At 50.5% G+C, this 137532-nt stretch overlaps 5 protein-coding genes and 1 non-coding gene across 11 annotated transcripts; 3 read left to right on the top strand and 3 right to left on the bottom strand.

Annotated features, from left to right (window-relative positions):
* Positions 1-8478: 8478 nt before the first annotated feature.
* On the bottom strand, positions 8479-8595 carry LOC130842237 (U5 spliceosomal RNA). The gene has a single exon (XR_009050378.1). It is a non-coding gene; the product is annotated as a U5 spliceosomal RNA (small nuclear RNA).
* A 53100-nt stretch (positions 8596-61695) lies between these two features.
* On the top strand, positions 61696-63144 carry NPPB (natriuretic peptide B). The gene is made up of 3 exons (XM_057700518.1): positions 61696-61886; positions 62147-62402; positions 62949-63144. The coding sequence occupies exons 1-3, from the start codon at positions 61761-61763 to the stop codon at positions 62963-62965; spliced, it is 399 nt and encodes a 132-aa protein (XP_057556501.1). The 5' UTR covers positions 61696-61760; the 3' UTR covers positions 62966-63144.
* Positions 63145-71437: 8293 nt separating this feature from the next.
* Positions 71438-73021, top strand: NPPA (natriuretic peptide A). The gene is made up of 3 exons (XM_057748047.1): positions 71438-71767; positions 71866-72192; positions 72712-73021. The coding sequence occupies exons 1-3, from the start codon at positions 71648-71650 to the stop codon at positions 72721-72723; spliced, it is 459 nt and encodes a 152-aa protein (XP_057604030.1). The 5' UTR covers positions 71438-71647; the 3' UTR covers positions 72724-73021.
* A 2703-nt stretch (positions 73022-75724) lies between these two features.
* On the bottom strand, positions 75725-105203 carry CLCN6 (chloride voltage-gated channel 6). Of its 4 annotated transcripts, none has more exons than XM_057696427.1 (23): positions 105079-105203; positions 104250-104309; positions 99730-99795; positions 99314-99379; positions 96950-97016; positions 95046-95152; positions 94265-94391; positions 93550-93617; positions 92478-92536; positions 91490-91622; positions 90545-90658; positions 90124-90290; positions 89458-89584; positions 86659-86785; positions 86231-86384; positions 85811-85970; positions 85617-85723; positions 84400-84586; positions 83443-83600; positions 83119-83275; positions 81384-81491; positions 81145-81270; positions 75725-78728 (listed from the first exon to the last, which is right to left on the bottom strand). In XM_057696427.1, exons 1-23 carry the CDS (start codon positions 105163-105165, stop codon positions 78648-78650), a joined length of 2613 nt encoding a protein of 870 aa, XP_057552410.1. In that variant the 5' UTR covers positions 105166-105203; the 3' UTR covers positions 75725-78647. The 4 variants fall into 4 exon arrangements, 3 of the variants coding, with proteins under 3 accessions (XP_057552410.1, XP_057552412.1, XP_057552419.1); XM_057696429.1 differs by lacking the exon at positions 105079-105203 and adding an exon at positions 104423-104721; XM_057696436.1 differs by lacking the exons at positions 95046-95152; positions 96950-97016 and having other exon boundaries at positions 105079-105183.
* Positions 105204-105511: 308 nt separating this feature from the next.
* MTHFR (methylenetetrahydrofolate reductase) lies at positions 105512-119003 on the top strand. 3 transcript variants are annotated; one of them, XM_057698399.1, is made up of 12 exons: positions 105512-105550; positions 107936-108178; positions 109347-109585; positions 110443-110553; positions 113372-113565; positions 114284-114534; positions 114819-114953; positions 115123-115303; positions 115543-115725; positions 116682-116783; positions 117651-117770; positions 118124-119003. In XM_057698399.1, exons 2-12 carry the CDS (start codon positions 107946-107948, stop codon positions 118340-118342), a joined length of 1968 nt encoding a protein of 655 aa, XP_057554382.1. In that variant the 5' UTR covers positions 105512-105550; positions 107936-107945; the 3' UTR covers positions 118343-119003. The 3 variants fall into 3 exon arrangements, with proteins under 3 accessions (XP_057554382.1, XP_057554371.1, XP_057554360.1); XM_057698388.1 differs by having other exon boundaries at positions 107933-108178; XM_057698377.1 differs by lacking the exon at positions 105512-105550 and adding an exon at positions 107542-107651 and having other exon boundaries at positions 107933-108178.
* C1H1orf167 (chromosome 1 C1orf167 homolog) lies at positions 118979-136890 on the bottom strand. The gene is given in 21 exon segments (XM_057731017.1): positions 118979-119071; positions 119183-119349; positions 120164-120274; positions 120577-120712; positions 121000-121137; positions 123166-123439; positions 124036-124434; positions 125405-125549; positions 126451-126659; positions 127348-127502; positions 127613-127787; positions 129008-129121; positions 129438-129576; positions 130099-130298; positions 130684-130870; positions 131365-131420; positions 132646-132782; positions 133590-133797; positions 134215-134258; positions 134471-135738; positions 136821-136890. Coding segments are annotated over 21 exon segments (4425 nt in total).
* Between the last annotated feature and the right edge of the window lie 642 nt (positions 136891-137532).

Genomic DNA, 137532 nt, shown 5'->3' with positions numbered 1-137532 from the left:
GTGGTGGTTTCCCTGGCTTCCCGGACGAGCATTTTGAGCAGCCCGACTCACCAGGAAGCCTGGTGCGCTTGCCAAGTTGCCGAGTGTCCAGCCCCCAGCAGGTGGCTAGGAGAGGAGGTAAACAAGTGCCTCAGGCGCTTTTACGAGTTGCTCTGGTTCTCCAGTCTCTCCAGTCCTGTGCACCTTCCGCTCCTGCTCTGAGGGTGCAGAGCAAAGGAGTGCCTCACGCTTCTGGCCGGGGGGCCTTGGCTGGCAAGGGGGTGTGGTGGGCTGTGGTTTATGGTGTGACACGCCCTCTAGTCACTGCATTCAACTGGAAACTACTTGACCAGAGAAGCAGCGCTTCACGGCTCCCACTCATCCTGTTTAACTTGGAACCGGGCGTGGTGTGGGCTCCCAGAAAGGTAAACACAAACCCGTGTACCTGTGCCGGGAGCATACCGACCCAAAGAGTAGAATTTCAGTAACGCATATTTGCGAATTATAGGTCTCATTGAAGTGAGCACGTGTGTCAGGTATTGTCCATCAACACGGCCTCACGCGGAGAGGAGGTTGCTGAGGGTTAAGATCCCAATTTGAGAGATGAGCAAATGACCTCTCAGTAATTTGCTCAAGGCGGAGCAGCCCAGCTGGGATGCAGACTGGGGCTCGCTGTTCGCCCAGCCTCTCTTTCAGCCCCTACCCTCCATCTCTGCCCATGCGCTCCTCTGATGGCTCCTGTGAGATGGGGTGGGTAGTGCGTTTTCGCCTCCCCTCTGGGATGACATCAACCCACTCTGAAAGCAGCTGGGTGTCTGCTGTGAGCCTCTGTAGCGCCTCCAGTTCAGCCTCATTTGGGAGCAGGCCGTCCACTAGCTCTAGTGGGTCTGCCTCCCATGGTCCAGCAATGCGCTGGAGCTTTCTTCTTGGGCTGGATGCACAGAGAGGCTTGGTCAATTTGCTTTTCATGGGTAGACAGCTGGTATGGAAATTTTAATTGCATACTACCCAGCACTTCCCAACAGCTGAAAAGTTGGTTTGGAAATGCATTATCTCCCCGAAAACCTATGGGCACCTCGGCCTCTTGCACCCCATCTCACGTCCTCTCAGGCCACCTTTCACTCCTGCTGTGCTTGCAGCCACCAGCTCTTTCCAGGTGTGAGTTCCAGGCAGCACCTGGCCTCAGCTTCTCTCTGACCTTCAGGAAGCTGTTCTGCACTCAGCACATGTGTAGCCTCAAAGCAGGCCAAGGACGTCACTGTTTGGGGCAGCGCTCCTCCCATGAGAGATGGAGCCACTGGACCAGTGCTCTCTCCGCCATCCCCTGCAGACAGTCCTGTGACACATTCTACACGGCTCCTCAGACAGCAGGATCAGGTGCCCCCTGCCCCACAGTGGTGAAGAACTTGGGAAGACACCCTTGATTCAATTTCCCTCCCTCCATTTTACCCTCCCCTAGCCTCCCTCTGCTGCCGCCCGGGATCTCTTCCTAAGTAAACTACCTGCACACAAGCCTTTGCTTTGGGTTAAGACACTAACCAGATCCATGGCTCCTCTGGAGGATTTTTCCAAGAGGAAGTCGGATTCTCCTGTGCGTGTCGTCATGGACTGAGTGTTGGGGTTCCCCCACATTCGTATGTGGAAGCCTAACCCCCGATGGGATGGTGTTTGGAGGTGGGGCCTTTGGGAGGTGAATAGATCATCAGGGTGGAGCCCTCATGTATGGGATTCGTGCCCTTATAAAAGAGACCCCAGAGAGCTCTCTAGTCCTCTCCCTGCCGTGTGGGGACACAGAAAGAAGACAGCTGTCCCCAGCCCGGAAGAGGGCTCTTATGAGAACCCGACCATGCTGGCATCCTGACCTCCAGAACTGTGAGAAACAGATTTCTGTTATCAGCACCCGGTCTGTGATATTCTGTGGTAGGAGCCCAGACGGACTGTCTTTGTCCATATTCTTCCAGTGGAAGAATGGAACTTTTCAAGGGTGATTATAAGCAAAAATACAGACATTAATGGGATATTGGATAAAAAAAATCTTAGAGTTTGTTTTGCGCAAGTGTCTGTAGCCTGGCTTCAAGGGACCTGTGAACCCCTGGAATTGCAAAATGTATGTACCTTTTTTTCCTTCATGAGGAGAGGTCCTATAGCTTTCCTCAGATTCTTAAAAGGATTCCTTACCTTTTAAAAAAAACCCTTAAGGGGACTTCCCTGGTGGCACAGTGGTTGAGAATCTGTCAATGCAGGGGACACGGGTTTGAGCCCTGGTCCGGGAAGATCCCACATGCCACGGAGCAACTAAGTCCATGAGCCCCAACTACTGAGCCTGCACTCTAGGGCCCTCGAGCCACAACTGCTGAGCCCACGTGCTGCAACTACTGAAGCCCGCACTCGTAGAGCCCGTGCTCCACAACAGGAGAAGCCATCGCACTGAGAAGCCTGCGCACCGCAATGAAGAGTAGCCCCAGCTCACCACAACTAGAGAAAAAAGCCCATGCGCAGCAACGAAGACAAAACACAGCCAAAAAATAATAAATAAATAAATAAATAAATAAATAATAACACTTTTAAAAAAAAAGCCAGCCTCAAGAACAAGACAACCTGCACTCTGGGGTCTTGTTTTCAGTCCCCCACCTCCACCCCAGCCCCCAAGAAGCAGCAGAGGTCTGACCTCCTGCCATCTGCTTTAGGGGTCTGGGGATTGGGTGGGCCACCCCACCTGCTGAGGGGCACTTGCCCTGCCCTTGCAGGATGGAGGCTCATCTCAGCTGGGGGCGGTGGCTGAGCAAACAGCCTGGCTGTAAACAAGCTACACAGTCTCACAATCCTGCTTCCTGGGAGCTCCTCCTCTGGACTTTGGCCACTGGAAGCTTCAGATAAATCATATGACTCAGTTAATGTTCACTGTGAATCTCTGGGACTTCCCTGCAGGTCTAGTGGTTAAGACTCTATGCTTCCACTGCAAGGGGCATGGGTTTGATCCCTGGTCAGGGAACTAGGATCCCACATCCCACATGCTGTGCATCGAGGCAAAAATAAACAAACAAACAAATAAAATTTTCATTGTGAATCTTCTAGCAGGCCATGAATCTATCCGGTCCTTGAGTGACAAAGGGGGAATGGTTACGATTGACAAACATCTGTGTGCTTGGCACTTCCCCACTAGCTCAGGTTCCATGAAGGCAGTGGCTAGATCTGTCTTTCACTCTGGATGGCCAGAGACTACAATGCCTGGCACAGGGTAGCTATTTAAAGAATAACTGTTGAATTGTATTTGTATGTGTTATGTCATTCAATCCTTGTGTTTCAATTAAGACTTTGGGGATTGCAAGTGACAGAAAACTTAATTATAACTGGCTTAAACAAAAGGAAAAGTACTGATTCAATAACAGTATAGTCCAGGGGAGCTTCAGGAATGGCTTGATCCAGGACTCAAATAATTTCAGTAGGATCCATCTCTTAGCTCTGCTTCCTGTAGATTGACTTTGATCCTCAGATTGGCCACCCTTGTGGAAACAAAATGGCCACAGTTATCATAAGCCTTTTGCCCCCCCAACAAGGCCAGTAGAGTCTGAGTCCCAGGATTCCTACCCAAAGTGCAGAGGTTCACCTCTGATTGGATGGCCCATCCCTGAGCCATCACTGTGACCAGGGTGCAAGGGATATGTTAATTAGGTTAGACGATTCAGACCACCTCAGAGCTGGGCACTGGGTCAATCTCAAACCACTGAACAGAGCATAATAGGAGAGGAGTTGTTCCCCAAAGGAAATTTGGGGTACTCTTGTTAGGAAGGAGGGGAAATAGATGCTTGGCAGCAAAGCACAGGTCTCCAGCACACCCTGTAAGGCAAGTTTTATTTCCATTTTACAGATGAGGAAAATGAGACGCCGAGATGATAAGGCACGAGACCAAAGTCACACAATTTGTGAAGTCTGGAATGTGTCCCAGGTCTGCCGGCTTCAGAACTAGAGGCTCCCAGTACTGGCCCAAGTCACAGTGGACACATTTGGAAATAGCCACTTGCCTATTTGCCCAGAGCTGCACCAATTTCTTCTGAGCAGGGACATTATTGTCTTTTCACCCAGAAGTCTCTCTGGGCAGAACATTAGGTGGACTGTACTTAACTCTAAGCCCATTTATCTGATGTGGGGTTCTCGGTCCTTGTATTTGACCAAATCCCCTTAGTAATCTTGTTGACTCTAAAGAGGTCAGATACAGACTCTAAGCTGGTGGAATGCACAGTCTAAAGGGGAGACAGACAGATGAGAAAATGTACAATTATACTGCGATTGGGGCTGTGGAGTACGGGGCTGGCACATGTACCCTCCACAGAGGGTCAGGAATGGCTTCCTGGAAGATGATGGGTGTTCACTATCTTAAGGCATGGGAGAGGACCGTCCAGGCAGTGGGCAGAGCATGAATAGACATACCGAAATGGCGACGTTTAAGGAGGCAAGTGGACAGTAACCCTTCAGTTTGTGTGGAGTATAGAATCCACGAAGGGAAGAAAGTAGGCGATGAGCTTAGAGAGTTGGGGTTTATGGGTCCACCTCATTGACCTGTAAAGGCAAGGGGTAGGTGGGCTCTGGCCCTAACTCATGGCAATGATAACATCACCGGTAATAATTCCTCCCGTGGATATAGTACTTACTCTTCCCTGGTTACTGTCACCATTTTAGCCAATCTGTAGAGCTTCCCCCAAAACCAAGGAGGACACTTCATCACCCTGTTTTACAGAAGTAGAAACTGAGACACAGTGAAAGAGATTTGCCAGAGGGCACTGACAACCCAGCAGAATTGACACCCTCCCGGGGGCAGGTTAGTTATCACCTCTGCTAGTATCTGAAGAAGAGTGCTGAAAATCTACGCTCCCGGTTGACTGCAAGCACCACGGGAATCGATGTGACTGTTCAGGGGGGTCCTAAGAGATGACCAAATGGAAGACAGGGGAGCCCAGAAGAAAGGCTGTGGCTTCTCTTGAAAGAACACTTCCAAGGACTTCCCTGGTGGTGCAGTGGTTAAGAATCTGCCTGCCAGTGCAGGGGACATGGGTTCGAGCCCTGGTCTGGGAAGATCCCACATGCCGCAGAGCAATTAAGCCCGTGCGCCACAACTATTGAGCCTGCGTTCTAGAGCCTGTGAGCCACAACTGTTGAGCCCATGTGCTACAACTACTGAAGCCCGAGGGCCTTGAGCCTGTGCTCCGCAACAAGAGAAGCCACCACAATGAAGAGCCCACACACCACAATGAAGAGTAGCCCCCACTCACTGCAGCTAGAGAAAGCCCCTGTGCAGCAACAAAGACCCAATGTAGCCAGAAATAAATAAGAAAAAAAGAAAGAAAACCTCGAGAAAAGGTAACTAAGCAGCATTTCTGGGGCTGGGAGCTGGATGCGAAAGAGTGGGGAGTGGGCTGGGAGTTAGGGGGCCTGGGTTCTGTCTCCAGCCCTGTCATTATCATTGTGTAACCTCAAATAAGTGAGTTAAGTGTTACACTCTAGGTTCCCACCTGTAAAATGGGTCTAATAACACCTTCCAACTTCAGAAGATGGTTAGGAAGTCCCATGAAATAAATGACGGCGTGTGAAGGTGCTTTGATAAATTCAAAACCTGCAATAGTTTGTATTGTGTGCCTGGAGGCAAGGGAATGCAGATCAGGGCTTCTAAACCTGGGGTCCATGGACAGAATTCAGGGGGTCTGCGGAGGTGAACTGGAAAAAATATTTTCGCTAAGCTCTAACTGAAATTCAGCATTTCCTTCCATGATTAACTTTGGCATTTGAGTCACTGTCGCAAACAGAAATCACAGACACAGTCATGACATGTCCAGTGGTGGCAGGCATCTTGAAATATCGCTTAGATTCATCATGACTTTGAAATGCTGGTAGTCACGAGACTTACCAGTAGATACCAATATTTAATCTATTCATAAAGGAGCACATATGTTACCAATCGCAAAGTTGTTTTAAAAATATATTCAGGGAATTCCCAGGCAGACCAGTGGTTGGACTCTGCTCTTCCACCGCAGGGGGCCAGGGTTTGATCCCTGGTTGGGGAACTAGGATCTCGAAAATCAAGCATTGTGGCCAAAAAACAAATAAATAAATGACAAAATAAAATGTATTCAGAACTTTAAAATTATGAATCATGTTGAACATACACAAAAGCAGACCTAATAGTATAAAGAAGCTCCGTGGGCAGGTCACCAAGTCCAACAACCATCATGTAAAGAAAATTTTATTTTTCTCTTTGTTTTTTTGTTTTTCTTTTTTCTGGCAGGGGCCTTCTTTTATTTTATTTTATTTTATTTTATTTTATTTTATTCTTTTTGTGCACTCCTTATTTTGAAGCAAATCCAAGATGTAATATCATTTCATTTGTAGTTATTTCCGGGGAATTCCCTGGCTATCCAGTGGTTAGGACTCCATACTCTCACTGCTGAGGGCGTGGGCTCAAACCCTGGTCAGGGAACTAAGATCCCATAAGCTGTGCAGTGCAGCCAAAAAGAAAAAAAAAAAGAAAGGAATATAGTGTGGACATTCCTGTATGTACTTCTAAGTATGAGGTTAAAACAAAAATATAACTGCAATATGATAACCATACACAAAACCCTTCAATAATTCCTTAATATCATCAAATATCCAGGCAGATTAAAAAATGAAGACATTTCATAAATGTAATAAATTTTGAAAATTGTGTTTGTTTAAACCAGGATCCCAGTAAGTTCTGCACAGTGAGATGTGTTGCTTTTAACTCTCTTTCAATATATAGGTTTTCTTTCTCTCTCTCCCTCCCTCTCTCCTTCTCTTTCTTCTCCTTCTCCTTCCAATTTATTTGTTGAAGAAATCTGGTGGTTTGCCCCAGAGAGCTCCCGGCAGCCAGGACTTTACCGACTGCATCCATCCCTGCAGTCTTGCAGACAAGCTGCACCATGCTCTGCTCTTCTGTCAGTTGGTGGTCAGATCTAGTCTAGATCAGATTCAAGTTCCATTTTCCCCAGCAAGACTATTTCATGGGAGCAGCGTGCTCTTTCACCTGGAGGCATATAATATCTAGTTCTCTCTCTTTCTCTGATGTTAGCAGCTGATGTCTAGATCTGTTCCTGCATGGCTGATTCCAGCCGGGAAACAGCGTCTTGAAGAGGCTCCCAAGAACTACAGTGCCATTTCTCCAAGGAGCCTGCTTCCTTTCAATAGGGAATGGTATTTGGAGAATGCAATCTGGGTGCTCCGTGCATTCGTTACACTGGGTGGTGGTTTTTGCCAAAAGTGAACAACAAATAAGTTAAAAGCCCTGCTTTAGATACCCACCCAGCCCTCAGAGCCCAAGAAAGCACTGTCACCAGCATTTCGTTCTGACTATCCAGATCTGGTCGTGAGGGGAGCAACGTGCCTGCAGGGACCGGAAAGAAAGTTACCCAAGGGAGCAGGGCTGGCGGGCAACTGCCTGAGCCTGGGGTCCTGGTTCTCTACCCAAGAGAACATCGAAAAGGCCTGGGAAGGGGTGATCCTACAGCCTCGGTCCAGCCTCCGAGAGGTTCCCTGCTCAAGGATGGGAGGGCTGGCCACAGGGAGGGCGCTGGGAGGCAGGGAAACGGAGCCCAACGAGAGAACTTGGGGATGGATCCCCTCTCTCCTTTACTGGGGCAGACGCTGCTGGTTTTCTTCCCCACCATTCACTCTCTCCCTCCTAGGATCTCGCAGAGTTTCTGGTAGCCTAGAAGGACTACACTTCCCAGCTCACTTGCCTGATCAGGAAGCTCAGCTCCGGCCGACGGAGTTGATGTAAAAAAATCACTTCCTCCTGGGTTTTATCAAATCCATTATAACCATCATCAAATGTCTTTCTCGACTCCTGTTTTTTTAAATTGTTTTTAAGGTATCTATTTATTCATTGGCTGTATTGGGTCTTCGTGGCTGCACACAGGCTTTTGGGCTCCTCAGGGCTGCGGCTCCTCTTTGCTGCGGCTCACGGGCTCAACAGTTGCGGCGCACCGGCTCTAAAGCGCACAGGCTTCGTTGCACCACCGAGGAAGACCCTCTTGACTCCTATTTTTAACAAAATTATACAGTTTCACTTCCAAAGCTAAATTAAGGAAGCAATAAAAAAAAATCGGTATGAAGCAAATATGCTGTAAGAAAAGCAAGGACTCGCACACATTTCTTTTAAAAGCAGCCGTAAGTGCAACGTGCACGGCCGCAACCACACAAGCGCCGTGCGGGGAAAAAACGTCCGCGCGAGGGCTCTCCACCTGGACGTCTGCTTGATCTCACCTGAAAAATCAAACAAACCGCTTGAAGTAACGGTGCTTTATTTGCCAGATACCTCCCACGTTCCGCATCTGCTCCTGAACCACAGCAAATAAAACTGCTTCGTAAACAAACTGTGGTGAACCCAAAACTACAGCATACACAGCCACCACGTGTTCTTAAAACACAAAAACCGTAAGTAAAATTATCATTCGCTAGTTCAACCATTCTATTTTTTTAACAGTATTAAGTAGCCTCGCACAAAGCAAGGCCTCAAAAAATTGGGTAAAGACTCAGAATTGTTCCTCTCCACGGAAATCTTTAGTAAAAGGCGAAAGATTTATACGATCTGAAGAGAAACCAGAGTATACTTAAAACAACCTGCACCGCACTCCTCGGGTAACTGTTACCCCTAACACAGTAACGGTGACTACTTAACTGACCGCGCTCTTCAAATCTGCCCTTTCCCCAGACAATTTCGTGACAGAATTCTCACTTTAAGGGAAAAATAGTTCAGAGATAAAAGGAGAATCTAGTCATTTTAAAGTCGAACCAGTGTCCCGGGTGCGATGCATTGTGGATATGCAAATGAAACCTCAGTCGTCATTCTCCAGCTTCCGGAAACACCTTAAATAGTTCATTCATTCTCGTGCCGGGACCTAGACTACCACCAGGGGGCAGAGCGGAGGCGAGACACAGCGAAAGAGACCTGAGCCTGATCCAGCTTTTCCAGTCTGTTTTACAGGTGGCGTTACAAGTAAAAAATTGGGGGGCTTAAATTAAAGTAAAATAAAATAAAAATTTAAAAACTTTTAATAATTATCTTCATTCAACAAAAATTTATTAAACACCATGTTAAACCCTGTGCTGGGCTCTAGGGATAGAGTGATAACCCTAATATTTCATTTTCAAGGAGCTCTCAGAGTGATGAGGAGCCAGGTGTGCGTGATGAGCACTGATAACAGAATATTCAATGACATCTGGGCAGAACGTGAAAGGACCACAGCAGCAGGGTGGTGAGGGTATTCCGGGAAAGGAGGCATAGTGCGGAGAGGGCAAGTGACCAGATGGCCTTCAGTGCCAGCTAAGAGCTTGGATGTACCTTGAGGACAGTGGTGAGGCAGTGAAGACTTTTAAAAATGAATACATGATCAGATTAGCATTTTAATACAGTGCTCCTGGGACCAGCACATCAGTCTTACCTGAGTATGTATTAGAACTGCAGATTCTTGGGTCCTATTCCAAGACTCACCGAATCTGAAACTCTGAGGGTGGGCCCAGCAGCTGCGTTTTAACAAGCCCTCCAGGTGATTGTGATGTCAACTGGGTCGAGAAACACTGCTGGACAACCATTCTGGTTAAAGTGTGGATAGTGTCGGAGAGCAAGGAGGTCTGGGGAGGCGAATTAGGAGGCTGAGAATTAAAGCCAGAGAGAAATACACATTGGCCTGGATGGGGGGCAAGGCCTGGGAAAGGGTCGAAGTTGAGGAGAGAAAAAATTCTAGGGAGACCCTTAGGGGATGGTGGCATTGAGGGGAGGTCGTGCAGCAGGAGAAGCACATGAAGGTCATTAGGAAGATGCCAGGGAGGCAGGAGGAAGACCAGGAGTGGGGACCACCCAGGAATCAAGGGCAGAAGGGATCAGTCAGTTGTGTTGTGTCCACCAGAGGTCAAGTAAGGTGGGGACTGCAAGGGCCAGTGGATGTCACGGGAGGGAAGTCAGTGACCTTGACCAGAGATGTTTTCAGGGAGTGGAAGCGATAGAAGCCCCACTGCAGGGACTTGATGAGGACATGAGTGGGGTGGAGAGTGGAGGCTCCAGGGAGACCAGCTGGAAGGGATGTGAGGTTAGAGGAGGTCTTTTTCTTTCTTTGGTATCAGGAAAGTGTCACAAGGGTTCAAACTTTGCTGGGGAGGAGGCAGTGCAGAGGGAGAGGATGAAGATGTAGGAGAGAGGAAATAAATGATTAAACAACAAGGTCCTACTGTACAGCGCAGGGAACTATGTTCAATATCCTGCTATAAATCATAATGGAAAAGAGTATGGAAAACTATATATATATGTAAAACTGATCAATTTGACGTACAGCAGAAATTAAACAACATTGAAAATCAACTATACTTCAATAAAATTTTTTTAAAAAGAAAAACAATAGCTGGTCGGGTGAGAAATGGGGAGGGGGCAGTGGCTGACTTTGGGTTAGAGGAAGGACCCCAAGTCCTAGGTAGCAGAAGGAAAGGAGGGAAGGGGGAGTGTGGTGATTCCTCCACCCCAGTGACTGCCATTAATGGAGCCCAACCCCCTTCTATGGCTCCCCTTCAGCACCCCACCCCCACCCTCACCCCAAGTTCCCTCCACCTTCCTCAGCTGGGAAGACCCCACCCTCTGCCTTTTCAGCATCTGCTTGGTGGTGGCTGAACTCCTGGAAATATCAGACAATTGAGCAAAACTCGGAGGAGGGCCTCAAGATTTTTGGACATCTCTCTGGTTGTCCAACCCCCCAGACGCCCCATTTAAACTTTCTCCTCTTACCTTGATGCCCCTCATCCCTGACTCACTCTCAGCCCCTGACCTCCCGAGGGTTTCACTGAGAGAGCAGGAGCCCTCATTTTCCCACCCCAATCTACCAGCTTGTCAGTATCTGCCCCTTATCGACAGAATGAAAAACGTATAATCGAGGGTTGTCATTTTCAGGGGAACTAAAATCCTGCGTGTGGTTTTCAGCTTTAGTCAGGGATCTTACTGAGGACTGCAGTCCAGAAAATAGCCCCTCAGAGAGCGCTGAGGACCTGCTCCAAAGAGGTAGGGGAAGAGGCCAGTGTGTATATGATTTTGGCTTGGGAATACATGCAGTCAAGCCTACATCTCGATAAATGGTTACTGCCAGTCACGGGGATCAGATATCTCAGTTAATGATTTTAGTCTTTCCTGTGTATGGGAAGATGCAAGAATGTGAGTTCATTAAATGTTTTTTTCCCTGAGATATCTCTAATTATCTAAGGGGATTCTTTTTCCAAAGCACAGAGTGCCTTCTCCTGTTTTTTGTTTGTTTTTTTCTTTTTGGTCCTGAATTTCTTTCCTTTCTTTTTATTTTTTTTAAAGAATATATATATATATACATATATATATATTTCTTTTCCTTTTTTCCAGCCGCACCACTCGGCTAGCGGGAGTTCCCCAACCAGGGACTGAACCCCGGCCATGGCAGTGAAAGCCTGGAATCCTAACCACTAAGCCACCAGGGAACTCCCCTGATTTTCTTTCTAGGTGTGCTGTTTGTCAGTGGATAATGACCTGATCCTTGTAGAACTGGATGGTGGGCAACATTCTTTTGTTTTTTTTAATACATCCTTCTTATGCCCGCATCCCATCAACGGCTGACCCTCCCCTTGAGTTTGCACCCCACCCCACACACACTGCGCCTCTTCCACGTGGACCGCCTCAGCAGCACCTTCTGTCTCCCCTCCCAGCTGGCTGGTCCCCCTGGTCAACAAGCAGGCTTCCTTATCTCCCACGTGAAAGAGGGAAGGAAGAAGGAAGGAAAGAGGGGAGGGAAGACAGCGAGGGAAAGAAGAAGAACTCCCCAGGCCCATCCCCCTTTCCCCCTGTGGGATGAAATGATCAACCACAAGAAAGGAAAAATCTGCCCTTGGTATTTCTGTTTTAGGAAAAAAAAAATCGGTCAGAAATCGCTTTGTTAAAACAAAACTTGTGCCACTTTTACACCCACTAGGGTGGCTATAATAATTAAAAAAAAAAAAAAAGGAAAATGACAAGTGTTGACAAGGGTGTGAAGAAATTGGAACCTTGTGCACTGTTGGTGGAAACATAAAATGATGCAGCCACAGTGGAAAACAGTTTGGCAGTTTCTCGAAAAGTTAAACACAGAATTACCATGGGGCCCAGCAATTGCTCTCCTAAGTACATACCCCAAAATATTTGGAACAAGGACTGCAACACACAAGTGTACTTGAAGTTCAAAGCAATGTAATTTCAGTAGTTGAAGGTGGAAACAACCCATCTCCACCAACCGAGGAATGGATACAAAGGGTGGTACGTGCATGTGATGGAAAGTCATTCAACCTTAAAAAGGAATGAGATCCTGATACCCACTGGTTCAAGGGATGAAACTTGCAAGCATTATGCAAAGAGAAAGAAGCCCGACACAAAAGGGTATACATTGTGTGATGCCACTTTTCCACTTACATGAAATATCTAGCAGAGGCAAATTTATAGAGACATAAAGTAGACCAGAGGTTGCCAGTCAGGGGCTGGGGTAAATGAAGAATGAGTTATTGGGTACTGAGAGCAGTTTCTGTTTGGGTTGATGAAAAATTTTGGAAATGGATAGTGATCATGGTTGTACAACCTTGTGAATGTATTTCACGCCACTGAATTGTACACTTAGAAATGGTTAAAATGGCATATTTTATGTTCTACGTATTTTACCACAATTTAAAAAAACCCCAACTTTCTGGAAGCCACAAAAGAACAAGTGGATCTATTCATTATAAACAATTATTTTCCACTGAGCTTCTTCTTTAGAAAGAAGCTTAATAACCTTGACAGTTGATACATTTATATCAACCAGCACAATATTGAATTAATTTTCACACTAGACTTCTTCTAAATGACTTAAGTAATTAAACAGTGGTTCACAGGGATGTCCCTGGTGGCCCAGTGGTTAAAAATCCATCTTGCAATGCAGGGGGCCTGGGTTTGATCCCTGGTCAGGAAACTAGATCCCACATGGCATAACTAAGACCCAGCACAGACAAATAAAAATAAATAAATATTTTTTAAAAAGAAATTAAAAAATTGCTACAATCTACAAGTGACTAGAATGTCACTTGGATATCAAGAGGCTTAAAAACGTTTTAAAAGTTCGTATACTTCATGTCAACAATTTCACACTTGGGAATATATTCTAAGGGAATAGAAATCTAGAAAAATGTGTGCAAAAATGCACTTTTTACAATGGAAGTAAAATTGGAAATTGTATGAACATCTAGCAATAGGCAACCAACCAAATTGTGGTAGCTCAATAAAATGGAATATTTTGAAGTCATTAAATTGTTTTTCTCCAAAGAATATATAATGACATATGAGTATGTTTACAATTTATTCGGTAAAAAAGAGAAAGATACAAAAGTATATTCCAGTTAGGTAGAAGAAAAGATGTGTGTGCATATAAAAGGCTTGAGAGTAAACATAAAATTATTAATAATGAACAACTGATTCCCAGCAATAGAGTTATTTTTCTTTTTTCTTTCTTTTGTTCTTTTTTTCAGAGCATAGGCTCAGTAGTTGCGGCGCACGGGCTTCGTTGCTCCGTGGCATGTGGGATCTTCCTGGAGCAAGGATCGAACCCGTGTTCCCTGCATTGGCAGGCAGATTCTCAACCACTGCGCCACCTAGGAAGCCCAAATGAGTTATTTTTATCATCAGAAAAAAATCCTGGTTAAGGGTGGGAAACTTCAGTGTCCCCTCAAAAAGAGAGTGGGGGGCCGAGTTGGGAGGTGGCATGGAGTGTAAGACAGAGGTGCAAATAATGATTGAATGGGCCAGCCTGTGTTATCTGCCCAGAGAGATCTCCAGAGAGCACCAGGGACACTTTTAGGGGACAGAAAGCAGGATTTGATCACCTAAGGAGAGAGGCTGAGAGAAGAGCCATGAACTCTGCACCACAAATCCTACATGGGGGCTTGGCTTCCTGGAGGGCAGGCGTCCTCTGGGAGCTCAGGGAAGATGTTTTGGTTGGGCCTGTCACGGGTGCCGCATTTCAGCATCGCGGACAGGAGCCTCCCTCAGATCCAAACAGGTGCTCACTCTCCGCGGCCTCGCGGCCAAGGCAGGTGTGTGGTTTCGAGTCAGGGCAGGGGAGGACCCAGTCTCCCCAACACGCTCGGCCCAGCCCAGACAGGAGTGAAGAGTCGCCCCTGCCAGACGGGGAGGGAGGCAAGGAAGGAAGAGCCGAAGAAAGAGGAGGGTGTCAGGGACACCTTAAGGGGAAGCCGAGGCCAGAGCAGGTGAGGGGTTGGAATCCTTGAGCCTCAAACCTCCCTGGTCCTTCCCAGAGGCATCCCCTTTTTCAAGCGCAGCCTCGACTGGTTTCCATGCTCTCCCTGGCTTCCATCGCTCCACAGGGCTCTGAGTCAGAATATGGACCAGGACAGCCCAGAACCCCCCCAGTCAGCCCTCCCATAGACCTGCTGGCTCCAAATAATTAGATGCAGCCCTCACCCCAGGCAGCCCCTGAATGTGCGGAGTTCAAGTCTCTGGCCTGAACCTTGCTGCTGCTGAGTGTGGGGCAGGGGATGGGGGCCACTCCTTCCGTAGCTCCCCCTGCGCTCCTCCCAGTCAGGTCTCGGACCCCGGGCACCGAGGAGAAGGCGGCTTCCTCCCACTTCACTGCTTCCCCACTCCCGCCCCGACCCTGGCTCCCACTTGCTACGCAGTCAGCTGCCCGTCATCCACACCCATAGAGTGGGCAAAGCAAAAACCTCAAGGAATTTAAGTCGTTTTGCTTTGGCTTGGGAGTGCCTGATGTGACTCTGGTAGATTTATTTTCCTGTTTATATTTGCTTTAGTCACAGAGAAGAGACTTCCTCTGCATTTCTCAGAAGATGGCTTAAGAGAGGGAAAGGCTAACATTAGAAATTTGCTGCTGGTAATCACGCTCAGGTCAAGAGAGAATAAGGGCTGATACTGGGATGACCATATGAGTGTTAATTACCTTTCGTTATTTTAACTCTTTTAATCCTTTTTAAATTAATTAATTAATTTTTGGCTGCGTTGGATCTTCATTGCTGCACACGTGCTTTCTCCAGTTGCAGAGAGCCGGGGTGACTCTTCATTGCGGTGCACAGGCTTCTCATTGGCAGTGGCTCCTCTTGTTGTGGAGCACAGGCTCTAGGCACAAGGGCTTCAGTAGTTGTGGCTCCCGGGCGCTAGAGCACAGACTCAGTAGCTGTGGCGCACGGGCTTAGTTGCTCCGTGGGGTGTGGAATCTTCCTGGACCAGGGATCGAACCCGTGTCCCCTGCATTGGCAGGTGGATTCTTAACCACTGCGCCACAGGGAAGCCCCTCTTTTAATCCTTACATCAACCCTGTGAGTTTGTCACTATTAATACCATCTTCACTTTACAAATGAGGAAACAGGCACAGAGGGGTGAAAGCCACAGGTAGTAAGTAGCAGAGCCTGGATTTGAACCCAGGAGACTCTCTCCAGATTCCATGCCCCTAACTGTGACACTGCCCTCCCTCAGGCATAACCTAAAGATTCCCATTTATTAGCCCCTCCCATGGGCTCTACCCACATCCTTTCATTTAATTCTCATAACTTACTGGGATAAATGCTATCATCATTAGGAATGTGCAGGAAGTATAACTTGATCAGGGCCATCACCTTGGATATAGTCCCGGGTCCATGACCCCTGCTGACTCTCATGTGGGAACCCTGACTTTCCCATGAACCCTTGTCCTCCCTGAAAACTACTGAAAAATTGTTAGCTCCCACTCCTTCCACTCTTGGCCCCCAGGCCTCATTGAGGTGTCCAGCAGCCCATTCCTTGGCATCTCAGTGGTGCTTTCCATCCCCAGGTGACTCCTGTTCATCCCTGGGGCCAGCCAGATGTGGAGGATTCCGGCTACCTGTGCAGCTTCTCTGGTGAACTTGGTGGGGGCTGTCATCTTGGACCTGAGGAATAGCCTGGGTCAGTGGCAGCTGTAGGCCAGGCCACTGCGGGCTCTGTCGTGCAGGCATGTCCTGCTAGGCTTGCTCATCTTCCTCCAAGCAGAGCAGGCCCTCTGCTGCTGGGCCCCCCTTGGGTGATGCTCAGTCCTGGTCCTAGACAGGTTGATGCTCAGAGGATGGAGGTCCTCTGTCAGACGGAGTTGGGCAGGGTGTGTGCCCACCATGCCTGGTGTAAGGGGAAATTAGGCTTAGTCTGCAAGCAACATGTGGAGACGGCAGCAGGGAGCCCCCATGAGCCCTTGAAGTCAGGCCTCTGAGCCCAGCTTGCGGTTCTCCATGGTAATTGATGAGTTGTCCCTCTGCTGGCACATTTGAAGTCATGAATACCTTTCTTTCTTAGGTAAAGCTTTCTTAAAAAAAAATTTCATTCTAGGGCTTCCCTGGTGCTGCAGTGGTTAAGAATCTGCCTGCCAATGCAGAGGACACGTGTTCCAGCCCTGGTCGGGGAAGATCCCACATGCAGAGGAGCAACTAAGCCCGTGTGCCACAACTATTGAGCCTGTGCTCTAGAGCCCGTGAGCCACAGCTACTGAGCCCACGTCCTGCAACTACTGAAGCCTGCGCGCCTTGAGTCCATGCTCCACTACGAGAGAAGCCACCACAGTGAGAAGCCCACGCACTGCAAAGAAGAGTAGCCCCTACCACGCTCACCGCAACTAGAAAAAGCCCATGTGCAGCAACGAAGACCTAACACAGCCAAAAATGAACGAACTGAATAAATAATAAAATAAATCTTTAAAAAAATAAAAAAATAAATTCCATTCTAACAATTCAAAACAGATGAGAAAATGTGTTTTCCAGTAGGTGGCGCTCTAGCACAAGTTTTGGGGTTCTCTTAGCTATGCTCCCTCTGGTTGTATTTGAGAGCCAGCACTTTCCACCCTCCACTGCCTCTGTCATAGGCGTCACCTCGTGCCGTCATCGGTGCTGCTTGTGCCTCTAGGCGTTGTTCATGCCTTGCTGCTGCTGTGTCACTGGTATCACTGTCTGGGGCACTGGGTGGTGGGGGCCCAGTCCAGGATCTCCTGAGTTGCAGGCTCCACTGCAGTTGAAAGGGGAAGGAACGTCGAGCAAGGGGTGTGGGTGCATATACTTTGTCCGTCGGGTTCAGGTTCACCACTGTGGGCGGAGGCAGGGGTTCAGGGTCATGGATGCTTCTGGGGTCACAGGCCTCACTGCTGCCCAGTTATCTGTGGCCATGGGAGCTGCTATGACCAGAAGGCTGGAGTTGTGTGCACCACCTCCTCTCCTGCTACTGGGGCTGCAGACTCAGCTGCCACAACCAGGGTCTGGGATTGCATGTGCCACCTCCACTGTTTGCCCAGTTCCGCCTCCTCTATGTGTTCCAGTCCACCCACTGTTAGATGTACACATGTGTGGAAATCTCGGGCATCCTGGTGAGTTGGGCAGGGGCACCGGTGTTGAGCTGTGGTTGTTTTACTGGTTATAGACTGAAGGGGAGAGACAAAGAGAGCATCTCACTCCACCATGATGCTGACGCCATTTCTATCTTGGTCTTATTATTATTATTTTTTTAGAACTTTTATTGAGATACAGTTAACAGACAATAAACAGCATATATTTAGAGTGTACAATTTGGTATCCCAATCTCCCAATTCATCCCCCCCCAACCCTCCCTGCTTTCCCCACTTGGTGTCCATGTGTTTGTTCTCTACATCTGTGTCTCTATTTCTGCCTTGCATTTCCTCTTTCATACTTGTTAGCATTTGCCTTGTGTATTGAGGTGCTCCTATATTGGGTGCATAGATATTTATAATTGTTATCTCCTCTTCTTGGATGGATCCCTTGATCTTTATGTAATGTCCTTTCTTGCCTCTTGTAACATTTTTTATTTTAAAGTCTATTTTATCTGATGTGAGTATTGCTACTCCAGCTTTCTTTTGATTTTCATTTGCATGGAATATCTTTTTCCATCCCCTCGCTTTCCATCTGTATGTGTCCCTAGGTCTGAAGTGGGTCTCTTGGAGACAGCATATATGTGGGTCTTGTTTTTGTATCCATTCAGCCAGTCTGTGTTTTTTGGTTGGTGCATTTAGTCCATTTACATTCAAGGTACTTATTGATAAGTATGTTCCTATTACCATTTTCTTAATTGTTTTGTTTTTGTAGGTCCTTTTTTTCTCCTATGTTTCCTGCTTAGAGAAGTTCCTTTAGCATTTGTTGTAAGGCTGGTGTGGTGGTGCTGAATTATCTTAGCTGTTGCTTGTCTGTAAAGCTTTTGATTTCTCCATTGACTGAATGAGATCCTTGCTGGGTAGAGTATTCTTGGTTGTAGGTTCTTCCCTTTCATCACTTGAAATATATTGTGCCACTCCCTTCTGGCCTGCAGAGTTTCTGCTGAGAAATCAGCTGTTAACCTGATGGGAGTTCCCTTGTATGTTATTTGTTGTTTTTCCCTTGTTGCTTTTTATAACATTTGTCTGTTTTTAATTTTTGTTAATTTGACTACTATATGTCTTGGCGTGTTTCTCCTTGGGTTTATCCTGCCTGGGACTCTCTGAGCTTCCTGGACTTGGGTAGCTATTTCCTTTCCCATGTTAGGGAAGTTTTCAACTGTAATCTCTTCCAATATTTTCTCAGGTCCTTTCTCTCTCTCTTCTCCTTCTGGGACAGCTATAATGCGAGTGTTGGTGTGTTTAACATTGTCCCAGAGGTCTCTTAGGCTGTCTTCAGTTCTTTTCATTCTTTTTTTTTTTTTTCTTTTTTTTTCTTTTTTTCTTTTTTTTAATTTTTTTGGGGGTACACCAGGTTCAATCAACTGTTTTTATACACATATCCCCGTATCCCCTCCCTTCCTTGACGCCCCCCCCTCGAGTCCCCCCCACCCTCCCTGCCCCAGTCCTCTAAGGCATCTTCCATCCTCGAGTTGGACTCCCTTTGTTATACAATAACTTCCCACTGACTATTTTACAGTTGGTAGTATATATATGTCTGTACTACTCTCTCGCTTCTTCTCAGTTTCCCCTTCACCCCCCGCCCCCTCCCATACCTCGAGTTCTCCAGTCCATTCTCTGTATCTGCTTCCTTGTTCTTGCCACTGAGTTCATCAGTACCATTTTTAGATTCCGTATATGTGAGTTAGCATACAATATTTGTCCTTCTCTTTCTGACTTACTTCACTATGTATGACAGATTGTAGTTCTATCCACCTCATTACATATAGCTCCATCTCATCCCTTTTTATAGCTGAGTAATATTCCATTGTATATATATGCCACATCTTCTTTATCCATTCATTTGTTGATGGGCATTTAGGTTGCTTCCATGTCCTGGCTATTGTAAAGAGTGCTGCAATAAACATTATGGTACAAGTTTCTTTTGGGATTATGGTTTTCTTTGGGTATATGCCCAGGAGTGGGATGACTGGATCATATGGTAGTTCTATTTGTAGTTTTTTAAGGAACCTCCAAATTGTTTTCCATAGTGGCTGTACCAACTTACAGTCCCACCAACAGTGCAGGAGAGTTCCCTTTTCTCCACACCCTCTCCAACATTTGTGGTTTCCAGACTTTGTGATGATGGCCATTCTGATTGGTGTGAGGTGATACCTCATTGTGGCTTTGACTTGCATTTCTCTGATGATGAGTGATGTTGAGCATCTTTTCATGTGTTTGTTGGCCATCTGTATGTCTTCTTTGGAGAAATGTCTATTTAGGTCTTCTGCCCATTTGTGGATTGGGTTATTTGCTTTTTTGGTATGAAGCTGCATGAGCTGCTTGTATATTTTGGAGGTTAATCCTTTGTCCGTTGTTTCATAGGCAATTATTTTTTCCCATTCTGAGGGTTGCCTTTTAGTCTTGTTTATGGTTTCTTTTGCTGTGCAAAAGCTTTTAAGTTTCATGAGGTCCCATTCGTTTATTCTTGATTTTATTTCCATGATTCTAGGAGGTGGGTCAAAAAGGATGTTGCTTTGATGTATGTCATAGAGTGTTCTGCCTATGTTTTCCTCTAGGAGTTTTATAGTGTCTGGCCTTACATGTAGGTCTTTAATCCATTTGGAGTTTATTTTTGTGTATGGTGTTAGGAAGTGTTCTAATTTCATTCTTTTACATGTTGCTGTCCAATTTTCCCAGCACCACTTATTGAAGAGGCTGTCTTTTTTCCATTGTATACTCGTGCCTCCTTTGTCAAAGAGGCATTCTTTTTTCCTTATTCTTTTCTGCATCAGTGATTTTCACCATTCTGTCTTCCAGGTCACTTATTCGCCCTTCTGCCTCAGTTAATCTGCTGTTGGTTCCTTCTAGTGTATTTTTCATTTCAGTTATTGTGTTGCATATCTCTGTTTGTTTGCTCTTTAATTCTTCTAGGTCTTTAGTAAACTTTTCGATCTTTGCATCCAGTCTTTTTTCAAAGTCCTGGATCATCTTCACCATCATTATTCTGAATTCTTTTTCTGTAAGGGTGCCTACTTCTACATTTAGTTGTTTTTCTGGGGTTTTATCCTGTCCCTTCATCTGGTACAAAGTCCTCTGCTTTTTCATTACCTCTATCTTTCTGTGGCTGTGGTTTTCAGTTCCACAAGATGAAATACTGCTGATACTGCTTGATTCTGCTGTCTGCCCTCTTGTGGAGGAAGCTATCTAGGAGGCTCATGCATGCTTCCTGATGGGAGGGACAGATGATGGGTAGGGCTGGGTGGGCAGAGCTCAGTAAAACTTTAATCTGCTTGTCTGCTAATGGGTGGGGCTGTGTTCACACCTTGTTGGTTATTTGGCCTGAGGCTACTTAACACTGGAGCTTACAGGCTCTTTGGTGGGGCTAATGGTGGACTCTGGGAGGGTTCAAGCCAATGAGCACGTCCCAGAACCCCTGCCACCAGTTCCCCTGTCTCCTCAGTGAGCCACCACTGCCCCCCACCTCAGCAGGCAACCCTCCACCACCAGCAGGTAGGTCTGGTTCAGTCTCCTATGGGTCACTGCTTCTTCCCCCTGGGTCCTAGTGAGCACAATTTTTTGTGTGCCCTCCAAGAGTGGAGTCTCTATCTCCCCCGGTCCTGTGGAGGTCCTGCAATCAAATCCCACTGGCTTTCAAAGTCTGATTCTCTGGGGATTCCTCCTCCCGTTGCTGGACTCCCAGGTTGGGAAGCCTGACATGGGGCTCAGAACCCTCACTTTAGTGGGTGGACTTCTGCAGTATAACTGTTCTCCAGTTTGTGAGACACCCACCCAGGATTTATGGGATTTGATTTTAACATGATTGCGCCCCTCCTACTGTCTCATTGCGGCTTCTCCTTTGTCTCTGGATGTGGGGTGTCTTTTTCGGTGAGTTCCAGTGTCTTTGTAACAATGATTGTTCAGCATTTAGTTGTAATTCTGGTGCTCTTGCAAGAGGAAGTGAGCACACATCCTCCTACTCTGCCATCTTAATCCTATCTCTTGGTCTTATTTTATACACAAGAATGAATTACATGAATCATAGCAAGTCCTTCCTATTTCCCCACCTTTGCTCAACTGGTAGTTTTGTCCATTTTCTTTTAGCAGGAAATGAAATACTTTACCAATGGAGTCAAATTTTTTCCCAAGAGTTAGTTCACTTTGCCCTTGATAGTAATCATAGGACCCTTTGGAGAGTCCTGGGATATTGACACAATGGTTGCTGAGAATGGCTTTTGTTGTTTTAATTGATTGGTTAAAGGACTTGATGAACATCTGCTGAATTGAAATGAATCTCTTCTTAGCAGTGGCAGTCACAGCCTCTCTGAAGATCAGAGTACTGAAACTACAGGAAAAGGACCTCAGTAATGCTCCCAGCTCTTTAGACAAGACACAGGGTGAGCCTGGACCAGGAATTACAAACCCACATAGACTGAGAGGCAATGACTGTCAGCTGGGGTGAGTATGCCCCTCTGAGGGAAGCATCCGTAGTTCAGCTCCAGCTGATCAGGGCTATGCAGAAAGAGGGACCCAGTGTTGCCATTTCTCATTTTCCCAGAGAAGCCATAAATTTAGAATTTTATATAAAATTTCCAGCACTTAAAAAAGCATTGAGAATTAATTCAAAACTAAAAAAAATAAGACTAGATACATCTGTCTGGATGTAACCAGTGGGCTGCTAGTGGCATAACTGACTGAATGAGAATAATGACACTAGCTAGCATTTATGTGCACTTGCTCTAAGCTAGGTGCTGAGAAATACTTTATGGTCCTTTAACCCCCCTGCCAATCCTAAGAGGTAGATGGAGAGGTGTTGTTCAATATATTTAATGTCAGACAATATAAAATACTAAAATGACAAACCTGAATCTAATCTGATGTTCAGTTTACAAGAAGCTTAGAGGATATAGAAACAAATTAAATTTGGAGGAAGAAGTACCTACCATGAGGGAAAAATTCAGACAAATTCACAGTTAGAACAACTGATCCAGTCCTTCAAGAATCTCTCTCTCTCTCTCACACACACACACACACACACACACACACAAACACACACACACACACACACACACACACACACACACGGTATCAGGGGGAAAAATCTATTCAGATTAAAATTTTGGAGATAACTGGAAGAATTTGAATATAGACTGTTGACTGGCTTCTCATCAGAAACAATAGAACATAGAAGACAATGGAATGCCCACTTTAAAGTGCTGGAAGAAAAAAAACACTGTGAATGTAAAATTCTATATCCAGCTAAGATATCCTTCAAATATGTGGGTGAAATAAAGACTGTTTCAGACACACACACAAAGAGTTGAGAAAATCTGTCTCCAGCAGAACTGTACAACCAGATGTGCTAAAGGAAGTACTTCAGCCTGAAAGGAATAATACAAGGTGGGAACTGACATTCATGGGGGAATAGAGAGCACCAGAAAAGGTAAACACATGGTTAAATATAAAACTATCTTTAATTTCTTTAATCTCTTTCCTTAATCTCCTTAAAGACTACTGTTTAAAACAAAAATAGTGATTTTGTATTTGGGAGTTTATAACATAGGTAGAATATAATATTGATAGCACAAAGGAGGAGTTTAAATGGAATTATATTGTTTTAAAGTATTCACCTTTTACCTGAAGTGGTAAAATATTAATTCTAGGTGCACTCTGGAAAATCAATAATGCATATTATAATCCCTAGAGCAATATAAAAAGGTATAGCTAAAAAACTAGTAAAAGAAATAAGATGGAATATAAAATTATTCAGTTAGCCTAAAAGAAGTCAGGAAAAGAGTAACAAAGAAGAAGTAGAATAAATAGAAAACAAATAGCAAGATGCTAGACTTAAACTCAACCGTATCATTAATCACATTAAATCTAAATGAATGAAATCTTCCAAGTAGAGGCCAGAGGTTATCCAATAGGATAAAAACAGTAAGACTCAGCTTTGTGCTGCTGTAAGTGATACACTTTAAATCTAAGGACACAAATAGTTGAAACTAAAAGGTTGGAAAATTATGCACTAGTAAGCGTTATAAAGCTTGTGTGGTTGTAGTAATATGAAACAATGTATATTTTAAGACATGGAATATTACCACAGATAAGTAAGATGTTTCATAATGATAAAAGTGCCATCAATGTATTGGGAAGACATAACAATCCTAAATGATTATTCACCTAATAATGGAGTTTCAAAATGCAGTGAAGCAAAAACTGACAGAACTAAAGGAAGAACACTTAACCTTACAACAAAAGGAAGAACACCTAATCTAAAGAACTAAAGGAAGAACATTTAATCTCACAACAAAATCTTACAGAATATGTTGTCTGACTACAAGAGAATTAAATTGGAAATCAAAACAAGTGAGTTATCTAGAAAAGCCTTAAATATTTGATAATTAAACAGTATTCTTCTAAATAACCCATGGTCCTAAGAAGAAATCAAAGGGGAAATTAGGAGCTATTTTGCAGTGTCAATGATAATAAAAACTAACACATCAAAAATAGTGGGATGAAGCTAAAGTAGTCCTTAGAAGGAAATTTGTAGCTTAAATGAGACATTTAAAAATAAATATTATATATTTCCACCTTAAGATGTTATAAGAAGAGCAAATTAACCCCAAAGTGGGGATTAATATAGGTTATAAACTTAACTATAAAAGGTATAACCATAAAATTTCTGAAGAAAACAGAATATCTTCATGACCTTGGCATAGGCAAAATTACTTATAGAGATAAGCAAAAAGCATTAAATAGAAAATAAAATACATAATTTGCATTCCACTAACAGGGAAAATTCTGCTCATTAAGTCAATGAAAATGAAAGCAAGAAAATGAAAAAGTAAGCCACAGACAGGGTGATAATATTCACCATACATACATCTGGAAAAGGACTTGTATGCAGAATATACAAGGAAATCCTAGAAATCCATATGTAAAAACAGAACCCAAGAAAAAATGAGCAAAACTCTTGAGTGGACACTTCCCCAAAGAAGATATATGAATGCCCAGTAAGCACGTAAAATGTCCTCAACATCATCTCTCATCAGGAAAGTGGAAATTAAGGCACAATGAAATACCACCCTTTAGAATAGTTAAATTAAAAATATTTACTTCTCCAAATGTTGGTAAGGACAATGGTATTGGCTAAAATAAAGCAGTTTATGCTAAAGTTTACTATCACCTACAGAAATCAAAATAATGTGATATCAGTGCAGGATAGACAAATGGAACAAAACAGAAAGTCCAGAAATAGAGCCACAAATTGATAGATACAGTCACCTGATGTATGACTCACATGTATTAGTCAACCAATGTTATTTTTTCATAGGTGATGCTGTATCAACTGGATAGCCAAGTGGAGAAAAAGAACCTTGGTACCTATCTTACACTATCCACACAGACCAATTCCAAGTGGATCAAAGACCTACAAGTCAAGGTGTAAAACAATACATCTTCCAAAAGAAAAATTAGGAGAATATTTCACGACCTTGAAAGATTTCTTAAACAGGAGTCTAAAAAGGACTTTCCTTCCTTAAAAGAAAAGAGCAGTAAACTGGACTTCATTAATATTAAGATCTGCTCAGACATCATTAAGAAAGTTAAAAGGTAAATCACCAAGTGGGAAAAGATAGTTGCAATGCATATATTGAAAAAAGGATTTCTAACCAGAATATAGAGAGTACTCCTACCAATCAATAAGGAAATGACTATCTACTAGAAAAATGGGCAAAAAACATGAATAGGCACTTCACAAAAGAGGATATCCAAATGGCCAATAAGCATGTGAAGAATGCTCAATGCTGTTAGTCATCAGGGATGTGCAGATTTTTTTTTAAGATCATTTAACACTGTTCAACACCTATTTACTTAAAAAAATTATTTATTTGTTTACCTATTTATTTATGGCTGTGTTGGGTCTTCATTGCTGCGCGTGGGCTATATCTAGGTGCAGTGAGCGGGGGCTGCTCTTCCTTTCAGTGAGTGAGCTTCTCATTGTGGTGGCTTCGCTTGTTGCAGAGCACAGGCTCTAGGCACACGGGCTTCAGTAGTTGCAACTCATAGGCTCAGTAGTTTTGGCTCACGGGCTCTAGAGTGGAGGCTCAGTAGTTATGGCCCACGAGCTTAGTTGCTCCGAGGCATGTGGGATCGAACCCATGTCCCCTGCATTGGCAGGCGAATTCTTAGCCACTGCGCCACCAGGGAAGTCCCGAGATATGCAAATTAAGATCATTTTGCAATGAGATATCATTGTGCACCTACCAGAATGGATACAATGTTTATTTATTTACACACAATGGTATAAGCACTAAGTCATAACCACTGGACTGCCAGGGAATTCCTGATAACATGTTTAAAAACTGACAAAACCAAGTGTTGGATGTGGAGCAAGTCTCTGCAGGAGAGAGTGACGAGGGACGCGATCCCTTTGAAAAACTGTATGGAAGCATCTACTGAGGCTGGACATGTACATATCCTATGATCCAGTATTTCCACTCCTAGGTGTATAACCAAAATAAGTGTGTATATATACGTACCAGAAGACATGGGCAATAACGTCCACAGCAGAATTATAACAGAAAATATCCCAAGTGTCCACCAGCATTAGAATGGATAAATAAATTGTGATACATTCATAAATGTAAACAGCAATGAGAAAGAACCACAGAACACATGACTATGTGGATGAATCTTCCCAGCGTGGTGCCGAAGATAAGAAGACAGGCACGAAAGAGTATGCACTGGGTGACTCCATGTTTATAAATTCCCCCAACAGGCAAAACTAATCAACGATGGTAGAAGTCAGAATGGTGATTACGCATGGCTGGGAAGGGCCATGAGGAAGACTTTGGGATGGAGGAGGCCCCTGGAAATGGTCTCTCTCTCTATTTTTTTTCTTTAGGACTTTTATTGAGATATAATTGACATACAATAAACTGCATATATTTAAAGTGTACAATTTGATATTTTTTTCAAAAAATAAATGTATTTATTTATTTATTGGCTGCGTTGGGTCTTTGTTGCTGCACACGAGCTTTCTCTAGTTGTGGCGAGCAGGAGCTACTCTTTGTTGCGATGTGCGGGTTTCTCAGTGCAGTGGCTTCTCTTGTTGTGGAGCACAGGCTCTAGGCTCGCGGGCTTCAGTAGTTGTGGACAAGGGCTTCAGTAGTTGTGGCTCGAGGGCTCTAGAGCTCAGGCTCAGTAGTTGTGGTGCACGGGCTTAGTTGCTCTGCAGCATGTGAGATCTTCCCAGACCAGGGATCGAACCTATGTCCCCTGCATTGGCAGGCGGAGTCTCAACCACTGCACCACCAGGGAAGTCCCGATATTTTTTTTCTTATTAGTAATGTATATATGGCAATCCCGATCTCCCAATTCATCCCACCCCACCCCCACCCCCCAATGGTCTATATTTTGATCCATCTGATTCACTATAAAAATCCATCAAGCTGTCCACTTTATGTCTGTTTCTTTCAGTGAGAACATTTTCTAAGTGTATAATGCTTTAACAACAACAGAAGGATCAGGTGAAATATGGCAGAATGATAATGATGGATTTGTGGGAGTTGTATAATAAGTTCTCCACTTTTATGATGTTTGACATTTTTATAATAAAACAATAATATCACGACCATATGATAGTTACCAGTCAGAATTGACACTGGCTGTGCCAGCTAGGGGATCAGGAGTCCTGGTAGGTGCTGTTACAACCTCAATATCACAGACAGGGAAAATGGGGCTCAGAGAGGTTAAGTAACTTGCTCAAGTTCACACTGCTGGTTCCGCCAGACCGCACAGGGGCTGCGAGGCCTCCGGCTGCGGAGCTTCCCGCTGCGGGGCTCCCCCGGCCGCCCGCGCTCCGTCCGCGGCCGCGAAGGAGAAGAAAACCCACCCTTATCTGCAAAAACAAGATGGAAAGACAGAGCAGAAACCGTGATAATTGGAGGTGCATGCGTTGGTGTGAGTCTGGCTTATCACTTGGCCAAAGCAGGCATGAAAGATGTGGTCCTGCTGGAGAAATCAGAGCTCACTGCTGGATCTACCTGGCACGCAGTAAGAAAGACACCTCAGCACTGTCATATGCACTGAATCGTCACAAGTGCAATCGATTTTTTTCCCCATTCCCAGCTCCCCACCAAGCGCTCTGTATAGTTGGAAAGTGCAACTGCAGTGTAGCTGGTGTACTTCAAGGGGGGATCAACAGTTCTGATGTTGATGATCATGAGAAGATAATCTGGAACATATGACTCTGGATTCACATCCTGACTCTGTCATCTTCTACTTATGTGACTTCTGGCAAGTTGCTTAAGTTCCCAGTTCCCGATGTGTAAAATGGAAATATTGATAGGACCTACCTAACAGGGTTTTGAAGAGGATTGATTTAATATGTGTAAAGTTCTTATGGTAAGTGGTTAGTAAATGGAAGCTTTTGTATGAAGGCTAGTGGCTGGGTGACCCTGTATACAGGCCTGAGACCTTTACCTGTGTCCCCTCACCTGGCTTTAGTGGTCCTTTTATATTTGTTGATTTATGATTTTAATTTAGTGCTGTGAGACAACAGCTTAGCTTCATGAGGACTTAATTATGAGGGCTGAGAACGTGTAACACAGCTTTCGTGTTGTGTTAAATAAAACACACAACCAAGTCAAAAAAAAAAAAAAAAAGATCACACTGCTGATCAGTGATGACCAGGACAGGTAGTCTGGCTCTGGAGGCTGCCCGCTTAACCACTCCATCATGCTTCTCCTTTTGTGGCCTGAGCACCAGAAGGTAGTCAGCGGGACTGGGTCCTGGAGGCCTCCATCTAAACAGAGGGCTGTGGACGCTGATGCCTCACTCTGAAGATGAGCCTTCCTCACTGGTCACGGTCATGGTCAATGAGACCGAGTGTATAATGTGTAGGCATGGGATTTGGCACAAAGGACACGCGTAATAGATGTTAGCTGTGGGGAAGAGCCTGAATATATTCCTTTCCCTCCGTAGGGCTGAGCTGCCTGCTCAGGTGGTCAGTGAGGGCTGGTGGCCCCAGGCCCCCCTCAGTGGATGCTCTGTGAACACTTAGGCTGGGAGAGGAAAGACAGGGGAGGTTTGTAGTGGCAGTGGCCACAGACTCATTAATCATGATTGTAGTGAAGATTTCAGGCGGATCAGAAATAGAGATGACATGAGGCTCCAGCTGTCCTCTCCAATCTCTCTGAACTCAAACAGCCAGGGAATTGTTCACAAAATTGCAGAAAATTGCCTTGTTTCCATGATACAGCAATTAGCCAGCCTTTGTCCTAGCCTGGCCCTCAGCAGCTGACACGCCTCCACCCATCATCCATCAATCCACCCATCCATCCATCCATCCATCCATCCATCCATCCATCCATCCATCCTTGCAAGGTCAGGCGCCTACTTTGAGCTCCAGGTGCAGCTTTCTGAGGTTCTGGAAGGAGGAATACCCACACCTGTTTATGGGGTCAAGTATAGGACTAATCTCCTGAGAGGCAGCCTGGCCCTGCTCCCTGCTCTCTGTCATATTTCACCCCCAGTTTCCCCAAGTGGCCAGGGATGAGATGCTCTGGGGATGCAGGGTCCGCTGGAGACGCTGCTACTGTGTCTCCAGCAGGTAGCGCTAAAAGCCCTCTCTGCATCCGGGTGACACTGCCCGTTTATGCCCCTGCTTCGGGAAGCATCAGGCTGGCCAGATGTGGGAACACAGGGCAGTGGCTCAGCCCAAGGCCAGCAGCTCAGCCCAAGGCCAGCAGACCAGGCAGAGAAACTCTCATAAGAGATTTTAGTCCTTGTGTGGGCGTTCCTAGAAAGTGCAGGAGGGCCTGTCTCCCTTCTGGTCTGGGATCAGCTGCACAGCGGTCAGAGCCAAACTCACTCTGTCTCCCCTAAGAGTCATTCCTGGTGCCTTGGAAGGACAGAGACCTTGCAGTTACACAGACCTCAATTCAAATCCCAGGTCTGATGTTAAGCGCTGTGTGACTATGGGCGACTTGCTTCATCTCTCTGAGCCTCAGTTTACTCACCGTTAAAATGGGGCAGTAATGCCCAATGCTCAGGTTAGCAGCAGGATGAAATGGGTCAGCATGCAAAAGCACCAAATTGTAATAGGTGGTCAGTGAGTGCTGGTTCCCTCTCCATCTGCAGGCCTCATGTTGGTGGCCCTGTCAGCCGTCAGAGCCCAGCATGGGGCTGTATTTCTTACTACTGTACACTGTTCTCTGAGCCAGTATAGAGCTGGGCTCCTGGTAACATAGAACTGAGGGGCCAGGCAAGGAAACTCCCAGACACTGCCTCCTCACGCCCACTAATGGCCACACTAGCGTCTGTCCCCACTTTGGGAGACCTGGGTGCATCACCCTGATTTTCCAATACTTCTTGCTTTTTTTCACAATAGGCTGGAGGCAAAATGCTGCTTCAAAATCATTGCTTTCTAGAAAAAGCCTGTTAAGACAAACATCATAATGTTAATATGTGAAGTTAAAATATATAAAAAATCAGGGATATCTTTAAAAAACCAAACCCAGTCTAGAGGTGGGGGTTCAGTTTAGTTCCCTTGGAAAGGCTGGGTCTGGCCCCACGGGTAAAGCCGTGGTGCTCGGGGCATGTTTCTGAGCAGGGACAGCAGAATGTCAGGGGCTGGCCAGAGCCCCCAGTGGGGAGAGCAGGACAGTGACAGGACCCTAGACAGACCTTCTCCCGGGGGGTGAAGGGGTGGGGTGGGCAGCAGTGAGTGATTACACTGGGAGGGGTGGGCAGAGAATCACGAGACCAGAGCCAGGGAAGATGCTAAACAGATGTTTCCGAAGTGCTTGGGTCCTGGGTGTTCAGAGGCTGGAGAATCCTGTATCAGTGGGTCGAACTGATGGGGTCCCAAGTAGCTTCTCTGGGATCTGCTTTAGGGCACCAGAAGTGCTGTGTGGTCTTGACGGCAGAATCCACAGCAAATGTGTTTGCTCCTGTATATGGAACAGATGAGTCTAACTGGAGGTACCTGGGATCTCAGGGCTGCGAGACCCCAAGAAGCAGGCAACACCCAGTGACGTAGGACCCTTTGGAGGTGAGGAGCCAGGGCCGGTCAGGCACAGGAAACCCAAAGGATGGGGAGGTGGCCTCGGAAGTGAGGCAGGTCTCAGCCCGGAGTCCCTGGGATTGACACTGGAATCTGTGCATCACGGACGCCCTGTCCATCACCTGACCTTCTCTTCTGCATTCCTCCAGCCAGACGGGGATGGTGGCGGCCGTCTTTGGAGCTGCAAAAATCTTGGTGTCACGTGCCCCGTCAGTGCCTCGGCAACCTTATGTCCTCCGTTAGCTTTTCTTGGGGTGCTGAGAGCAGGGAATCGGAAGTTCAGGTAACAGGGTGGGTGGGGTCAGCTTTCCCGGTGCAAAAGTGCAGACGGTGGCCCCCATTTCCACAGGCAGCCGCACCCCTTTCCTCAGCACACAGCCTTCACCCCTTGGGAATCAGAGAGACCTGAGTTTAAGTCCTTGTTCTGCCACTGCTGTGTGACACTTGCCAAGTGCTTCACTCATGTGGGCCTCAGTTTCCCTAATCAGTCAGATGGACACGGTAGACCTGCCCAGTCTGCTCACAGGGTCAGGGTGACAATTACATAAGACAATGTATTTTGTAAACAAGAAAAGCACAATCTCACAGCAAATGCTGCCTCCCCAACTCTCTCTGTAGTGGGATATGGCTGCAGACATGTTTTGTTAGAAGCTCTCAGCAGTAAAAACACAAACAAAAAAATAATAATAATTACAGAAGATTTTGAATTTACTTCTGCATCTGACAATAGAGGTGTCTTCCCCCAAGACAGCACTCAGGCCAGCTGAGCTGTTTTTTATTTTAATTTTTTTTTTGGGTGCATTGTGTCTTCGTTGCTGCATATGAGCTTTCTCTAGTCGCAGCGAGTAGGGGCTACTCTTCATTGTGGTGCATGGGCTTCTCATTGCGGGGGCTTCTCTTGCTGAGGAGCGCGGGCTCTAGGCATGTGGGCTTCAGTAGCTGCAGCATGTGGGCTCAGTAGTTGTGGCGCATGGGCTTAGTTGCTCTGTGGCATGTGGGATCTTCCTGGACCAGGGCTTGAGCCCGTGTCCCCTGCATTGTCAGGGATTCTTAACCACTGCACCATAAGGGAAGTCCCCTGAGCTGCTTTTCAGGCAAGTTTCTCTGGGTGCCCACAGCCCTCCGCATGCCCTGTTACATCCTCAACACCTAGGTCAAAGCTCAGGTCCTATTTGTCACCTGGCTTACTTCACTCCTTACACCACCCAGCTGGCTCCTATGGGTGTTCGATCATTAGTCCCTCTGGTCATTTCAAAGCTTGGCACCTGAGCAATGGCTCCTTCTTCCAGCTGCTCCCTCCAGCCCTGCGTGTGTGTCCACCTGCCTGGCCCCAAGCCCTGACTCTTGGAGGTGGCAGCATTTAGGAAATTTCTCAGTTTTTGGCTCCTTTCAGAAGGGTGACTCTATCCACTCAGACAACACATTACATTTTCCTGTTCTGACAGTCCAAGGCTGCTTGGATGAAGCTGGACACTGCGGGGTCTGAAGGCGCGCCCTAAGGCCCTGGCTTGCTTTGCTCTGACCGGGTGGAGCGGCCCATCCCGTCTGACTCACTGCACTGATGCCTCCCCCGCCCGGTCTCTGCCTTTCCTCCACCCTACCCTGCTCGCTGGTGAGCCTCAGTACCACCTCACAGCAGGCAGGCCAGGAGCCCATAGAGGGAGCCAGGCCTCGGGGCCCCAGGAGGGAGCTCCTGCCCCTCACTGCTGCCATGGGGATGCCCTGGATGTGGGGTTTGCGCTCGGATTGCAGCAGGAGGAGGCCTGGGAAAGGCCCCTTCTGGCTTTTCTCCTTTGTGATGTGTCCACTTCCAGTAGGACTATGTGTCCTAAGGGGCAGTGTCCCCGGGAGCCTGCTGAATCGTGTTTCCCGGCCACCAACCACTCAGCCTGCTGGTGGCCCCTTTAGAAAGCTTTTCTGCTGCTGAGTACATGGGCCTGTTAGGGAAAGGGCTGCTGGCCAAGACTTCGCAGGCCCAGCTGCACACGCCCGGCTGTTTCCTGGGATCACCGTGTTTGTCTGGATGTGGCCAACGCATCTGTCTCTCTTAGCAGAGCTGCAGCCTCCTTCCAGGATCGCCCCCTGGATCTCAGAACTTCGGAGCTGGGTCTTCACCCACCACGAGTGTGCTACATGACTTCATGCAGGCAAGATGACCCCTCTGCCTTGCCTGCTTGCTTAGGAAGCCTTGAAGTATCTGAACGGAGTACTCCAGGGAAGGGGCTGGGAAGAAGACAGTGGAGAGAGGGCTGTTGTGAGGTCCAGGGAGGTTGTTTATGTGACGACACCACGTGAATAATGAAGCAGGGAGCTGGGGCTCAGATCTCCTGAGTTCAAATCTCAGGTCCCCCACTTGGGGGCTCCCCACCTTGGGGACAGTGACAGTACCCACCTCACAGGGTGGCAAATGACATCATGCACAAGAAGCATTTGACACTATAGTAAACGCTCAGAAAATACTACTAATAATTGTTATTATTGATACAAGGAATGTATAAAATGAAAAATAGAGGCTCCCTTGGGTCAAGGTGTAATAATTCCCACAGGTAGAGGCTGGGACTCAGCAGGCTTGATTTCCAGGGGGGTGGGGACCCGAATTTGGGTCCCATGAGTGTGTGCCTTCCCTGAGCATGGCAGACGGACAGGGAGGGGGTGGAAGTGAGCTCTGTGGGACCCCTGGCCTGGTAGGTGCTGAGATGCCCTCGAGGAGAGCCCTCTGGGTCGGGTCATGGGGAACAGGCTGCAGAGACCCGAGTCCCTCCACGAAGACCCATACAAGGCCGTGGGCCTGCGCTCTCCAGCCCAGATCACGTGGACGCAGGGGATTCACCTTCTCCAAGGAAGGCGCAGGGACAGGAGGGAAACAGGGAGCTATTTCGGGAAGGTGTCGAAGGCCGGGACACTAAAATTAGACCCTTGGTTCCTAAAAAGACATTGGCGCCAACCGAGGCCTTGGAGAGGGGCTCTTCAGCGCGGAATGTGACCCCAGGAAGGGCTCGGCGGGCCTGGGCAGTGAGGTCAGCCTGCAGGACCAATGGTACCGCCTGATGGCTGGTGGTCACGGGCACCTCTCCCCCAGCTGCCCCGCTGGCAAAATTCTGGAGCTGGTTCCAACCACTGCCTGTCTGTGCCCAGCGCGGGAAGGCGAGGGGGCAGAGCTGCCCATCCCGGCGCCGTCTGGCCCTCCTGGCTGCGTGTTTCCTTTTTTGACTGCCGCTTTGCCTCGTGTGCATTCTTTCTGCTCCATTCTGGGGTGTGTGGGGCGGGGGGTGGGAGCGGCTACGGGGCTGCTCAGATGAAGTGACCATCTTGGAGCCGGGGCTCCTGGCCTGGGCTGGGAGTGTGAACCAGTGCGAGGCTTGGGCCCTAAGGTCAGGGAAGCCCATCCCACTAGGCTTTCTTTCCATCTCCTCCCTTCATCCCTGGGCCTCGCTCCAGCCCTCAGGGGATGTGGCTGCCAAGAAAGCTGCGGGGAGGCTTCGTGGGCCTCAGGCTCCAAGACTCCTCCTCTCACCCCCTCCCCAGCGCCCTGGCCTGGGGTCCAGGACTCTGTCATTTGCCTTTGCAACTTGTCCCAAGTTGCTTTCTAGGGCAGGGAAGGTGGCAATTAGATTCTGTCACCACACCTGTTTGAATCTCTTTATTGACTGCTCGTGGTCCTTGAAATATGATCAAGAAGGCCCACAAGGTCAAGCCCTGCCTACCTCTCACCCCACACCCAGCCACACGGCCTCTCTCCTGTTGCCCAGTTCGCCAAGTTCCTTTGATGAGGCCTGCCCACCTGCTTACCTCCCCTCTTTGCCCCGCTGAGCCTCGAGCGTTCAATTTCAATGTCACTTCCTCAGAAAGACCTGCCTGGGCCTGACACTAGGTCAAGGCTCCTTTCCCTCTGTGACCCTCTCCCCTTTGCTAACACTCAGCACGCCCCTTGCCTGTGGTCCCCACTGGGATGGGAGCCCGGCGTAAACTGAGAGACAGTGCTGCTCGCCCCTGTGACTCCGGGGCTTAGCATGGAGTAGGTGCTCGAAAACACCTGTAGTTGAGCTGACGTGGAGCCCGAGAGGGCAGTGCCCTGGTCACTCTTGGACCACGGGGGCCTAGAAGTCAGGGAAGTGGCTGTGTACTTCTGCAGACTGGCCGCCTGGGCAAAGGAGGATGGGTGCCCTGAGGGAGGCCAGGAGGGGACGTGGGGAGAGGGCGCAACTGGAATGGGGGCTGCGGGCCGTGTCCACAGCAGAGACTCATCACCTACTGGCCAGCCCAAGTGGCCTTCCTGGTCCTCTCCTTGCTCTGTAGCCTGGGTTCCTGGAGACTGGAGCAGACAAGCAGATGGGATTTGAATCAATGCTGAGGGACCTGCTAGAATTTTCAGAGCAAAACTAGGAGGCAGCCTTGAGGGGAAATGATTCGTATGTCTTCTCCAAAGCCTGGCACACTCTGTCCCCACTGAACCCCCACAGTCTCCCTGGAGTCGCTCAGATGTGAGGGCTGATGGCTCAGAGACTGGAGGGGCTCAGAGCCCGGCCGGAGGTGTCTCCCACCCCCAGGCTTCCTGTCGCCTGCTTGGAAATACGTGAAACAGTCAGAAACGATGTGTTCGTGCATTGATCTAGGTTCACCTTGGTTTTAGTTGGATCCCGCTCACGACTCCTTCTAAGATGTGGTTGTCCAGGCTGTCCGGTCAACGTCCAGCACCTGGTTTAACTCCACCCCGTTTCATCGTCAAAAGCATCCTGGTTTGGACCTTATGTTTCCAGATTATGCCATTAGGTCTATGTATGAGCATATAAAATTATCTCTCAGATAATTTGATTTAGTAATTGTGTAGCTTAAAAATTTAACTAAAAAAGCAGAAAAATGCAAAATGCTGGCCACACAATTGGACACAGACCTGGGTGCGCTTGTCCGCGGATGAGATATCCACGGATGAGATATCCAAGGAAGGAGACAGAGGAAATGGATCAGGGAATGTCCAGGAAGGGGTTAGAAATGAGGCATGGAGTCGGGAGAGATGCACCCCTTTCAAGAGTTTGGTTTCCTTTTGATTCCTGTGAACATGTGTTACTTTTTCTCAAACAATAAAATTAAAGAAAACAAGAGGCTGGTCATCTACTACGGCCTCCCCAACCCCACTCCATCCCCGACCCCCGGCCGGTGCTCCCAGATTTTACTCTATGGTGTGGGGATTTCTCCTTGGTAATTTTTCTATCACTTATTTCTGGGTTTTGGCAGGAAACTTTGTGAGATCTGGCCTTTGTATTTAATAACGCAGCAAAGTAAAATACAACAAAAAAATACATTGGCCTTTCCCTCTTTCTCAACTACAAGTTCCTTGAAATGGGGGACCTTTTGGGGGCCCCCTTTGCCCAACAGAGTGTCAAGATCATGGTTATTGTTAATAGATATTTGCTGAGTCTGGAGAATGGAGGATGACCCAGCCTGTCTCCCAGAAGCAAGAGACCTGGGAGGATCTCTTAGGGGCACCAGTCTTTGACAGCCCTTCCTACCAGGACGGCAAATATGGTCCCTCTGGTAACAGGTTCTGGTGGAAGCAGCCCTGGGCCTGGTTGGGACGGCTGCTGGGATGTGGGATGGGAGAATAATGTGTCACATGGGGGTAGGTTATTCTGTGCGGGGGGCAAAGCCATCCTATGTGATGGCAGGCCAGGCTTGCATCAGACTACACACTCCTCTGGGTCCCACACGGGGCTAAGGAATCCCTGGAACGTGGCGGAGCTGCTGACAGCACTTCACGCTCTGTGTGTGATCACCCATGTGACTTCCTCAGGGAACTGTGTGAAGAAAAGTGTGCCGGGCAGGCCCCAGCGCCCCGTTCCTGAATCTCCAAGGTCTTCTTAGCACCTGCTCTGAGACGCATGGCAGGGCACCGGGAAACAGGACAGGGGGACCCAGAGATGAAATTCAATTGTCATCAGTAGCCCTGCCCCTCGGTCTTCCTGGGACCGTAAGAGAGTCACACGAATAGTAATAATCACAATAACAGCTAGTTGTTGAGGCAACACAGTGTGCCAAGAATTATGCTGTGCAGTCCACAGCATGATGTCACTTAATTGTCGTGAAAACCCCATGGGGCAGGCACTGCTGTTATACCCATTTTACAGATTGGGGAAACCGAGTCTGGAAGATCCTAAGGGATTTGCCTAAGGGCACAGGGTGGGTGGTAAAACTGGGATTTAGACCTCCAGAGTTCAAATTCTACTCCCAATGACTCACCTACTGGTTCCTACTAACCAGTGGCCCAGACGAATTCCTCGTTACAGTGGAAACATCCTGCCACGCAGCCTGGGTGGTGCTTACTTATAGTGATTGTCTGTCATTTAGCAGCATTATTTTAAGTGTTATGAGCAGCAACCCAATGAAGTTTCTGGAAGCTGAAGCCTTCCTTCAAGGGACCTGCTGAATAGGGCACCTGCCCCAGAAGGAATAATAGAAACATGTCAGAGGCTGCCTGCCGTCGGACAGGTCAGAGCTCCACAGGGGGCCCAGCCCTAGGGGCTGTGTGACTGTATGCGTTTGCTAAGGGCTGTTGTACAAAGCACCACAAACTGGGTGGCTGAAACAACAGAAATTTCTTGGCTCACACTTCTGGAGGCTAGAAGTCCAAGATCATGGTGTCAGCAGGGCTGATTGCTTCTGAGGGCTGTGAGGGAGAGTCTGTTGTGTCTCCCCTGGCTTCGCGTGGTTTCCTGGCAATCCCTGGCATTCTTCGGCTTGTAGACACATCGCCCTGGTCCGTGCCCTTAGGTTTGAATGTGTGCACGTCTCTGTGCCCAGATTTTCCCTTTTTATCAAGATGGCAAATCTGTTGGATTAAGAGCCACCCGAAAGACCTCATTTACATTTGATTACCTCTGTAAAGACCCTACCTCCAAACTAGGTAATTCTCAGGTACTGAGCTCTGGGACTTCAACATGACCGTAACAGTGACCTTGGGTAAATCAGGGAACAGTTCGGAGCCTTAGTTTCCTTGTCTGTAATGTGAGGTTGGTAATAACCCCTCCCTCCCGGAGTCGCTGTGCGGAAACACTAGGGGAAGTAAAATGCTTGGCCCAGCGCCCGGATCATAGCTGGTGCTCAGGAAAACAGCCGTTATTATTTCCTCTGTCCTTCCTAGGATGAGCTCAGACAAGAGGCTGTGAGGCCAGGAGGCACCTGAATTGATGGCTGAGGGCAGGGCAGGGCCTGGTGGGGCCCATGGGGAGCCAGCCCTGGGGAGATGCTGCGGCAGTCTGGCCTTTCCCGAGCCACTTTGAACCTGAGGGTAAGGCCCTGGCCTGCTCTGGTCCAGGCTCCCGGGCAGGGAGTGGACTTGGCTTTTGCATCTCTGGGTGAGGCATTTGGAGGCCCCACTTCCAGGCTTGCTCCTGTGTTGTCCAGCTCAGGGTTTCTCAGTCTTGACACTATTGGCATTTGGAGCCAGATAATTCTTTGTCGTGGGGCTGTCCTGCATATCGTAGGGTGCTGAATGGTTTCCCTGGCCTCTACCCACTAGAAGCAGATAGCACCCCGTCCCTGGTTATGACAACCAGTAATGTCTTGGACGTTGCCAAGTCTTCCTGGGGTCAAGATCACAGCCTTGGTCTAGCTGGCTGCCTTAGGAAGGGCAGGGATGCTGTTGCACCTCCCTGTACAATCAGAATCCCACACAGACCAGTCTGCAAACAGGGGCCTGAACAGCACATGGGGCAGAAAACCTCCATCACGGTGGACCCACTCCATGTCCTGAGCGAAGTGTTCTTCCTAATCCTGCTGCTGCAAGCCTGGCTTCCTGGGGTCATCTCAAGGTGACTGAGGCCAGGCTTAGGCACGGTGGCCAGCGCTTGGCTGTAAACAGGCAGCAGGAAGCCCAGAGCAGGGGTGGGCTCGCTGAGGCCGGGCCAGGAGTAGGTGTGGACGCAGTGCTGACAGGTCCAACTTATCAGGACTATAAGCCCAGGCAGCAGGCGAGCGGGTCGTGGGGCTTTATCAGCCTTTAGAGTGACAGAGTTTGCAACAATCTTGTTGGCCACGGGTGCTGACAGCCAGGAGCCTGGCCCGGCGGGGCGCAGCGTCTGCTCAGAGCCTCGGGTTCCCACTACAGGGCGGAAGGTGCACATTGCAGGGACAGGAGAGCAGAGGAGAAGATGGTGAGGAGAAAAAGGGAGGAGCAGAGGCACTTGCTTTCTTTCCCGTTTCTTGCCTTCAAAGACTTCAACACGTGTGTGCAGTTTCAGAGCCGATGCCCGCTTACTGAAACAAGTTACATTCTTTTCAAAGGGGTGGGGCATGTTGGGGCGCATTAGAGAGAGACGGGAGGAGGTGAGTGAGAGAAGCGTGGGGAAGATGAAGATGCACCAGGAACAAAATCTGAACTCCTTCCCCCTCCCCCGCTGCCTCCCTGCTCTGTCCTACACAGTCAGGCTCTGCTCACTTCCTCCTCCTGCCACTGAGATGCTTCCCTTTGGCGTGTAGAACCGGTCACAGTCCGTGGGACGTGCTCAGTAAACGTGAACTAGTTCACAGTGATTTCAGACCCACGCAGTAGTCAGCGGCAGCGAGCAGTAGCTGTCAGCGAGAGATCAGGAGTCCTAACCGCTGGACCACAGACGCCAGCAGCTAGGGCCTAAGTCCCCAGTTCTTGCCTGCCTTGTCAAGAAAGAATTCAGGCGAAGAGGCCGAAGGCAAAGAGAAAAGTAAAACGTTTATTGGAAAAGCAAAGTACGTGCAGAAACACTCAGGGGTGAACTCAGAGAGAGAGTCGCATCTTTGGGACGTTTCAATCCTTTATAAAGGGTAGGTTTTCCGGGTCTTCGTCTTCCTTCTGGCCAGTCATCTTGTTTCATCCCTTCTGGGTAATTTGTTTCAGGACCCGACCCCTAGGTGCATACCCACCTCTCAGCCAAGATGGATCTTGCTGCAAAGGTGTCTGGGAGAAGCAAGCCTCACTGTGGCCTGGAGTGTTCCCTTGACTTCTGAGTCCCAAGGAGCCTTTCTGTGCATGTGTAGCATCTCCCTTGCCCCAAGGAGGAGGGAAGCAGAGATCTCTTGATCCTTTACTCAAAAAGGTCTTGCCCCACTTTATTCTTGCCATGACTATTTTCTTAAGGTGTCAAGAGACAAAGCTTGGCTATTTACCCTGTCTCTGTTGTTACTTGCACTACGGAGAGCAAACAGGAGACCGATTGTAAATGCCTCACCCAGAGCCCACCTGTCTCCTGGCTCAGTGGAGCTCTCAGAAGGCTCCTGGTGTGTATCAGAGCACAGGAGGGAAGGAGGGGACGGAGGCAGGAAGCTGGCTGTGTGACCTGGATGGAGCCTTCACCTCTCTGGGCCTCGGTTCTTTTCCTATTTAAACAAGAGGGTTGGAAATGGATGAGTTTTAAAGCACCCTTCTTCTTCTTTTTTTGCCTGCGTTGGGTCTCCATTGCTGTGCGTGGGCTTTCTCTAGTTGTGACAAGCAGGGGCTACTCTTCGTTGTGGTGCGTGGGCTTCTCAGTGTGGGGGTTTATCTGGTTGCGGAGCACGGGCTTTAGGCTCACGGGCTTCAGTCGTTGCAGCACTCGGGCTCAATAGTTGTGGCTCTCGGACTCTAGAGCCCAGGCTCAGTTGTTGTGGCGCACAAGCTTAGGTGCTCTGCGGCGTGTGGGATCTTCCTGGACCAGGGATCAAACCCATGTCCCCTGCATTGGCAGACGGATTCTTAACCACTACACCACCAGGGAAGTTCCTCCCCTTCATCCTTGTTTGTTTGCTTTTGAGGCTGAGAGCAGCTGAGCTATCTTGGCTACAGGGGCTCAGTCAGGGTCATTTCTCTCTTCATATGGCCTCAGGGCTTTTCCAGGTGGGCTGGAGACAGGTTGGGACCTGGGCCTTGGGACCCTTCGCTGCAGTGCTTGCACCTGGACAAATGTCTCCTCCAGCAACAAAATGCAAAGAAACTATAGGGGACTAAAAATAACTGCATGGATATGCATTTGGGGCAAATTATGGACAACAAGACACAAAAAGACCAAACCAAACAAAAACAAAACCAAAAAAACCCCCAAAACAAAACCTAACTGCCACTTCTGAAGAGCTGGGAGCAAAAATAAGGTGTCTGGAGCAAAAGCAGGGTACTGCACGTGCCCCTGCACACAACACCACCAGAGGGGTGGGCAAACCACCTAAGCCACCCTCTGGTGAGTGACCCCTGGACACTCCCCTCCCCTCACCCCATATAAGGATCCAGCCCCCACCTCGGGCAACGAGCAAGGCAACTTGTTACTTGTTTTTTTCTCCCCGCTGCTGCAACAGGGGTCCCAGTAAAGCCTTGCCTGAATTTCTTGTCTGGCCTCTTATTGATTTCTATTGATTGGGGAAAGCCAAGAACCCTGACTGGTGTCAGGCTAGCTTGGGCTTCTTCACAGCATGGCAGTCTCAGGGCTGTTGGACTCCTTACCTGGCAGATCGGGACTCCAGTGAAACTTAAAGCTCACCCAGACAGGCGGCTGGGGGCCCTACCTCACTGTTACACACAAGCAGACACCTCTGCGGAACCGGGATTTAAGCTGAACCGGGAACTGTGTGGTTCTAGAAGAAAAGACTTGACTATGTCCCTGACCTCCAAGCCGGAGAGAGCAAAACAGACTGGTGCGTCCTGGGAGCAGGAGTCATTTGTTGCTGGCCATGAACAAAGAGTATTTTAAATGATCTTTAAAAGGTTTGGAATTCTGTCCAAGAGCTACTTCATCTCATTTAAAAAAACAAATCCTAGTAAGCTGAGTGCAGTGATTGCTGAGAAGGGATGTAATAGTTGTTGGCTGGCTTTATTCTCTAAGTGCTCCCACCCTGGGGACATTTCCGCCACTCTCCTCCCTCCCCATAGTTTGTTCTGGGGTCCAAGTGCCTGACCCCACAGCCTCCAACAGAGCAATGAGTTGGGGGGTGGGGTGGGCAGGGTGCAAAATGCCTGCCCTCTCCACCGGCTGCACCCTGAATAGATCTCTACTTCCATGTGGAGGTGTCTCTCTAAGCTACTCTAAGGGGCTGGGAGATGGGAGATAAGCCTTGTCAGCCTCCAAGGAATTACTTTGCGGGGTGAGGAAAGCCCTGGGTGTTGGGGTCACAGAATTAGAGACAAGTGGATTGAGGTTGAACCTTGGTTGTGCCACTTCCCTGTGAGTCAAGACCAAATTTTTTTTGGCCGACCCACACAGCTTATGGGATCTTAGCTCCCCAACTAGGGATAAAACCCAAGCCCTTGGCAGTGAGAGCAGGGAGTCCTAACCTCTGGACTGCCAGGGAATTCCCAAGACCGTTCCTAACCTGCCCATGTCCCAGGCTCCATGGGGGGAGTCCTGTATTCCTTGCTGTCTGTTTGGTTCCAGAACTTAGACATTGCTTGGCGTATGGTAGACCCTCAATAAATAGTTGTTGGAGGGATGGATGAATGCCTTACTTTCCTCATCTATGAAATAGAACAATACCTACCTGTATGAGTTATCTACTCTACTGCTGCAGAAGAAATTAACACAAACTTAATGACTTGAAAAATAGACATTTATGACCCCACAGGTTTAGGAATCTGGGTGGTTCTGGCCCAGGGTCTCTCATGGGATCACAGCCAAGATGTCCACAGGGGCTGCAATGTCTGGAGGCTTGACTGGTGCTGGAAGATCAGTTTCTTGCTCCCTGAAATGGGTATAACTGATTTCTTGGTAGAAAGTATATATAGTAACTGTATATTATATAGTTGTATGTAGTAATCTTAATAATAATGGACATGAGTGCTAATTTTGTTTGTTCGTTAATAAATTTATTTATTTATGTATTTATTTATGGCTGTGTTGGGTCTTTGTTGCTGTGCGCGGGCTTTCTCTAGTAGCAGCGAGCAGGGGTTACTCTTTTTTTTTTTTTTTTGGCGCACAGGCTTAGTTGCTCCGCGGCATGTGGGATCTTCCTGGAGCAGGGATTGAACTCATGTCCTCTACATTGGCAGGCGGATTCCCAACCACTGCACCACCTAGGAAGCCCAGGGGGTTACTCTTTGTTGTGGTGTGTGGGCTTCTCATTGCAGTGGTTTCTCTTGTTGCGGAGCACAGGCTCCAAGGTGTGTGGGCTTCAGCAGTTGTGGCACATGGGCTCAGTAGTTGTGGCTCGAGGGCTGTAGAGCCCAGGCTCGGTAGTTGTGGCACACGGGCTTAGTTGCTCTGGGGCATGTGGGATCTTCCCATGTCCCCTGCATTGGCAGGCAGATTCTTAGCCACTGCACCACCAGGGAAGTCCCATGATTGCTAATTTGTATTGAGCACTTACTTCATGCCAGGCCCTGTGAAAAAAACCTTACAAAGATATTTCATTTCATCTTTCAACCACCCTATGAGTAGGTACCATTATTATCAACAAGGCAAAGAGAGGCTTGAAGTAGCTTTCCCATGGTATACAGCTAGCATTTCGTTATCAATTGCTGCATGAAAAATCACCCTGAAACTTAGTGCCTTAAAACATTTTATTCTCTCTTATGATTTCTGTGGGTCAGGAGTTTGCGGAGGGCTAGCTCAGGGTCTTTCATGCCAGAATTCAGATGGTGGCTGGAGCTGGGACAGGTGGGGTCTGGCCAGGCATTTCTCTCTCTTCTTGGCTTCAGGGCATTTCCAGGTGGGCTAATTGGGCTTCCTCACAGCATGGTGGTCTTGGGGCTGTCGGACGCCTTACACGACAGCTCAGGACTGCAGTGCAAGTGTTCTGCTGGGCAAGCAAAGCAGAAACTCCTTCACATTTTATGAGGCAGCCTGAGAAGTCACAGAGCTTTATTTATGCCATAGAGTCACGAGACTGTCCAGATTCAAGAGGAGGGAACACGGACCCACTTTTCAATGGGAGGAGAGTCAAAGTCCCATTGTAGGGAGAGCATGGACGGTGGGCGATCGTGTGGCCCTCTTTGGAGATCCAATCAGCCACACACTAGTAAGAGGGGGGACTGAAATCTGAATGCTGGCAGGCTGACTCCTGGACCCCAAACTCTGCCTGGTTGTACCATGTTGCCCATTAAAGGCTAAGTCCCCCAGAGACATAAGGCATAAACCTAAGGACACAGGAGCCCAGACCAAAGACCCTTTGCAAACACAAGATGCCCGTATCCTTTCCTGGGGCTGCGCAAAAAAGCATCACAAGCTGGGTGGCTTAAAACAACAGATATTCATGCCATCACAGTTCTAGACGCTGGAAGTCAGAGATCAAGGTGACAGCAGGGCTGTGCTCTCTCCAAAGGCTTAAGGCGAGGGTCCTTCCTTGCCTCTTCCAGCTTCTGGTGGCTGCAGGAAATCCTTAGTGTTTCTTGGCTTGTAGACACATGGCTTCAATCTCTGCCTCTGATTTTACATGACTTTCTCCCTGAATGTCTGTCTGTATCTGTGTCTCTCCTCTTCTTATGAAGACACCAGTCATGTTGGATTTAGGGCCCATCCTATTCCAGTATGATCTCATCTTAGCTAATTACATCTGCAAAGATCCTATCTCCAAAAAAGGTCACATTCTGAGGTTCTAGGTGAATGTGAATTTTAGGAGACACCGTTCAGCCGAGTACAACGCCCCTTTCTGATTTTCCTGTCACACCCTGGCTACTTTCCTGGTCCCTCTCATCGTTCCACAGAGCGTTTTAAATGGGGGAGCATGGCTCCAGGTCCCGGCCACATCCAGGAGGATGCACCTAGCCCTCCTGAGGATGGCCGCTTTCCCCAGGGAGTAGGAGCAGGGGAGGAGAGCCAGCCAGGGTGACATCGGTGCCCTGCCGGCACCTCCCCCACTTCCCACAGTGGGGCTGTCACAGGGCCTGCTTCCCGCTCACCTGGCCCTGCTCCTGTGTCCGACCCTGCCCAGCACAGGGCGTCCTCTCCCGGAACAGCTCTATTAATATCCCCCATCTGGACGTTCTGGGACGGCCATTCATGAGCTCGGCCGCACGTGTGCCCCCCACTCCACGCCATTCATAAGTGTGACCCTCCAGGAGGGGCTGGCTCCCTCCCCTTCTCCTATGTCCTCTCTCTGTTCTCTACTCCGTCCCTCCCTCCCCTTATCCGTTTCCAGAGACTGCACTACTGAGCCTGCGCTCTAGAGCCTGCGAGCCGTAACTACTGAGCCTGCGTGCTGCAACCACGGAAGCCCGAGTGCCTGGAGCCCGTGCTCCTCAGCAAGAGAAGCCACCACGGTGAGAAGCCCAAGCACCATAATGAAGAGTAGCCCCTGCTCACCGCAACTACAGAAAGCCTGAGACCAGCAACGAAGACCCAACACAGCAAAAAAAAAAAAAAAAGAGGGAGGGGATATATGCATGCATATAGCTGATTCACTTTGCTGTGCAGCATAAACTAACACATTGTAAAGCAATTATAATCCAATAAAGATGTAAAAGAAAAAGAGCCACCAGAAGCTGAAAGAGGCCATGAAGGATCCTCCCCTAGAACCTTCAGAGGGAGTGAGACCCAGCCAACACCTTGATTTTGGACGTCTGGTTTCTAAGAATGGTGAGAGAATCAGTTTCTGTTGTGTCAAACTGAGGACTTTGTGGTAATTGATTTTGGAAGCCCTGGGAAACATGCTGTGGTGAACATGAAGGGGGGCTTTTCCCCTCCCATCACCTTCATGTCATCCTTGAAGCTAGAGACTGGATCTTGTTCACAGTGGAAGGTCCACCATCGAGGGTGTAGCTAGGGGCCAGCTGGAGACAGGAACCAAGCCAGTTATTTTACAAATTTATTTATTTATTTATTTAACTTAGTTACTGGCTGCGTTGGGTCTTCGTTGCTGCACACGGGCTTTCTCTAGTTGCTGAGAACAGGGGCTACCCTTCATTGTGGTGCATGGGCTCCTCATTGTAGCGGCTTCTTTTGCTGTGGAGCACAGTCTCTAGGCACGTGGGCTTCAATAGTTGAGGCACACGGGCTCAATAGTTGTGGCTCAAGGGCTCTAGAGCACAGCCTCAATAGTTGTGGTGCAGGGGCTTCATTGCTCTGCGGCATGTGGAATCTTCCCAGAGTAGGGCTTGAACCAGCGTCCCCTGCACTGGCGGGTGGATTCCTAATCACTGCGCCAATAGGAAGTCCCACGCCAGTTATTTTAACAGAGAGACTTTCACATATAAAATTGTTTATTTTTATTTTCTTATTAAAAAATGTTTTCCATGTGTAAACCTTTTAAATTTTATTTATTTATTTATTTACTTATTTTTGGCTGCGTCATGAGTCATATGGGGTCTTAGTTCCCCAACCAGGGATTGAACCCGTGCTGCCTGCAATGCAAGCATGGAATCTTAACCACCGGACCACCAGGGAAGTCCCTAAAATTGTTAATTAGGCATGAAAACCTGAAAAGAGAACACTGGGTGTCAAGGAGGGAGACACTGAAGGAAGAAGCTGTGCCCCAGACTGGACTAACGAAGGGTTGGAGTGATTAAAACCTAGAAGCTTGAAGGAGGGGCCCCATAGGGCTGGGACCCAGACCTCAGCCGATGGAAAAGAAGCACAAGAGGTACTTGGGGTCAGCTCTTTGGAACAGGCAGGACCACACTGAGTGTGAAGTCATGAGTCAGATCACATCCCTCTTTGGCCTTAACCACTCTGATGGCCCCATCTTACTCAGGATAAAGTTAGCCCAAGTCCTATCTGGAAGGCTCTGTTCTGTCCAGCCCTCACCACCTCTCTGAGTCCATTTCCTCTCTCTCTCTTCTCACTCACTCCACTGGCGTCTTTGCCATTCATGGACATTCCAACACACTGTAAGGCTGCCTGGCCCACTCTTCCCTGAAGATCACTGAGGCACCCTCCTCACCTCCTTCAAGTCTTTGCTCCAATATCACCTCCTTGATGAGTTCTTCCTGGGCTTCCAGCTAACAGCTCAATAATCCCTAACATGGCTGTCCCTCTTCTTTGCTTTATTTTTCTCCTTAGAGTTATCACCTCCTAATATATTAAATATTTTAGTTATTTTTTTTTTTGGTCTACCTCCCTCTATTAGAACATAAGCTTCTCAAAGACAAGGCTTTTGTCTCTTTTGTCCACTGCTGTATCCTCAGCACCCAGATGAGAGTAGGCATTCCACGAATCTTTGTTAAATGAATGAATGAGTTAGAACCTTGTCCAATTTAAATGCAGCTGCTATAAAAAGATAGCGCATGGCTCCTCATCTCTGAATGGTCCAGCCACCCGGCCTGCCCTCCCCATCCCTGTCAGGAAGCAGGCTGCTGGGGTTGTTCTGTTCTGGATGGAACTGGAGACTGACCAGTCACTCCTGACCTGTGGCCATCTAGAGCCTGCAAGCCCCCTCTGGCACTGTCCAGCAGGAAGAGAGTGTGATTTCCTGGGGGACGCTGGCCAGAGCCTGTCAGGTCAGGGAGGAGAGCTCAGTACAAAGTGTGTGTGTCACCCGTCACCCTCCCGGTCCAGATCCTAGAAACCCTGTGGGAGATAGTGGCTGAGAGCAGGTGACAGGCCAAAGGGCTGCCTTAAAATAAGTCCCTGGCAAGGCCTTGTGACTGTCTTGGCTTCTTCCGCCCCATTTTCAGGCCTGAGGTGCCTTCCTCTCCCTCACACAGAGGGCTCAGCTCAACCAGCCCCGAGCTGGACAAACTATGGGACTTGTCTGAAGAGCAGGTACAGCAGCCATAAGCAGGAGGAATAAGCATCCAAGGTCAAAAACATTATGTGGTGATGGTGATGAAGGGTATATCAGGGAGGGCAGCAGAAAGCAGCAGACAGAATAATTCAAGGAGGTTTAATAAAAGGGGCTGTTGGGACTTCCCTGGCGGTTCAGTGGTTAAGACTCTGCGCTTCCACTGCAGGGGGCGTGGGTTCCATCACTGGCTGGGAAACTAAGATCCCTCACGACGTGTGCCGCGGCCAAAGCAAAAAGGAGGGGGCTGTTTATGAAGGTGCGGACACGGAATATAAAGGCCTGAACACAAGCACTAGTCACAACAGCCAAGACATGGAAGCAACCTAAATGTCCATCAACAGAGGAATGGGTAAAGATGCGGTACTTATACACAACAGAATATTACTCCTCCATAAGAAAGAGTGAAATAGGGCCATTGGTAACAACATGGATGGATCTAGAGATTATCATACCAAGTGGAGTAAGTCAGAAAGACAAATACCATATGAAGTCACTTATATGTGGAATCTAAAATATGATACAAATGAGTTTACCTACAAAGCAGAAATAGACTCACAGACATAGCAAACAAACTTATGGGGGAAGGGAGGAGGGATAAATTAGGAGTTTAGGATTAAAATATACAAACTACCATATATAAAATAGATAACCAACAAGGACCTGCTGTATAGCACAGGGAACTATACTCAATATCTTGTAATAAACTATCACTGAAAAGAATCTAAAAAATAATATATATATAATGGAAATGAATCTAAAAAAGAATTATATATGTGTATAAAATTGAATCACTTTGCTATACACCCGAAACTAACACAATATTGTAAATCAACTATATTTCAATAAAATTTTTTTTAAAAAACAATAAATTAAAAAAAAAAAAGTCCTGCACACAGAGACATCACTGAGAATAGCGTCCAGGGGAATTGGCAGTGTCTGGATGACCCCTCCTAAGTTGGGAGCAGCCTGAGACAGAAAGAAGGGAGAGGCAGGTGCCAACCCCAAGTGATGGGGCAGTTGGAGCCTCCCTCGCTAATCTTACTCCCACAGATATTTTGCTGCCCCCACCATTGGTTGAATCCAACACAAAGCCAGAGGGCATGTAAACCATTCCATAGAAACCAAAAAAGTTAGCCTCCTGGGGCACTGAGCAGAGTGAAGGATGTAGGGAAGCTCCGCAGGGGCACAGTGAAAATTTCCACCACGACCGGCAGCTCTCTACCGAGGAAACATATGCATCAAATGGATTAACTGGGTTAATACCTCTAAAGTATACTGGCAAGCTTAACAGTGACCACCGGAGTTCAAATCCCTACACACATCCTCCCCCACGTACATCAGGTCTACAAAGAATGCAGATAAGACCACACACGACCCACCTCTTCAACAGTATTAGGAGACAGAGAACTCAGCAAACTGAAAATTACCTTTAAGCCCCAAACACCAAATTCCAGCAGAGCTACTCTGCTATTGTAAATCTGTGGGTGGGGACAGCAGAGGAGCGAGGCTTAAATGATTCAGTAAAAAGAAGAGGACAGGAAGGAGGAGGAGGAGAAGGGAGAGGAAAGCAGAGCTCATAGATGACGTGTAGACAGACTCATTCCTAGGAAGAGTAAGTCCAGCTGCGTGTCCAAATACTGAACGTGGGTCTGGGACTGGGCTCACAGCACCAGCTACAGGAAGGGGCTTGAAAGTGAGTAGGCCAAAGGTGGCAGCCTCGATAAAGCCGTGCTTCTGGGAGAGAATCCCACTGACAGATGTGGTGGCTTATCTCCAAGATGCTCACCATCAATTCCTGCCCTTCTTATAGACGCATGCCATTCTCCCATTGTATTAGTTTGCTGGGGCTGCTGTAATAAAGTATCACAGATTAGGGGGCTTAACCAACAGAAATTCATTGTTTCACAGTTCCGGAGGCTGGAAGTTCAAAATCAAGGTATCTGCAGGGTTGGTTTCCTCTGAGGGCTCTGAAGGGAGAGTCTGCTCCAGGACTCTCTCCTTGGCTTGTAGATGGCCATCTTCTTCCTGTGTCTCTTCACATCCTCTTCCCTCTACACATATCTCTGTGTCAAAATTTCCCCTTTTTATGAGGGTGAGTCAAAAATTATCTGCACTCCAGTTATATTAAAACGTCCGTAAATTCTACAGCCAGAGTGTGGATAAATTTTGACTCACCCTTGTATATTAGGGCCCCCTTGAATAACCTCATTTTAACTTGATTTTCTCTGTAAAGACCCTATTCCCAAATAAGATCACATACTGAAGTACCAGGGATTAAATTTTTAGGGAACACAGTTCAACCCATAATCCCCATTGGGAGGTGGAATCCATTTCTCCACCACTTATATCTGAGGGGGTCTGTGACTGTTTTAACCAGTAGAAAACAATGGAGGACACACCAGCCAGGCCCAGCCTCCCAGAGGACTGGCAGCTTCCACTTTCGGACCACTTGCTGTGGGGAAGCCACTGCCGCTGAGGAAGCATAAGCTGGCCAGGTGGGAAGGAGGACGGGCTCGGCTGGCCTCCATTGTTCCAGCCCCTCCAGCTCAGGCAACAGCAGTGAATGAAGTCTTCAGATGACTCATCTCAGCCGTCATCTGCCGATAACGCTTTGAGGCACCCAAGTGAGAGCAAGGCAGCTGAACCTCATCAACCCCTAGGACAACGAGATGCAATAAAATGATTGTTATTTTTAGCCCCTAAATTCTGGGGTGGTTTATTATGCAATGAAAGGTAGCAAAACAATAGAGAAATGGTCCTTGGAGACGTGGCAGTGACTAGAGGGAAGTAAGGGGGTGTTAGGGCTGAATTGTGTCCCCTCGAAATTCGTATTCTGAAGTCCTAACCCCAAGTACCTCAGAATGTGACTGCATTTACAATAGGGTCTTTAAAGAGGTGATTAATCAAAAATGAGGTCATTCGGGTGGGCCTAATCCTATAGGACTAGTGTCCTTACAGGAAGGGGAAATTAGGACACAGACACACACAGGCAAAGACCATGTGATGACACAGGGAGAAGACAGCCTCCTACAAGGCAAAGAGAGAGGCTCTCAAAAGAAACCCACCTTGCAGACACCTTGATTTCAGACTTCCAGCCTCCAGAACTGGGAGGAAATAAGTTTCTGTTGTTCGAGCCACTGAGTCTGAGGTGCAAACAGACCTCATTTTATTGTGCTTCGCAGATACTGCATTTTTTAAAAATAAAGTTATTTATTTATTTTATTGTCTGTGTTGGGTCTTTTTTTGCTGTACACCGGCTTTCTTTTTTAGTTGCGGTGAGTGGGGGCTACTCTTCATTGTGGTTAGCAGGCTCCTCATTGCCGTGGCTTCTCTTGTTGCGGAGCACAGACTCTAGGCACGTGGGCTTCAGTAATTGTAGCACATGGGCTCAATAGTAGTGGATCATGGGCTCTAAAGCGCAGGCTCAATAGTTGTGGTGCACGGGCTTAGTTGCTCTGTGGCATATGGGATCTTCCTGGAGCAGGGATCAAACCCGTGTCCCCTGCATTGGCAGGCTAATTCTTAACCACTGCACCACCTAGGAAGCCCAGATACTGCATTTTTTATCCATTGAAGGTTTGTGGCAACCCTGTGTCAAGCAAGTCTATCGGTGCCATTTTTTCAACAGCATTTGCTCACTTTGTGTCTCTCTATCACTTTTTGGTAATTCTCACAATATTTGAAACTTTTTCATTACTATTATATTTGTTATGGTGATATCTGATCAGTGATCTTTGATGTTACTACTCCAAGAAGATTATGACTTGCTGAAGACTCAGATAATGGTTAGGGGTTTTTTTTTTAGCATTAAAGTACTTTTTAATTAAAGTTTGTACATTTTAAAAGACATTACATCATTGTACACTTAATAGATGATGATGGTATAGTGTGAATGTAACTTTTATATGCACTGGAAAACCAAAAAATTTGTATGACTTATTTTATCGCAATATTTGCTTTATTACTGCGGTCTGGAATTGAACCCACAATGTGTTTGAGGTCTGCCTGTACTTTGTTATGGCAGCCTGAGCAAACTAATACAGAGGGGAGATTAAGGATTTTACAGAAACTAAAGAGAAACGAGATGTGCTAACCCCCATTTCTTCCCTCACCCCACTACCAACATCCATTTTAAAACTGCACAATACTGACATAAAGGCTGTTTTTGAACTAAGAATCTTGTCCACATAATACCCAGGAATAGGAAAAATTAATCTTGCTTTATACAAATTTTAAAAACCCTAGAATCAGGAATATAAAAACTAAGAAGAAAAATGGACACAAAATAGGAAGAAATGCAATGAAAGTTGCTTGAATCCAGCAAAGACACTGAATATAAAGACGAAGTCATATTAGAAATGAAGAATAAATAAGAAGATGCCCAGGAGCAAATAGATTCAAATGAATATTTTAAAAACACATTGAAGAAAGGAGACAGAGAAAATGAAACAAAGGAGTAAAAAGTGGTTGAAATTGAGATGGGCAAAGAAAGTCCAATATAGAGATAATTGTAGTTTCTAAAAATAAAAACAAAACAATGCACCATGATGAATATTTAAAACTATAATGCAAGCATATCTTTCTGAAATAAGTGAAAACTTAAATTCCCAGAAAACTGAGAAACCAACGTGAAACTATCACCTCCAAGACATACACTGATAAAATTATTAGAAAATATTATCAGATCACCCAAGATAAAAGAATATACCAAATTATTTATGATGGTAATAAATCAGGCTATGATCAGACATCCCAAGAGCAACATACAAAGCAAAGCAACAACAGACAGAGCAGCATTTTCAAGAGACAGGAAATAAAGTGTGAGACAAGAGTTCTCTATCTAGTTAAGTTGTCCTTCAAGTATCAAAGTTTGAAGAACAGGTTTGAACTCAAGGAATATAGTTCACAGATGCCATCTCGGAGAAATCTACTAGATGATGAACTTGATCCAATCAAAAGGCAATTGGGGAAACCTAGGTTAAAAGGCTGATGGTGAGCATTTAATGTATTTATATCCAGAGCCAAAACTAGAGCAATGTTGGGGATATGGGTGGAAGAATAGTCCTGTCAACAGAGAAGAGGTTTAAAATATCAAAAGACACAAACTTTGCACATTTCAACACACATTAATATGAAAACCTAGATGAAATAGATAAATTATTAAGGAAATGTGGTTTTCCAAAATCAGCTGTGACTGAGATGAAATGAAATTTTAAATAGACCTATTTATTTTTTATTTTTTACTTTTGGGGGTACACCAGGTTCAATCATCTTAGACCTATTTTTTTTCATTTTAATGAGTTTATTATTTGATAAAGGAGGCATCAGACGTAAATTTCTTTTACTCACAGACTTAGAAAATGGTGTTGGAAGAGTGGGCCAGCAGTTTTAGGGTTGGTATGAGATAAGGATCTAAATCAACTGTAGTTGGGTAAGTTCAGGGTTTTCTTTTTTTTAGTTCAGCTATGACCTTACTGATTTTCTGCCGGCTGGATCTATTTCTGAGGGGATGAAGTTGAAGTCACCAACTACGGTAAAAAAAATGATCTATTTCTCCTTGTAGTTCTATTAATTTTTGCCTCATGTGGTTTGCTGCTCCGCTGTTAGGTACCTACACACTGAGAATTGTTATCTTTTCTTGGAGGACTGGCCCCTCTGTTAAATAGACCTATTTTTTCTTTCTTTCTTTTTTTTTTATTGAGATACAGTTAACATACAATAAACTGCATATATTCAGAGCATACAATTTGGTATCCCAGTCTCCCAATTCATTCCCCCCCAACCGTCCCCACTTTCCCCACTTGGTGTCCATATGTTTGTCCTCTACATCTGTGTCTCTATTTCCGCCTTGCAAACCTGTTGATTTGTACCATTTTTCTATAGTCCACATATATGTGTTAATATACGGTATTTGTTTTTCTCTTTCTGACTCACTTCACTCTGTATGACAGTCTCCAAGTCCATCCATGTCTCTAGAGAGGTCCCAGTTTCCTTGCTTTTTATAGCTGAGTAATATTCCATTGTATATATGTACCACATCTTCTTTATCCATTCATCTGTTGATGGACATTTAGGTTGCTTCCATGTCCTGGCTATTGTAAATAGTGCTGCAATGAACATTGGAGTGCATGTGTCTTTTTGAATTATGGTGTTCTCTGGGTAGACCTATTTTTATAGAAGAGGCAGTAAAAGTTTTCTACAAACTACCCCTGCAAAAAACCAAAACACCAAAACAGAACAAAAAAAAACAGAAAACAAATAAACAAACCAGTCCCATATGATTTCATGGGGGAAACAAATAAACAAACCAGTCGCATATGATTTCATGGGGGAAATCCTACCACAATTTTAGAGTCAAGATAGTCCTGAGTCTCCATTAATTGTTTCAGAACACAGAAATTAAAGGGGAAATTTCCATTGTTTTTACTGATATAATTCACATCCCATATTTTAACCACAAGGATGTGCAGCCACCATGACTAATTCTAGAACATTTTCATCACCCCAGAAAGAATCCTGTACCCATTAGCAGCTACTCCCCATTTGCTCTCTCCCTCTAGTCTCTGGCAACCACTGTCTTTCTTAATGTCTTTGTGTCTCCATGGATTTGCCTATTCTGAACATTTCATATAAATGTTATTTGATAACATTTTCAAGGTTCATTTGTAGCATGTATCAGTACTTTATCCTTTTATGGCTAAATAATATTCCATTGTATGGCTATGCTATGTTTTGTTTATCCATTCATCAGTTTATGGACATGTGAATTGTTTACACTTTTTAGCTATGATAAATAAAGCCGCTATAAACATTTGCATACAAGTTTTTTTGTGGACATGGTTTCATTTTTCAAGGGTATATGCTTAGGAGTAGAATTACTGGGTCATGTGGTAACTCTACGTTAAACTTTTTGAGGAACCACCAAAGTGTTTTCCAAAGAAGCTGCATCATTTTCCATTCCCATTAGCCACGTACAAGGGCTCTAATTTCCGCACATCCTTGCCAAATCATATTATTTTCCTTTTTAAAAAATTATAGCCATCTTACTGTATAAAGTAGTATCTCACCGTGGTTTTGATTTGCGTTTTCCTAATGACTGATGACATTGTCTTTTCATGTGTTTACTGGCCATTTGTATATCTTCTTTGGGGAAATATCTATTCAAAATCCTTTACCCATTAAAAAAAATGGGTTATTTGTGTTTTTATTGTTGAATTGTAAGAGTTCTTTGTATATTCTGAATATTTAAATATATGATTCACAAATATTTTCAAATACGGGTTGTCTTTTCATTTTCTTTTCTTTTTTTTAAAAAGATTTACTATTTATTTATTTATTTATTTATTTATTTATTTATTTATTTATTTATATTTTTGGCTGCATTGGGTCTTTGTTGTCGCGCACAGGCTTTCTTTAGTTGTGGTGAGCGGGAGCTACTCTTCATTGCCGTGCGAGGGTTTCTCGTTGCGGTGGCTTCTCTTGTTGTGGAGCATGGGCTCTAGGCATGCGGGCTTCAGTAGTTGTGTCTCACAGGCTTTAGAGCACAGGCTCAGTAGTTGTGGCACACAGGCTTAGTTGCTCTGAGGCATGTGGGATCTTCCCAGACCAGGGATCGAATCCGTGTCCCCTGCATTGGTAGGCAGATTCTTAACCACTGTGCCTCCAGGGAAGCCCATCTTTTCATTTTCTTGACAGTGTCCTTTGATGAATGGAATTAAAAATTTTTTTTATAAATTTACTTATTTTTTTATTGGCTACGTTGGGTCTTCATTGCTGCACACGGGCTTTCTCTAGTTGCGGTGGGGGGGGGGCTACTCTTCATTGTGGTGCGTGGGCTCCTCATTGCAGTGGCTTCTCTTATTGCAGAGCACAGGCTCTAGGTGCATGGGCTTCAGTAGTTGTGGCACATGGGCTCAATAGCTGTGGCACATGGGCTTAGTTGCTCCATGGCATGTGGTATCTTCCTAGGGCAGGGATTGAACTCGTGTCCCCTGCATTGGCAGGTGGATTCTTAACCACTGTGCCACGTAGGAAGTCCCAAAAATTTTGATGAATAGAAATTTAAAAATTTCTGTTTTTTCTTCAGTTGCCTGTGTGTTACGTGTCATATTTTACCTAATCTGAGAGAGAGAAAACAAATGCGGCAAAATATTAAAAAATGGTTTTATCTGAGTAAGGCTTAAGTGGGACTTCTCTGAATTATTCTTGGAACTTTCTTATAAGTTGGAAATTAGTTTAAAATAGAAATCAACTGGCTCCAGAAAGCCTTCAGTACACTGGGAGTGCGGCTGTCACCTGGGGTGATGTGTCCTCTGTATAGACTGGTCCATGAATCCCTACAGCCCTCCCCACCCCCCCACACCCACCCCCCACCCACCCCCCACCCCACCACATGGCAGATACTGGTCTTACACCCATCTCACAGTTGAATCACTGCCTTTCTGTGTGACGCTGGACAGGGACCTTTATCTTTCCGGGCCTTTGTTTTTCCACCTGTAAAATGAGGAGAGGGGCCAGAGGCTACATTTTCCAGGGCAAGGTGGGGATGCACTGGGGAGAGGAGGAGGAGGAGGAAGAGAACTGCGGGGGGTGGGGGGGTGATGGCCAGAGGTTCCTTTCAGCAGCAGCAGCAGCTCCAGGTTCTTTGGGGCTGACTGACCCAAGGTGGGTTTTAAGGGAGGGATGAACTGGACTCCATCCTGTTCTTTCACTCTGCTCTTACCCTAGATGGTTCCTCTGCCTAGTGGGAGTGGAACCCTGTCCCAGGCAAGAAGGTGACGGTGAACTGAGTAAGAGGGAAAAGCAAACTCCACCCTGATCTGATGCCAAGCAGAAAGGGTGCCAAGTTCTGAGAAGAAATTAAGCTGTTTGACTACAGAAGTTTTGGAGGATGCTCACTTGCAAAAGGAGCCACAGGGGCCAAACATATGCCACATGCAGTTAGTTTAATAAGTGTTTGATGGTGAAGGTGTCAGGTCCTAAGGTGAAAGATCTCCATGGACTTTCTGGCAAGGACAGGATGGAGGCTTCAAGTGCCCTTATCTAAGATCACACTGTGGGAAACTCAGGAAGCAGAGCTCAGAGAACAACCAGCAGAGCAGCCAAGAATTCTGAGAGCTGCCACCTGCCAGGCACTCTCCCAAGCCCTGTATGCGGGTTCATTCCTTTAATCCTCACACAAGACCATACTGTTCCCATTTTACAGATGGGGAAACAGCGGCACAGAGGGGTGCGTGACTTGCCGGCGGTTGCACAGCTGGTAGCTAGTAGCTCTTAGCGCCGTGGGCAGGTTGGTGCAAAAACCTTCCCCATCCCTCGGCCCCATCATCTCCGCAGGTTGGATGCGGAGAATGAGGCCGCAAGGGGATGCGGCTTCCACAAAGCCGGAAGCTTCGTGACCAGGCAGGGCTGGTGTCAGGGGTTGGGGTCGTGAGCCTGTGTTCTTTTCCCTGATACGGGAGGAGGGATGGGGTGCAGGGAGCCTGTGGAGCGTTGACGGCCACGTGTAGCGGAGGCGGGGGGGGGGGGGGGGGGCCAGGGCGGCTGCAGCTGCCCGGGTCGCGTAGTTAACCGCCGTGGCTGGGGGTCGGCGCCGCTGGGCACGACCCTCTCGACTCTCCAGGCCGAGGGCCGCGCTGTCCCTTCCTGAGGCGGCGGCCGCGAGGTGGTCAGACGAGGGATGTCAGCGCCCTTGAGGGCGAGCGGTGGGGGACCCTCGCAGCGAAGGCCGGCGGGTACCCAAGGGCGGAGAGGTGGAACCGGGGTGGGGGCGCTAATGAGAGTTTGGGCACGCCCCCCTCACTCTGATTCCCATTTCCAAGTACCTGCGGAGAGAACCCCCTGTACGCGAGAAGCGCTGCAAGCCCCACCCGCCTCTCCACATCTAGTGTTGCCAGATGGAGCACATAAAAATATGGGATGTCCAAAGTAGGGAAAGTGCGGGGGTGGGGGGTGGGGTTGCGGGGGAATGAACTGGGAGAATGGGATTGCCATATATACATTGCTAAGAAGAAAAAAAAGTCAAATTGTACACTTTAAATATATGCAGTTTATTGTATGTCAATTGTATCTCAATATAAGTTCTTGAAAAAGAAGAAAAGGGATGTCCAGTTACACTTGAATTTCAGACAACCGGGGACTAATTTTTGTGTGTGTGAGTAAGCCCCAGTTTGCTGGGCTGAGCTGCGCCACAGGAATTCCCCTTGTGGAAGAGTCCCAGGTGAGCACCTGGCCTCAGGTGGATGCTCATTTAGGCTCTCTCTCCCAGCCAGTCTAGACAGGGGACATTTAATTAGGGAGTCCCAGACTTGGAACAGACTCTCCCAGCTGGGGACACAGCACAAGCCTGTCCATGGTCAGCTCCTCCCTGTGAGGTCAGCTGCTTTCCCCAAATCAGCCCGTGTGGGCCGAGGGGCATCCCTCCAGGGGCTCCCCAACATGGCTGTTTCCACGGGAGCCCAAATCAGTCCTTTAGTTGGTGACCCTTAACCATTCAAACCAGCCAGGCTGGGTGAAGCCAATGCCCTGCCCACACCCTCCGAGGTTAAGAGAAGCATCCCCTGAGGACACTGAGTGCAGACCCCATGTCCCTACTGGATTAGTAGCATCAGAGAACAATTGTCACACCCATTTCCAGGTGGCTGGCTCTGAGCTGACATAGGCCTTTGTCTCTTCTCCTGCAGGCGGAGGTGAGATTCCTGGAGCAGGAGGACCTTAGGAGGGAACCGCCTCAGGAGGCAGAGGGACCACCTTCCCATGGTGTCTCTGGCTCAGCATCGCAGGCTGCTGCACAAATGTCCACTGGTGGGTGGGGCGTCAACACGTGTGTCCTTAGCCCTGCTTCTCAAGGAGCCTTCTTCAGCCTGCTGAAGGGGCAGGTCTGTCTGCCCAATTAGACTGTAAGCTACTTGAAGGTAGGTTTTGGACCTTCTAATTACTCCATTTCTCCCCGCCTTGCCAGGACAGAGCTCCTGTAGGGTGTGGGTTCTGGGGTGTACCTCTCATCTTTCCTCCTGCATCTCTCCCACCTGCTGATCCAGCTCCAACTTTCCAGCCCCTTGGAAAGTTATTGAACACATTTTCTGCTTTCTGTCTGACCATGGGGATCAACTCACATTACAAGAGGAGAGAGTTATATTAGACAGTGTTCAGCACTTTTGTCTGCAAAGGCTCTAGACCTTGGGCTGTTACCAAGGGCTGAGGTATCTTGTTCTTAAGGTACATTTCTAAGAAAAAGGCATGCAGTTTCTTTTGGACTCTGTGTTGGTTAGGAATCTTTGAGACAAAAGTGATAGGAATGTAACTTAAATTGGTCTAGGCCAAAAAAGGGGGGCATATTTATTGGTTCACATAACTGAAGAGGCCAAAGTAGACTGACTTCGGGCATTGCTGAGTCTGGGGCCCCAATGATGTCACTAGGATGTCAGCTATGGTGACAAAGAATGAGTACAATCCTTTTTGGAGGTGGTGGGAGAGATAAAGTGACCCTTTCAGAATTATTTTTTCCTTATGAGGTTATAGCAATGAGAAGGAGAGAGGAAAGAAAGGAAAGAGAAAGGCATTTACCCTGAAACACACAGGCAACCCCTCCACTCTAGTCAGATGCTTTGGATATTTCTTGTGAGGCTGGACATGGGATGGGAAGAGTTAATAGCTATTTTCTTCCAGGCTGCCAAACTCAGACCTTCCTCTGTTAATCATCAGTCTAGAGATTCACTTCAAGAACAGAGAAGATCTACCACTCAGACTGATTTCTAAAGAACCCCAAACACACACACACACACACAGACACACAGACACACAGACACACACACACACACACACACACACACACACACACACACACACTGCCACAGCCTCCAGAATCTTCCCAGGACCGGCATCTTTACACAGCCCTTACCTCTCCTCCATTTCCATCTGCCAAATGCTCATCTTTCCCATGCTTTACATCCTTTCTCTTGTGTCAGCCACCAGACTTACACATCGCTCATAGCACATCTCTCTATAACTTTAGAGATGCCCACAGAGTAATCTAATTTTTCTTTTAGCAGAAACCTTGCAATCACCCTGGAAGTGATTAAGAGCTTTGGGTCTGGAATCAGACTGCCTGGGTTGGAATCCAGGTTTTACCACTTGTCAGTTGTGTGACCTTAAGAAAATAGATTAAGGCAACCTGTTGAATGGGAGAAAATATTTGCAGATGATGTGTCTGATAAGTGGTTCCTATCCTAAATATATAAGCAGCTCATACAAGTCAATATTAAAAAACCCAATTGAAAAGCAGACAGAAGACCTGAATAGACATTTTTCTAAAGAAGACATACAGATGGCCAACAGGCACATGAACAGATGCTCAACATCATTAATCACTGAAGAAATAGAAATCAAAACCACAATGAGATATCACCTCACACCAGTCAGAATGGCCATCATCAAAAAATCTAAAAACAATAAATGCTGGAGAGGGTGTGGAGGAAAGGAACCCTCCTACACTGTTGGTGGGAATGTAAACTGGTACAGTCTTTTTGGAAAACAGTATGGAGGTTCCTCAGAAAACTAAAAATAGACCTACTATATGATCCAGTAATTCCACTCCTGGGTGTACATCCAAAGCAAATGAAAACACTAATTCAAAAAAAAAAAATCACATGCGGCCCAATGTTCATAGCAGCATTATTTACAATCGCCAAGTTATGGAAGCAACATAAGCGTTTATCAGCAGAGGAATGGGTAAAAAAGATGTATTATATATAGACAATGAAATAATACTCAGCCATAAAAAAGAATAAAATTTTGCTGTTTGTAGCAACATGGATGGACCCGGAGGGTATTATCCATAATGAAATAAGTCAGACAGAGAAAGACAAATAATATATGTTTTCACTTATATGTAGAATCTAAAAAAAAAAAAAGAATGATATAACAAAATAGAAATAGACTCAGAGATACAAAGAATAAACTGGTGGTTGCCAGTGGGAAGGGGCTGGGGGAGGCACAAGATGGTAGGGGATTAAGAGGTATACTATGAGGTATGAAATAACAAGATACAAGGATGTAATATATGGCATAAGGGATATAGCTAGTATTTTATAGTAACTTTAAATGGAGTATAATCTATAAAAATATTGAATCCCTAAGTTGTATCGCTGAAATGAATATAATGTTATAAATCAACTATACTTCAATTAAAAATCAAGAAAATCAACTGATGTTTTAAAAAAGAAAAGAAAGTAGATTAATGCCTCTGAGCTCAGCTTCCTTATCTGAAAAGTGGAGAACAATAACAATTTTCTCAATCAATACCTGGAAGATGCTATTTTTCAGGCAAGATTTGCTTCGAGGTCTCAGCTTCTGCCCCTTGCTGCCCCCGTCTCCACTTCCGTCACAACACATTTCCCTTCCTAAACAATCCTGCCCCCTCACCCTGCTGCTTGTCCACACAAGTTATCTGGAAGGGGTGGTGACATCAGTCACGCACACTCTAGGGGGGTTTAATCTGCTGTGCCTCTTCCCAGGACTATTTTTCTTTGGAGCCCCTTTTGTAATCACAGACAGGAGGCCCAGACCATCTGCAAAGGGGAATTAGATCATGGATGACCAGATGAAGAAGGCATCGTGGAAGGCACTCCTTCACACCCCTAGTGTCCCACCAAATAGACCTTCCAGTCATCCTTGCTTTTTCCGTTATGTTGTCTTGGTGGGGGAGAGGAGGTGTTGGCACCTGGAGGAGATGTGATAGAAGGCATTCCTGAATGACTTCATCTCTGGGCTTTGCCTCTCAAAATTCCTGTCAAATCAGCTCTACCCTTTAAGGGATGGAAGAAGGGTCAGCATTCCAGAAGTTCCTTGTCATACCCCGACTTTTAATCAGGTGACACCGGAGCATTAGCATCCTAGTGCAGGAGGTTGTGAGAGGGAGGGGAGGGGTCTCGGACGTCTCTTGCCCCTGCCCCCCACGCTTGTGTTTCTGGCAAGACCCGAGTTGAAGAGAGCAAGACCTCTTGCGTTGCTGGCTCAGAGTGATCAGAACCACGGACAGCGGTCAGAGCGCCCGAGGGGACCTGCCGCCGAGCAGGGTGCAGAGATACAGGCGGGTGCAGAGATTCAGGCGGGTGCCGAGTTACAGGCGGGAAGGGAAGACGCGCTGCGGTGGTGGGGTGTTGGCTGGGGCTGTTCTTTCCCTGAGTCACCCCTTGCACCCGGCCTTTGATCGCTGGGGTTCTCCCTGCCCTCTCCAGGGATAGGGGTGGAGAGCAAAGAGAAAAGAGCCACGGTAAGGCCCCGGGGTTTTTGCAAGAAAGTGGGAAGCGAGAGACGAAGGACCTGTTGGTGTCTACCCCTCCCCGCTTACCCCCACCCCCCAACCCCCGCCCCCCGCCGCCCCCCGCCGCTCGCTCCTGTTCCCGGCCAAGCCCATTTCTATACAAGGTCTGCTCTCCCCAGCCTCCACCCCTCGGCGCGGAGAGGTGCATTCCCCCGCCCTGAGCTCAGCGGGCCGGGCCGGAATGCGGCCGATAAATCAGAGATAACCCAGAGGGGCAGGGCGGGACCGGCTCTTAGGACCGGGGATAAAAGGCCGCGGTTGCCCGAGGATCCAGGAGGTGAGACGTGAACCGGGACTCAGCGCAGCAGCGGCGGCAGCAACCTCCATCCGCCCCTCCGGCGACATGGACTCCCAGACGGCGCTGCCCCGGGCGCTCCTGTTCCTCCTGTTCTTGCACCTGTCGCTGCTAGGATGTCATTCCCACCCGCTAGGTGGCCCCGGCCCGGCCTCGGGACTGCCTGGGATACAGGTGAGCGCTGCCGAGCTGCGTAAACCCGGCTCGCCGGGAGGGCGCGGACAGCAGCAATTAACGGGTCCCCACCTACTCCCACCTATAGTTCAAAGAGGTTCCCACCCTCCCTTGGAAAATAGTGATAAGAGAATCAGAAAGCGGAGAGACTGGGTGCCGGGAGCCCCCGTCCCCAAGGCGGTCGGTTCGCTGTGGCACCTTCGAGGGCGGCTGGGCCCAGGTGCGGGTTCCTGAGGCTCTGGCTTCCCCATCCATCGCAGGAGCTGCTGGACCGTCTGCAAGACAGGGTCTCGGAGCTGCAGGCCCAGCAGATGGACCTGGAGCCCCTCCAGCAGGGCCGCAGCCTCGCAGAAGCCTGGGAGACCCGCGAAGCCGCCCCCGCAGGGCTCCTTGGGCCCCGCGAGAGCATCCTCCAGGCCCTGCGGGGAATACGCAGCCCCAAGATGATGCGCGACTCGGGCTGCTTTGGGCGGAGGCTGGACCGGATCGGCTCCCTCAGCGGTCTGGGCTGCAAAGGTGAGCACCCACCCCCATTCCCACTGTTGCCACCGTTAGAGCCGCTTCTGGGTTTAATGTCTCTGGGGACCAAACTTTGAGCAAAGAGCACCTGGATATCACTTTTCCTTGCTGACAGTACTCAGGGCCAAGGAGTGCCTTTCTGGAAATATTAAATTTGGAAAACATTCATTACCATGCCTTTGAGTTCTCACCCACCTTCTACCCACCTCCTGTCTCTCTTACCAAAAGGAGCAGAATCACCTTAGGATGTAATTTGGTCACTGCCTGGCAGCCCCTCCTTGGAAAGAGTACTAAACATTTTCCTCCTGGTTTCCCCTGAACTGTCTAGAGCTGCAAAGGCAGAGGGCAGGATCACCAGGGTGACAGTAATCCCCAGTTTACAATGAGGAAAGCGAGGTCCAGGGAGATGGATTATTCCGAAGCCTCAGACATCCAGATGAACTGAAGAGGAGGGTGGTGTGGCTGGCACATGGTGAAGGGAAGCTCAGATCCTGCCTGTCTCCCACCCAAATGTCCTCATCACTCTCTCTCTTCCCCCCACAGTGCTGAGGAGGTATTAAGAGGCGGTCCTGGCTACAAACCTGGCTGCATCTGATTCTCCATCAACCCTCTGCTGCCCTTTGAAGCAGCTCCTATTTATTTTTACTAATTTATTTATTTATTTGGTTGTTTTATACATTTGGTTCTTATCTTTGAGCACAAATTTTCCATGATGAAATAAAGTCAATATTGGAACTTTTTCTTTTGAAGTTGATTTGTCTCAGTGTTCTAAAAAATAATCTGTCATTAAAACATACTCGAAAACCTGTGTTTTCTTGAAGGTCCCAAAGGTTCCTAATGGTGGGGTGGGGACACGGCTTCAAGGGCTGGTCAAGCCTTGGTGGTGGCTACTTTTCTTTAAGGGTTTTTTAATGCTCTGAAATGTCTCTAAATACCTCAAGCACTTGAGACACTTCCCAGAAACTACTTTTCAAAGCCCAGCAGTTTCTCCCTGGGAGTTGAATGGGCCCAGATGTATTCCTGTGACATGAGGGTGAATGTCAAGGTAACTTCCCCTTGATAATAGCCTTCCTTCTGCCTGGAATTCTGCCATTAGAGGCACTTTTCCTGTATTTGTTGTTTTCAGAAGCTCTCAGAGATTGGGGGCGGTGTGTGTGTGTGAGAGAGAGAGAGAGAGAGAGAGATGTGTGTATGTGACAGAGATATGCTGTCTTATTTGCATCCCTGATGGGGGTGAGCCCTCCATCCTGCCCCAAACCTCAGGTTCAAGTCTTCAATTTCGGATATCATCCTGGAAAGGAGCCTTCAAAACCCTGAATTAAATAACATTTGCATTTCCTGAGCCCCCTAGTTTAGAAGTGCCTGAGAGAGGCTGAGCATTTCAGGGTGGCCTTCCCTTGGGGCCCCAGACCTTCACTTCCTCTCTGCCCTAGAGAGAGAAGACCTTTCCTCTAAGGCAGAAAAGGAGACAAGCACCGAATCCTCCTGTACTGCCTTAATCAGCAGGGAGTCCTGGTAGGGGTCACTGCCCTCTCCTCTCCTTCCCCTGCATCTTGGGTTCCAGGCCTCCCAGGTCATGCTGCAGGACTCGTTCCTGCTTTCAGGCTCCCAGGTTTCAGCTCATGCAGTTTGCTTTGCCCAGAAGGCCTTTTGTGATCCCAGCTCAGCAGGAGGACAGGACTATTATTATCCCCATTTTATGGATGAGAAAACTGAGACCCAGAAAAGGGAAGCACCTTACCTGAAAGCGTACAGCTGCTAAGAGCCAACGTGGGAATTTGAGCAGAGATCCACTTGGCTTTCGAGCCTGTGTTCTCTCCCTGAGCTCCTGTCCTTGAACCGCATTCTTAACGGCTTTTTTGCTGTTCTCATCTGATGTTTCTTTGAGTGAGAGGGAACCAGAAGAGGAGGGTCTTTGTGTTAGTTCTCATTTTAACCCAGTGTGCATCAGAGATATCTAATAAGATTAAGAGTTTGAAAATAAGGTTTTAGGACCAACTTACTTTCCAATAAAACTGTGAGCCATCTTTGCCTAATGTTTTTGTCCCAGGACGGTAAAGAGTAATTAGCATCGTTAATGTTTATAAAGGCCGTATGATGCACCAGGCACTGTTCCATGACCTCATATTCATCTTCATAACAACTATTCAGGAAGAACTCTTATTATCCTTCATTTTACAGATGGGGAAATCGAGGCACAGAGAGGTGATGTGACTTGCTCAGGGTCATTCAGTTAGTAAGTGACAGAGCTAGGTTTCAAGCCCACACATGCTGGCCCAGCACCCAGGCCCCTAACCACTGCACAGCCCAGGCTTTCCCAAGCCAGTGAATTAGGCTTGCTGGTGGGATGGAAGTTCCCCCTATTTTTTAAAGCTATATTCCCTGTGTTGTACAATATATCCTTGAAATCTTATTTATTTTATACCTAGTAATTTATTTATTTTTTCTGTTTGATACATATTGTTGTATATATGTCAATCTCATTCTCCCAGTTCATCCCCGCCCTCTCCAGCCCTGCACCCTCAGCTTTTCCCCCTTGGTGTCCATACGTTTTTTCTCTACGTCTGTGTCTATTTCTGCCTTGCAAACCGGTTCATCTGTGCCATTTTTCTAGATTCCACATATATGAGTTAATATACATTTGTTTTTCTCTTTCTTACTTCACTCTGTGTGACAGTCTCTAGGTCTATCCACATCTCTACGAATGACCCAATTTTGTTCCTTTTTGTGGCTAAGAGTCCATTGTATATGTGTACCACATCTTCTTTATCCATTCATCTGTCAGTTGGAATGACCTCTTAATGGCATCACTCAATTCAACGTTTGGGGCCCCTGCCTATTGGCAAATATCCCCTCCATGCTCAGGTGATGAAGATAGACCCCTCCCAGAACACCCACTCTACAAACCCAGCCAGCACTTCAGAAGTCTTACAGGTAAGTCCAGTTCTTCCATAAACAGGGCTCAGGTGGTAGAGTCTGTGTGTATGATACCGACATATCCTGTTATTTGAGCCTTTTCCCCAAGCAAAGGTCCAGGAAAGAGGACCCCCTAACAAACTGTGAAGGAATCAAATGTGACTTCTGGAGGGTGGGGAGTGGGTGGCCCGACATACCCAATGGAGTGACATCTCATTGAGCTCCCCCTGTGTTTAGTGTTTGTGGGCAGTGTTGTGGTATGTGCACAGTCTACGGATGCCCTTAAAAACCAACCCTCTCTAACCTGTGACCTTGGCCCCTTCAAACACATCCCCATGCAGCTATAGCCATGGTCTTAACCTCCCTGACTTCCCTATTATCGATCTCATCCTCCAAGAAGCAGCTGGATTACGAATCTCCCTGGAGATGGTCAATGTAACCTACCCGGAAAGACATGTTGGTGGACACAGACCCAAGGGGGCCCAGCCCATGCTTCACAGCTGCAAGGAGCTTCAGTAGAGGGTGGACTGGCTTTGCTGGGTCTCCAGTGTTACGGTTACTGAAGTCAGGACAGTGTTGGGCCTGAATGCTTCATCTCGAGTCACTGATTCTGCACTCCCCTCTCCACCTCTCCATCCCTCTTGTGGCAGCTTTGACCCTATTTTTTTTTTTTTTTGGCTACCCTCTACAATGGTTTGTGGGACCTGAGACCTTAATTCCCAGATGAAGGATTGGACCCAGACCCTCGACAGTGAGAGCATGGAGTCCTAACCACTGGCCCACCAGGGAATTCCCAGCTTTGATCCTTCTGAGAATAATTTGCCACAAGAAAACAAATGTATATTTTTTTCCCCTGCAGAACAGGTCTAAACAAAGTCATGAACTTGGCCATTTGTTCATGTTGCAGTTCTCAGCCCCACCCCTGTCTCTGTAGGATTTTTCATGCAATCAGTGCTTTTCCACTAAGTGGCCCATTTCTCCCACGGGGTCAGGAGCCAGGCCCCATACAGCTGCGTGGGCATCCTGGAGCATTTTTGCCCTGGGACATTGGCTCCAACTCTTGTGCCCTTAGTATCCTGTCTCCAGCACTGCCAAGCACAGCTCCTGCCCTCGCCGTTTCAGTGCACACCAGCCCTACGTCCATCTGGAAGCACTGCACTTTCCTGCCTGAGGACTTTCTCTGGCAGCTGGAGCCCACTTCCTGGGGGCAGGCAGGAAGTGCTGGGGAACTGACATGCACCAGGAGCAGCGCCCAGCCAACACCTAGCAGCACCCTCGGTTTACAGGTAGTGTCCGTCTTTCACTGGTTCCTGGATTTCTGCGCAGGGGCTGGGGATTAACCTGCAGCTGCCCATGGTGGTCACTAAACTCCTTTCCCTGGTCACTTCCCCACTCTCCAGCCAATATTTCCTGGGATTTTCTCCAAAATAAACTACTTTGCTTGAATACTTGTCTCAGATTCAGAGGAACCCAAGCTAAGACACTCCCAAATGAGTAAACCGTTTCCCAGGGCTCCACCCTCGATGACTTCAGCCCTAGGAATCTTCCTGGACTCCGTGCTTTGGCTGGACCACCCAGGCAGGCACCATGTCCACTCCTGCTTCCTTCCCTCGCCACCCATGCCCAGCTTCCTAACTGTCTTCCCTGCCCCAGGCTCCCTGATCTCGTTCTTCCTGCGTCAGGGGGAGAGAGCAGAACTTTCATGCCTTAGCCAGAGGGTGACTCCCCCTCCCTGCGAGGCCCGTAGGGAGGGCAAGATGCAGGGGTGGGCACTCAGGTATGTCCCTAGGTGAAGTGCCAGAGAGGGTGCTGGTGAATCAGAGTCATTGTGGATGTAGTTAGTTAAGATGAGGTCATACTCGAGTAGGGTGGGCTCCTGTTCCAATATGACTGGTTTCCTCATAAGAAGAAAAGAAACACAGAGAGGGAAGATGGCCACATGATGACAGAGACTAAGATCAGAGGGAGGCATTTGCAAGTCAAGGAGTGCCAAGGATTGCCGGCAGCTACCAGAAGCTGTAAGAGACAAACAAGGATCCTTCCTTACAGGTTTCAGAGGGACTGGGCCCTGCTGCCACCTTGATTTCAGACTAGCCTCCAGAACTGGGAGATACTACAGTTCTGTTGTTTATGATACGCAGTTTGTTGTACTTTGTTACAGCAGCCCTAGGGACATAATGCAGTGCCCGCATCCTTTTCTCTCCTCACAGACTGTTCCAAGGGGCTGGGTCCCATGAAGCTCTCTGGAGATGTGCAGCATGAACAACCAACCAACCAACTGACCAACCAATCAACCAACCAACCAACCAACCAACTAACCAACCAACCAACCAACTAACCAACCAGCCAACCAACTAACCAACTGACCAACCAACTAACCAACCAACCAACCAACTCACCACTAAGCTGTTTTTGCAAGGCTGTGACCAGCTTGGTAACATATCGCTTTATATTTGCTCTTTCTCTTTCCTTACCTGTGGTGGGCAGCCTCTGAGATGGCCCCCAGTGAGGCTCATCTTCTGGTATCCATCCCTTGGTAATCCCCTCCCTCTGAGTATGGGCTGGACCTTGTGACTCACTTTCAGTGAACACAGTACAACAGAAATGATGGGGTACCACATCCAAGATTAGGTTACAAAGAGATGGTGGCTTACATATTGTTTCTCTCTCTACCTAAAGGAAGTCAGCTGCATCTCTATGGAAATGCCCATGTTGGAAGGAACTGACATCTCCAGCCAATAGTCAAGTGAGGACCTGGGACTTGCCAACAGACACAGGAGTGAGATTGAAAGCAGATCCCCAGTCAAGCCTTCAGATGACCACAGCCCTGGCCAACATCTTAATTATAGCCTGTGTGATCTCTGAACAAGGGGCACCCAGCTAAGCAGATCCAGATTCCTGGTCCACAGAAGCTGTTAAATAATAGATGTGTGTTGATTTAAGTTGCTAAGGTTTGGGGTAATTGGTCACACAGCAATTTTTGACTAATACACTATCTCACTTCCCTTTTCTCCTCACTCTTACTTCCCTTGAACTAGAACCCCCATAAAGCTTTAGCAAATAAACTTGCCTTGAGCCTTTTTCTTCCTGGGGAAACTGTCCCCAAATTCTAGTCTCAGTGACCTCCATATTGCACAAAAGAAAGAGAATATCATTTTCAAAGAAAGTCCAAAGCAATCATTCCTAAATATGCACCAGTGTCGTACCGATTTCTCCCAACTGGGGCTTCTGCTTTAGACCATTTAGGTCTGACAGAATTGTTCTGTGAATGCGATAGGTTTTTCACACCAGTTCTGCACACATGACATTGCTGGGCCTTCATGGGTCCTTGAAGCAGCCCACAGCCTCCCCATGGAGGGTCATGAAACCAAACTGGGCTAGAAACTGGAGATCCCCCAATTCTGGATTTTCCCACCCATTTGCAACCCTCATTCCATCATATGACTAAGACGACTTCTTTCCAGTGACAAGGAAATAAAGGCTTTTGATTTTTCAGCTAGTGGGAGAGGTGGGGGTGGGGGGTGGATCTGGTCTTCTGTGCCTTTTGCTTTTCTTCTCTTCACTCCCACAGGCTGGCTTCTAAACACCCCATTAAATATTAACTCCTCCACACACATGCCCCCGAAGTGGAGCAGGGGTGAGGAAATGAAGAGAAACTGTACGTCAAGCCATTTTCCATTTCAGGCTCAAATCAAAGGCTCTAACATGATTGGGGTAGGAAGTGTATTGGGGGATTGTCCGTTTTCCCCAAACCCTGTTAGTGCAGGAGGAGATGTTGGTTCTGTACAAAGTACTCAGGGCAGTAAACCTAAGTATTCTCTTTCTTGCCGCCCATCTTCTGCAAAAAACCAAAAACAATAGATGAAACTCAAAAAATGACACTTGTGCCCCACTCCAGTTTCACTCTGGAAGAAACAATGTAACTTTAATAAAAGGAGCTGGGAAAATTCTGAAATTCTCCTTCTGGGACCTTGGACGGGGCTTCCGCTTTTCCTTGGGCCACCGACAGACTTCAGAAGTAGCTCAGGACGCAGGAACAGCATCAGCCCTCAGAGGCCATGGCAGAGGCCACCTGCCGTAATGCCCTTCCGGAAGGCTTGCACGCATCAAAGGCCGGTCTCAAAGGGCATCTCCAGGAGACAGGCTGTGTGAGGCATGTGGCAAGAAGCATCGCTTCCCCCAGGGTGGCTGCTCACTGAATCCTCTTCGCTAATAATAACCCTGCCACCAGAGCGATTAAGCTGTGAGCACATTCCAGAGACTCCAGGATGGAGCGGTTCTTTGCCTGCAGATCTCCTACTCAGAACTGCACTCATTTCGGATTTCAAGTTGCGTCTGGCTGACTCAAATCTTTTCTCCTTTAGAATAAAACCACCCTGAACACCTCTCATGGCCCCTGGCCACATACTGCCCTGAATGCCTGTCCTCTCGCTGTGTAACAGCCTCTCTATCTAATCGGCCAAGGAGTGAGCACAACTGGGAGAGGATCCAACCAGGACAGAGCTATCATTCCACCCACATTTCCTGAGCTTCTAGTAGATTGAAACCTGTTAGGTATGTAAATAGGTCATGGGGCTTGGATGTGGTGCTTTCCTGAGACAGGCCACATACTCACAGACTGGCCAAGCACACAAGGCTACAGCCCCAGGGCAGGGGGAAGTGGAGGAGGTGCCCAGAAGCAACCTGAGAGACTGGGACTAGGGCGGGGTTTAACCAGGAACTGAGACTAAAGAGCTTGTTAAGGAAGCTTCATGCAAAGAAGCAGCAGTATCTGGGATGTGGGTTGAGAGTACAGGTGTTGGCGTCAGACCTGGGGTTGGAGTCCTGGTCCTGCTGAGTGACGTCAGGCAAGTGACAGATGCTCTCAGGCTCAGTTCTGTCTTTCTGTGAATGGGAACAATACTAGGCATCTCCTGAGGCTGGTGATGAAAAGGAAAGAATCCACATAAAGCTCTCAGCACGGTGCCTGGCACATTCCAACCAACCAATAAGGAACGTCATGCATTTATATAGCAATTCACACTTCAAAATGTGTTCACATATTAATAGCTCACAGAGGAGGAAAATAAGGCCCCAAAGATGTATGCAATTTGGCTCTTTTGTGGGCTGCGATGCAGGGCTCTCATCCCTTCATCTGTAATGTTTTCCCCTGGATACGTTACATCAAAGAGTGTACAGCATTGATCCAGTGCTTAGTGAATGGAGACCACTCATTACACGGGACAGGCTCGCTGCCTGGGATTTCTCCTTTGGGGGCCAGGAAAACAGAGGCCTCAGTGGTTCATCGCTTGCCTGGCCTCTGAGAAGGATGTGGGAGGCGTTATGGGAAACTGCATGGGCCACAGCCTCTCTTGCTCCATCAGCCAACTTCGCCACGGGAGCTTTCCTGGGAAGGTGCAAGGTGTTACAAGCTTCAAACCCAGAGTCTGAGCTTCTAGAAGTAGTGAGCTTCTATGAATGAAAATGCCGGCATCCTCAAGCACCAATCTCCCCCAACACATTGGAGAGAACCGTGCAGTGAAGGAGGGGGAGTTTTGCAGAGGAATGCTCGTGTTCCGGAAACTTTTCTTGTGTTCCTATTTGGGAGCGGAGTTCTTGGGACATTTGTCACATTTGGTTCCGGCTGACTTAGGACTCTAAAAAATAACTCCCTCTTCACTTGACCACTGAGAGTAACAGCCAGGGGTGAGGGCAGCCCTGTGGAGGGAGAGGTCTGCCCTCATTGCCAACGAGTCAGGTGTAAGGCTAGCTCCAGCATCTGGACTAATTTGTCCTGAGCCGAGCTGCCAGCTGCCTGCCATTTCCTCCCCTCCCGCCCTTATTTGGAGACCCTGACAGCTGAGCTGCAAACCAACGGGGAAGCTGGGCGCCAGCCAAGCGTCACCCTCCGCTTCCCCGCATGGGTCCGTTGCCGAGGAGAAAGAAGCCCTAGGCATCGCTGTGAGATAACCAAGGACTCTTTTTTGCTCTTCTCACACCTTTGAAGTGGGAACCTCTTGAGGCAAATCAACAAGAATGTGGCTCCTGCAGCTGAGGGTCCCGGGGGTTGTTGGGGCTGCTCAAGGCAGAGGGGCCGTGACGAGCTGGCTGGACTGATAACTTTAAAAGGGCATCTTCTGCTGGCTCCTCACTCAGCTGCTTTATCACTGCAAGTGACAGAATGGGGAGGGTTCCGTCCCTCTTGTGCTCTCAGAGAGCCAGGGGGCTATAAAAAGAGGAGGCTCAGGGCAGCTGGGAGACAGAGACGGACGAAGGCCAAGAGTGGGAAAGCACAGAGGAGAGAGAAGAGGTAGCAAGCCGCAGACGACTCCTTGACCAACGCCATCATGGGCCCCTCCACCATCACCACGAGCTTCCTCCTCTTCCTGGCATTTCAGATCCTGGGGCAAACCGGAGCAAACCCCGTGTATGGCTCTGTGTCCAACGCAGACCTGGTGGATTTCAAGGTAGGGCCAGGAAAGGGGCACAGTCTGGGATGAGGGGGCTTTGTGACACTGTGCCAGTCAGTGAGAACTTTCCCTTTCCCTGTTTTCCTTTTGTAAAGAACTTGCTGGACCATTTGGAGGACAAGATGCCTTTAGAAGATGAGGCTGTGCCCCCACAAGTATTAAGTGAGCAGAATGAGGAAGCTGGGGGCCCTCTCAGCCCCCTTTCTGAGGTGCCTCCTTGGACCGGGGAGGTCAACCCAGCCCAGAGAGATGGGGGTGCCCTCGGGCGGGGCCCCTGGGAATCCTCCGATAGATCTGCCCTCCTGAAGAGCAAGCTGAGGGCACTGCTCGCTGCCCCTCGGAGCCTGAGGAGGTCCAGCTGCTTCGGGGGCAGGATGGACAGGATTGGAGCCCAGAGCGGACTGGGCTGCAACAGTTTCCGGGTAAGAGGAACTGGGGATGGAAGTGGGGTTGGGAGGAAGGAAACTGTAGTTTTGTTGAGATTAAAACTTGTGAAAGAATACCACCAGGGGATGCCTTCAGCAGGAAAGGGACCAGCATAGAAGCTTACTCCCTTTGAAATTTCTGCCCCAACTGGGTGGGTGCCCCATGAGTCCCAGAACAATGATGCCATCCTCAGCTACAGTCTGCTGAGAGAAAGCTAAGAAAAAAAGAAGTTACTGCCACGAGCACTGGTAATAAAATGTTCATGGGGCCAACTCACCTGCATACTGCTGATTGGCCGTTCATATTCCTTGAGGAACTGTCAGATCCCAAAGGATCGACACTTACCAGGAATGACTTTACTGGCTTCTAATTGACAATTTGCTTACCACTTCATGGAACTCAGATGGTCTTCAGGCTGGAGTGGGGGCTGATGGGAAGGGAGCCCGGCCCTATGAAGCAGATTTTTCCAGTGGAGTCAGGTCATCAAGCCAAACATGTCTCTGCTCTCTTTGTAGTACCGAAGATAACAGCCAGGGAGGAAAAGGCTGCCAGGCCCTGGGCAGACTTCTAGAGACCTTCATCCCCTGGGGTCTCTCAGTCAACTTAGTCCCATCTCATTGCCATCAAGTTGAGTTGTGACGAGCATTCTATTCAAGCATCAGCCTCCTGTCAACATTTCTCACATTTATGCTAAATGTAGATAAAGCGGTTTAATTGTGGCTTCTCCACCTCTCCCACCCATGCGTTAAATTTTAATCACCTGTAACTGACATCGGTTTGGAAAAAAAAAAAAAATGAATAAATTTCAGCACCACGGACAGAAGCTGAAGGCTTGGTGTGGTTTCTTTCGTTTCCCTGGAAGGAATCATCCAGATATTTCTTGTCATTTTACCTTTTGTCGGAGATAAGAATGCTCACTCCCTTTCTTCCTCCTTTTACAAAAATAATTAGCTTATTTTGGGGAGCAGTTTTAGGTTCACAGCAAAATTGAACAGAAAGTGGAGATTTCCCACGTACACCTGCCCGCCTCACATGCACATTCTCCTGCATTGTCAACATCCCTGCAGAGTGGGACGTTTGTGACCATCGATGACCTGCACTGACACATCACGATCAGCGAACGTCCACAGTTCACATCGAGTTCACTCTCGGTGGTGTACATCTTATGGGTTTGGACAACTTCGGCTTCCTTTCATTTCTCCCTCTGTGTGTGTGTGTGTGTGTGTGTGTGTGTGTGTGTGTGTGTGTGTGTGGTAGGGGGTTGGGGCTCAAACTGCAGCTCTCAACGTGCTCTCACTCACACTGCAGCCTCACCACAGATCCTGAAAAAGCCCCAGGAGACCGAAAGGGTATTTATCATTATTCAGATTTGCTCACATTCAGGGCACTTGTTTATTAAAAAGAAAACTTACAAATATCTGGGATTTTTCCTGGTTACATCTGACATAGCTTGTACTCAATATGACAATTTTTGTACACCTAGTATTTTTTGGTTGCAGTTTGTTTGTTTTTAGAGGCTCAGATATAAAATGAGGGCACTGACTTCTCTGACATCTTTTGTGAGTTAGTGCGGCAGCTGAGTGAATTGCTCTTTTAGTTTGAAGAAGAGTAGGCAGAATATTTGGGTTTAAAACCTGAGCAAAGTGAAGAAAGAAATGTATGCTATGCTGACAAACTTCAAGTTCATGTGCCTTCTGGGCACTAAATTTAAAAATTAGCCACTGGCTTCCCCAAATTCAGGTCCAAGGTGTTTGGACTTGTGTTTTACTGAGGTGGGAGCCACTGGAGAAGATGTAGTTTCTTTTACCTGCTTCTGAAAAGGGTGTTGCCTTAAGCAGAAAATACCAGTCCCTGAGTGCACCTGCAACAGGCAGCAGTGCTCTGAGCTATTTTCCGGCCCATTGCCCCGACACCACACTCTCCGTATCAGATTCTATGACATTCCTCCAACACCCCTACACATTCCCTTCCCCACACCCTTATTCATGCTCTTCCTTCCACCTAGGATACCCTTTATCCAGAGCCCCCAGACATTTTACTCATTTCTCAAGGATCACTGAGAATGCCACTTCTTCCTTGAAGCCTTCCCTGATACTACATGCCCAGGACAAATCAATTCTTCTGGCAGCATTTTGTAACTATCGTGTAACTATTACCATATGCCACAATTTGCCTTGGTGTGCAACTGTCTGTGTCCCTGAACTGCAAGCTCCCGGAGGGTAAATGCCCCCTCAGCAGCCCCTGTAGCATGTGGCACAGGGTGTGCTCTCTAAATGTCCGTCAGATTGTCTTGGTCTTGTACAGAAATTGAGAAGAGAGGAAATAAAGTAGCAATTTGCTCCTTGTAGAGGGAAGGGGAGGCCAGGAGTGAATTGATGGTTAGAGACGGAAGTGGGGAAAGAACCCTAAGGTAAGTACTTCTGATGAAGATGTTCCTATGTGGACTTTGAACGCAGACTAACAAGGACCAGGAGGGTGGAGAGAAAGGAGGAAGCGTCTGTCCAAACCTGGCTCCTGAGGTCTGGCACTGGGGGAGCGGGAACTGCTGGGAGGAGAGGAGTGGGGAGCTGGACTCACTGCCAAGGTGTCGCAGTGACACAGCGGGTTTTCGCCGATGGAATTGACTGAATGTGCCAAGAGACACCCCTGGAGCTTGGAGGACCCTTGGGTATGGGTGGAGGGGGGATGGGTGGAGGAGGGATGGGTGGAGGGGGGGGATGGATGGAAGGGCGGATGGGTGGAAGGGGGGATGGATGGGGGATGGGTAGAGGGGGGATGGGTGGAGGGGGGATGGATAGAAGGGGGGATGGGTGGAAGGGGGGATGGATGGGAGGATGGGTGGAGGGGGGATAGGTGGAGAGGGGATGGATGGAAGGGGGGATGAGTGGAAGGGGGCGATGGATGGGAGGGGGAATGGGTTGAGGGGCCTGAGTTGACAGACCATTTCTGCCACTGTGGGATGGCAACTCGATGCAGAACAACTGGAGACCAAGAAAACCATGGTTCTGGCAAAACAAAATATGAGCAAAAAGCCATGACAAGGGGCATCGACAGAAGGTGGCCGTGAGGGCCAAACGTCCCCAGGCCCAGCACTGGGTCCATTTCTTCCGGTTGGACATCAGGGGAATCTGCCTGTAGGGCAACTTCCTAAACGAGACACCTGCAGGAATCGAATGGATTTTTCCACCGACTTCTGAGGGAAGGAACGGCTGGAAGGACAGGTGGTTTTATAGGAGGAAAGGACTTGTAAGCAAGGCCCAACAGTGTCCATCTGAAGGGGGAGCAGGAGAGGGGGAACGCTGTGGTTTTGGCTAAGATCCGCAGGACTAAATCGGTTCTTCTATTAACGTGGTAAGTGGCCCCCCAAGGCTGAAGAGTCCTGCTAGGAGAGCTATAGAAAGAGACCTGAGACTATAAAACGCCGCTCCAGCTTTGCAATTTTTACATATTAGAAACAGAGAGGGAGTGAAATGAAAACCAAGGACGTACCACTCTAAAGAAAGGGCACCGTGGAGGCGAGGATGACAGAGATGCATGAAGACACTTTTATTCTGACGTTAACGGTTACGAGAACTTCCAAGTTCCAAGAGTTCAAATAAAAATAGAATTTTACAAATTAAAAAAAAATACAATTTATATACACAGTAGAATTAGCTAACGTTACCATATACACAAACAGTGCAAACAGAAAGGAAGCTGCTACTGTCGAAATGACCAAAGTCCACGAGCTGTGGGGCAACACTGCGCGTCAGTACTGCGGGCCCGGGAGGGCGCTGCTGGCCTTTCCGGAGGCTTTCTCATCTGCAAGAGCCATTGTCAGCGAGTGATTTTGCATCAGAAATGTCATGTGGTCAGCTGGGTCAAGTAAGCAAGTGTCCATTCCAGTCAGGAACCGTTAGTTACACAGATCACCCCCCCCCCCCCCCCGCCGCCAGAGCACAAAGGTCCCACAGTCGGGTCGGGACTCTCGCCCCCCTCCCCCATCACCTCCAGGAAAATGTGAAATCACCTCCAGGCAATCCCAGACCCGGCCCCTGAAGATTTCTGTTTATCCAGGTGCCATGTCACTGGGAGGTGACCGGGCTGGTAACAGGCGAGATTTTGAAATCCAGGTTTCTAACCAGCAGAAATCACAGGAGTGAGGCTCACAGTTATTTTGTTACGAGGGCGCCGTGCTTGTCTTTGGGCTTGTCTGCAAAGGGCAAACGCCAGGAGGGGGCAGGAAAGCACGTGCCTTTCCAGAAGGGCTGGGGCTGGAGACCACCCAGTCTGCTCAGGGAGAGGGAGGCGTCCGCACGCCGCCGTCTACCTCTGGGCTACATCGATGGGAACAAAATATCTGGTGACTTAAACGTAACAGGATGTGCAGGAGGGACACATTCCAACACCAATCCCCCAGGGAGGCTTGCAGGCCAGCAGCCTGGGACTCTGCCCTCTGGACCTCAGCCCTGCCAGTGTCAGGACAGGAAAGGGGAGGGAATAGGAGAGCAGGTTTCTGGGATGGGCAGTCATGCCACTCACCTGACCTGGACATTGGTTTCCTTCTTGATAAAAGGAAGAAATAATGCGGTCAAGTTCTGAATGCTACCTTAAAATAGAGGCAGCTGGCTGAACACAATCACATTTAGAGGGCTTGCCTTTTTGGTCCTTGAGATTTCCCAGACTACTTATGGGGAATTTCATTTGTGTTTCATAAGTCAAGTGCACCTAAAGAAGTGGAAAATTCTATAGGTCAGAGTAATCTGGTCAAAGAGAGAAGGAAACGGGAGGAATGGACAGGCCGCAATGGCAGTCGGTTGGGAACTACGCTGAAGCAGCCCCCGGGCGAAGGTGGAGTCATTCCCTAGAGGGTGTGGAGCACAAGACCTGAGCCAGCAAAGCCGGGCTGACACCCAGCTCCAGGCTGAAAGGCTGCCTTGGCAACAAAGTCGGGAGGCTGAGGGGAGAGAACAGGGTTGCTGGGGCCTGGCACTGATGCCCTCAGGCAACTTCCATGATTTAAAAAGAAAAAACAACTAACTTAAAGCCAACGGATGCCATCTCGAGCCTCCAAGCACATCTGCCGCAGGGCTGCCAGGTGTGCCTAAGATGCTACTAATTGTGCAGAGAGAGCAGAAGAGGAAAGTGAGTGCAAATGCTCACTCTGGGTGCCTGTTCAGAGAGGACCAGCCAGCCTGGAGGGAAACTAAGTCCCTGAAAGAGAGAAGGAGGATTCCTATGTCTGACGCTAAAACCTTGGGGCACGTGCTGGCAGGAAGCTCTTCCGCCTCTCCCCACCGCTAACCCCTTCTCAGGTTTCCAATGCTGAGCCCCTCGGTAGGCTGGGGATGCCAGCAGCAGGCAAGTGAGAGATACTTGTGAAGGGCAGACACCCTATTCCTTGAATAAAAATCCGCTGTACTGTCACACTCTGGCTTTTTAAGCTGCATCATGTACCTGTTAGTGGTCCTGGTTCAGGATTCACTTCTTTCCATCTTATGAATAACTGCACCATTCCCCAGAGTCAAGTGAAGCAGTTTTATCTGGGGATGCCCTGATGTTAGGGGGGATGCCAAGATCCTCTGGGCTGTGGCTGCTTCAACAGGAGATGCAGGTAAAACTTATGGAGAGTTTAGTAATTCGATGGAGAAGAAAAGGACCAGGGTGAAAACGTGGCACTAGGAGACCATAGGTAATCTGGAAAGTGGAGATGAAGCCAAAACGTTCAGAACTGGGGCAGATGTAAATCTGACCCTATTGTTAGCTTTATCGTTCAGAGACTATTAGTGGGATTTGAATGCTTTGTGCTTCTGGAGGGTGGTGGTTCTAGGGAGATTCACATCACAGGGGCGGGACCAGAGCACCAGCTCACACCCAGAAGCAGAACTTCCCTCAAAATGAACTGGTGAAGATGTCAACTTAAGAGTCCCAGTGGAGAAGGGCCTCCCTGAAATATGTGTAATTTTCTCAGGGCCTAATTCCTCCATTTAGTAATTCATTGAATTTTGCAACTGGCATTCCCCCCAGTGTTTGCCTTGGCCAAAGTCCCTCCCAAGATGGTTTAAGGCCACAGCTGGGTTCCCGAGGAAAGTAGCAAAGAGGAGGTGCCACTGCTCCGAGTGCCACCCTCCAGTGGGTGAGGCCTGACTTTCCCTCTGGTCCCAGTGCCAGCGGGGAGGAGGGCCTGGGGCCTGTGCCAGCACTAGATGGAGGAACACAGGGAGCAGGAAACGGGAGGATACTTGCTGAGAAGTAGGACAAGTCCAGATTCTGACGGTTCGATACCACCCCAGGAGCTCTGACGGCAAAGTGTTCGATGATTGTGGGCTTTCCAAGCGAGCAGGTGACTGGGAATCTTCCGTGCCCAGGAACAGCCCTGGCCAGCCATGGTGGCGGAGCCTGAGCCGCTGCCTCCCAAGGCAGCTCCCGGAGAGGATGGGCTGGCACGTGGCGGCGGGGCCGAGCTGGGCCATCAGAGGGTCTGGTAGTGCTGCCGCAGCCGGGCCTGCAGAAACTCGTGCGTCAGGTTGTGTCGTGTGATGACCCCAACGATCTAGGATGAGGAGAAGACTCACGTCACCCGCAGGGTGAGACCCACGGGGACAAGAACACGAGTGACAGGAGTGAACAGAGCCTGCCTGGCCTGTCTCAGTAAACGGTGGGGCTAGAATCAGGTCCCGAAGGACCAGGACAGGCCTGACAACACAATCGGGACACGCATTTCAAAGGCCACCTCATTTCCAGATGGAAACGAGATGAGACAATTCGGGGTCACAAGCTGGAGGCCGATGGGACAGACGGAGCCCCCACAGGCTTTAGTGGGGCCAGCTAGACTCTGAAAGTGAATGTCTTTATAAACAGGGCCCACGCTCTCTAGCTCCTCAGCCAGCACACCCAGCCTGCTTTGTGTGCATGTGTAAGATGCAGGGCCCAGGGAAGGATTCTGAGAAGCGGGGACCCCTGCTCCAGCTCCGAAATACCACCTTTCAGAACTACCTGAGTCACTGTGATATTGGGATTTATAATGATACATATGAAAGCGAGTCAAAAATTATCCGCACTCTGGCCGCACAATTTACGTAAGTGTTAATAACCGGAGTGCGGATAATTTTTGACTCACCCTCGTATCTGGTCTTTGTTCTAAGATCCTGGCACAAAGCTCTTAAAACTCTCAGCATTTCTTAAGTGATGAGTAATAAGGATGTCTTATTATTCATAATAAGCCCCTTTCAACCATCCCTGAGTTTATGTTAATGGTGTAACTTTCAGAAAGCCCTTAAGGATAGAGGCTGCTCTCCCAGGGAACCAATGGACAATGATGTAACCAACCATGCCTATTGCATGAAGCCTCTATTAAAATCCCTGAACTACAGGGTCTGGAGAGCTTCCGGGCTGGTGAACACACAAGGTGACAGGAGGGTGGCCTGCCTGGTGGAGAGGACCCCTTCCCCTTCCCACGTCCCTTACCCTGTGTATCTCCTGTCTGGCCATTCCTGAGTCACTAGATTACGGTTTATTATAAAAGGATATAAGTAATTGTCTTCCTGAGTTCTGTGAGCAGGGGGCCATGGGAACCTCCAATTTATATCCAGTCAGTCAGGGGTACAGGTGATAGCCTGGACTTCCCAATGAGAGTCAAGTGGGGGAAGGGGCGTGCAAGGAAGTCTTGTGGGGCTGAGCCCTTAACCCGAGGGACCTGACGCCGTGTGCAGGCAGACAGCGTCGGGACTGAGCTGAGTTGAGGACACCCAGCGGGGGCCTGGAGCATTGCTCTGTGTGGGGAACCTGCCCCCCGATCCAGTGCCAGATGCACAGCAGAGCACGAGAGTCCGAAGAACCAGAGTCTCTCCTCAGCAGGTATCTTCCACAGTCACTGCAGGGCCTCCTGTCGGTCACTGAGGTGGGTGCCCCACATAAACTGTGTTGGAACTGTCAGTGAGGCTGTGTCTCAAGGAACAGAATCTGACCCCCGCCACTAAACCCGTGTAAGGACACACCGCGCTGTTGAGGTTCTGCTGTGACCCTCGCTTTGGAGAGGAGTCATTTCCTGGAGGGAAACTGGGTGACAGCGACCAAAAGCCTCAAAGAGGTGACAATTACAGTGAAATTCAACTAAATATTCCACAACAGAGGACAAATGAATAAGTGACCGGGCAGCCATGCAACGGAATGCTCGAGCCGTTAAAATATCCTAAGCGAACACTTTCTGCCGTGGAAAGTCATTTCCTATAAATTAGACTGAAAAATTAAGGTATTTAACAGCATAAACAGTGTTACCATTTTCACTAAGACTCGACACATAAAGTCTCTATTTCTAGACATAGAGAGAAATAACGATATACCTTAAAAAGTTAACGTGGCTGCCTCTGTGAAGACGAGGGTTTGGCATTTCTTTTTTTTTTTTTTTTTTTGCTTATCTATATTTTCCTATTTTTCTACAATCAAACACCAATGTTTGTGTAATAAGAAAAAATGGAGTTTTAAGAAGAAGAAAAAAATGGAAAAATCTGTAGTGATAATTACGAGGCATTTTATCTTTTAAAACTCTCCAAGTATTTTGCCTGCCATTCTCTCATTTAATGTTACAAATTCCCATAACAGCTGGGGAACTGACCCCCTCCCCAAGGACGTGCCACCAGGTCAAGGGGGAAGAGGGAGGTTTCAGGACAGACGGCCTCAAGCTTTCCTGGGCCTCAGGAAGCGAGATCAGTGCGACGCTGGCGACACCTGCTGGCCACATAGGAGACGGCGCAAAAGACACACCCAGGAGGCGAAGGGGAAGGTTTCTGAGGCCACCCCAGTCTCCCGCCCTGACCCCTGTGCCCCTCACTCCCGGTGGGGGAGCCGCAGAGCAGGTCTGGTCTGAGAAGCCCCCGTGGGAGTTTGCTGCTCCCTCCTGGGTGAGAAGCGCTGCCCCCCAGCAACGCTGGCCAGAGGGTCCTTTCCAGAAGGTGCGGCTGCAGACTCACCTCTCCCACTGCATTCACCACGGGCAGGTGCCGCAGGCCCATCGTTCTGAACAGGTTGAAAACTTGGGAGACATGGGTGTTAGGGGAAACAGTGAAGGGCGCGGGGTTCATGTACGGGGTGACGTCCTGCAGAGGAGACAACACAGGTGACGTGCGGCCAGTCCTGCCCGCCCAGGATGAGATGCCAACCGCGCAGACGAGCAGCGCGGGCCAGGCCCGCAGCCTCCCCGCCTCCTCACCACGATCATGCGCGGGTTCAGCAGGGTCAGGTCCAGGTCATGGATGTCAGGGAACCGCGGGTAATCCTCGGCCATCTCGGCGTACGAGAGGCGCGGCTGGCTGGCGCTCTGCAATCCCAACGAGACACTGTCCTTGCATCGAAGGCGGCAACTGGCGGGGTCACATGTACAGTCCCCTCCCTCTACGGCTGAGAGCGGGGCGGGGCAGGGCAGGGGCCAGGACAGGTGCTTTGGAATGAGACCTCGTGCTCCAAAGCCAGGTCTCAGCTGGTTCCTAGCTGGGTCCTCCGGGCCAGTCTCCTAATCTCTCTGAACTTCCCTTTCATCTATAAAACGGATGTGAGATGTTCTAGAGTTTCAATGAGAAAAGTGCTAATAGTAGCCGTGTGGGGTGACGTCTGTCCCCCAAAAGATACGTCCGCATCCTAACGCCTGGTACCTGTGAATGTGACCTCACTGGAAACAAGGCCTTTGTGGATGTAATCAAGTTAGGATGAGGCCATGTTGGATTAGGGTAGGCCCTAAACCCAATGACTGGCGTCCTTGTAAGAGAGGAGAGGACACACAGGGAGAAGGCGGGGTGACGAGAGAGCAGACACGAGTGCTGAGCCTCCAGCTGAGGCAGGCTGCGAGCGCCCACCACAAACGAGGGCAGCACGGATCCCACCCCGGAGACCCCAGGTGCCCTGCCGACACCGGCACTTTGCCCCGTGGCCTGAGAACTCTGAACGAATGCACGGCTGTTGTCTGAAGACACCCGGTTTGTGGCAACTGGAAACGGCAGCCCCAGGAAACTCACCCGGGAGCTTTGCCACTCTTCCTGCATCCCCAGTCTTCTGGATTTTCCCTCAGCTCTCACTGCTGCTGTCCCTGCGCCCCTGAGCCGCCACCACCGGCTCTCAGGCTGGGCACAGCGACCACACGCTCCGGTCACTGCTCCGCCCCAGTCCTCCTCCCCTGAACTCTCCTCTGCACACGGCCTTCCCCGCCCACTGCTGACTCCCGGGACTCCCCCGGGCCAGCTCCGGCAGCTTCTGTGTGCAGGCAAGGCCCTGTGCGGTCTGGCCCATTTCATGCCTCCGACTTCCCTGTCCCCTGTGCTCCCCCTGTGACCCTTCCCCCAACCCAGAGGGGCTGGGCCTCCCCACAGGCCACGCCCGAGCCTGAGCCACTCCTCCCATGGCCCTTTCTGTCCTGCCTATGACAGCTGCTCTTCGGCAGGCCAGCTGGACCACAAGTGACCTCAGGCTGGCCACCCACAGGCAAGAGCCAAAGCAGGAGAGTCAGTCTGAAACTAGGTCTCTGGGTGACTCTTTCAGGCTCCATCTGAAGGGGTGAAGTGTGTCCCAGGTTGCTATAGGGACCATTTTGAACACACCCCATGTGTCCCTGCTATCTCGACAAAAACAAAAGAGAAAAAAGAAAACTACAGGGGAATTAATGTGAAGGAGGGTATTTCTTTGGATGACACATGTAACAAAGTTCATTCACAGCAGAGATTAAAGGCAAGAACTACATCAAAAGCCTACTGGCCAGCAGGACACTCAGCAACGGGTGAGTCTAAGGGGAGAAGCGCTGGAGGGAAACTCACACCCCTGCTCGGCGTCACCCCAGAGACCCTGCCTGCGGCGGGGGCCGTGGGGCCGCACGCACCACTCAACAGCAGGTGCAGGGACTGTGTTCCTACTGTCCTCGTGCCTTCCAGAATCCCGGTGCGGACGAGAAGGAGACTCACCGATTGGCTTTCAGAGTAACAAACTCCTCGGACGAGCAGGGTGACGAGCTGCGAGCGCAGGATCAGGCCGTGGAAGGTCAGCGGGCGGAAGCGCTCCTCCATGGTCCAGTCTTCGCTCGGGGACTGGTCAGGGTATAGGTTGGGGTAGGGAGTGTATCTGTTATACAAAAACCAGACGCTGCCTAGGACACCCTCAGCAGGATGGCTTCCCATCCACGTCCCCGACCCGTCCCCCAATTCCCACGGACAGCCCCGGAGGGGGCGGGGAGTGGGTGGGTGGACAAGGGGCTGATGGCCCGTAGGCAGGTGGCGGCGCTCCCTCACCTCCGCTCGAGCATCTGCTGCAGGAGGTCCTCCTTCTCGCCGGGCTCCTCAGAGGTCACGTGCTCATCGCACATGTTCCGCAGCTCGCTGGACGGGTAGGACTTCATGGACTGGCTCCGTCTGCGCTGCTCGCCGGCGCGCGTGAGGATGCTAGACTTCTGTGGGGGGAGGGGCAGCGATGACGGACACTGGCGCGGGCGCACCGGCATCCACTCAGGAGAGGACCTGGGTGACAGCGAGGGTCAAAAGCACAGGCCCACGGCACAACTGCAAGAAACCTTCACAGTGGCTCAGGGGCCTGTGGTTCATGGGAGCCTCTCAGAGCCTAAGGTTTTTGCCAGCCCAGCGCCCCTACTTCCTTTGATTTGGGGACAGCATCTCGATGCTCCTACATCATGTCTTGGCGGGCCTGTCAACTGATGTGTCTCCCCTCCCCCAACCCAGCCTCCAAAGCCAAGGGTGGGCACGTGACCCAAGTGAGGCAGCTGGGCTCCCTCGGCGCAGGTGCCTCCTGGTACCTGCAGAGGGGCCGCCAGTCACCTGCTTGCCCAGGGTGCACCGCTCCTGGTTCTTCAGCTTTCCTGCCCATCCTGCAGTTTCCAATGGAGTTTTCTCTTTCTTAAGGAGGTCAAAATCTATTGCTGGCAACTCAGAACCCTCCCTGGTACAACCTGCACTGAATACTCAAGACTGCTGATTAAAACAATCTACCCACGTGCCTGCTGGAGTGAGAACGAACACACGTCCTGACAACCTAACCAAGTCCTCATTCACTGTCTAGTCTACACTCGCTGTCCAGGCCACACTCATGGTCACGTGCAATGAAAAGAATGCTGTTTTTCACAAAAGCCAACCAGGGCCACCCTGTCTATGGGGTGTGACAAGCATGGGATCAGTGTGAGCATCGGGGAACCACCTGTCCATCGCCCGCCTCTCCTCCGGGGCCGTTTCCTTCACCTTGAACTTGATGTTGTTACTGATGAGCTGGTTGCCCTTCATGAACTCCTTCTCGTTGCCCCGGTTCTCCGTGACCACAGGGAAGGCGTGGTGGACGGTGGTGCGCAGGATGCTGACCAGAGACTGGATGCGGGTGTGCGGGTAGACGTAGGTCAGGTTGGGCTCCATGATGTCGCTGGCTCGCAGTCTGGGGGAGGGAGGGAAGTGGTCCAGCCTTGTGACAGAGCCCATGGCGCCTGCAGCAAGCGGGGTGCGCCGGGGCTGCGCCGCCTCTCCTGCACTGCCCGGACCACCTGGCCCCCTCTTCTGAACCATCTCTAGTGGTTCCTTGGACACACGCATACCTTGGCACGTCCATCCCCTTTGCACGTGCTGTTGCCCATGCCTGGAATGCCCTCCCCTGCTCTATCAGCTGGGTGGACCAAGACCCTCAGCTCAACACGAATGTCCCCTCGCCACAAACCACCCGCATGCCCGCGGCTGTGGTCATCCCTCCTCAGCGCCCCGTGGCGTGTGCCATGTATCCCCATGAACTGCTAATTACGCTGGAATTAAAATTCCATGTTTGGGTGTTCCTTTAGACCAGGGGTGGCAACTGTCACCCACAGGTCCAAACTGGTCCCATGCGCTTGTTTCCATGTCATCTATGGCTGCATCTGCACTAACATGGCAGAGCTGGATAGATGTGGCAGAGACCACATGGCCTGCAAAGCTGAAAATATTTACTATCTGGCCCTCTCCAGAAGCTGGCTGACCTCCACGCTAGGCTTTAAGTGCCTTGCATGGTCCCCAGACATGAAAGGCCTGAAATATCTGTGGGATGATGGACAAGCTGGTGATTACGCCAGAGGAGTCACTGCTGATAGGACAATGCCTCCTGGGCACACACAAGGCCGCTAGTTCTTACTCACAGGGCTTAAACCCTTCATTTAAACATTCAATCATAACATGTCCTATTTAACCAGGATGCCAAAGTGGCTGAACAGTCCACGAAGCGGCCCTGCCTGCCCCAGCCCCCAGCTGCACGGGGCCGCACCGTGTCCCCAACCTGCTTAGGAACAGAGGAGCTCGCTGCTGGAAGGACCTTCCTGTTGTTATTCACCGTTTTACCTTCGTCCAACCCAAGAATCTGAATTACCATTTCCCTCCTAATACAAACATTCCTGGGCCCTAGAGTTTGTAAATTCTGGAACTAGGAAGAGAAATTCTGGCCTTACTTGTCCATTTCCACCTTCGTCTCCCATTCTAGAAGCGGCACGCCTCGCAGGCCCACATGGATGTCATAAATGCCCTTGTTGAAAAAGTCCCCTGTCCATTTGGCCACCTGAAACACAAAGCAAAGACCTGAAAAGAGCTACTGTGGGGGAACTTGGCCCTGAACCTGAAGGAGGCCTAGAAGGGCTGTACTCACCATCAGGGTGACCATGATGGGAAGGCCATAGGTGATCTCGTTGGTGGACTCAATCAGGATGACCGTGAGGCTGATGGTCATACGTACGACCCCACCCAAGAAAGCCGCGGCACCAATCAGGGCAAAGGTCCCTGAATAGATATGGCCCAGTCCAATGTAGCTAGTGAAGAAAGAAACCAAGAACGTGCCTTAGAATCATATTGGGGATGGGAGGGAGCTATGATTTGCACATGTGTGCGTAGGTAGTCAAGTGCATGCTCAGACGCACACGTGTGGACGTGCACACACACACACCACACACGCACACAACACACACACACACAAAACACAAACATACCACAAACACACCACACACACACACACACACACACACACACACACACACACACACACACACACACACACACACACACACACTACCTTTTGAGAACATTGGCAACTAAACGTCCAAAAGCAGCTCCACACAGCAGGGAAGGCACAAAAAGGCCACTTGGAACAGAAGTGCCGTAAGTCCAACACGCAAGCACAAAATAGAGGATGAAGAACAAGGCCAAAGTGATGGGGCTAAAAGTACCTGCAAAGCAAGGACAGACCGATCTGAGTCCCACTCAGATGCCCGCCAAGGCCCACCAGACCACTTTGGTTTCCACCAGGTCCTTCCACACCCAGACCGGTTCACCTCCAGCACTGGGAGGCAGAGATCCCAATCTTTTCTGGGTTGGTATTACACACACAAAGTCCTGTCCTTGCTCAGAATTAAGGGCAAGCCTGGCTGTGTCTGAGGGCCAGCAGAACGGGCAGAGGAATAATCATTTGTTCCCCAAACCCCCAACCCCCTAGATACTCACTATCTTGGTGGAAAAGCTGAAGGATGGCAGACTCCTGGGGGTTGAAGAAGAGTGTGGCCATGTCATTGTAGGTCTCATTGGGACAAAAAAAGGTCTTGATACTTGAATTCACATCTTCTGAAGTGACCTAAGAGACAGGAATCAAAAAGTTAGCATAAGGGCCCCTGACTAGGGCACTTGAGACTTCAAGTGGAACATCTCCAGCGAGGTCGAAAAAGTCTGACTTGCAAGCTTTACCGGTAAATTAAACAGGTAGCAAAAAAACAGATTGATACCTAAGAGCAGCCGACTGTGACACTGTATTCCTTGCATTTGGGGAAAGAATCAGGATGAGGGCTGTTGTTCATCCACATTCATAACAAAAATGCAGCTACCCTGAGGATTCACCACGGCCTGGCTCTGCCTCCTCTCCCAGGGCTAATTTTGTCAGTGGTACTGCGGGAAGCCTGGCCCTAGAGCACCATGGACTGTGCAGGACGAGGCAGGGGACCGACAAGAGGTCAGGAGTGGACAGGTGTCTGCAGAGGAGAGTCCAGGGCACTGCCTGACCTAATGCCCCAACTTTGTTCCAAATGGAAAAAGCCTCTGTCCCGAGTTTGCTGCAGAAGAAAACCCACGTACACGAGGCCTGATGCAGACGTTGTGCTCCTGGCCGCCTCCCCACCCAGCTGAACAGAACCCAAGCTGGGAAAACACATTATTTCTCCACATCCCAGCACTCTCATTCTCTTCATCATTTTGTGTGAGCAGATGAGATCCTGGACTCATTAGAGGGCAAAGGCATTTGTTTGCTGGTTGATGGTGTACAAGTAGCACGGGGGTGGACTTCACACCTGTCACTGGGCAAACAATTAGAAAGCATTTATTGTAAAGTTAACTAAGGTGACAGATTTTTCCTGGATTCCATTCTATTAAAGACACTGTAAAGATGCCCTCGTGCGGACCCTGTAACAATGGTAGGCAATGGGTTTGTATAATCCTACCAGGTTGGCCTGGCTGGGAAACACAGCCGGATGAAGGCTGCTGTAGGAAACAGGAGAGCGCTCCCTATCGCCAGAACCAGGCAGGGAGGAGCCAGCAAAGGAGACGTGTGTGCAGAACAGTGAAGGGTGGGCAAGCTGAGGCGACAGCATAATAACCAGGTAGCAAAAAATTTATGCTGAGAAACATGCAGTGTTTCTCAAACTATGTCTGGAGGAACCCTGAAGGCGCTCTGGAAAGAGTCCTGAGGTCAAACGCCTACAAAAGTATCACCGCACTTGCTGGAAATCAGTGTATCTGTGAAAGGCAGAGAACAGGCTCCGTGACTAGATGGATCTGACTCTCAGGCTGCTTCCCTCTAGTGATCCTGGGAAAGGTATTTCATTTCGTGAAGCTTCTGCTTCCTTATCTATAAAATGGGAATAATACCTACCTCGTGCTACATATTACTAGCTGGGTGATCTTGGGCAAGACCTCAGTTTGCCTCACTGTTCTCATCTGTAAAATGGGGACAATACTAGCCAACGTGGCAGTGGTGAGGACTAAGTGAGGTCATGTATGTACAGTGCTTAGTGGAACACCTGACACCCAACAAACACTCCAAACGTTCCTAACACTTACTAGAACTTTAAAGGCCCTGGGAAGTCCTGTATTAAAGAAACCTACCTAGCTCTGGTTTAGCCATCTGACCATAGAATCCTTTCCCATCTGTTTGCTCCTGAATCATGTGTATCAGTGTTCCTTAGAACACACTGTGGAAAATATTGGTCTGGTAATGAGGCAGCCTTGGGGAATAGCTAGTAACAGGGATCCACAAACTTTTCCAGTGAAGAGCCAGACAGTAAATATTCTAGGCTTTGCCGCTACATACAGTCTCTGCCCCATGTGCTTCTTCTGGTTTTTGTTTGTTTGTTTTCTCAATCCTGTAGAAATGTAAAAACCATTCTTAGCTTGGGATCTACACAAAAACAAGCAGCTGCCAAGGGCCAGATGTGGCCCATGGAGCACAGTTTGCTGACCTCTGATCCAGTACATTCTTAACGTTCACTGACTGTTCCTGGGGACATGGAAGAGGCAGCCATTCAAGACAAAAGCCCAAAGGGGCTTGGAGGGACTCGAGTGGCTCCCCAGGGGCAACAAGACTTGTACTTAGAGAACCTCCAGCCTCCACCCTAGAGTCCAGCTCTCAGACCCACTGGACTGGACCAAAAAACACAGGGCAGAAGGGTAGAGTGAGCTCCCATGCCTACCTCACTGACCCTGCTCTTTCAGGGAAAGGTTCTAGAGAACATCAGATACTCCTAAGAAAGGAAGAGGAGAAATGCAAAGAGGAAGCATGCCAGTAAAAGATCTAAACCGAGCAGGAAGCAGCAGATGCGGGAAGAGCCAGGACCACCGTGCGCCCTGAGGCAGGCATTCCTTTCTCCCATCTGAAGGGTGCCTCTCACATTCTGAGGGTGGGGCTGGTGGGCACCTTTCAGGGGTGGGGGGTAGAAGAGTAAACTGAGGCTCAGAGGAGAGGCAGACAGTCAGCGTCCTGAGCTTGGTTCCAATTAGTTTTGTTCAACGGGGCGGGGGCGGGGGGGGGGGGAGAAGTCCCCTGTATGATGGCCAAGATTGTTCACACAAGTGAAAAAGAGGGAATTTGGTGCAGGTTCTCTCTTAGGTAAAAGGACTACTACAAATTCCACCCCCACCCCCCACCCCCAGCAATCTGATTCAGGTGTGGAACAATGAACAGCAAAGAGAGGCAAGTCATACATTTCTGGATTCTTCTTCGCAGGTGTAGGGTAAAGGCAGCAGGTGCACCGGGATTACCTGGAGCGGGAAGGAGTCGTTACCGACTTGACTTGCAGAAGACATCTGTCGGCATTCTCCTAACACCATGGAAGCCACAAACACCACCATGGTGGTCACCAGAGACACCAAGAGGCTCTCCAAGACTCTAGGAGGCAAAGGGCAGCTGTTACTATAGATAAAAAGTCAACTGGTCTTGGGAACTCAAAAACTACATACCCCCTACCCTCCTCTCCCCAAAGAGCACGCACAGCACCCCTGGTCAGTCAGCACAGGTGCAGAATTTACTAGCGACTTGCTGTGTTCCAGCAATCTGTATGTAAGAAGTGGGCAGCCAGTAACGTGGGCTGCTGTGGCCACATCATCTCTCTCCGAGGAATGAAAGGCCTTCCATTTTAAGTCCTGGGGCGAGAGTTTCAGGAAAGTGTGCCCCTCAGCAGGGTCAATACTGACTTTGTCAGGTGTCCTAGTGGCCAAGTCTAGAGAGGCAGGGAGCCTGCCAGCAGCTCTGATACAAAGTAAGCTCAGCCTCAGTGTTTTGGCCCGTCTGACAGACAGACTGACATTCTCAGTCTTAGACATGACATGAAAGCTGGTGTGGGAAGCGGGGCCCGTTCCTCGGGAGAGACGGCCCGGTCCACACGGGGCCTGGGGGCCACGGCAGTGGGGAGGCGACTGCACGGGTACCTGACGAGCTTAGGTTTCGGGTGCACGTTTCGCATACGGTACTTTGCAAGCCTCTTGTTCAGACAGTTGAATGTGGCTCCCAGGAGGCCCCCAACGACCCCCATGGCGATGAAGAAACCCAAGTCCATAGCTGTCCAGAGATGACATTTTTTATCAGAGTCAGAGCACTGAGAGAAGGGGGAAGGGAGGGAGAGAGAAAAACCAGAGTGCCCGTGAGAACAGGAAGGGACAGGAGCGGAGAAGATGGAGACGGGAGGCGAGGCTTTCTCCCGGCGAGAGCCAAAGCGGGCTGGAGCCCCGCCCACGCTGAGCGCCGCACCTGCGGGACAGCACAGGGCAGAGACGCGCCTCTCAGCCACTTTACTTAAGAGCAATTTTCAAGGGTCAAGAAAGAAATTCTGGGGGCAAGGACAAAGCATACCTTAAACTCGCCAAAGTTCAGCAATCCAGGGAGCTGGAAGGAACCCCAACTTCCAAACTGAATCCCAGAACGAAAGAAGTTGAGGGTGAAGGTGGCAGACATGGAGCAGAAGAGCTAGGGCACAGGTGACAAAAACAAGAACATTCAATAGCAACAGGGCCTACTTCCCCCCAGAGGCGTCCTCATGACCTACTGCTCCACGCAGAGACAGGCCGGCTCCAGTTCTGGTAACCCCGGCAGCAAGTGGGAATGCACCCCAAGGGGGAAGAGCTGGCGATCTGGCTATCAGGAGTTTTCAATCAGCCTTTTGTGAAGGGCTATTTATTTAGAGTCTCTTACGCACCAGACGCTGTGCCAAAAAAGGAGCAGCAAACGCTAGAGGAAGGATGCGCCCCCTTGAGGGAGGAGATGGAGGTTCACATTAGGGTGTGCCACTGCCTCGGGACCACAGCCTGTCTCACCTTTCGGGTTGGATGGCTCGTCAGGAGAGGAACAACTGTCTGACTGGGGGTGGGAAGGGTGTTGACATGGCAAGTACCGTAAAGCCCACAATGTGGAGGTTGTGGGTGCCTCGAGCAGAGGAGTTTCCAGTAATGTCAACTCTCCTGGTCTCATCAAAACTACAGGTCAACTAAAACTATCGATTAAGTCAAGCCTTTTATCACTGCAAAATGTCCCTCATTCACTTTGGCATTTCCCCTCGTCTCAAAGTCTCCTTCAACATGAATAAACTACGACACCAGCTCATTTTGGTTAGTGTTTGCATGGTATACCTTTTGTACTCCTATTATTTTCAGATACTTTTAACTGTATTTAAAGTATGTCTCTGGTAAACAGTGAAAAAGGAAAAAAAAAAACCTGCTGGTAAAGAGTTAAGAGATGTCCAGATTGAATCTGGGGCGGGGGGAGGGTGTGTGGCTAAGTTCAGGGGAAGGTCCTCCTCACCACTTTCCACGTGAGTCCCTGGTTCCAGAAGGACGAGCCCTCCTCCAGACTGAACAAGGTACCCCCAATGGGGGCCCCAAAAGCCGCGGCGACTCCGGCGGCTGCCCCAGCTGACACAAAGTCCCGCTTATCTCTGAGGAGAGAAGAGAGAGAGGGTTTATGAGAGGCAGCCCTCGGGCTGCAAAAGGCAGCTTTTCACTTCTTTACGCACCGACATTTTAATACCTCGAGACCCGTGAACACTCAGGGCTCGTGAATGGCAAGTCTCTGGGGAGGCAGACTCGGCGGCGAACACAGTTCACCCACAAGCCAAACGCTCTCCCCAGGCGGAGCTCCGCCGGGTGGAGAGGCTCCCTGATGTCGGTTGACTCTGAACACGGACTCTCAGGAGGCAGCTCGAAGGCTTCCAGCACCACCGCTGAGCCACTGGCTTACCTGACCTTCCTTCTGGAAAGCTCGGCACCAGGGAGAACGTACAAGTGTGGCTGTGTGCAGAGAGGCAGATGACAGTGACCGGCAGGAACGCCGAGGGGAGAAGGTGGATCACAACCCAGACCCTGGGCCCGTGACTGCAAGGGCCTTGCCAGGCATGCAGATCAGTGACACACGCAAATTGCACAGGGCAAAGAGTACCCGGGAGAGACCGTCCAACCCCGAGAGGCAGCTGACCAAGTAAATAAACTCCACTCTTGATAATATGCCTGTGGACTTTCTTGGTCGTATTTCTGATCTTGGACCATGTTGTTCGTTGTCTGAGATGCTTATGACATGTTAAGACAAAACGGAAGCCATGACGCCTGCTTGGCCCTTGTGCTCCTAACTTTCCGAAGAATAATTCAAAGCCCACCTCCTTCCTGATGGTCAGGTTTTGCATGTAGCCTGCCCAGCAGGGGAGTCTGCGAGCCGGACTAGAGCAAGTGTAGGGTCTCCGTGGCAGTAAATGAACAGCTATTTAAAAACAAACAAACAATTCTGAACCTTTCCATACCTGTCACTTCGGAAATAGGGGAAGTTAAACTGGATCTTCCGTAAGGAGATGCTCTGAAACTAGAACAAGAGAAAACAAAGTCAAGACAGGCTGAAGCTGCAGGAATCCACAGCGCCAGGGAGTCCCCATAGCCTGAGCGCACCTTGGCAGGGGCTGTGAGGAGGAGAGTCCAGGACAGCAGACAGGAAAAGAGAGGTGACTTTGGGGAGGAACTTCTTTTCCTGCCCCCAAATTTCTAGGCTCTTGAGAAACTGCATTTTGTATACAGTCAGCAAGTCCGAAAGGAAAAGGGGAAACAGATGGGCGAAGGGTTGGGCGGAACTGAAAGCTGCTGCGGTCACGGGGCAGTCCCTAAGGAAGGGCCAAGGGGGCCAACTTTCAATTCACTCAACAAAATCTCAGGCCGCCACACAGCAACTCCCTCCCCTTAGAACATGAGACGTACACGTCTGTGAGTGACAGTTCACAAGGAACTGAGACGTCCATGTGGGCCAGCCTGTGAGAAAGGGAGCCTGGGAGTCCTGAGCGAGCTCCTGTGCCTCCCTAAGCCGCAGCTCCTCATTTGAGAAGGACGATGGTGAGGACAACGGAACCCCTGAGGTGACTTTAAAGAAGAAACGAGTTGGTATGTGACAGCCTGGCCCGGACAGCACCTAACGAACAGCAGCTGTTACTGCTTGCTGCTTCCAATGGAATCAGCACAGACCTGCGCCTGAAACCATCTCAGCCAAGGCTTCCAGCTTCTCCTGAGATGCTCCACAAGCCATGCTGCGTGCAGGTGCTCGACAATGACTGTGGGAGCACCAGGTGACCTTCATTTGAACAGACTTTCTCTCTGTCCCATTTCTGCTCCTAGGACTCAGCAGGGCCTTGTTACAGCCTGGAGGTACCAGCTACCTGCTCTCCTGGGAGACAGATCACACAGTTTTCTCATCAACCTAAAGTGACATCAGATGCCAAAGCCATGACAGGGTGCTCCCAATGGATTTTTCCAATTTCAACCACGGACATGCCCCTGCCCAGGAGGCACACTCTGAGGGGCAACCCACCCCCACAGCCCATCAACCCTCACCTGCGGGAGGCCAGCCCCCACCACCGCTCCACTGTGGATCATGGGGCCTTCCTTCCCCACAAAGAGCCCTGGAACAGGTGCAAACAGAGGAGACCATCAGTGAGCACAGAACAGTTCTGGGTCAGGAGACCTTTGTTACAGAGAGCTTTCTCTTGACAACTATAAAACAGAGTCGATCACAAGACTTTGTAAGAGAAAGAGTGAGTCAAATTCCCATCAACTAGGAGAAAATAATCTTGAAATTCTAAATCAGGGCTCAGCAAACCATAGCCTGTGGGACAAGACAGGCTTGCTGCTGGTTTTTGTACAGCCTGAGAGAGCTCAGAATGGTTTTTACATTCTTACATGGATACATTTTAAGTGGTTATGTAAGTTTAAGCACCTATATAATAGCTCCTTTTTTTACCTCTTGGGCTAAAAAGTCTAAAACATTTACTATCTGGCACAAAAAGCTTGCTGACTTTGCGAAAAGCCAACTCCACAAACCAACTAGACAGTCGCTCTACTTCAAAACTCAAGTGTGCTGGTCAGATATCTCTGAATGGTAACTTACTAACAGCGTCTGCATTTAAAAAACAACCCATGGACAAAAAGTGCAGAGACCTGTCTGTGGGAGGGGCCTTCAAATCTGCATCTACTTAATGTACACACATAAGACTTCTTGTCTTTGCCCCTTGAACGCTTGAAGGATGAAAGTCAGAAAGACCCTCCTTACCTCCAGCCACACTGAACAGCACTCCAAAGACTTTGCAGAGCAGGGTCCGGAGACGCACGATTCCAGGCACCTTCACACCATTCAGGTAGCATTTGATCTCAGGTATCCCCGAACCTGCTGCCACTGGCTGATGGGGAGAGGAGGCACAGCCAGAAACTCAGACTCCACTGGGTCTATGGTTCACCCTGGACAGCATGGCCTGGTGGGCCTGTGAAAGCAGACGCCCCGACTCCCTCCCCGCCCCCCCCACCCCACCCCATCCCATCCCATCCCATCCCATCCCATCCCATCCCATCCCATCCCAGGTTCCTGACTCAGCAGGTCTGATGCATTTCTAACAAGTTCCGGGTGATTAAGCAACACCTGGGGGGCGGGGCAGGGGTGGGGTTCAACAATCAATGGCAGCTTACACTTAGGCAGACTCTCACCTCATTCATCTAAGCTGGGTATTGGTCACTTCTAAAGTTATTTTAAAGTTTTTAAAAATGTAAAGTACTTAACTTTGAAATATTTTAAAGTTAAAGTCATTTTTATAGTTCCCCAGGTGTCTTTAATGTGCTTCTAAGGTTGAGAACCAACCTCCTAGTCCGGATTGTTCCTCTTTAACCTCACCAGAGGCTGAAACCACTTTCAGAAACATCTCTAAGTGAAAGAGAGACCACATCTTCTACAGGAATCTATATTCAAAGTCTAAATCAGTTTCTTGACATTTCGGAAACGGAGACAGAGAAACTGAGTGCAAAACCTTGTGAGCAAGAAGGCAACACCCCCACCACCTCACCTCAATTAGGACAAGAAGGCTCGCGAAGAAGACAAAGGTCAAGTTGAAACCCAAGAGTTCAAGCAGGGACAGGGCGAGGCAGCCTTTCTGGCTGCACTCCTCCACAGCTACAAACAAGGGGTTAAGGAAAACGTGTCCGCCTGTCGGGGCGGTCCTGCCATCACTTGAAATGAGGCAGCTTCTCCTCTTCTGAAGCACTGTGGCTGCTAACTGCACATCTTCCTGTTCTGCGCATATAAGCTTAAAAAATAACAACTGCCTGTCTCCTACATTAGAAACCATTTTTAAATCAAGAAGTACTTCAAACATTACAAGCGGCAAGGTACACATACCTGTACCCCCACAGCCGATGGCTTAACAAATCTCAGTGTTACGCCACGTTTTCCCCAGGTGTTTTTTGAAAATGTTTTTGAAAACATTAGATACCATTAAAAACAACAATGACAACAATAAAACTCTTTGTTTCCCTCCCTCTCTCCTGGAAGAGACCACTAACCTGAAACTCTTGTGCATCCTCCCCTGTATGTTTCCATGTGCATCCACACTGTTCTAGGTGCTTCTAAAATTAAAACACTGGCATTGCACTTGATGCATTCTACAGTTGCCTTTTTTCTCTCCCTCAACGCTTTCTGAGAATTAGCCATGTTGACATAAAAGCTCTGGTTCCTTTATTTTAACTTCTGCGTCAAATTGAATCACGTGAACATCAATTTTCCCACTCTCCCGTCTGGTGTGATTTCAATGTTCTGCAATCACAGAGCTGCAATGAGCATCTCTGTGCATGTCCGAGGGCCACATCTAGGGCAGAAACTCAGGAGTCAGGAAGGTGCACCTTCCTATGTGTTTAATTTTCATTTCCCTGCTGGTGGTGAGGTGAGCACTTTTCCACAGGTTTATTTATCAGCTAATTTTCCTCTTCTGAGAACTGCCTGTTCACATCCTTTGCTTGTTTTCCTATTAGGCTGTTTGGGCTTTTTTCTTATTGAATTGCAGTCCTCCCTCTATTCGGGATACTAATTATTTGTCTCTTAAACGCATGGGAATAACCTCTCCTAGGCCATAAACTTGTCTTTCAGTTTGTTTACGGTGTTTTATTGCTGCTGTTTGGGATTTGTGTGTGTATAAACAGAATGTTTGCTGTGATGTGGTCAAGTTTATTGATATTTTCCCTCTCACTCTGTGCCTTCTGGAGTCCTTAGACATTACTCCCTACTCTTGACACTACATAGTCTCTTCAGGTTTTGTTTTGACAACTTACATCTTCGATCCATCTGGAATTAATTTACAGTACAAAGTAAGAATCTAATTTTGTATTTTTCCAGATGGATAACCAATGTCCCAGCATCTTTCATTAACTAATCCATCCTTCCACACTGATTTACAGCACTAACTCTGCCATCCACCGCATTTCTGTATGTGTATGGGCCAGTTTCTGCCTATTATTTTTCACTAGTCTGATTGGGTATTCCTGCACCAACATGACACTGTTTCAATGACTATATCTTAAATTATATGTCCTGACATCTAGTACAGCTAGTCCCCTGATTGTTGTCCAAAACTGTCTCAGCTACTTTGGGCTCTTTACTATTCCACACAGATGTAGGAAGAGAATTTTTGAGTTCCATCAATAATTCTATTGGAATTTTCATTGGAACCACAATGAATTCATAGACTGATTAGGGTAAATAGGCATCTGCGCTTCGTGTCTTACTAACCATGAATATGAGCATCTATTTATTAAGGTCTTCCTCTTGTGTCCTTCGATGATAATGAAAAACCTTAACCTATGTGGCTAATAAATAGCTCTTCAAAGATCACGTCTGTTGTTAAACTCGTTTCCAGACAAGACAGCAGAGTCAACAACCACTCACATCCGGGAATACCAAGACCCGTGAAAAGGATACACGCCTGCACCACTCCGAACTTGACCTGGGTGAAGAGCCGTGCAAAGAAGTCCACGAAGAGACCCACCTGTGAAAAGCATGTGAGCCATCACCCAGGTGTCCCTGCTGTCACAGGCGCTCCCCTTGAAGCACCGCCCCCTCCTCCCACTGTCTGTTCTCGCTGGTCACTCCCACCCGTGTTACCAACAGGCCACGCATGAACAGGCTTTCTGTAGTCACTCTGGCTACAGGAAGTCCCTGCCGGAGCTTGGGCCCTGGCCCCTTCAAGGACGAAAGAAGGGGGTGTAGCTAAGTTGTCAGGAGGAGAGTTAAAACAGAGGGGAAAGATGGCAAAAAAGACCTGAGACCAAGGAGGACAACTGGTGCTCAGAGAGGAATGGTACAGAGATGTGTGAGGACCTGCTCCACTCTTTCCAAAGGACGTTTCAAAAGAATTCCAAACACATGTTCACTGATGTTTAGCGGGATAAGCATAGGATAGCTAAGGATATACTTAGAAAGGTAACATTTACTTAGGTACAGTATATGGCTTTTGCATGTCTGTTATTACTAGTTCACATTTTATAAGTCACAATTTTGACTTATAACCACCTTATAGCCAATGGTTAGCCTGGTGAATAAGAGAAAACCACTCCTGTTCGACCCTCTGAGGTCCACGCTCAAGACTTAGGAGAACTGGGAAGACGTCTGATGTTATAGGAGAACTGGGAAGACGTCTGATGTTATGGATTCAGGATCACAGGCTTCGCCTCTAACCCTGGCCTTCCCTCAAGCCAATGCCCGAGGCTTTTAAATACTGAAACAATAAATGGTGATAGATCAAAGGAGAGGAGAGCCAGTAGCAAGAGGAGATGGTTGCTACATTATTAAGGCAGGTCTGCTTTCCTAGAACATGATGGTGTTCAGTAAAGCTGCTAGGACTGATACATGCAATTCAAAGGCGTGTGATATGAAAGTAGCAGAAAGACTACCAACTAGATGACTAGTGACTATGCTTATTACAGGGAAACCTGCAACCAGGAACATATATAGCAAAACAGACACTCTGAAATGTCAATACAGCAATTAAATCAACACGAGTTGTCCCCAAAATGGTATCTATCAGAATGTTACCAAAGAGGCCTCCTGAATGCCATTAATCTTAACTAGTAAGATGTTGCTTGACCTCTGAATTTACTACAGTAAAAACTTGAAAATAAAAATTGTGGTCAGCCCTCATGGCTATGTTATGTTTAAATGTGTTTATATTTAACGGGTACATCATGTAGAATTAAGTGTGAGACTTGTGGTTAATTCTAGATACACAGGCTACTGCTAAAGAATATATATAAACTCTGTTATGGACTAATGTTTGTGGTTCCCCACCTTGCCACCAAATTCACGTTGAAATTCTAACCCCCAATGTGATGGTATTAGGAGGTGGGGCCTTTGTAGGTAATTAGGTCATGAACAGGGTTAGCGTCCTTATAAAAGAAGTCCCAGAGAGCTCCCTGGCCCCTCTTGCCATGTGAGGACGCAGTGTAAAGACAGCCATCTGTGAACCAGGAACTGGGCCCTCACCAGACACTAAATCTGTTGGCGCCTTGCTCTTGGACGTCCCAGACTCCGGAACTCAGAGAAATAAATGTCTGCTGTTTACGTCACCCAGTCCACGGTCTTGTGTTATAGCAGTCTCCATGGACGAAGACAATCCCCTTTTCTATCACTGTGTTAATAGAAAATCAGATGTGACGTATCATTTTGGCTGCCTGCTAACTTTCCCAGCTTCTCTTCTGCCGGTGTAAGCACGGTGAGTCAGCAGTTATGGTTCCAGACTTTCGCTGCTACAATCTCTGGCAATGTTTTATCATCTCTTCCTGTCTGTGACTCACCTGTGAACGTGCTGACCCAGAACCCTGTGCATCCAGGCATATTCCTCTACCCGCAACTGCCGGCTCTACTTTCTAGATAAAACGAGCAACGTGCAGGGAAGAGGGACCGCGTAATGAATGCACAGAGACCTACGGTGTCTGTTTCCTGGCACGCTGTGCTAGAGGAAAGGGCATAATGGTCACAGTTTCATTACCATTACTTTGCTTTCTCCCTACAGAGTGACCTCCACATCTACTAAGCACTCTCCCCACTCTGCTGTCTACCTGATGGGACAACACGATAAAGGAAAGGTCTTGACCAAGCCTACGAGTGCTTTAAAGGGCATCAGAGTTGCATGGTAAGGGAAATATGAAAAGGTCTCAGGATTACTATTTTTAAAAAAGGGGGAGCAGTCTCTGTTATAAAGACGAACGACTTATTCGCCGGCCGGAGCCTGCCCTCTGACCCCCTCCGTCCCTTGGCCCGTCACCTCCCCACACCCCGCCTGCTCACCAGCCCGGTGCAGACTCCAATGGCAAACACCATCATCCACTTCACCGCCTCATACCTGCGACCTTTCTGTTCACAAAGGAAAAGAATGACTGTTTATTGCCGGCTTATGATGACAGCAGGGAGGGAATACAACTCAGCCAACAAGTTTTAGACCAAATTCCACGTGGACAGCAAGCACTGGGATGATGTCTGGAGTGCCAGGTGCTTTGCAATGCAAGAATGAAGAACGCTAAGGGCGGGGCCAGGTGCACTGACAGTGCGCACTCTGGTTGGCACGTTGAAAGACTAAGGAATAGAAGCAACTATCTCATGAAAAGGGTTAAGAGGCCAACGGGTGAAGAAATTTACTTGAGTACTTAGAACAGAAAAAGCAGCTGTCCTAAGACCTGATCGCAAGAGATCAACAAGAGACTCACCTTATTATCCATGGTCTCCAGAACTTCCAGGTAAGGGTCATTGATACAGCGATCATAATCCAAACTCTGAAAGAGGGCCGTGTGAGGGGAAAGAAAAAATCAAAAGCAGATAAGAAGAATTACCGAAACCCGGGAAGGGATAAAACTCCCGGTTCCTGCCACTAAAGGACAGATGGGCAGAGCAGCACCCAGGAGGACCTTGTTAGAAATGCAGCGCCTCAGACCCCCTCAGGCCTGCAGTATCAAAATCTGTTCTTTATGTACATGGACCTTTCAGCAGCACCGCTTTAGGTGCATAGTTCATGCTTTAGGAAGTTTTAAACTACATATTTTAAGTGTTCTGTTACTGCCAAACATTAAAAGACTTGAACTATCACTAGTGTTACCCAACTTACTCCATCAGATGAAAAAACACTTCAATTAACCAGAACCAAGTAATTTAGAAAGTCTAATTTTAAGTATCTTCTGCAGTTAGCGTCTGTGCAAAAGAGGTTAGTCACGAGACCAACGCGGAGATTGTTTTAAAAAAAACTTCCAGTTTATGTTAGGAAGTGGCACAGATTCAGCCCACCTCCTAAAACAGTTCCTTAAACTTCAGAGAACACAGCTGTTTTGCGAGCAATCTGCAGGTGTGCCAGACACATTTCACAAAACACTTCGTAGGAAATAATTTTTATTTCTGTCTTGCACGAGAAGCAGCAGTCTGGTACCAAAGGAAAACAGTCTTCTGTGTGTTCTCTCCCTGTAACGTACTGCTACCTACACGTCAGCTAGTGAACAAACTCCACGCTGGCCCGGTGGCCACACTCCGAGGCAGGAGTTCAGAGTCAAACCCAGATGTGACACGTGACAGTTTATTCCACTTATGTGACTATCCAAAGTCCAAATTCCTTTTTTAAAAGGGTCCTGGAGTAGCAGCAGGTGACTGATTAAGTCAATTATCATCTGCCCAAATGTGGAAGACTGTGTAGCCATAAAATAATTCTGACAGGTCTACAAAGACAGATGGGAAAATGTGCAAAAATTAAGTAAAATAGGCAAGATGCAAAATAAGTAAATTAATTAAGGCAGATGCAAAATAAAATGTATATGATCCCATTTTGATTAAATAAAATTAAGATTTGTATGTCAGTATTCAATGCAAAATATCTGGGAAAACTGTTAACAGTGGTTATCTCTGGTGTTTTAGGAGGCATTCACACCTGGATAGTACTTAAAATTCTCCCAGCAAACAATGCACACTATAGTAGGAAAAAAATTATTTTGCTGATTACAAAACAAAAAACCAATCAGGAAACAATACTTCTGCTGGGATGGTTGCACAACTCTGGGAATATACTAAAAAACCACTGCATTGTACACTTTAAATGGGTAAATTGTATAGAACGTGAAGCATGGCTCAATAAAGCTGTTAAAAGGGACATTCAGAAACAACTGCAATACCAGAATACCAATCTTTTCTTTTTTTAAAAAATAAATTAGCTGATAGTTTGACACTTGGTAAACACATACCAATGAACTATATGCTCTGTTATTAAAACCTGATATTGTTACTTCTTCTTTGCCATGACTAACTTCCTTTTATTTCTGTTGTATATGTTGCTCTTTGGTTTGCAGAACTAACAACTTTTTAAAAAATAAAATTTGTAGAGGTGGCCTGCAGGGCTGCTGCCCATGGTTATGAGCAAAAACTGGCACCTGGCAACGGGGCAAATAGGGACTTGAGATGTAGCCCAAATTCACCCAGGAAGGGTGCCTTAGGGCTCACACAAAAAGCGCCTTCAATGGGCCTTCAGCTGGGGCACTGCAATAGCTCAGAGGGGGAGGCCTTTTATTCTAAGTCCTCAGCTCTGAGGGGTGCCTTTCTCTAACTCAAAAAGGCACTACAGGCTCTGTGACCTGCATGAAAACAATACTGCTTGGTAATGGCCCCATCCCACAAATAGGGAGTTGTCGTTATTCAAACCACCTATAATGAGAATGGACGTCAAAACGGGGATTCTAACATCTTATAAGACCCCCAGCTTATCAAAGAAAGAGACAAGTATGTACAATGAACTCTCCCTAGTGCAAGAAGGAGCACATTTTAGAAAGATCTTCAACAGAAGGGTTTTCTAGTTGATCCCTCATAAATAATATCTGAGCAGACTTTTCTGATTAAGTGCCTCGCTAAATGTGCTCTTTCACATAGCAAACACCCTCAAGAAGCTCATACACAGAGATGGTTAATTGAGAAATATTAATGACTCACATGAAAGAACATTAGCCCGTAAAATTTACATAAATATGCAAATCAGCTGAAAGGAAATGCATTACAAATATGAGCGCAATTTAGTGAAAGCAATGAAGGAGCCGGGGGAAGAGTAGGTCAATGGAGCAGAGACGCCGTGGTGAGCTCCCAGGAATAGGAAGAAGGCTGAGACAGTGTCAGTCGTAGTAACAGTCAAGATGATATCACAGGCTCAATGAGGGAATGCAAGGTGACAACACAATATGGACTGCCTTATACTAATTCCTGCAAATCTCTCAACCGTGTACAAGCACACAAATATTTAAGAAATACGAGACAATACATGAATGGACACAGTGCTTTTTGAATGATTAAAAGCACATGCATCAGAGCAGCACATTACACTATACCACTGTGGTGCAGTTGGCAAATTCTAAAACCCTAAAATTATTTTGTCAAGTCAATTGCAAAGGGAAAAAAAAGATGAAGGTGGAATCTACTTAATCTTAAACCTACTTGACTTAAAAGATATATCAAACAAATGCAATGTGAGGACCTCATTTGGAAACTGATTCAAAGAAACTATTAAAAAGTACATACGACATTTATAAGACAACTGGAAAATCTGAACACTGCTTATTTGACATCAAAGAATTATTGTGAATTTCTTAGGTGTGAAAATGGTATTGGGTTATGCTAAAAAACAAAGTCCTTATCCATTAGAGATGTGCATTGAATTGTTTACGGGTGAAATGATGTGCATGTATAGAATTTCCTTCCAAACATGGGAAGAGGGAAGTGGATGGGAGCGTAGATGAAACAAGGTTAGACATGAGCTGGATGACTGTTGAAGCTGTGTAATGAGTACAGGGGTTTCAATGTACTATTCTGCCCATTGTCATCTATGTTTGAAATTCTCCATAATAAAAGTGAAAAAAAAATTCCATGCAAAGCTGTAAATGGTAATAGTTACACTAAATTCTACAGCAAGAGTAGGATAAAATATTAGAAAGAAAATTAGTCTGGGTATGCTATTGCTCCAGAATATTGATTTCTTTAAGTCTACATGGGTTTTTTTTTTTATAAATTTATTTCTTTATTTATTGGTTATGTTGGGTCTTTGTTGACCGTTTGCGGTGGCTTCTCTTGTTGTGGAGCACAGGCTCTAGGCGCACGGGCTTCAGTGAGTTGTGGTTCGCAGGCTCTATAGCGCAGGCTTAGTGGTTGTGGTGCACGGACTTAGTTGCTGTGTGGCACGTGGGATCTTCCCAGACCAGGGCTCGAACCCGTGTCCCCTGCACTGGCAGGCAGATTCTTAACCACTGCACCATCAGGGAAGCCACCACATGATTTTTTTTAAAGCATTAAACACAGACACAATTAATCCCACTTCTTGCAATTAATCCTAAGAAAGCACTTAAGGATGAACAAGAAAGGATGGTTACAACCATGCAGCTCATAATATAGGGAAGTCAGATTAAAGAAACTGTGACACAATGAAATACTGTTCCCCTATTTTAAAAGATATTATAGAAAAGTATCTATTGATACAAAATTTCTTATCAACTGGGAGGGAAAAACATGTTAAAATAGTATACCTAGCAGAATCTCACTGTTACTTAAAAAAAAAAGTGAATAGTCGTCTTTTAATGAGCAGGGTTATGTGTTTTTCCCTAGCTTCTTTTTTTAAATCATTTACAAATCCTCTGTCACAACCGTGGCTTGTTTTTGTCATTTTGAAAGTTATAGGAATGTCATCATAAACAGATTAAATAATAAAAAGCACTTCAGCAGCACTGGCCCTACCACACACACACGCACACACACACACTTTCTCTCAGAGTCCCATGCTTGAAATCGGGAACTACAACCAAGAACTGACAATTCCGAGAGAAGCTGCTTAGGCAGGGAAAAATCATCTGGAAACTCACTCCTCTTAGAAGAAAAGCAAGGTCTCCTGGCCCACACCTGTTATGAGCAAATACTGTCAGTGGCTTTGACTCTGGGTCTCTACAAGTTGTAAAAGCAAACAGTCTAATGGCAAGCACACGCTCTATCCAGCTTAAGGTGCCACAGATCTATGAAAGCCTGGAGACATACCCCAGATTCTGCTTTGGGGCTGAGGTAAGGAAAGGGCTTTTTAAACAGCCGCCTTTCCACATATGACCCACTCACTCCCTGGGAGAGAAGGTCAAAGAGCATCTCTGGTTGGAATCCTAATGTTTCGGTCTGAAGTGAGCAGGTCACTCACTTTACTTCTGTTACCCAAGTCAGCATCTAAGAATCTTACCTCATAGTCTTTCCTTGGAAGGATCTCATCCTCCTCCTCCTGTGTTTCTCCAAGGATGGTCTAGAAAAACAGATCCAGAGAAGGAAGGCCTTTTTAATGGTCTTAAAAGCGGAAAGAAGCAGAAGCATTTACTGAAACCAGCTACTAGTTTCTAAATCATCTGGAGCCATTACCATCAAATGCGAACAGGACCTAAAAAAAAACCTTTTGAGATGGATCTACAGTCATCAGCTGAGCTCTTCATTCCTATTGATACATTCTCTAAATAAGCACTCATCTTCAGCAGACTTCAAAGATGTCACTTGCCAGCTTAAGAGGGAAAGAATTCAGGTTCCGTCTGACAACATGCCGAGTCTGAAATCAGGAGGGACTTGTCAACTCTGGGGACACAACAACACAAGTTTTCCCAGGGTGCTTTGCAGAGGGAAGCTGGATTACCAGTGACCCAGAAAGGGTGAGGGATAGAGTGAGAAAGGGCTGGAGAAACTAAGCCAGCTGCATGATATGCACCGAGTCCAGAGAAGGGGCTCATTCCGAAAACGCTCGTTTCATTCAAAACTCCGTTCGGATGGAAATTTTAAAAAATAAGGATGAGACTAACTGGGGTTGGCCTGGATTCTCCCTCAGATTCCAGGGAAGGGTTCTGAGAAAAGACCCCAGACTTGGGCACGTGAAGCCGGGAAGACGCTTCGAGAGCCCAGGCTGCGGTCCCCAGGCCCCACCCGCTGCCATCTGCGGGCCCAGCTCTGCCCGGCCCCACCCCCGGCAACGCCTCTCGCCGTCCCTTAGCAACCGCCCCCTGCCCAGCCCGGCTCCACGCGCTCCTCACCAGCTCCTCTGGGGTGCGGGTCTCATGCTCGCCGCAGCAGCAGCACCACCTGCAGCAGCAGCACAGGGACCCCCTGCACCCCGCCATCTTCCTCCTTTACTGCCACTCTGCACCCCTCTGCCAATCCCCCTCCCACCCAGGATCCGTGCCTCACGTGACTGGCCCCGGGAGTGTCACGTGGCCCTCTGGAGCTTGGGGACGGAGACGGGGAGTGGCTGCAGACGGGTGGGGCGAGGGTTCGCGTCACATGACGGTGGAGGGACGGCTTCCAACGAGACTTCTGGGCGCGGCCATGTTGGGGGCGGGGCTTCCGGGCGTCCGCGCGGGTGGTTTCCGCCCTCTGGTCCCGCCTCCCTTGGCAACCTGACACGCGCGTCGCGCCCCCACCTGAGCCCCGCCCCCTCCGCAGGCTCTTCTGGAGCCGACAGGCAGCTGCGACGGGCGCGCGCTCCGAGCCATCCGCGACCAGAGGGTGAGTGACGGCGAGGCTTGTGGTCGCCGAGGGGGAGACCAGGGCCTTGGGGGCCACCTACCTGGGGGCGGGCGCTTGCCAGAGTGGGGAGCAGTGGAGGCCGGCCAGCCCGCCCCCTCTGCGCGCACGCCCTCGGGGGGACTAGAGTCACCCCGCCTGGCTGCGACCCTTGCGATCCTCAATCCTGAAGCAGAGAGTTACTTTCGGATCCCGGCCTGGACGGAGGGACCGCAGGGCAGAGGCGGCCCTGAGGTGGGGGTGGTGATCCAGTGCCCTGGGACTGGACTTGGGCCTCCGTTTCCGCCCCGGTCCGCGACCCAGTGACCCGGTGACTCGATTCGCGGCCCTCGAGCCACCGGGCGCCAGAAGCATCTCTCCGGCTCCCTACCGAGCCCCTGGAGAAGAGCCGTGCGCCTCTGGCACTGCGGTGCCAGACTCCCACTGCATTGGGCTGCGCACAGGTGCCCACCTGGACCCCTCTGGAAGTGGTGGGTTCCGTATTTCCCCACTGCTCGGTGCCTGACACCGATTAAGTAAGTGCTCATCAAATGACAGAGGGTTGTTTTGAGGATGGAGTGGCAGCGCCTGGCCCGTAGGCGCTCAGTGAGTGCTGGCTGTTACCAGGTGCCAAGCACTGGGATACCATAGGCAGAACACCTGGCCCTGGTCTCAGGGAACTGGGAGGAGGGAGGGGAGACAGACATGTGTACCCACAGTTGCAACCCAGGTGCTATGGGAGCCTAGCTTAAAATGGGTTCAGTGGTAGCACGTGGAAAATGTCGAAGGAAGGCTAGTGCCTGGCACACAGTAGGAATGCACTTAAGTCTTAATGAACAAATGAAAGAGCAGATATTCTGCAGGTGGCTCAGCCTCCGCCCCTTCTTGGTTTTGTTCCAGCAGTTCATGAGGCACTCTCTTGAATTCTGAAGAAAGGCCAGACTAGGCTGATCTTGACACTCTCCCCTTTCTTACTCCTAATCTTCGTCCCTACGGAGAAACTGGAATTTTAGGTCAGAATCAAAATGGGCACTCCTAGCAGTGGAAAGCACGGTCTGGTCTCAACTCCTTGACATTGGCTGTACCAGGGTGTGTTACGTGCACTTGTCTGTGTTTTGGGGGAGAGGAACATTGGATCTCATCGGTTTCTTGAGTCTAGACCCCAAAATGGTTAAGAACACGGGCTTAGCAATGGGCATTCCCTGAAAGACATGAACTTGGCCTGGTTGTTCCTCTAATGTTCCAGGTCAGCACACACTGGATTTTCACTACTGTGGGTTTGCACCGTGCTGTGCAAGAGTAGTGTTTTGTTTTAGTTTTTGTCTTATTATCCCCACCAAACTGCCCAGTGGCAGTGTGCCCTGTCGGCCTGCCTGTGGTTGCCATGGTTCAGGGCTTCAGCTGTGGTGGCTGTGCAGTCACTGTAATTACTTGAACTGACTTCACTGGTGTGTGTAAGGAGAACAGCCTGGAAGGCATGCACAGACTGGACAGCGTTGGTTCTGAGTTGGACATAAAGTCATGCCCTTATTGAACTTGGGTTTGGCTACTTTTGGAACCCAGCCAATGTCAAGTTCTAACCCATGACATGGTCTTTTTGGAGAAGCACAAACTTGGGAAAAATCTGGTTGCTTTGTCGAGCCCTCACCCTTCCATCCTGCATGCATACAAACTGTTCCAAGTAACAGGAGATGTTTCCATGTCCGAGCTGTTCCTTGTTTGGCGAGTGACCCAGTCACCCTGAACATCTGTTGCCCTCATCTCCACCCAAACCCGCAGTCTGCAGCCCTGCGTCCCCTTTCTCCCCTCCGCCCACTACCACTAGAGCCTCAGCCCTCCCTCTTGCCTGGAAACCTTGCCCCCGCCCCCTAGCCGCCCCAGCTACAGCTCTAAGTTCTTCCTTTGTCACTGCTCCGCCCATTCAGACACACCCGCTGGGGAAGTTTCCTCGTTTCTTCTCCAGCGGTCTGGGGTCTGAGTTTACACTGGCAGAGATGGAGCGTCCAAAACCCAAGGTCCTCCCAGCGGGGCACTGCTGCTCCTCCCTGCGCATGCGGGCCTCGGAGGCCGGCAGCGGGAGGTTCTCAGTGCCACCCTCCATCAGGTAGCGGTCACGGAGGATCCAAGGGCCGAAGGCGCATGTTTGTGTGCTGGGTGGGGGCTGTCGTATGAGGCGTCAGGCAGCAGCGGAGGGCAAGGCTTGGAGCGCGGCAGCCCAGACAGTCGTAACCGTGGCGTGTGAAGCCACTGGGTGGGGGCATTGTCACCCAGACCCTCACCGGCCTTCTTCCTGCGTGGAAATGCAGCATCTCTCACTTGATCCTGCCGCGCCGGGGCTTGGCTGCCTGCCTGCCGTCTCACGCCCCCTGCCCTCACCCCGTGCAGCAGGAGCTCGGCCATGGTGAACGAACCCAGAGGGAACGGTGGCCCCAGCCCCCGCTGTGAGGGCAGCAGCAGTGGCAGCGAGAGCTCCAAGGATAGTTCAAGGTGCTCCACACCGGGGCCGGACCCAGAGCGACACGAGAGACTCAGGGAGAAGATGAAGCGGAGGATGGAATCTGGTGACAAGTGGTTCTCCCTAGAATTCTTCCCTCCTCGAACTGCTCAGGGCGCTGTCAATCTCATCTCGAGGTGAGTCGATGTAAGATAAGGAGTAGGGCCAGCCTGGGGGATGGGGGCAGGGGGTGGGGGTTGGGGGGTGGAAAGATGAACTGTCAGCCCTGAGGCTGGGCTGCACTTTGACCTGGCAGAAAAAGACAGCCACAGAGGGTGGAAAAAAGCAAAGCCAGGGTAGATCCTTTGATACGCAGCTTCCTCTGTTGTCTGTAAAAGTCCCTCCAAGCACGGGGAATTTTTAGACACGCTCTTCCATGGGTTAAAAATGTTGATTTGCTCAGACCGCTTATTTTGGTGGAATTGGGGCTGGATCATGAGTAGAGTTTAGGAAGTTACAAAACGGTGGCTTGGAGAACCTTTTCAGCAACTTAGGAATTTGGATTATGCCCCTTGAAATCTAGAAATGCCAACTGGATTACGTTAGTACTTTATGAGTCGCAGTTCCTTTTTTAAAGTTTATGCACTTTACCACTTGCACTTCTCACGTGTTGCTCCCAAGGCTGTGAAATTTGAAGGCACCAAATGTTTAAACGCACCATGTTATGGCTTGTAACTGCGCATGTGCACACGTATAGCTCTTGATTCTAGTTCTGGAAATGCGGCCGTGCTCTGCAGGACTCTTGGCTGCTGCGCTGGGCCTGGGGGACAGCAGGAAAGGAACTTGTGTCTGCGGACGTTCTTTGTCCCCAGAATGAGGCCCTACTTGCCACTCTGAGGGTTCCCTGAACCCTTGACCATCGAAATGTCTTAACTCACCCGAAATAATAAATGTGCAAGCACTTTGAAAAGTCCGAAGTGCTGCTCTCACACAACATGGGGTCATTGGCGTTATGTATTATTTCCACAATAAGAGTAATCATAGGAATAGCACGTTGGTCGCATGTTTACCGTGTACCCAGCACTGTTCTAAGAGCTGTGGAGCCATCCGTCACGATATCCTCAGTGTTATTATGAAGTAGGCACTGTCCTCTGCCGCTTTGTAGGATTGAGGAAGCCGAGGCTCAGAGAGATTAAGTAACTCTCCCAAGATCACACAGCTAGTGAGTAGCAAAGCCAGGGCATGAACGCAGGTCAGTCTGATTCCAACCTGCACGTGATGCTTCTCTAAGTCTCAGACCCCATGGGAAGGTGGTGAAGGGTGTGTGCCCCCAATAGCCCCTCTTCAGGAAGAAATTCCCTACAGGTTTGACCGGATGGGGGCAGGTGGTCCCCTCTTCGTGGATGTGACCTGGCACCCAGCAGGGGACCCTGGCTCAGACAAGGAGACCTCGTCCATGGTGATCGCCAGCACCGCCGTGAACTACTGTGGCTTGGAGACCATCCTGCACATGACTTGCTGCCACCAGAGCCGGGAAGAGATCACGGGCCACCTGCACAAGGCCAAGCGGCTGGGCCTGAAGAACATCCTGGCGCTGAGGGGAGGTGTGGAGCCAGCACTCTGCTTGCTGGGGTCTTGCTTTTCTGAAGACTTCTTCTGTCCCTGGAACGGTCCTTTCCTTTCCTCCAGGTCCAGCACTGAGTACACTCAAGGTCCCATCCCTGCCAGTAGCATCAGTAGGCAGTGTGGGTCAGGAGGACCACGGGCACCACGCAGGTGGAGCCACTTCTTGACCCCTTGACCTTGCAGTAGGAGTTCTGTCGGGACTGCGGCCGGTGCCTGATAACCCTCTGTCCTGATGTACACAGCTTAATCGATCCCTGGCTGCACCCAGCTTTTGGCCCAATCACAGCGTTCAGCTCTGGCCCGTGTCCAGGAGTGAGGATAGCTGGTTATGCCTCCGGCAAACACTGTCATTGGGCCACACAGGTGTGGGAAGCGGGAGCCTGATGGGGGTGGGCACGTGTGGCCTCACGCTCCCCACCCCGAAGACCACTTCTCACTTGGGACGAGTGGAAGATTCTCCCAGGAGGCGAGGGTTCCCAGGGAGTGGGAGAGCGAGCGGTGGGCTTGGGTGAGGCTGCGTGGACACACCCAGGTGTGAGTAGGGAATGGGTCGCTGATGCTGTAGGCTGGACGCAGAGCTACAGCTGTTTGCTGTCCGCCACTGCCAGCACAGGGTCCGCAGAAGCGGTGCTCAGTGACCGTTTGCCAGGTTGGCTGCTGGCTTCCCTCCCACTGTTTACTGGCCGCTACACTAGAAAGCGGAGACATCAGCTTAAGTGACGTGAAGACTCTGCCTTCTAGGCGCTCACAGTGCTGGGTGTGGGGGTGGGAAGAAGGAACAGAGAGGCTACTGGAGGTTGGGTGAGACCCAGCACTGTGACCTCCAACCCTGCAGACCCCATAGGTGATCAGTGGGAAGAGGAGGAAGGAGGCTTCAACTACGCCACAGACTTGGTGAAGCACATCCGAAGCGAGTTTGGTGACTACTTCGACGTCTGTGTGGCAGGTGAGTGGCTGGGGTATCCCAGTGGGTGGGTCCGGAGAGGGAAAGGAAGGAGAGGCACAGAGAGTCACCCCGCCCCCGGTATTCAGGTCAGGACCCGCTAGCCCGGTGCACCGCCAGCCTGCCTGCGCCCGGGTGACGGAGGTGTAGAGGTGCATCAAACAGCGTCTGTCATCTCATCATTCTGTCATCCGCTACCCTCCCAGGCGTGCCACCACCCCTTCAATTTTTGTTCCTCTGCCTCTTCTTGCTCTTAGCCTGCCTCCCAGCACTGTTCTTCCTTCTGTAAACAAAAGAGGTATGTTTGTTAAGACTCTGAGGGCAGGCAATCTCAGAACAAGGTCAGGAAATGGCATCAGACCTCACTAAGCGCTGAAACCAGGAGGCAGGCAGAATCCAAGGCCTCCCTCATTCTGTCTGGGGCCACGGAGCCCCAGCTCGCCCTCCTACTGCTCCGTGCTTCGTGCCATAGACCTGACACGTATGCCTTTCCCGTCCCTGATGTGTGTGGTACACGGGTGACCTGCCGCCTGCTCCTGACTGTCGCCCAAACTGATTGACAGGTCCCAGTGTCAGTTCCAAATCCTCAGGAGAGAGAATTGAACGGGCTCAACACTAGTTTCTCTAGCTACAGCCCGGAGGCAAGGGTCACCTGCTAGAATCAGATGGCGCGGCCTTCCCTCCTGCCCCCACTCGTGGGGTCTGGGCCGTCAGCTTCTCAAACGGGGGCTTGGGTGTGCTGAGGCAGCGTGTGCCGGGGACACAGGAAGTCCAGGGAGTAGCATGACAATTTTTCTCAAATATTTTGTGGAACATCATATCATTCTTATTAAAATAAACGTGGCGGCATTATGGAATAGCAGATCCAAGTGATCTGAATTTAAAAACATAAGCCATGTGGCTTCAAGGAAATGACTTGTTGTGGGGACTTTGGGCTGTGTCCCCAGGCCCCCATGTACATGTCCACTGTTCTCAGTGTTGAGGTAAGTGAGTCTGGGAGGCCCTGATGAGGAGTTAGGAATTCAAGTGTCATTGCTTGCGAGGCCACGAGGCAGTCAATTGACTGGGGAATCTGCCCAGGTGCGGTGGGCGTTGGCGGGCCACGGGTGGAGACTAGCAGAGCTGTGAGCGGGCACTTGCCGAGCAGTTTGGTGCTTTGCTTATGATAAAGTGGGTAAGAAAGAGGACTAGGGATTAGGAAGCACCCAGCTGGCCATGATGGAACAAACATACAGTAAGACTGAACAGAGTCTAACTGTAAGCAACTGCTGATTTGTTGGGTGCTGTTGAGGTGTTACAGAGTGTCAGCTATTAAAACCTCTGTTTCTGAAATTTCTGCTGGAAAAATAGCCTTGTTATTGAAAGTGTAAGGCTCTAATATTTAACCCTCCCACCCCTTCCCTGAAACAATAGCTTTCATATCCATTTTTGATGATTCAGCGTTTCTTAAGAATGAAACTGCCTTATCACAGCAAAGCAGCCTGGCCACCCGACAGTGTGGGTTCAGGTCTGCCCCCTTCCTGTCTCGGGGTCCTGCCCTGGCCTCAGGCTGAGGAAGCCAGCGCTCCGCTTGTAGTTCATTAAGGCCTGTGGTCTTTCCTGTGCAGGCAGAACCACTAGTAAGTTCAGTCGTTTAGGGAAGCGGGCACACCGATCCTGCAGCTAGCCAGGAACCTAGGGGACGTCTGGCCCCACCTCCCAGGTGTCCCCAGAATCCCCTCCTCAGCGTCCCTGGCACGTGGACACCCCCCGCCCCAGTGTTTTCACACGCTGGGAGGTTGTTCCTTTGTGGGGTTGTTCGTTCCATGGTCAGGCAGCTCTCTGAAACTGATCCTAGTTCTGCCATCAGGAGCAGCACAGAATGTGACAAATAAGGAACTCAACTAAGGTGACTCCTTTCCCGGTGACAGACCTGTGGGCATTTAGAAAAAGTTACCCATATTCTTTCGGTTCTTTTCTTCAAGCAGAACATCTCTACCCTCTTCTTCCTTGTGTAACATGGTTTCTGACCTTGCACTGTCTGGGATCCCTGAGTAATTTTAATGTGAAATTAAAAGCACTGTTTGATGAATGGATAAAGAAGATGTGGTACATACATACAATGGAATATTACTCAGCTGTAAAAAGCAATGAAACTGGCACATTTGTAGAGACATGGATGGACCTAGAGACTGTCATAGGGAGTGAAGTGAGTCAGAAAGAGAAAAACAAATATAGTATATTAACACATGTATGCGGAATGTAGAAAAGTGGTACAAATCAACCAGTTTCCAAGGTAGAAATAGAGACACGGGTGTAGAGAAAAAACACATGGACACCAAGTGGGGAAAGTGGGGAGGGTTGGGGGGGGGAATGAATTGGGAGATTGGGATACCAAATTGTACACCCTAAATATATGCAGTTTATTGTAAAAAAAAAAAAAAAAAATTAAAAGCACTGTTTTAATCCAGTACCTAGAGTCAAGCCCATTACCCCAAGGCTGCCTGGCCAGTGAGAACATAGCATTTTCTCTTTTCTGTGGCCACAAAGTGCAGGCCAGGTTGGCCTGGCGGCCTGTAAGGGCTGTGAGCCAGGACAGTGTGGGGATTTGGGGGCAATCCCCCGCCGACTCTTGGGAGGATGGCTCTAAGCACGCTCACACTGAGGCTCACCTGCAGGGCGCGGGGCCCATCAGATGCGCCCAGCCATCTTCGCTTCAGCTTGTCTGTGCTGAGGGGTTGGAAGGTACGGGTCCGGGGCTCTCTGTTCTCAGCTCTCTGGTTGCTTCACTCACCTTGAGCAGGTGGAGCCAGCCTCTCTCCACTGTCATCCATATTGGCAGGTTACCCCAAAGGCCACCCCGACGCAGAGAGCTTTGAGGCCGACCTGAAGCACCTGAAGGAGAAGGTGACTGCGGGAGCCGACTTCATCATCACCCAGCTTTTCTTTGAGGCCGACACGTTCTTCCACTTTCTTAAGGCTTGCTCCGAGATAGGCATCACCTGTCCCATCCTCCCCGGAATCTTCCCTATTCAGGTGAGGGTCCCAGGAGGGCTAATGGACTCCCATCACCCCTGTCCTGGCACAGGCCAGGGCCCTGGGCTGAAGTGCCAAGTTCAGGCCGAAGTTCTTTGATGCTCATCAGATTTTCATCAGTTAGATGCTCAGTCCTCACAAAATGTTGTCTTGCTACCCCCTTTCAGTTACCTCTGATGTCTCCCCAAAATAGCAGCGGTACCTGTTGGAGGGGCTTACCGATAAAGTGTCACTAAAAGGGATTATTACCCTCATTATAAATTTTGGTTAAATCAATGTTTCCCAAACTTGGCTGTTGCCAGAATCACTTAATAAGCTTTTTCAAAAGAGAGATTTCCAGATCCCGTGCCTGGACGTTCTGGTTTAGTAGATCTGGGGTGGGGCCTGGGGATTTGTATGTTACTTCTTAAGCTCGGCAGGCGAGTCTGGTGATTGGCGAGGCTTGGGAACCTCTGGCTTAGGTGACTACCGTGTTATCAATAGATACATCTAGGGGCCAAAGGGCCGGCTAAGAATGATGGCTGGAAGACTATGGGCAGCGGCTCTACTCTGCAGAGTAGAAAAAGCAGGAGTAGGAAAGGGTGCTCGTACCATATAGGCTGACTTTCCTGGGTCACTCTGTGTCACACGGCAGGACCGGGGGCCTGGTGGGGGATAAGTATTTGGGGTGAGAGATGGGCTGGGAGTTGGGATCTGCAGCCCCCCATGTCTCGGGCAGGGCTACCACTCCCTCCGGCAGCTGGTGAAGCTGTCCAAGCTGGAGGTGCCACAGCAGATCAAGGACGTGATCGAGCCAATCAAAGACAACGACGCCGCCATCCGCAACTACGGCATCGAGCAGGCGGTGAGCCTGTGCCAGGAGCTTCTGGCAAGCGGCCTGGTGCCAGGCCTCCACTTCTACACCCTCAACCGTGAGATGGCCACCACGGAGGTGCTGAAGCGCCTGGGCATGTGGACCGAGGACCCCAGGTGAGGCCAGTGGCCCCGAATTCAGGCCCGGGGGCCACAGAGGAGAGTCGGGTGGGCAGGGAATTCAGAGAGAAGTCACAGAATGAGCGCACCCTAGCAGTGCTGGCTGCCATGGGACACGGAGGGATGTCTGTGTGAGGGCTAGTGGCACGCTTAGGGCTCCAGTCTCAGCAGGAATGCCACATCTGGCTTGACGTTTTTGAGTCAAGATGGAAGAACCCAGGTTCAGTGGTGTCCCCTCCCTCTGGCCAAGCCCTGACCCTTCCTGTCTCCATTCTCACCAGGCGTCCCCTGCCCTGGGCCGTCAGTGCCCACCCCAAACGCCGGGAGGAAGATGTCCGTCCCATCTTCTGGGCCTCCAGACCAAAGAGTTACATTTACCGCACCCAGGAGTGGGATGAGTTCCCCAACGGCCGCTGGTGAGTCGTTGCAAATGAACTGTTTCTTGGGAGGAGGGAGAGCGATCAGGGTGGAGCCCTCCGGACAGGAAACACAGGAATGCCCGCCCTTGGGGCAGGTGGATGCTACTGTCTGTCCGGAGCCCAAGGTCAGGAGTGTGCCTTGACCTCCGGGCACCTTCTCCGCCAGGGGCAATTCCTCCTCTCCAGCCTTTGGGGAACTGAAGGACTATTACCTCTTCTACCTGAAGAGCAAGTCCCCAAAGGAAGAGCTGCTGAAGATGTGGGGGGAGGAGCTGACCAGTGAAGAAAGCGTCTTCGAAGTCTTTGCCCACTACCTCTCAGGAGAGCCGAACCAAAACGGCTATGAAGTGAGTGCTGCTGGGGTGGGATCCCTGGGTACCCCCCCTCCCTCCGTGGGCCAGACGGGCGTGGCTGCCCCACCCTGAGCCCGTGTCCATGTCTGGATGCGGCACACCAGCAAAGGGAGAAGGTGAGTTGGGGGGTCCCCACGTGAGGTGACTGGAAAGGACTTACAGAGGCAAAGACAGGCTGGGTCTCTGATGGGGACCATGACAGGGAGGGACCCAGCCCAGCTCACCCCCCACAGGTGACTTGCCTGCCCTGGAATGACGAGCCCCTGGCGGCCGAGACCAGCCTGATGAAGGAGGAGCTGCTGCGGGTGAACCGGCGGGGCATCCTCACCATCAACTCCCAGCCCAACATCAATGGGAAGCCGTCCTCTGACCCCGTCGTGGGCTGGGGCCCCAGCGGGGGCTATGTCTTCCAGAAGGTGTGGCAGGGATGCACTGGGCTACCCCCCTTGGCTGGCATGCAGGGGTTCCCCAGGGCTGGGGACGGAGCAGCCTTTCTCTCGGGGGCTCTTTGTGCTGAGTGGCAGTGGATCAGAGTGGACCGGAGCTCAGGCCTGAAGTCAGACCGACCTGGGTAGGCTGGTTACTTGACCACTCTGAGCCTCAGCTTTCCCTTCTGTAAAATGGGGATATGTCACGTCGTGTTCTGGGGATGAAACATGACAAAGCACATAAAGTGCTTAGCACACGGGCAGCATCCCCTCACTGGGAGCTATTATTACTGTTTCTTATGGACCCTTTCTCCTGGGGTTGCTGGAATTAAAATTACATTCTAACCTAAAGCCGGAGGGCTCTGGGGTTAGACAGACATGGGTTTGTGTACCAGCTCGGCTGTGTACCATCAGTGCAGACAAGTTGCTCAACTTCCCTGAACTTAGTCTCCTAATGGGGCTAATAGCATCCACCCTGCATGAGTGTCATAGCAAGTGAATTTAAATAAACCCAGCTTCATCCCTGATGGACCGGTGGTGCTAGAGAAGCCCTCCACCCAGCAGGTAGGGCGATGGGGTGTATCAGGCGTCTCTTGACTCACGTGCCAAACCAGGCCCCATGTAGAGCTTCTGAAATGACTCCTCCATGGAACCTTCCCCACCTGGTCGAAAGGTGGCAGATGTCCCTCAGACCTGTCCAGACCGAGACACCTCACATACCTGCTCCCCTCCCTTTGCTTATGTATTTGCCAACTCCAACTAGTGGCCACTGCTAGTCCCGATGCCTCACGTGTCCTGCCACACGGGTCCTCACGGATGCCACCCCGGACAGTCAGGAGGGCAGGTGTCTGGTGTTCTGGAGTACGGGGCACACGCAGAGCGCCCAGAGAAGGCGTCCAGCGAGGACTGGGGGTTACATGACGGTGCCTGTCTCCCTCCCACAGGCCTACTTAGAGTTCTTCACTTCCCGAGAGACAGTGGAGGCGCTTTTGCAGGTGCTAAAGAAGTACGAGCTCCGGGTGAATTACCACATCGTGGATGTGAAGGTAGGCCGGCCCCGGGTCAAACGGCCCTCAGCAGGGCCAGAGCACCAGGGCCAAGGGCACCACCTTTACTCCGCCATTCAGCAATCACGGTGTGCCCAGCGGGGCCAGGCATCGTGCCAGATGGATATGCAGACAGCGCCAGGCCCCTGCCCTCCAAGAGCTCCCAGCCTAGCGAGGGAGGCCATCAGTGGGTGACTGTGAATGTGTGTAAGCAGTTGCATTTTATAACAGTAAAGTTCAGCATAGGAAGAAGCTGGGGACCCAGGGGAGGGATGTCTAACTTGAGAGGTCAGGGGAGAGTACTGTGTGGCCTGAATCTTTAAGGATGAGGAGTAGGAGGGCACCCCAGGGAAAGAGCAGAGGGCATGCAAAGGCATCACTGCCAAATGGAGTCAGAGTGAGGCTGACATGTTAAGCTGGATCCAGGTTCTCAGGGGTCTAATTGTCCTGCTTGGAATTTGGGTTTTCCCCTACAGGCAAGTGGGAGCCTTGGCTCCATGTTTTATTTTGGGCAGGTCCCAGCAGACAGCTGTGTGGATAGCAGGGCCACGGGAAACTAGAGTCAGCAGCCCTGGTGGTCTGAGTGGCAAAGAGAGGCCTGGCCAGGCTAGACACGAGGCTCGACACGAGAGGAAGTGAGCAGAGCCACCAAACGTGGAGCTGATTGGAGCATAGGGAGGAGCAGGGAAAAGCCCAGGATGGCCTCTGGGTTTCAGACTCACTGCCGGTCACAGAGCTGCAGAGCCAGGGCTGGAGGGGGCAGGGCGGTGACAGGGGGCGTGTGGCGAGTGTGCTCCCGGTGAGAGGACCGCAGCTGTCTGTGCCCCAAGTCTGCTCCTACCCTCCCCCCACCCCACGCCCCTACAGGGTGAGAACATCACCAACGCTCCCGAGCTGCAGCCCAACGCAGTCACTTGGGGCATCTTCCCTGGGCGAGAGATTATCCAGCCCACAGTGGTAGATCCGGTCAGCTTCATGTTCTGGAAGGTAAGGAGGCCTGGGCCCTGCCCACCTCTAGAGCCTGGGGTGGGCGGCGTCTCTAGGTCCCTAGAGTGTGGCCGGAGGCCGCACCCCCAGGGCTGGCAGCGCCTTGACTCTGACTCATGGTGTTTACTTCTGGGCTGAGGAGCAGGGGTGGCACTGGCAGTGGGCCACGTTCTGTTCTTGGAAATGTCTTATTGGGCAGCAACAGAGGCCCCTGGGGTGCTGAGTGTGGAGCCATGGCCCAAGGGCAGCCCTGTTAACCTGGCCACTGTGTCTGTGTGTCTGCCTGTGCGTCTGTGTGTCTGCCTGTGTCTCCGCGTGTCTGTGTGTGCGTGCCTGTGTGCGCACGTGCCCAGGATGAGGCCTTTGCCCTGTGGATCGAGCAGTGGGGCAAGCTGTATGAGGAGGAGTCCCCATCCCGCATGATCATCCAGTACATCCACGACAACTACTTCCTGGTCAACCTGGTGGACAACGAGTTTCCGCTGGACAACTGCCTGTGGCAGGTGGTGGAAGACACGTTTGAGCTTCTCAACAGGCCCCCCTGCAGCGAGAGGGAGACGGAGGCGCCATGACCCTGTGCCCTGACACCCTTAGTTTGAGGCCACTGTGTCCTGCCTTCCTCCTCTCCGTCCTGCTTCTCTGGGAGACCCCTGTTCTCCTTCGTTTCTCCCCACCGCCTGACATGATGATGGCAGCTAGACTGGTGTGAGGCTCCCGGGCTCTGGCTGGACCTGAGTCTGCCCCACGCGGGAGCCTGGCGTTCCCTGCTCAGCTGAAAGTCTGTGCTCTGGCGGGGAGCAGCCCCATCCCGCAGAGGAGCACGTGGGCGGGTAGCATCCTCCCTGAGAAGGGTTGTTGCTGACAGAGCCCCCAGAAGCCAGCCTGGGACTGCCAGTGACCTTGCTCTTGGGGCCTGTGGAGGATGGGCAAAGCGAACATGGCAGCAGGCGCTGTGGGATTGCAGAGGAGGCGTGGCAAGGTCAAGGCGCTGCAGCCTTCCACCTCCAAGGCGTTGGCAGCTGCGCGCTACCCACCTGGGAATGAAGGGGCGGACCACTGCCCTCCAGGCACCGGCCCCTGGACGGACCTTGGACTGAAACCTAATAGTTCTCACCTCCTTCCAGCTCAGCTGAGTTTCTCCCCTTTCTACAGTGCTGCTTTTGGAAACAGTTGTCTCTGTTCCGGTGGCTCGAGAGAGAAAGTGCCTCTTAAGGGTTGAAGGGGTCTGAACCCTTGTGCGTGGTGGAGCCGTTGCCCTTCCCTTTCCTGCCCTGGCTGTGAGGGGTGCAGGGACACCCTGCCTGTTACCATCGAGGGCGAAGATGAGGTGGGCTCGAGCAGGACTGCCTTCTTCCTGGCTTAGTTTTCAGGCGGGACCTCCTCCTGCCAGCTGTCCCCTCCCCTCCATGCACCCTGTCCCAGAAGCCGTTCACCTGGCACGGCTCCCCCGTGCCCTCGAGCCGTGCTGCCCAGGGGCTGGACGGACACATGCACACGGGCTGGTCCCTGTCCCAGTCCCTGCTTGCAAGTCTTCGCTGGCTCAGGGGAAGGAGAGGGGGGCCAGTGTCCACAGAGCAGCCTGATGGCAGAGAAGGTGGGTCAGAGGGGCTGCCTGGCTGGGGCAGGGGGCAGGGGGCAGCCTTTAGGAGAGACTGAGTGAGAGGAGCAGCTGGGGCTAAGGAAGGCGTTTTATTGTCCGTCAGAGCTCTTGGCCTGAGCGCCCTGTGGCCTGAGCCTGCACTCCCCGGGTGGGTGGGGCTCCGACCTGTTTTCCTTTCCAAAGGCATGAGTCAGCTGCAGCTGGGCCCCCTGCTCGGGCCCCAAGTCCGCCAGGCGTAGGGGCTCCGGCAGCTTCCCGCCGGCTCTGGGCCCTCCTGAGGCCCGCCTGGCTCCTGGGCCTCCTGCTGCTGCTGGCCCTGCTCCCCTGCCCTGGCCCCGGGCTGCCAGACGCCGGTGCCACGTCTCAAAGGCCTGGAATCACGGAGGGGGCAGCTCTTTGGCTCCCTCCTGGGTCTGTGCTGTCACAGACCTTTTGTCCCCAAGGGAAGAGGAGACCCTTCCCTCTGCCCCAGGCCAAATGCACAGGCTCAGAATAGATGTGATTTGTGATCAGGGAAGCTGGGCTCTGAGTGCATATCAGAGAGGGGCGCTCCGTGACCCACACCCAACGTGGGCTGCTGGGAGCAGCTGCTGTGCCACAGGCCGAGCCGTGTCCCCAAACCAGTGACAGGGCAGGATGGTCACCAGCTGAATTCAAGGGCTCTGGAATCAGGCTGTTTAACCGAACGAATCCCTCCCCTGAAAGTGAAAGGCTACTGGAGGCAGCAAACGGGGAAGGCCAGCTCAGGAATGTGCAGGCGGGGCCCTGGGGCGTGGGGCTGCCCCACCAGTACCTGGGAAAGGACCCAGGCGTCTTCCTGTTGCCGTAGCCGCTGAGCCACCTGCAGCCGCAGGACCCGCTGCCGCCACAGTCGCCAGGCCCGCCTCAGGTGCCACTGCCTGAGCTGTGGGGACAGTTGGCAAGCAGGCCCTGAGCAGGGCCCGCCGCTGTCCTCAGGAGCCCCCAGCCCCTCTGCTGCCTCTCCCCGCCTGCCACTCTGGGGCACCAGGAGGAAGGGCATGTGACAAGGAGGTGTCATCTGAGGTGTGTTTACAGTGCAGATTCCTGGGCCTGTTCCCAAGGTTTCAGGCATGGCAGGTCCAAAGACCTGAACTTACTTTGAGAGCCTGCGTTTCTGGGGTTAGGGTTCAGAGTGGGACAGGATGGGAGATCAGCGTGAGGGTGGGAAGGGGCTGCCCCACTCACCAGTGTCCGCGCCAGCTGCTCCGCCCCCTGAGCATCTACCCAGCGCTGCCACACGGCTGCCAGGCGCCTGGCCTGCTGGGAGCCCTGGAGCCTGCGAAGCAGTGCCTCAAGGCGCCAGCGCTGCAAGTATGTCCTCCTGGGGGGAGAGGCCCTGGTGTGTGTCCTGATGGCCAAGGGCACCACGACCCCTTCATGGCCAGGAAAAAGGGCAGAGCCACGGGCCCGGGCCTGCTCCCCAGAATCCCGCGGAGCGAGCGCTGGCCAGAGAGGGCCCAGGTCTGGCCACGGGTCAGGCAAGCCCCTTGGCCTGGCCCCCTTCCTCTCCACCCCTACCTTCATCCCATCCTCTCCACTCCCACCCTTTCTTCTCCCTCTGCAAACACACGCTCTGCCCCTACCCGAGACTCCTTTTCTCGGCCTTGCCTTTGCTCTCAAGGTCTCTGATCTCTGAGCTGCAGTCCCCTCCTGGCCCTGTACGGTGCTGGCCCTGGACCCAGCAGTCACATCTGGGCCCCTGCAGCCGAAGCGGGGCGGCAGGGCAGAGGGGAGGCTCTCTGTCACCTGGAGAAGGGGAGTCAGAAGAGGTTAACACATCATTTGGGAGCAAACTCTCCACGGGTGCTTCTGGAGGTTGAGCACTAAGAAGAGGGTGAACAAGAAATGGTGTTGAGTGAGTTAAGCCTGTGTCCTTGCTTCCACCACTTCTGCCCAAGCCTGCAGCCTGGGCTGCAGCCCAAAGAGAAGGAATTTTCATTGTTTTCTCAAAATTGTGAAATATTGCAGAAGGGGAGATGGGTGGGGAAAATAAATACATAAGACAGATTTGCCAAGAACTCGAAGCCAACTTCCAGGCGCATGAGGGCCAGTGACCATCTCATCCCTGCGCTTCAGATGTTTCTCCCCCAAGGGAGGGTCTCCTTACTCTGAGCCCAGGACCTTTCTCTCCACTTCCTCTGTACACCGGGACTGTAGTGCTGGGTTGGGCCAGGCAGGCTGGGCCCTGTGGCCTGTGGCCTGCAGCTGCGGGTCTGAGGGAACAAAGAGAAAAACCTGAACCAATGGGCTTGGACATCTAGGGCCCCAAGAGAGCTGGTGGGATTCCTTTCCTGACAAGTAATAGGGCCTCCTGTTCGTGTGCACAGAAGTGGGATACTTCATGTAGCCTCAGATTCTCCCGTGAGCCCCGTGGCTCCCAGAGGAGACAGAAAAGGTGCCCAAGAGTAGTATGGCCATCAGTAAAGGCCACTGCCTCTTCCCGCTTCCTCCCACGTGGCTGGAGACTCAGGAAGGTGAGTGGGTCAATAATGGCTACCACTCAGAGCCCACCTGTGCCAGGTACAGCCTGTGAGGCGGGTATTACTCTCCCCACTTAGCTTCATAAAGTTAAGTTACTTGTCTGGGACCCCACCTCTCCAGAGTGGTCTGACTCCAGGGCCAGAGCCCTCAGCGACTGCTCTGTATGGACTGGGGGCTTCCTAAGGGAGTCTGTGTCACCATGGGATGGCATAAAACCTGGCCCCGTTGTTAGGTGAGGGCTGCCTGGGCCTGGAATTCAGCACCCTAGTTACCAGTCACCATTCCTGGCATTTACTTTGTTTCTACAGGCCTCAGTTTCTCCATCAGTAAACGGGATCCCTGCCTGCCTTTGCTGACAAGAATGGAGTGGAAGTGTTTATAAACATACTGGGAAAATAAAACTGTCTCGAAACACAGGTCTAGAAATAAAATACCCCGAGACCCAGAATCTGCTGTTGCCATAGCCCCGCACAGATGAACATGTGGGTTCTGCAAATAACCAAACCTAGTGCCTTTCAAATCCATTCAGAACAAACCACTTGAATCTTTTTGCTCAGGACCTGTCCAGAGCCTATGACATACTTCCTGGCGCTGTGAAGCAGGGTTCTCCATGCCGCCGGCTCAGCTTGAGGAACACTGCGTGGCCTGCCAGAAACTCTAGGGCCGTGTGTTCCACGGTGCCATGCCCCTAGACAGCCCTGCAGTGCCACCCCTTGTGCCTGGGCTTCACTGTGGCCTCTTCCCTCCTGCTAGGCCACCCAGCTCTTTGTCACCATTTGCTAGTATCAGAACTAATGCTTCTGGTCTGGAGATGGACTGAGAGTTATCTTTGTGTAGAGAGAATCATGAAAGAATATTTTTTTCATTTACATTTTCTGGTTTTTCTATAGTAAGCATGTTTCTTATTTTCTAATAAGAAAAAAATAAAAAGAAAAATCTTGACAAAAAATTGCTACTGACCGTAACTACCTGTCTTGATCCTAGGCTGCACCATGACTTGTGAATTTGGTGTCTGTCTCCCTAATAGATGTGACCCAGGGTGCGTCTTTGTAGCAGACTGGCACTGGGCTGGCACTCAGTAGGTGCTCAGTAAATGTTTGCTGATGGACCAATAGTTGGCTGGCTGCCAGACTAGGAGGCTGTCCGAGAACCCGTAAGGTTGGTGTCCACAAGGTCGCTGGGGTCTCTGGGAAAGCATCCAGCCAGCATTGCCTGGGCTGAACCAAGCTGACTCTGAGGCCGCTGGCGGTCGGGTCATTTTGGACCTCCTACCCAACCTGGGCCCCAGCTCACCTGCCTCCCCAGGGCTGGAGCGTTCATCAGCACCAGGAGGCGCCCTCTGGTGGCCAGCCTGGGCAGGCGCCTGAGGCCGGCCCTGGGTCTGGGATGGGCTGTGCCGGCCTCCTGGTCCTCTGCCTGCGGCTCCAGCCACACGCTGAGCAGCACTGTCCGCCACTGAGCCCAGTGGGTTCGCAGGAGACGCCTGGGCCCAGCCTGCTGGAACTGGGTGATGGCAGTTCGCTGGACACGGCCCCGGCTCATCGACTGGGCCCAGGCCTCTAGGACCCTGGGTGGGAGGGAAGAGTCCACACTGAGACCATCAGGGCCAGGGCTCTACAGCAGGCTGTAGGGAGCCCTCCTCTGCCCCCGCCAGTGCCCTGCAGGAGGGGGACCTCCAGGCAAAGCCCCGGGCCTGTGCTCCTCCTCCCCCATCCCTCTTCTGGAGAAATCAGGTTCAAATGGACATGGAGAGTAGCAGAATATCACATGATGGGGACAGCCATCCTGTTTAAGGGACAGAGAGAAAGCAGTCCTGCCCACTGTCCTTTCCTTCCATGCCTCCAGGAGCACTGGTTTATATCATCAGGCACCTGGTGTGTGTCTGGCCCGAGCTGAGCTGAACTGAGCTGAGAGCTTGCACACATATCTCTAATCCTAATCCCTGGGGGCACCCTGCAAGGCAGGCCTTTTATTTTCCTTTAAGTACAGTGCTGGAATTTGACCCCAGGACTAGCTGCAATGACCAGGACCTCCTCTCCACATCACCCGCAGTCCCCAAGCCCTGCCACCAGGTGCCAAATACCCTCTACCCTGGCCCCAAACAAGCTCAAGGCCCAAGCTGAAAGCACAGTGCGGGGCTGCCCTCAGGCCATGGGCACCCACCTGGCGCTCAGCTTCCGGACAGCATGGTCTCGGCTGACCCGGTGCAGGCAGGATTCACGTTCCCACAGTGTCCAGCACCGGGCCCGGGCCTGGATTCTTTCTCCTGCCTGCTGGTGGGCCTCGCAGCGCTGGCCCGGGGCCACTTGCCTTGCAATGAAGTCCTGCTGGGCCCAGGCCCTCCTCGACTGCCTGTCCACCCAGCGCCTCTGCTCTCGGCTTCTCCAGCAGGAGAAGGAGGCCCAGGCCACTTGCTGCTCCCGAGGCCGGGCTGCAGCCGCAGGGGCCTCACTGGCAAATGCGGCCCCTGATGTCCGTCTCCTCAGGCCATCCTGGAAGGCTGGACGCTTGGCCTGGGGCATCTCTGTGTCTCCCACGACTCCACACCGGGCCTGGAAGTGGCTGCAAAACAGGGGCAGAGGAGGGGCCCAGCTGACGTCCCAGTCAAAAGTCACGTTTATTCAAAAATCACACTGAGGGGATTTCCCTGGTGGTCCAGTACTTAAGACTCCATGCTTCCACTGCCGGGGGTGCAGGTTCAATCCTTGGTCAGGGAACTAAGATCCCACATACCCAGCGGTGGGGCCAAAACAAAACAAATCCAAAATTACAAGGAAAATCCCCCCAAACCATCACAGGTTATATACAGTTTTGCATACACAGCCCTGTGCCTTAAGAATGTATGGACTGGGGACTTCCTAGGTGGCACAGGGGTTAAGAATCCACCTGCCAATGTGGGGGACACGGGTTCGATCCCTGTTCCAGGAAGATCCCACATGCCGCAGAACAACTAAGCCCGTGCGCCACAACTATTGAGCCCATGTGCCGCAACTACAGAAGCCCTCACACCTAGAGCCCGTGCTCCACAATAAGAGAAGCCACCACAATGAGAAGCCCACGCACCACAATGAAGTGTAGCCCCCACTCGCCACAACTTGAGAAAGCCCACACAGAGCAACGAAGACCCACTACAGCCAAAAAAAAATTAAAAAACAAATTAAAAAAAGAAAAAAAAAAGAGTCTTAACCACTGGACCTCCAGGGAAGTCCCTGATTTTCCCCATCTTAACTGTGAGCTCTGAAACCAAAGGGCTGACCTGGCCAGGAGGTGGAGACCTGGGGCTTGTCAGGGCATTGGGTGGGGTTCGGGGCTTGCCATGCTCTACCTCCCAAACAACTCAGATAATGGAAGCTTGGTGGTTTTGACTCCAGGCTGGGGTCTCCCTTCATGCCTCTGTTGCCTGGGTCCCAGGCCTCCAGCCTGGCCTGCCCCTAGAGTGGCAAAGGCCACCCAGCTTCCCATCCCCAGGTTCTCCCCCTGCTTTTCCCTGTGTGGGGATGACCCTCCCCCTCCCGCCCCCAGGCCCACCCACCTCTGCAGTGGGAGCGGCTCTGGACTGGCCACCGTGGGTCTCCGACGAGATGCTGCCTGCTGCCAGCCCCGGAACACGGCCCTCCGCTGGGCCTGGAGGCGGACCTGCACCCACTGCTGGTACTTTTCACGCAGAAGCTGCTGCCCTGTGGCCAGAGAGCTGCTGAAGTGCCCCTGGGTGCTCATTCCAGCCTCGGCTGGAGCCCCGGGGAACCGTGGGCCCCTGCTGCACCAGCCTCGGCCCTCTACCCATGTGGGAACCAAGGAGGCCACCTAACTGTCTGGGTTAAAATGCTTCTATTACAGGTGTCCTACTGGTGACCAGGCCAACAAACTCACAGACTTTTTTTTTTAAATTTCCTGACGATGCCTAGGAATCAGGAGAATTCACATAAAAATACAGATTTCCAGCTTTTCTGTAAAAACAAAGGTCTGGCAACACTGGGCCAACATTCCTGGGCAACAGTTGGGCAGGGGAAGCAGCCGTCCCCAGCGGACAGGACACAAACTTTCCCGAACGACCAAATCCCCCACCTGCCAACCCACTGATACGATATCGGTGGAGCGAGGAGCCTTTAAATGGCCCCAGGGATCCACGCCTTCTGTGCTGGGCTCTGAGGACACCAGGACTCCTGAAGGCCAGGTGAGGATGACGCGGGTGAAGATGAAGATGCTGATGATGATGGTGACACCCACGAGGAGCCGGGGTCCCAGCCCAGCACTCCGTGTAGATTGTCTCATAGAATCCCCACAATCACTCTAGCAGGTGGGTACCACCGTTATCCCCATTTTATGGATGCGTAAGCTGAGACTCAGAGAGGTTAAGTCGCTTGTTTAAAGTCCACAGCCAGGGAATGGAAGAGTGGGGCATGTGAACCCAAGCCTACAGCATCCACGCCACTCCTGCTCGGCCACCCAGTCCTGGGGTGGGGAGGGCTGGGGGGGGGTGTCCCCTCACTGGACTCTGTGCTAGAGGACCCGGAATCCTGGGTGCCCCTGATGGACCTTGGCCCCTCCCTCACCTCTGGTGCCCAGTCCCCGACTCACTCTGCCAGCAGCAGTGCCAGTGGCCCAGGGCACGTCGCTGCAGTCTCTGGCCCCACTCCCGGGCCCACTGCTCTGCCTGCCGCCGCTGCACCAGCCGCCACCGCCACAGGCCCAGCGCGGCCCTGCAGCTCCGATCCCAGGCCCAGCGGGCACCCAGCTCTCTCCGGGCCCCTTGGGCTGTTGCCCAGTGACTCCAGCCAAGGAGGATGCTGGGAAGGGGAGTGTCCACCCTCAGGTGGTCACTGCCACCCTGGGCCAGCCCGGCCCTCCCCTCCCGTCCCCTCAGCAGCGGGGAGGGGCTTGGAGTGATTCTTCTCCCTGTTTCCATCACGGGGGAGAGTGGGTTGCTGGGGACTGGAGGGCTTCAGTGCTACTCCAAGGGTCACAATGACAGGGAGTCGGGACACAGTGGGACCCCGGACTCCCGATGCCAAGTGCTGTGCTCAGCTGCTAGTGATGAATGTTGCTACGGACTGAGCGCTCATTAATGCCAGGCACTGTGCTAGGGGATGCGCGTGTCCCTACCTCCTTGATTTCCACTGAAGTAAGTCCTATTATTACTGCCATACAAACAGGGAGGTAGAGGCAGAGAGAGGTTAAGCAACTTGCCCAAGATCACACAGCCAGTGAGGGGATAACCACAGCCTTGACATTTCTGGAGAAATGAATACCCTGCCTCACACCGCACCCCCCACCCCCACCCCGCCCCATGCCTCTCAGGAGGGCAGGGTAGGAGGGCAGGAGGCACTGCGAGGATCTGAGTCTGGGGTGTGAGGGGAGCCCTCTGGGATGCAGACCCCAAGGGGATGCAGCTGGAAGGACAAGGACCGATGGGAAACAGTAAATCCACAGGGCGGGGGGCCGCGGGGCTCAGCCGTCCTGGGGAGGGGTCCCTACCGCCTCTGAAGGGTGCGCTGGTGCCACCTCGCTGCTCCCCGGGACTGCTGGGCCCGCGCCTGCCAGAGCAGAAGGCACCGCCCCTGCTGCCGCTGCCCAGCTGCCCAAAGAAAGCCCACCCGGAGCGTCTCCAGGACGGTGGGGGCCCTGGAAGCCTGGGGAAGGAGATGTGGAGTCCTGGGTGCCCTGGCCGCCCTGGGCACTGCCACCCTCTCCTACCCCGGCTCCTTCCCCGTCCCAGCCCTCCCCACCCTCTGCCCCTCACCTTCCCCAGGGAGCTTCGGGGTGTGCTCTGGCCCGGCGGGGCCTCCCCTCCCAGGATGCTGCCCAGCGATCCTGGGGCCGAGGCGATCCTGGCGCTGCCCGGATCCTGTGCCCTCAGGTGCCAACCCCTCAGGATGCGCCGCAGCGCCCGCCGCCGCACGCCCTCGGAGAAGGAGCTACAGGAGGGGGCAGGGGAGTGCCAGGGCCCCACCTCACCCCTGGCTGGGGGTGCTGGAGCGGTGCCCCCATGAGCCAACACGGGGCCGGAGCTGGGCACCACTGCCTCTCAAACGGGCTGCACGCTGGGACCACGGGGGTTGGGGGTGGGGGGGGAGGGGGGCGCGCTAAGAAACACCGATGCCCGCTGGGGTCCCACCCCTGGAGATTCTGATTTAACCGTCCGGGTGTGGCCTGAGCTTCTCGACTGTTCCAAAGCCCCCAGGGTGACCCTCGTGAGCAGCCAAGGCTGAGACCACAGCTCTACTTGCACTGACCACCTGCTTGATCCTCGCCACACTCCCTGGGTGGGTGGCGGCCACACAGTTGATGCGGGGTGGAGCCAGGCCCAGGCCCGTGGACCCTAGACTCAAGGGCCCACACCAGTATTTCTGCCTCTGCTTGGTTATAAAGATAGGGAAACTGAGGCCTGGGGGAAGGTCATTTCCCCAAACTCCAAACTGCAGCAGACCTGGGATCCAAGCACTTATCTCAGGCTACAGGGCAGCCCCAGATATGTTGCAGGGAGATATGGACTGTGCCCTGGTACCCAAAGGCCAGAGCATAGACTGGGGGAGGGAGGGCTACATTCTGAAGGATCATGGTGAACTGAGTTTCCCTAGAGTTCCAGGGGTGCATTAAAAGAGACCGAGGGTCCAAGTGGACCAAGTGAGTGTGGGGCTGATGCGTGCTAGGTGCATAGCTTTTGTTTGTTTTTGTTTTTATTTTTCTTGGTTTGTTCTTTTTTGTTTGTTATTTTGGGGGTTTTTTTGTTTGTTTCTTTACAAACCCTTGTGTCGAGGGCTGACTTTCAATAGATCACAGCAAGGGATCTGCTCTGCTAGATATATAGCTTTTAAGGACAGAATTCTTAACCCTGCAGCTGCTGGCTTACATTCCTCCTGACATCCCATCAGTGAAGCTAGCCCCTCCTGACCTCCACCAGTCCCCTTACCCACAACCCTCAGCCTGGGCTCTGAATCCCGGCATCCCATCTTGTATAAAAGCATCACAAGAAGATCTCACTATAGGGAACTTCTTGCTCCTAATTCAATGTGATTTCGAGCAAGCTGCTAGACTCCTCTGAGCCTCAGTTTCTCTAGCTGTGTAGTAAGGCAAATGGGGGCAGAGGAAAAGTGGTCCCTCACTGATTCATGTACAGCATTCGCTCCGTGCCTACGGCAGGCCCGGCACCTGCAAGATGCTGGGAGGCTGCGGTGAGGAGACAGACTTGGTTCCCGCCACTAGGCGGCTCCCACTTAGCCAGGAGGTGGGTGAGAGGTGGGTCCAGATTCTGGGGAGGGAGACGAGCATTAAATCAATCTCCCCATCAGGTTCCAGCCAGCTTGGTAGGACTCTGTGTCTGTGCCCCTGGCCACTCCCTGGGCCCTGTGTCTCTCTGCTCAGTCACTGTCTGTGTCCCCGGGCCACCTCCCACGGCCCCACGCCTGCTGGGCCCCACAGGGTGCCAGGCCCCATGCGGGGGCCGTGGGGAGGAGCAGGGTATGTCCCATTCCCTATGGGACACTCCATCCAGTGCTGAGCAATGCTCACATGCCCACCCACGCCCCCCAGGCCCCACTGCAGGTCACAAGCTCGCGGACACCTACCCTGCCCGCTGGCGCTGGGAGAGCCGCATCCTCCAGAGCAGCAGCGCCCGGTGGAGAGCCAGCCTCCGGCGGGCTTCCTGCAGGGAGCCCCGGCCTTGGTCCTGGGGCAGCGCCTGGGCCACCACCCCCAGGCCATGGGCTGTAGCTCCTCCAGGGGCTGAGCAGGGGAGGGCCCTGTTCCCTGAGAAGCAGGGAAGAGATGAAACAGTAACCTCCCTCTGCCCAAAGCCATTGGTGGCCGCTGCCTCAGGCCCCTTAGGACCCCTCCCCTCGTGGGTACTGCCCCCTCCCACCACCCCCAAACCGTCCCCACCAGGACACCGCAAAGATCCCATCTTCCCCTGTCAGGTGTTGGTCGGGGGCAGGGGTTGTGCGTCCCCCTAAGACCAGGGGCTTCCCAGGAGCAGGAGCTACATCTCTTCCAGGTGGAAGTTGGAACAAATCTCTTGCCCAGAGGAGCTCATGACGGGGGGGTCAGGATGGGGCCCGCCAAGGCCTGCTGCTCCAGGGACCCCTCCGGACCCTCCCAGGCCTGCCAGGCTGCACCCCTGAGAAAGCGCTCGATCCCATCACCTCCCATCACGAGAATCCATTAACCAACCGGGTGACTGCAGAAGGAGCTTAAGTGACGCTGTTTGCTGGGGCAGGAGGGAGAGGGAGCCCCCAGGCCCGCCACTCTGCTCACCTGCCTTCCGCCAACAAAGGGACAGCTGGGTCACCTTCGCCCCATCTGAGGCCCGCAGCTGCTTCATCTGCACCCACTGCTGCAGGCACAACCTCAGGGTCCTTGCCCGGCAGTTGGACACATGTTCCCGGTACAGGGTCCCTCTTTGCACGAACCGCTGCCAGGCCCCAAAGCACCTGAAGAGCAGTGAAAGCTAAAAATGTCCCATAATAAAATAGTTAACAAAGAAAAAAAAGCTATATGTAGATCTGTGTTCCTTCCCTTCACTTAACTTAGGTGGTAGTCACACACCGACACCCTTTGTGATTGTTAATTTCCTATCTGTCCCCGCACTAGGCCATAGGTTTCCACGAGGGCCAGTGACCGCAGACTTATAACAAAATCCCAGCCCCTGGGTGGTGTCTGGCAGGTCTTAACATCTCAGTTAATGGTGGATGTATTCATTTCTTATTCTCATCGTTCTCAACACTAGGAGTCAAGAACTGACTTAAAGGGCATCTCCCAGCTGCATCCCACCCTCTGCCTCAGGGGAGGCAGTCCCCATTCCCACGTCCCCCCTACCTGCAGAGCCAGGCCCTCTGGCGCTGGGTGTCCAGGGGAGCCACCCAGGCTGCATCTGCAGCAGGAGAGCACCCGGCTTGAGGGGGCCTCCCTATCCTCTGAGTCCTCAGCCTGGCCTGGAAGGCCTCTCCCTGGACCCCCTTCTCCTGCCTGGCCCATTCCTTCTGATGGCCCCACAGGAGGTAAACTAAAGGGAGGGAAGAGAGGGAGAAGAGAGAGTGAGCGGAGGGGAAGGAGCATCAGGGCCAGGAGGGACCACTGACTCCTGGCATGCCAGGCTGTGTGGCCTCTGGCCAGTTGCTCTCCGTCTCTGGGCCTCAGTCTCCCCATGAGTGAGTCACGTCTGACTTCCCAATGCTGACACTCAAGCTTCTGTCTGGCCTGTACCAACATCCACGGCACATGGATACAGGATGTGCACCTCTCATACTGCGCGTCCTTGAGCTGGTCACTTAATTTCTCTGTGCCTCAGTTCCCTATCAGTAAAATGGGCATAATGCCTTGCCAAGGTCACCATGAGACTTTAATGAGATCTTGCATGGGAAGTTGCCAGTGTAGATACTCAATAAATAGTCACTCACTCACTCACTCACTGAGGACCCCCTGCTCTTCCCTGTGTGGGGCCTGGGCCCTGCCCTGCCTGGCTCGGGCTCCGCCATTTCCCAGCCCCCCACATCTCACCAGCCAGCTGTTGCAGAACCTGCAGGGTCTGGACTCCCCTGTGTCCTTCATCTGGCCTTGGCCCAGAGTGCAGTGGAATCGGCTGGGCTCCTGCCTCCTCCCTCGGACTCCCTGGACTGAGAGTGAAGTTGTCCAGAGAGAAACTGATGCCCAGGCTGAGGGAGGGCACCTGGTCCCAACCTGTCCACCCCAGTCCTGCAGTGCTGTCTGCCTGCAGGAGCAAAGGTGCACTGAACCACCCCCCTGTTCTATTCCAGACAGTGTGTTCTTCTCCTGATTATGTAAGTGATTTGAGGGGAGGGTTCTGCTTTTGCTGTATTCTCTTCAATACTATTGGGGTTTTTTACAAGAAACATGCATTAAAATAAATATTACTTAAATAATTATTTTATACACATTTGTTTCATTTAAAAATAAGAACAAAAACAATGCATCACTGGAATGGAAAATTGAGGACATGAAAAGAAAATGACCACCTTTAATCTCATTGCTCCAGAGAAGACCACTATTCCCATTTTAGCATTTTAGGGGGATGGTGGGGGATGAGATTTATTTATTTATTTATTTTTATTTTTAATATTGGTAAAATACACATAATATAAAATTTACCATTTTAACGATTTTTAGGTGAACGGTTCAGGGGTGTTAAGTAATTCACATTGTTATGTAACATTTTAGTATTTTTGCTTCTGGTCTTTTTTCTATGCACTGTTTTATGTTCTAGAAAAAAATATCTTAGGTACTATTTTTTATCTTCTTTTTTTTTCATTGAACATTGTCATAACCCTTTTGCCTTGTCATTAGACATTCTATGCACATACCCATAAAGCTACTTCCAGGCGGTGGAATAGGATACATACGGAGGGAGGTGAAACTTTCAAATTAACTGAAATACTTCCACCTATCTTGAATGTTTTTTCAAATCAAGCATGGATTACTGTTATGATTAGAAAGAACACCAATGAAGACATGGAAACAAAAAATAAAGAAAAAAAGTGGGCAGGAATTTTTTCAATTGATAAACATCATATGGAACAGTTGCTAAATGTTTATCATGTGGTTAAACTACGATTGTCTCACTCACTGTTGGGTACTGAGGCTGTTTTGACGTTTTCACAAGTATAAATAACGCCGCGATGGACATCCTTGTACACAAACCTTTGTCCGCGTTTGCTGGTTTCATCCTCATTCTCTTGTGGGGGAGGGGAAACAGCAGGCAAGGAGGGAAGGCCGCCAGCGCTGCCCAGGCCACACCGACCAACCTGGGGGGTCCCACACTACCTGCTTCTCCAAGTGGTGTCCACCACCAGTTTCCTTCCTGAGGGGCCTCTGTCCTGGCCTCCCCCGGAGGGTGGGGGTCCTGGCCCAGCCTGGACGTGAGGCTGCCCTTGTTTCTGCTGCTGAATTAAGTTTCTCCACTGGATCAAGAGAGAAGGGGAAGAGGGACGTTGGCTGCAGCCTCAAATGTTCCCTGAGAGGGGCGGGCACCAGGAGGGGTGGGGACATGAGTCAGACATTGTGGTCTTAACCATTAGACTTCCCTGCCTCTTTGGGGATGGATGGATGGATGGATGGATGGATGGAGAGGTGGAGCCCAAGAGGCAGGGTTTTCCTTAGGAGACAAACCTGGAGCTGGGCCCTCCCAAAGCACTCTTCCCAAGGAGGAAAGAACACAGAAGTTCCCTTCCAGTCCTGGCTGGCAAACCGCTAGTAAAAAATAGCAACTGGGACTTCCCTGGAGGACCAGTGGTTAAGACTCCACACTTGCACTGGAGGGGGCACCGGTTCGATCCCTGGTTGGGGAACTAGGATCCCACATGCCACACAATGCAGCCAAAAAGAAACAAAACACAAAACAAACAAACAAACAAGAGCAACCACTTAAACAGTATGTTTAAGTTGCTATGTGCTAGGCAAGGTTCTGAGTTCCTTATGTTTATTAATTTAACCTCACAGCCACCCTGAGAGGCATATGCTATTGTGATCCCATTTTAGAGCTAAAGAGACTACGGCACAGAGAGGTTAAGTAACTTGCCCCAGATCACACAGTGAGAAAATCTGGGAAAAAGGAAAGTGGCAGAGACAGGATGTGAACTCAGGCAGAGACACCCACCCGTTCGACTGCCAATCACTCAGAAGGTACAACCCACGTCCCAGCAGAGCCTCCTCCCCAGACACATGGGCGTTTCATCACCTCCCCATGGTCCAACCTGGAGGCGCCTAACCTTTTGGAAGGTCCGTGTCACCAGGGCCTGCGTGTGTCGCCCCCAGGCCGCCTCCAGCTGGGCCTCCCGGAGCCACAGTGTCCACCGCAGCGCACGCAGCGCCCTGCGCAACAGCTGCCGGCGGCCCAGCGCCACAGCCGCCGCCACGGCCCGCTGCCTCTGCACCCAATGCCGCCACGCTCTGAAACACCTGGACCGCCACTGCCGGCTGGGGACAGACCAGGCTGACCAGGGGGTGGGCCTGGCCCCCCAGCCCCAGGGAGCAGCTGGGGGCTCCGCAGCACCCACGTTGCCTTTCCGGCATGGAGGGCTGGCTGGACCCCGGGAGAACGCCCCTCTAGGGTGGGCTAGCCTTGGAAATCGCGGACAAGAGGGCTCCTGGGGAGCCGGAGAACGCCCCGCTGGACAGCTGAGAGTGCAGGGCAGCCTCATACGTGTACGATTTCTGGGAGCAGCAGCCCCCACATTCCTGTCCTTGGGGCCTGGGAGGTTCCCTCCCCCTTAAATTCTGCAGTGATCCACCATCCAGGCCTCATCTCCATCGGGACAGAGGCTGCAGGCAGACGGAAGAGGAGCCACCCCAGGAGTGTGGCCCCAGCCCTCACCCCACAGCCCATGACCTCACCGGCCTATCTCCGACTCCAGGCTCACAGTGTTTCGGGCTTTGTTCTTGGAAAACAAAGGGACACAGCACAGCTCTCAGGCCAAGAAGCAAGCAGGACTGGACACCCCTGGCTGAGCCTGTCTGCCCACGGCCTCCCTTTCTGAGGGTGGGTGACAGGGTGTTGATAGCCAGCTTGGAGTGAGAATTCCTGGGAGGAGGCAGCTCCCCCCAACCCTGAGTCCCCTAGTCCCCATTGCTGGACTCCTCTGGCCTCTACCTGCAGAGCGCTCCTCACTGGGGCCGTGTCTGGCAGACAGGAAGCCGGCCTCTCTTCCTCCCCGCTGACCTGCTCCCTCGGGGTCCTGTCCCCTCCTTCCTGCCCAGGGAGGACTCCCCAGGCTGAACTGGACGAGACTGAAGAGCAGAGTCTGGCCTCCCTGCTGCCCGCCCCTTGAGGGAGCAGGGGATCCTTCCTCTGCCCCCTGTTGTATGTAGTCCCTGGGGAACACGTCTCTCCCGGCCATAGGGGTTGGGCAGGGAGGACCCTCTGCTCAGGGTCAAGGGCATCCCCAGGTAGCGTCTCCAAAGTGGTCTCCAGCGATGCAGGCTTGCTGCTTGCCTGAATGTCTGAGAGACCATCCTGGACCCCCGGTGTCTCTGGGAAACCTGTCGTTTCCCTGAGACCTTGGGAGTGTTTCCTCCTCTCATCCCAGGAAGCAAGAGCAGGCTGGCTGGGCTGGAGGCGAGCAGGGAGTATCTGGCCAGCTCTGGTCCAGGGCTCCCACTGCACAGGGCCTGGGGCTTCCCGGGTTGCCCGGCACCTGAGACCGACTGCCTCATGCCCCAGACGTTGCACAGAGGCCAGCAGCTGGTGAACAGCAGCCCGGGATGGGGCATGAGCCCGGCTCTGGGCAGGGACAGCGAGGTCCTCCAGGGTGAGGGGTTCCTCCAAGAGCCTGGAGGTCCAGCCCCCCAGGCCACACCGGGATCTGGAGCCTGGCCACGTGTGCCCATCGAGAGGGGCCAGGCCTGCAGCAGGCCCGACATCTGGGCTGGGGGTACCTGTGGCCAGCAGCCGGGACCGTCTCGGGCTAGAGGATGGGTGAACCAGTGGCCCTCGGGGTAGAGGGCTTCCCCCGGGTATCATGTTGGGCCAGAAGATTTCCTGAGGCTCTGACCAGAGGTAGGGGCTGGGGCGACGTCCACACTCGGCCATGCGGGTCTCCCTGACACTCAGGTTACTCTGCTGGATGGCAAACTCCTGGGCTCTCCCTTGGAGCCTCCCAGCCAGGGGCTGCAGGTTGCTCTGCTGGCAGAAGCTTGAGTTGGTCAGGTGGCCAGTTGTGTTCCTCAGGGTGAGACCCAGGCTGGGGCTGGGGCTGGGGCTGGTCAGGTTGCTCTGGACTCGGCAGGGCTCCTGGTGCAGCGCTGCCCCCAGGGACTGTGTGGCCAGAGGCCCTCCTCTCTCGGCCTGGCCCACGGGCACCCACCAGTCACGTCTACTGGACAGGCCGACACCCAGGCTCTTCTGGAGTCTCCGATGCTCTAAAAAGAGGACAGATGGTTAATGTGCTGGCGGAGGACTTGGCGGTCCGTGCTCAGGGAGGACAGGTGGGGAGGGACAGGGCCCCACACAGGAGGGAGCCCAGGCTCCAGAGGTCTGCGTCGGCTCTGTCATCCCAGGTGGACCTATGGACGCCCCTGGGGGTCTTAAGCAAGAGCAGTGACCTGGTGACAGTGCAGGGACTCAGAGCAGGGACGGGGCAGGGGCAGGGAGGAGGGCAGAGGGCAGCAGGGAGATAGCTGAGAGGCTGCTGAGGGGGTCCCCGGCTGGGGCTGGGGTTGGGGGCAGCAGGAGGATGGAGAGGAGACAGATCAGATCTGCTGAGAAGGCACAGAAGAGGCTGATGGAAAGAGAAGTGCCAAGGACGACTGCCTGGTATCCAGCTTGAGCAGAGGTGCTGGGGTGAAAGCAAGATAACATATCAAACGGCTAAACGTGGGCTGCTCTGGGGACCAAGGGGGTGGGGCTTAGATCCCCTCCTTCCCTGCCCGTCTCCCCAGCCCCCAGCTCCCCAGCTTCCCGCAGCTGGGAGACAAGGCCTCTTGGGGGTTGGTGAGGTGCCTGGGAGGGCCTGGCAGGTAAAGTGGTCCATGAACGTTTGTAGATAAGAACTAACGTTCAGAGAGGTTAAGCACCTCACTCTATGGTCACACAGCTAGAACACAGAAAAACCAGCAAGTAAATAGGAATCTGAATTTGTTCTTGGGCTGCCCCCACTCTTGGCTGCGCCAGCTCTATGGCCTTCTGGAAGCCCCAGGCACCTGAGCAGGGAGGTTTCCAGCCCACCAGCACCGCCAGAAACTGACCTGTGGCGGCCCCTTCTTCACCAGGGGCCCCAGCCAGGCCCACTCCTGGGCTGGCCTCCTCACCTCCTGTCCTGACTTCCTGACCCTCCCTTGGGCTCCAGGCTGGAAGACTTTGTCCTGGCCCAGCTGGCCCTGAACAGCTCATCTCTGGAATTAGCAAGGCCCTGGGCTGGCCTGTCTGGGAAAGGGGCTCTGGGCTGCTACCAGAGGGGACCCTGCTCCTGCCACCTCTGACCCAGACCCACTGAGCATCTTGCCTGGTCTCAGGGGGGTCACTGGCCTCGGGGGCACATTCTCCTTGTGGCTGGTGTCAGGTCTCAGCTCCATGGGCTCCAGGGCAAAGCCAGGGCAGCAGTGACCTTGGTCCACACCACAGCTGGTCCTGTTTGATTAAAGGGGCTCTGAGCAGTGAGGATAGGGTGCCTGGCTCCCACCTAGCCACACCCAGCCCTGGTCCCCACCCCTACACGCCACCAGCATCCCTGGTTGCCCTGAGGTCCAGCCCCCGCGGTTCTGCTCAGGGCCCCTTGGCATCTCCTTTCCCCACCCCCGTACCACCCCCTTCCCTTGTAATTTCCTCGTGTCTTCAGGCATCCATTCCTTCTAACACTGATGACGGATCCCTGTGGACCCTGCTTCCCAAGCAGCCCTGTCAGGTGGGGGCTCTTTCTTTCAGATCTCTGGGCAGGAGGGTGGCCCTCTTTGCTTCCTGTTGCCACTTCCCGACCATTCTCCCACGCTCCAAAATGCTCTGGTTCTAAGTTCCAGGCAGGCCAGGAAGGAAGTCCTGGTATTTATTTCTTGAAGATTTCAGCTCCTGGCTCCCTGTCACTTTGCCCAACACACACCTGTCTAAGTTCTGGGTGGTTTCACCCTCCACGGGGATGACCCCTCCAACTCCTGGTCTGAGGGTCCTTGGCCTTCTTCCTTCCCACCATCTCATCCTTCACCAGACCTCAGCCACCCGCT

The sequence above is a fragment of the Hippopotamus amphibius genome, chromosome 1, assembly GCF_030028045.1.
Source record: "Hippopotamus amphibius kiboko isolate mHipAmp2 chromosome 1, mHipAmp2.hap2, whole genome shotgun sequence".
NCBI lineage: Eukaryota > Metazoa > Chordata > Mammalia > Artiodactyla > Hippopotamidae > Hippopotamus > Hippopotamus amphibius.
The sequence above is the reverse complement of the archived record's forward strand: the minus strand, read 5'-3'. Positions and strand labels throughout refer to the sequence as shown.

What these genes read in the sequence shown, in the direction of transcription:
- NPPB (XM_057700518.1), top strand. Translation starts at nt 61,761, where the DNA reads ATGGACTCCCAGACGGCGCTGCCCCGGGCGCTCCTGTTCCTCCTGTTC. An exon ending in CGGGACTGCCTGGGATACAG is followed by an intron (nt 61,887 to 62,146) that starts GTGAGCGCTGCC and finishes CATCCATCGCAG; the next exon opens with GAGCTGCTGGACCGTCTGCA.
- NPPA (XM_057748047.1), top strand. Translation starts at nt 71,648, where the DNA reads ATGGGCCCCTCCACCATCACCACGAGCTTCCTCCTCTTCCTGGCATTT. An exon ending in CAGACCTGGTGGATTTCAAG is followed by an intron (nt 71,768 to 71,865) that starts GTAGGGCCAGGA and finishes CCTTTTGTAAAG; the next exon opens with AACTTGCTGGACCATTTGGA.
- CLCN6 (XM_057696427.1), bottom strand. Translation starts at nt 105,165, where the DNA reads ATGGCGGGGTGCAGGGGGTCCCTGTGCTGCTGCTGCAGGTGGTGCTGC. An exon ending in TTCCAAGGAAAGACTATGAG is followed by an intron (nt 99,796 to 104,249) that starts GTAAGATTCTTA and finishes GCCCTCTTTCAG; the next exon opens with AGTTTGGATTATGATCGCTG. An exon ending in CCATCATGGTCACCCTGATG is followed by an intron (nt 85,724 to 85,810) that starts GTGAGTACAGCC and finishes TTTGTGTTTCAG; the next exon opens with GTGGCCAAATGGACAGGGGA.
- MTHFR (XM_057698377.1), top strand. Translation starts at nt 107,542, where the DNA reads ATGGAGCGTCCAAAACCCAAGGTCCTCCCAGCGGGGCACTGCTGCTCC. An exon ending in GCTGTCAATCTCATCTCGAG is followed by an intron (nt 108,179 to 109,346) that starts GTGAGTCGATGT and finishes AATTCCCTACAG; the next exon opens with GTTTGACCGGATGGGGGCAG. An exon ending in CATCCTGGCGCTGAGGGGAG is followed by an intron (nt 109,586 to 110,442) that starts GTGTGGAGCCAG and finishes CCAACCCTGCAG; the next exon opens with ACCCCATAGGTGATCAGTGG.